This window comes from Acinonyx jubatus, chromosome A1, assembly GCF_027475565.1.
Source record: "Acinonyx jubatus isolate Ajub_Pintada_27869175 chromosome A1, VMU_Ajub_asm_v1.0, whole genome shotgun sequence".
In the NCBI taxonomy this organism is placed as follows: domain Eukaryota; kingdom Metazoa; phylum Chordata; class Mammalia; order Carnivora; family Felidae; genus Acinonyx; species Acinonyx jubatus.
In genome coordinates, this window is record NC_069380.1 from 29,497,676 (window position 1) to 29,641,854 (window position 144,179).

A 144,179-nucleotide genomic window follows, 5' to 3' on the forward strand; every position below is an offset into this window, starting at 1 on the left:
AACTGGAGGCCTCCTCCAGAGAGGGGGGGTGAGGCCCCACCCTGCCCAGAAATTCATCCAGTGAGACAGTGAGTCTGGAATGTGCCCATGTTTATTTTTAAAATAAAAATGCATTTAAAATGAATACACCTAGGGCTCTTGGGTGGTTCAGTCAGTCAAGTGTCTGGCTCTTGATTTCAGCTCAGATCATGGTCTTGCGATTTGTGTATTTGAGCCCCATGTCGGGCTCTATGCTGATGGTGCAGCGCCTCCTTGGGATTCTCTCTCTTTCCCTCTCTCTCTGCTCCTACCTCTCTCTCTCTCTCAAAATAAATAAACTTTTAAAAAATGATAGACGGATACAGCTAGAAGACATGGCACAGCCAGTCTGTGGCTCTCCAGATTCCTGGCACATTTGAGGGTAAGACTATTGTAGTCTACGTGCTTAGCTCCACTAGCCTGTGTCCATCTGAAATTTTATTTTGATGTTTGTACTTCCCCTTCTCACCAGATGGAACTTCTCTCTTTATCCCAATCCTGCTCAGACAGGTGAGCAGAACCCATAGCTGGCCACCCACTGCCTTCCTGGACAATCACACTTCTCCCTTTTCCTCCCACAGGGGCTTAGTTCTGGACTCTCTTGTCTCACTTATTGGTGTGATCAGTTCTGTTACAAAATCTGCCACGTGGAGAGATGGTGTTTCCCCTCTCGCTCAGACACATTTGTGTCCTGCCCAGTGGGAGAGGAGAAGGATCTTGTGGGATCCTGGTCACCATCAGGGCTCCGGTCTCAGCTCTGCCACCAGCCAGTGGAGCACTCTAAGCAGCTCACCTCCCCGATAGAGGTTACCTGTTCTGTACTGAAAAAGAGGGGCTTGAAGTAGATGGACCTGGAAAATGGGGTGACCAAGCATCCCCCTCAGAATTCTCTAAGGACTCCCACCACCCTCAGGAGGAAGTCCAACCTCCTTACAAGGCCTTTTGTGGTCCCTCCCCTCTTTACCTTGAGAGCTTCATTCTCAGTCTCCTCAGACTCGAAGATCTGGTAGCAATGAATGACTTAAGTTCCCAGACATGCCATATTCTCTCTGACTCCCAGGACTTTGCTGCTCCTCTGTGTTCACCACATTTCCTGTGCCCTGTCTTGCCTCTCACTCTCTTCCATTCTTACTTACTTTTAAAGGACTAAGCTAAGACTTCCACTTTCTGAGGCAGTCTTTCTGACCTTGGACCCTCAGATTTGATGAGGTACTACTTTCTTGCAGGCCACTAACACGCTGCCTATAGCTTTCATTTGGCATGATTCTGACAGCCTGCTTTCTTGGCTGAGTCCTGTCTACGCCTGACAGTCTTCTGGAAGACTTCTTAAATCTTCTTGAAGGCAAGCCATGATTTGTTCACAATGGAATCCCCAGTGTCTACAGCTGTACTGGCCAATATGGTAGCTACTAGCCATAGGTGGCTACTGAGTACTTGAAATGTGGCTACTTCAATTGAGATGTGCTAGAAGTATAAGATACACATTGGATGTAAAGACTCAGTAAAAAAAAAAAAAATAGAAGAGGAAAAATGTGAAATAATTTTATACTCTCATTCATAATTTTTTATATAGATTACTTGTTGGACTGATAAGACTTAGGATATACTGGGCTAAATAAAATGTATTATTAATATTAATTTCACCTATCTCTTTGTATTCTTTTGAATGTGGCTGCTAGAATATTGAAAATCACATATGAGGCTTGCATTTGTGGCTTGTATCATGTCTGTATTGGACTGTGCTGGTCCACAGTGTATTGCCCGGTGCATCTGTTGGGTGAATGAGTTGGTAGAGGGATCTCTAGAAAAGCACAGAACCTCAGCTCATGTTGATCGAAATGCTGACTTTGCTCCAAGTGTGACCCCACTCCCCTCTCATACTCAGTCAATGCTCTGAGCTGGGCGGTCTGGCTCTAAGTGACCTATGGGCCTGTGTCCTCCAAGGATGAAGCAAACTGGGGTGAGATACCCTGCCTTAACCTATGACTCCTGCAGGTACATTGTGGACCTTCTGCATATCTCTGGAATAAAATATTAACTTGACATCCTGAATTGGGAATAGGACAGATGCTCATTTTGAACAACTGTAATACCCTTTGATAGTATCAGAGGTGTTCATTCTCAGCAGCAGAGGGTGAGAACATTCTCTTACTGGAAATTTCTTGTTGTATAATATCTTGATGCTGTAATGAAGTAGGATGTATTGGTTATTTTGGGAACTTTCCAAGGCTCTGCAACCTTGAAGAACAAAGAACCTTTTATTAAAGTGCAACTGTAGATTTTCTTTGGGTCTATATTCTGACTTTTTCCTCATCCTGTACTTTGTGAGCTGATTGTAAAACTAGGTTGGAAAGGTGAGTTTAGTAGACCATGCTTATCACAGTCAGGAGTCTTCAAACTTTGATTTTTTGAGGATTTAGTGGTTGCTTGAAACAGCACTAGGTGTAACGAAACACAGTCTTTTGAGGTGCCAAAGCTCAAACTGGGCACAGAAATTCTTGAGTCTGGCTGACATTTTGAAAGCCATATTCTTACAACACAACGGGTTTGGGTTTTTCCATTCACAGCCAGCATTTACATAGTGCTTTTGTAATTTTCAAAATATGCTTGCACACACATTATCTCCTTTGGTCTTTGTATTTATTTGGTACCCTTGTAAACAAATGTCTTTGGTAGTATTGTCTGTACTTTACTGTCTTCCATTTCTTTCTCCTCACTCTCTATAAACGTCCTCAATCATGCTTTCAGGCTCACCCCTCTCTTGAAACTGTTCTCCCAAAGGGTCACCCTCATCCACACGTTGCTAAATCCAGTCGTCAATCCTCAGTCTCGTTTTACTTGACTCATCTGAGTCATTTGACATAGTTGATCGCTCTTTCCCCCTTGAAATTCTTTCTTTTTGGCTTCAAGATGTCACACTTGCCTGGCTTTCTTCTGACCTTGAGGGCAGCTCCTTCTCCATCTCCTGGACTGTTACCTTCACAGTTTCCTGACTTTTCACTTTGCAACCTTCCAGATCTCAGATCTCCGATGTCTTCTCTTTAAAAAAAAATCTATAATCTCTCTATTGGTGATTCACCGGGTCTTATGGTTTTAAGTATCATCGCTATGCTAACAATTTCTAGATATGTATCATGGACCCGAACCTCTTCTCTTAATTCCAGACTCATAGATCCAGTTACTTACACAACATCGCAACTTGAATGTCTAAAAAGTATGTCCACCTTGACATTCCCAAACAGCCTGGAACTTCCCCCTCTAAATGTGCTCCTTTCAGTTAACACCAACGTCATCCTTCCATTTGCTAAGGCCAGAGACCTGAGGGTTAGCCTTGACTCCTCTCTTTCTCTTACATCCCACAGCAAATATTCTCCTCTCTCACACCATTTCCACTGCTGCCATTCTGGTCTGACCCATGTTGTCTTTTGCCTGGATTCTCTTGGAAGCCTCCACAACTTTCTCAGCATAGTCTGTTGACTGATCCTGTTAAAGTGTACATTAGACCATGTTGCTCCTCAACTCAAATGGCTCCCACTTACCTAGAGTAAAAGCCAACATCCTTCTAATGCTCTTGAGGTCCAGTGTGGTGTGGCATTCCTTCTGACACCACCAATCCTCTTCCACTTGATTCTGTGCCAGCCACACAGCCTCTTGGCTGTGTCATTCAATTCCAGGTGACATGCCTGCCCTGGGGTTTTGCATTTGCTTTTCCCTGGAATGCTCTTTCCTCAGATAACCTCATGTCTTTGTCTCTTACCCCCTTTACACCTTTATGTAAATGTCTTCATCCCACAAAGGCCTTCCCTGACCAGCCGATTTAAATATGCAACCCCTGCCCCAAACTTCTCCTATGTCCCTTTCTTACATTATTTTTCCCCAGAGTACTTCATACCATCTGACATACTACATACTTTACTTATTTATATTGTTCATTGTCTGTTTGGTAAGAAACTGTTAGATCCCTGAGGGTAGGGATTTTTATTTTTGTTACTATATCACTCAACGCCTAGAACAGTGCCTCACACATAGGACACGCCTGCTAAAGATTTGTAAATAAATGAGTCCTATTAAGTAAACATTATGATTATTCTTTCCTCCATTCTATGAATGAAGGAATTGGGATCTCAACACCAAACATTCACATGCAAAACAAAACAAACCTTAACTAAGAACAGGTAGAGCATCATCAATGTGCTTGACCCAGGGAATGGTCTGGTTCAAGATATGCATAGACTGCTTATATTTGGTAATAGTTGGTCTAGTCACTAAAGGATTATAATGAAACAATACACCTAAAAATTCAGTTAATGTTTTATAAATGTTACTTATTTAAAAAATAATCTTGAAGAAGCACTTGGGTGGCTCAGTCGGTTGAGCATCTGTCTTTGGCTGAGGTCATGATCCCACAGTTCGTGGGTTCGAGCCCTACATCGGGCTCTGTGCTGACAGCTCAGAGCCTGGAGCCTGTTTTGGATTCTGTCTCCCTCTCTCTCTCCACACCACTCCCCATGCTCTCTCTCTCTCTCTCTCTCTTTCTCAAAAATAAACATTAAAAATTAAAAAAAAATTTAAATAATCTTGAAAACTTTTCATTAAATATTAATTTTCCCAAAGACATCAAAGTCTCCATTATTCATTCTAAGTATAGTAGCAAGCTGTCCTGTAAGGAAAGTGGAAACTGAAATGTCATCATGTAGCAATTGAAATGCAAAACTCTTAAAAGCAAGATGAAATCAGAGAAGGCTTTGTCCCCCTCATCACAATATTGTTGGATCTCTTGGGTTCTAGCAGTCAGTTGCCAGTTCCTACTTGATAGGCACAGGTGATAGCTTGAGGCTAACTTTTCCAACTCGCTGCTGCCACGTCCATGATTAGAAGATAGAGACTAGAAAAGGAGGTTTCAGGCATTGTCTTGGGACTTACCTCCTGTAGGAAGACTTAACCCCCACCCAGAACTGATTAGATACCCTTTTCCATAGTCGCAGTCAGCTTCATGGGCATCAGACATCACAGGGACAACCTGTGCTGTCCCACAGGGCCCCACACTTAGGAAGGCTTCACACTTGCCTTGATGCTTCGCTATGACTTAGAATTCTTAACCATTTTGGAACAGGAGACCCACATTTTCATTTTTCCCTGTGCCCCTCATGGGCCAACTCCCTGATAAGTCAAAGCTGGGTTAGGTAGTTAAGTGAAGCCCAGGATGGACAAGCCAACAGTCAACTTCAATTATGTTAAAACGATCATAGATGAGGCTGAGTTATTTGATAGTTCTGTGATCATATTTGCATAAATTTCCTGCACATGTTTGGCTATTGCTTCCTTTTATGATTCATTAAATTTTGTTCTATTTAAATAGCAGGTTGAAAATCGGTTGCATTGTGTTCTAATTGTTTTCCAAAACTCATAAATCTAAGTTTAGTCATATGGCATGTAATCTGTGGTAATACCTTTTAACATTATGCTGTTCTGATGAAATTGAGGAAACGCAATATCCAAATTGCCACATTCTTGTTGTGATCTTTTCTTTTCTTTTTTTTTTTTTTGTTGAGAAAATTTTCTTTGCCTCAGAAAAGCTAGCTTTTCAAATGTGAAATCTTTGGAATAGTAATTGCCTATCCAAAAGGCCCATAAAAGCTAGCTAGGTCACACACATAAAGGAAAGAGCCCCGGTGAATGGTATGGACCACGGCCAGCTGGGGAGTAGGTGTGTGGTTTAAAGGGGCAGCTGCTGTCTATCTACCTGCTCACTGAGAGGGGAGTGGAGGCCTGCCATTACTGTGTCTTTCTTTGGCCCCCAAAGGAACTCTGAACAGAAATTTATGTGAAATACCTTAGTTTTTACTCCTGTTCACTGAGAGGGAAGTGGAGGCCTGCCATTACCATTACTGTATCTGTCTTTGGCCCCCAAAGGAACTCTGAGCAGAAATTTATGTGAAATACCTTAGTTTTTAATCTCTTGAGCTCAAATAAAACCCACTTGGCTGCTGGCGGAGAGGTAATTCTTAAACATGATTCCTTCCCTTTGTCCCAAATAGCTCAGAAATATCTTTCCTTTCTCTCACATGATAAACTTTTTAAGATAAAGAAAAAAATTACGTATAATTTCATTTTGAGGCTCTTTAGAGAGAAATTTTGTAACATTTAACACTCATGAAGAAATGTTAAATTTGAAATCCAATGACAGTAACCCACCTGGTTAGCTAACCTCCTGTCAGTGGAAACAGCCATTTGGTACAACTTCCGATGTTTCAGTAACCTCCAAAACTTCTCCATCACAATTAATAATGCTGTATGCTCCATCATAGCACCAAGCAATAGAAATATAATATAGGTCACATATGTAATTAGAATTTTTCTAGAAGCCACATTAAAAAATAAAAAGAGGTGAAATTAATTTTAACAAAATGCTTTATCGAACTCAGTATGTCTAAAATATTACCATTTCAACATGTGATCAATATAAAAATTACTAATGAGATATTTTATGTTCTTTTCTTTCATACTAAGTCATTGAAATCCAGTCTGTATTGTTTTACTTATAACACACCTTGGCTCAGACTAGGCACATTTCAATGGCTTGATAGACACATGTGGCCAGTGGCCAGCATATTGTACCGCTCAGGTTTGACATGTCCTGCTGTGCTTACGTGTCCAAAGTCATTCAGCTAGGAAGTTGGCAGATCCAATAGTTTTGCTCAGTATTTTGGACTCTTTGTCCTTTTCACTACATTGATTTGCCCCTAAGTACAGAATTCTTCACTTGGATTTGGCATTTGCAGGATTTGAGAAGATTGGGGGCCGGGCAAGTGATGGAAACAACAACAAAAAATAAAAGACATGATTAAATCTGAAAATGCTGTCATGGTTGCAGTGGTCACGTACAGAATTTCCAGGCGACAAACGTTCTTGGATGCAGAAAGAGTTTGACTCTTTCTCACGGTGAGAGATGTATAAAGCTAGACACATACAACTAACTATATGCTAGTGGAGAAGCCTGACTTCATAACTCAGGTGATCTGGATATGAGGCAAGCTTCTGTGAAGGGGGAGATGAGCGAGAGGAGAAAGTACCTTCACTTCTGGCTGGGAAAACCAACTCACCTGGCCTTTGAGGGCTAACAGGTGACTTACAATGGCCAATAGCAAACTCAGGTGTTGCTATAAGGATGCAGTGAGGGGATGCCTCAATGCAGTGGTCAGGAGAAGGCAAGAGGAATTTAGGGAGCAGTCCATGGTCTTAGGTCTCTGGGCAGAGACTCTCTTGTGGGCTCCAGAGATAAGCCTGAGGCTGTCCACCTTGGTGGTAGTGGGTGTTTCCTGACTCCACACCAGCATCCCTGAGGGAAATACTCTGAGTGTACTTAACGGCTCATTAGTCCAAACTTCCTCCGTAAAAAGTGTAAAGCTTTTCTCCTTCCTAAAAAGTTAGTACACTATATGTTACCTTCCAACGCGTTTTTGTTGGTGGTGTTTTTCAGCATCTGCAGAGAACTTTGCACTGCTTGTGTTAGTTACGTGTTTAAATTTATTTATTTATTTATTTTTTATTTTTTACTGTTTATTTATTTTGAGAGAAAGAATCCCAAGCAGCCTCTGCACTTGTCAGCACAAAGCCAGATGCAGGGCTCCATCTTGTGAACTGTGACATCATGACCTGAGCCAAAACCAAGAGTCAGTGGCTCAGCCAACTGAGCCGCCCAGGAGCCCCAAATTATGCTTTTTTTACTAGCTTGGTTCTGCATTTTGTCAATATTGATGATTTTCCTGCAGACTGAATATATAAGTTGTTGGTTGAAAATTTGGTAATTTGAATCTTCTAAACCATTATGGGATAGCCAAAGCTAGGTAGTTCCTGAGATAGGATATGCTTATGGAATTGGAATGTTGATTTGGGGTTTTGGGTGAGGCTGAGGAACAGCCTTAGGAATTCCGATCTGAGGAGGAGTCACCAGGATTGGCAATTTGAGATTGCAGAGGCATGGGCATAATCATGACCCTGGAGAGAATTCAGGTTGCCTGAGTTCTTTCACTCACGTAATTTCCCTTTTCCCTACTAGTAATTGAAAAAATTCATATTTTTCTCTAATAGTAATTTAAGAATCTCCTTCACAATTATTATTAAATCACCCCATTCATTCATTCATTCATTCATTTATTAAATACGTTTTTCCAGTGAGCAAATATTGAACACCAAATGCCAAGCACTGGCCAGGTTTTCAGGCTCAAAACCAACAAGGACTTCCTCTTCATCCTAAGAAGCTCCACCATCTGGTGAGATTTTCCCCATCACCACCTGGATTGGATCACCATAGGCTATCCAGTCATTCCTCAGTGTTGATGCAATTCCTTTTGTGTTCAATTTGTTGTTATTATTTCTAGAATATTCTTTGAAGTGGCTCTGCCTCCCCAGAAGGATTAGACACTGTCATTAGCAAAAATTATGCTGTTCTCTTACTTGCTAACTCTTCCTAGGGCCTGATACTTTGCACAGAGTGGGGCCTAATACACATTGTTAACCTTCTCTCCAGGGTGCATGAGTGGTGTCGGATGATTATTATTTTTACACATGATGATGGGCATTGCTAATAGAGATTTGAGGGTTGTTGGGGACAGAGTCAACAGACATGAGAGTGGTCACCCCCAACGCAATCTCTGTAGTTAGTTTGTAGACTAAACATGACTTCTCTTGTCTTTTCATAGACAGGTACCCTAAAGACACTCTCTTCTGGAAGAACCACAGTTATGTTTGGCATTGGTTTTTAATGGCAAGGGAATTAAATTAACGCTATGTTTATATGGACATCTTTCCTGCGTGTTGCAACTGTCCAAGAAGTACACCTTTGGGGGTTTCCCCGATGAAGTGCCTACAGTAACTTTACCTCAAGCTGTCAGTGAGGAATGCTATGTTACTCAAGTGAATTTCAGCGACCTCTTACTCTAGAGAAACCCAGTGTCAGAACACATTTTTATAAATAATACACTGTTTGCTTTGTGGTGCTGATAATTTTCTCCTGTCTTGGAGGCTGTCATATAACCAGGAGGCTTATTGTTTCTCAGGACAAGGATATTTGCAGAGGGCCTGATCAAACTATTATTATTAATAATCTCGTTATTGGGGCATCGCCAGTTCTTTTGTGCCTTTGAGGCTGCCAAATAGATTCAAGTTTTATTCTGAAAACTAGAGGCACACAGGAACAGAGCAGCTCATGAGCACAGTGTGGGGGGTGGGGGTGGGGGTTCTGTTCTGGCGGGGCACAATTGTGTTTGGGAGAACTGCTCCCTCATTTCTGCAAGAACACACCCCCCCTGGAAAGGGTCTCCTAAAGCATTGGTCGTAGAAGCCCCTGAAGGTAGTCATGACTACGGACTACTATCGTTAATGAGTTTTTTTTTTTGTTTTCTGTCCCCTGACAAGGGCACCGACACGCTCCTTGGTAAAAGGGACAAGGAAAACTCATTAGAGCCACAGACAGAAGCTGGCAAATGAGAAGAGATTTTGCCCTTTGCTTTGGTGGGAATCTGGAGGAAGAGGGGAAATGTGATGGAAGGGAGAGGCAAGCTCTCCTCCTTATATCCATATTCATAGCGTTCAGTCTCAGGATAATGCATTCGGTATACCAATTTTCCATTCTCACAGATGCCCTGTGCTTCTCCTGTTTTGGTTTGGGCGTCTAATAGCTAGAAACTTCAGCCAAAGAGGCCAAGGCTGAATTGCTTCCCATAGGGAACAGTGAACTTTGCGGCTCACAGCCTGCCCCAGGAGGCTCTGTCCAGGTGGTGCAAGCAGACTTCAATGGTAGGATTCCAGAGAAAATACGGGGCATCCAGTTCGATTTGAATGTTAAATAAACAACGTACAATTATTTTAGTATAAGAGTGTTTCAAATATTGCGTGGGACATACTTGAATTAAAAAATGATTCATTATCTGAAATTCACATGGGACTGGGTGCCCTATATCTTAGTTAAATCTGACAACTCTACACAGGGTAGAATATGAGAGGTGGGGGCCTCAAAATACTCCTCTTACCCTGGCCATGGATTACCTGTCCCTGACCTCAGTCTCCACCACAGATTAGATAATGTAGGCAGAAGTTGTGTCCAGAAAGCTTCTGGAAAAATGCTCCTGCACTTTCTGGGTCTCCACTAACTGCCTCTGATCACCACATCCACACATCTACATCTTATATGGGTATAAACTTGGCTTGCGACGTCCTCCTGTGTGGCTCAAGTGGTGTATTTCAATGGGGAGGCAGCAATGACAGCCTGGCTGGCTGGATTCTAAAGCTGGGGAGACTGATCTAGGTGGGGCATCCACTCAACCCCCCAAGTCAAGGGGCAGTGTGGGGCACTGAGCCAGGGATGCAGCTGCATGGGCCTTGGGTGCACCACAGAGAGAGAGAGAGAGAGACTTCTTTTCCCTTTCCCTCCCTATCCTCCTTCCCTCATTCATTCATTCATAGTTTTTTTTTGCTTGTGCCCTCCCATGAGAATCTGAATAGTGTACCAAGGGTTTGAGGCTCTGTTTTTCACATTAACATCTGAGACCTTATGCAGCGCATGAGGTAAAGGAACCCTTCAGATCAGGCTTTCCAAAGCATTCCTATGGTAGGGTGGGTGATGGAGTGGGGCAGCGGCCTTCTTTCCCTGCTGTGAACCCAACAATCTTACATATTGGGCCAGGCTTTAGGAAATTAAAAATAAAACCAAAAAGCATAAAATCTGACATTTGTATAGTGCTTCAAAGCTTATAAGCAACTTCTCATATAATATTTCATTTAATTCTAACAATTTAGGAATTGTTACAACACTAGAGGGGCTAAGTGATTTGCCTAAGGCCACTAACTAATGAGTGAGAAAGCTGGTTTTTAATATTCAGGCTAACACATTTTTGCTCTACAGGGAGGAAGGCAGATTTTCCAAATGGAGCCTGAAGATGCATCCCTATTTCTCAGTTTCGTGACAAATATGTCTTGACCAGTTCACAAGACGGTCTGGAACAATGGAGATCAGACAGAACCTTCTGGAGAGGGAAACTGTTCAACATGGACCTCCCTGACTGGATCTGGGGCAGCCTCCTGTTTGGATTCTTTCTCCTTCATCAAGCTCATAGTGGAAAGTGCTCAGCAATGCAGAACCCCTCATGAGTATCCATGGCGAAAACACTGCTGATATCTCGCTCTGGCTGAGGTTGTTGGAGAACATTGTCCAGAAGCAGACTCCAAGAGAGGGGTCAGAGACAACCTGGGCAGTAGCAGCTGAAGACGGAATCCCCCTAGGGAGACTCGCAGTCTCTAAACCAAGTTCCCTAACTTTCCTCTGAAAAGCATCATTCAGTAAAATGGGAGGTGGGGGCAGGGGTGGGGTAGGGGGGAACCACTAGGTGTGGCTTCTGGGCAAAGGGCTGAGGCTTGTTCACTCCTGGGACCTCCAAGTTCTGTTTCAGCCATAAAGATTACCTTGAACCTATCTGTTTCAAGGAAGTATCAAGTTGGAAACCAGATATTGGGCTTGAAAATGTACATTTGAGTTAATATTTGGCAGGAGATATCTAGATCTAAGGGCAGCTGGCAGAGTGGGACTCAGCAACAAGGTGTGAAGGTGACTCAGGTTCCTGGGTGTCCTGACCCTCCTGGGGTGGTCACATGTTCCCTGGCAGCTTCCTCTTTTCCTACAAACTGGACGTGGGGAAATCCCTACTGGGCACTATAAGAAGCCCCTGGGCTCTGTGTAGAAACCAGTGGCTCCAGCTAAGAGCACAAAATGAGGACAGGCCTCCTCTGCCCCCTGGCCCTTCTGTTCCTCCTTGGCCAGACCACAGGGAATTTGGACCCCCTGGTCCCTGGCCCCAGTTCCAGCTCTTTCCTTGACTCTGTGTTTGGCTCCAACTTCATCTCTGGCCCCAGCTCCAATGACAGCTTCACTCCCAGCCCTGGCTCCGAGTCTCAGGTGAGAAGGCCCCACGGCCTGAGAGCTGTGTTAATTCCCTTCCTCTCACTTTTTGGGGACCTGAATATAATTTCATGGATGGCTAGACCTGAGCACTCTAAAAGATTTACGACTCCCTTTGTTAACTGTAGGCGCCCTGGAAATGAATTAAAACCTGGGTAAAATAATTAAATTGTTAGCAAGAGAGACGACATCTTGGTTCTTCTGCCGGGAGCTTTAGGGAAAGAACTGAAGGTTTAAAGAGGTTCTCAAACCTGGCTATGCTTGGAATTGGGGGTGGGCAAGGGTGGGAGGGGTACACCAAACATAGAGATGTCCGGATCCTGTTCCAGATGAGAACTCTTAGGGAAGGGGCCCTGCCAGGAGTAGCTCCAGAAAAGTCGGTCTGGTTTGCTGCCCATTGGGAACCCTGATGATGATGAAGAATCGCCCTGAGGGAGTGAGAGCCTCTTTGCTCCAGCTGGAGCCCTGAGGATTTCTTTGAGCCTAGTTTGTAAAGGAGATGGATGGCCGAAGCAGGGGAGGTCTTTAGGAAAGTGCTCTTACACACAGATATGTCCCCAGAAGAGTATTAACTGTCTTCCATTTTCCTTATAGGGAATCATAAGAGCCATTTCCGAAAACAACAACAGCAGTAGCAATAAACAGGCCAAACAAAATCAGCAACAACAACAAAACCAAAGCCTGTGCTAGGAAGGGACTGTCCCAGCTAGGCTGTATCCCTAGACCGTACCCCGAGCCTAGTTCTTTGGGAGATGAGTCCTCTTCGTATCTCCTTCGAGGAGAGGGGAAGAGGCACCAAGGGATGAGACATTAGGGGGCAGGAAGCATTTCCTTCTTCCAACTCTGCCTGCGTCTGCTCTGGGCCTTTCTGTAGGAGCCCTGCTCTGGAAAACCCAGGCTTGCCTTGGGGTGGAGGAGTCTTAACTCCCCCAAAGCCTGCCCCTCTGCACTTTTATGATCTTTATTCACAGGTCAGGTCACTGCTCACATGATCATGTCTGAATGGGAGGGCCATTGGGATAAGGAGAGGAAAAGGCTTTTTTATTGTTTCCATTTTGACATCAGAACTGTGTAGATGAAAATTTGTTGATCAACAAATGGTTTGGATGAAGGCTCACATAGAAACTGCCGCAACAATGTTCGTTGAGCACCTGATAAATGCCAGGACTTGGTTAAGTACATAATATATATTATCTTATTTAACCCTCAGAGACAGGTAAAATTAATGGTCCCATTTTAGAGATGTGGAAACCGAGGCTTAGAGAGGTGCTGTCGTTGGCTTAAAGTCACTAAGCCAGCAAATGACAGAACTCAAACTTAGTCTGCCTATCCTCTTCAGCATCTCTGTCTAGGCAGCTTTCTCTGTTTGAGGGGAGTATAGATGCAAGTTGCTAATTTTTAGGAGAAACGTGGTTTGGGGATCGTGACTATGCGTGAACATTCTTTGCAGCCAGAAATCAGATGCATCATTTTATTCCATGATACTAAATAATTTCTGGGGAAAATTAGAACTGGTTAACACTAATGTCATCACCATCAGAAAGCAGCATTTGGGTAAGATGAGCTAAAATGACAGAAAATAAAATATAGGTCAAGAAACGGAGAACTCCAATATGCCTGTTGTTTGGCAAAAAGACAAATATTTAAAAGTAGATAAGGAATGGTAGTTAAATTGTGCTTAGAGGTTTTAATTTCCTTCCGAGTTCGCTTATCTCCCTCTGGTGAGTCAGTATCACTACCCCAACTTCTTTTTTTATGGCAGACAAGGTGTCACTTCTACTATAAACCCAATTTTCTAGGGCTGCCTGTCAGCTTGATGAGCTCTTTGGAAAGTGGTGGAAAACCCCTTTATAACTGTCATTGAGCAAGTTCCAAACGTATCATTTTCTGTACTTTGAAAATGTTGAGTACCATTATTTTATGCCTTGAATCTTTACAGGCACTTAGGCTTGGCTGCTAATTAGAGCCAATTGCAACCTTAAGTCACAAATGTGAGTCACACCTTCAGCTCTCGCGCTCAGAGCGCTTCACATGCCTCAGATGTCCCCCTCCAAAGAAGGGGCCGCTTGCAGTGTCCTCATTTCACAGACAAGAAAAGGCTCCATGCTTTGTTCACACGGTAACTGGCAGAGTCGGAACCAGGAGTCATGTTCTTCTGTCATCAGGCTAAGGGGTTTGGGCTTGTCGGAAAAAAGGACACTAAGGCTCCCTAATGACAATGGGGCTGATTCACTGGGCAGGAATTGGGTCTTATTTGTCTCCCTGACACCAAAGGCTGGCAAGTTGTAGACACCAATAAATGTGAATTGAACACACACTGAGTGAGAACCCATCAGTGTGGGGTGTCTTGTAAGGTACGGAGGGTCCTATTTGTCCTCCACAGGGGGACTGCATACCCTCTCAGAGGCCAGGGGACAAGCACACGCCTGGGTCTCCCATTCCTCATGCTACACTCACACCGAGTTTAAGCAGTCACTGCAGACAGAGTGAGACCCATCACCATTAGCTTCATTGTCTTTGAATGTGAGGAGCAGAAATATCTCTAATGGGAGACACTGATCAAACTTATGGACCATTTTGATGTCAGCTGAGCACGCGGGGCTGATGATAAGCAGGACGGCAGCTAGGGAGTCCACAGTGCTGGGACAGAGACATTCAATAGAAGACAGTGGAATGGCTGTCAGCAGGGCTCATAATTATTTGCCTGCCTTTCAGGTGAACTTCAGGACTAAAAGTTGTTAGAGAGTTGATTGTCTAGAGACTGCTTGATGATCTCCACTATTTTCTGATTTGACAGAGCTTTCCAGAGGAGTCTAAGCCTGGTTCAACCGTGTCCTGTGCAGCTAATTAACCTCCCCTTGTCAAAATGCAGTGCGAGACATTTTGGGGGGTAGACAGTTGTAATAATAAGCTTTTTTTTTTTTTTTCAAAAGTCCATGATACATTGGTCCTCCTGCAAAAACCTTGGCATGCTTGAGCCAGATGCTTTCTATCTTCAGTGGGAGTGATAAAGCGGGTTCCATTCTGGTGTAGCTTGTCCAGTCCTTCTTCATCCCTGGCAAAGACCCTTACCTTAATCCCCTCCCAGCCCCAATGTTTAGCATAAACCTGCTTGTCTCTCCTCCTTACTCCCCAATTCCTGCAGGTGTGGGATGTGATTGGCAAAGAAAATTGAGGCCAGTGTCAAGAATTTACCTGATATGCATATATATATATGTGCATGCGTGCGTGTGTGTGTGTTTGCTTATCTTAAAGAAGATTAGGTTAAATTGACAAGCAATTTAGTTGCAAAAGCCTGAATTAATTGGTCCAGAGGTCACTGACAGAACACATCTTGACTGTAGAAGCATCTAGGTCCGGCTTGTTCGGGGATCATGGAGGCTGGTAGATACTAAGTGCACAGAGCGCACCACCTCCGCTGCAGCCAGCTGACCTCCTAAACTTTGAGAGGTGTGGCCTGCATCTCCTCAAATTCTGCAAACCAGTGTTCTCCCCTCGGTCATTTCGGAGAGACACTTCGGCCTAATGTTCCACAGGTGAGCTTTGGGCTAGCCATCAGATGAGATCATTGTCAAGCACAGCCAGTCCACTGCCAAGAGTTACTCTGGAAGGCAATAGTTGTAATAAAAAAAAAATGTTAATTGTGCTGGGATCCCCTTGGGGAAGTTCGAGGGGGACAAAAGAAAAACAGGATCTTTCAAACCTGTCATTTTAAAATATGCAGCGGCACCAAAGTGTGAGCCTGAATATCTTAAAGAAACATCAAATATTTTAAAATGACTTTTCTGCAAGTGGTAAGCTGGAAAACTTAAACTTTTTTTGCACAAAACCTTCAGACTCCTACATTGTTCAGTCTTTTAAACATGGCTGTTTTTTTCCCCACTCTAAAGAATTTTAATTATGCAATTTTGCAGGTGGAGAGAGGATGTGAATTTGCATTGTATATTTTCCCCGTAACTCCTATGCGTGAGGTTTTTCTCTTTCCCTTGGAAGGCATTGGGTTGCGATTGGAGGTAACGGTGAGGAAGAGAAAATGAGTACGTAGAAGGAAAGGGAAAGTGACATTTACTGATCGCCAGGCGTGCCAGGGACTTGGTTTACATTACTTGGTGACTCATGGGGACAACCCTGTGAAGTGGGTTATCTCTGTTTGGCAGATGAGGAAATTGAGACTCATAGAGGGTTCACATCCAGAAAGTGGGAGAATTGGAATTCAGGATGCTCATCACCTCCTTCTTTCCCTCAGCTTACTTAGGAATAGTAACAATTACCTTGAAACCTACTCAAGAAAGGAGAATCTTCCTTTAGGTGTAGGTGCCTGACTCTGGTTTAGCCTGACTGGTGGAGATGTGGCTACACACGGAGTGTAATCACTGCCTGAGAAACATGAGCTCTTAGCTCGTGTCTTTGATGCTATTCATTTATGTATTGGACTCTACTTGCTTGCCTCTGAGCCCTCTTTTTTTAAATTTTTTTATTTTTTTTAATGTTTATTTATTTTTGAGACAGAGAGAGACAGAGCATGAACGGGGTAGGGTCAGAGAGAGGGAGACACAGAATATGAAACAGGCTCCAGGCTCTGAGCTGTCAGCACAGAGCCTGACGCGGGGCTCGAACTCACGGACCGCGAGATCATGACCTGAGCCAAAGTCGGCCGCTTAACCGACTGAGCCACCCAGGCGCCCCTGAGCCCTCTTTTGACAGGCCAATTTCTGGCACTCCGGTTACCCAAAAGCTCACTTCCCAGCTTCGTACTGATGTTGAACTTATTTTTATTTACAGTCACTTTCCAATTTCACTGGCTTCGAGGATGACCACGGGACCTGCCACTGCTCCGTGACCCTCCCAGACACGACCTTTCCCGTGCAGAGAGTGGAACGCTTGGAATTCACAGCTCACGTTCTCTCCCAGAAGTTCGAGAAAGAGCTTTCTAAAGTAAGTATTGCTTTTCCTTCTCTTGCAACAACTTCTTGATAAGAGCAACCCAACCAACAAAACAGAACACTTTTTATTCAGGACTTTGTCTGCAGGCTTCTTTGGTTGTGCCAAAGCCAGCATGTTTGCATCCTATGGAGGAGTTAGCCTTTATTTCACGGCACACCTATGGAGTTCTTTATAGCGGGAAAAATGAGGGCACGCGGAAGAAAATGGGCTGGAGATTATGCACGCCACGGATAAACTCACTTCAATATTGTATGCGTGCAGTTGGAAAGAAGCCTTGAGCTCTCCCTGCAAAACTCAACCTTGCAATTTGTATTTGGTTTTGGTTTTGTTGTTTCTTCCTGTTGATCGTCCTCGTCTTCCCTCCAGCTTTGCCTTCTCTGTCCTCTCCTCTGTTCTCTCTTCCTTCACTTTCACTTTTTCTTCCTATTTCTGCCCATTCTCCCTTCCCTTGTCCACCCTTGTAATCTTTCTCTCCCTTTCCTTCCTGATTTGTGTTTCTGTTTTTTGTTTTGTCTTCTCTTACTTTTGGAAAGCCCCGCCTCCTTCTCTTCCTCCTCCTTCCCCTCCCCCACTCCTCCACTCTTGGAAGCTTCTCCTCTTCTCCTCCTTCCTTTCTCCCTCCTTTCCTTGCTCTTCCTCTTGTTTTTTCTTTCCAATTTACGCTCTTCCCTCCCTCCCACTCTCTGTCTCTCCCTCTGGCTCTGTCTCTGCCTCTCTGTCTCTGTCTCTCTTATTCTCTCCCTCATGTGTTATTCTCTGTTGTCTCAGCAGGAGCATTACATTAGGCCTGTCCCACATTAGACCAAACCTGAAGAATTTGAATCAATTCTAGTAGGTCACACAGCCTTGGTAAAAATCCTGACTCCAACCCCCTGATTAGAGCTTTTTTTCTAGCCAGAGGAAGTTATCCCACCGGGTGTACCTTTCTCTGAGCCGGTGGGGCAATGTGACCTGGCATTCCAGTTTTGACCCCTTCTTCATTTTTTGGCCAAGTTAAAAATCAATTAGAAAGGCTCCCATTTTCTGCACAGGTGAAGTCCAAGCTAGGCTATAATCACATTATGCATTATTCAATACAACGCCATTAATTTACAAGGAGCTCTGGCTTTACTGCAGGATTCAAAATAAGTTTTCCTGAGAAATTTAAACTTAGCTGCCTCACCATCCAGCACAGTTATCCTTTAAGACAAAAATGATGATGAGGCTGAGACCCTGCTTTCTTCCCGAATTGGTAGATAAATATTCTACGTTTCAGTGGATGTCCAGGAAAATGTGTTTGACTACTCTAGGAACCTAGCTTCTTAAGAAATAAAATGTCCTTGAATTAATCAGCAGAAAAGGCACGGCACTAAATTATAAATTCCAACCATTAATATTCATAGCCTTATTCCAGCATAATCAAGTACAGATAAGAAGTTATGCATAAAAACATAACAAGTGGAGGAAAATCCTAAGTAAAGATCTTTTCAGTTAGAGTCATTTGCTTTGAAATAGTGGAAGCTACTGATTTGCATGTCTTCTTTGCTGGCAGGATTGTGAAGGGCAGTTTGAAACCCCACACTGATCCAGAGGAGGTGTGCAGCTCACCAGGGCTGAGAGTACGGGACGTTTAATTCCGATCCTGTGAGGGGGCAGATGGCATCTGCCTTGCTAATAGTTGGCAGGGAGGAAGGGAGGAGTAGGTGGGAAAACTTTTAGTTCCCCAAACGTCAGTAGCTGGTCCTAAAGAAATCTGTGATTGAGGCCTGAGACAGGTATTGACCTGCCGGCTGAGATTTGCATCAGAAATTCTGTGCAACATCGATAATAACAACAATAATAACAGCTTCCTTTTCTGTTTCAATAAATTTTATTTATTTATTTAGAGAGAGAGAGCATGCAAGTGAGTGAGGGGGGTGGGGGAGAGAGAGAGAGAGAGAGAAGTGGGGCTCGAACTCACGAACTGTGAGATCATGACCTGAGCCAAAGTCAGAGGCTTAATGACTAAGCCACACAGGCACCCTTGTTTCTGCTTTTTAAAATGCTTTCAGTCCTGTTCTCCTCTCAAGCAGCTCTTTAAGGCCGATAGGCCAGCGCTCTTCCCATGTTAGGGAGGGAAACATGGGGGTCCATAAAGGTCAAGAGCCATAAATGTGGAGGTCATTCCTCTCTTGGCCGAGTGAGCCAAGTCAGGAATTTGGGTCTCCGACATCATCCCAGTCCCTTTTCTCTCTGCCATGCTGTTATCAACCTCAAAGAAGAGATGTAGAAGGATAGTAATGCCTTCAATCCAGAGTTATCTCTTCCACTGAGGGCTTTTGAATTTTCAGGTGAATTATTATAGCCGTCCCTAAGTTGCCTTGGAAATCACCATTCATCTGGAGGCCTGGAGGGAACGCCCGATTGGACAGGCCTGCAGAAGAGGGTTTTGACTGCCTTACGTTGATTCATTATCTGTCAGTACACAGGAAAGACAGGGAGCTGCCTCTGCATGAGCTGCTGAAAGCATTTTATACTTTTCTGTTGTTTATGGTATGTCTTCTTGTGACTATACTCAGGAGGGGACGACAAAAAGACAGCTCAGGGTTTTCTTTGTCCAGAGGGCTGTGGCGTTTGGGGTGAGTTATTTCATAGAACACACGTTTGCCAATGGATCCTCATGCATGAGAAGGTCAAGGTAGTCTGGGAGACATTTAGGCAACTTATAAACAAAGAACATTGACGGAACAATGTGTCGTGCACTGAAAGAGAATAAATTAAAAAGTGAGATTGAAGAAAAAACCCCTGAAAGCACTGTTTCTCTAATAATTGCTGTAACTTGTAGACATCCAGTAAGTGAAGCACTTAGTATGCATTTTCCCTAGTCTTTGCAGAAAACTGGTAAGCTTGCTACCATTACCCCCAGTTTATAGGAGCAACTAAGGCTTAGAGAAATTAAGTGATTTGCCTACTAAGTACTGAAGTCAGCTTTGAGTTTAGGTGGACCTAGCTCCAAAGCATTTCTCATGTCTTCATGGTCAATTCAAGCTCAACTCCTCTTGTTGTTAAAGACATATTAAAATAACAGTATGTTGCAAAGTACATTTATCTGTTTCTGATAATCCGGCCATAATTATGATCAGAGGTTTTGAGGCAGGAACATGAGCCAGACTGATTCCTTAGCTTAATAGCCAGCTGTGCTGCATCCTTATCTATTATGAAACCATGTCTACCATGCAGAACAACAATAAACACCCGAAAACAACCCCCCCAAACAAATGTTGATTCTTAGAGCCCATCCGTGATATAATATGTATATAAGAAACAAAATGGAAGCTCTGTTAGATTGGTGATTTGAAGGCAAGCATAGATGAGTCTTTTAAAGCTCAAACTGCTAGTGATGAGGAGCTCGTAATAAAGATGTTGGCACAGGGGGGTGTCCTCTTAGGGCTAGACCCTTATTATTTTATTTTTATTTTTATTAGAGAGAGAGAGAGCTGGGGAGAGGGGCAGAGGGAAAGAGAGAGAGAGAGAGGGAAAGAAAGGAGAGAGAGAGAGAGAGAGAGAGAGAGAGAGAGAGAGAGAGAGAAAATTCCAAGCAGCCTCCATACTCAGTGTGGAGCCCAGCATGGGGCTCAAACTCACGAACCAATAGATCACGGCCTGAGCCAAAATCAAGAATGGGACACTCAACCGACTGAGCGACTCGGGCCCCCTGTGGCTAGACCCGTATTCTTGCTCTACATCTCTGGTGCAAGTTGCACTGTGGCTTCTGACCTTGCACTTCCAGGGAGAGCTAGATGTTCTGGGAATTGCCCACACCAGCTCAACACTAGAGATCTGTGCATGTAAAGGGTTTACATGAGCAATCTACTTAAGTCAGTAGAGTCCTCAAATTCCCTCCTGCCTTCTAGTAACTCTATGGATGATTCTAGTTTTCCTGAAAGTCATCGAGCTTTCCGTTAAATGTCAGCTGAAAAGAACCTCGAGTTTTTTCCCGAAACAGATCTTTAGGGACTCTTCATTTTGTGGCTGAACGAGGGCAGGCATGCCACACATCTTCATAGGTAGCAAACTCCAGGTTATGCCTTGGTTTTCAGTGAGAATCTGGGAGAGCCACATTTTATTTAGCAGGGATGACAGTTGGATCACTCATTTTTGTAGAACAACAGCTGCGATGTGCCACCAACATGTTCCAGGAAAACAGAGGGTGTTTCATTTGTTCCAAGAGCTGGCAAGACCAAATGCCAACAAGAATATTCATTTTGCAAACTTCCATTTCTGTGATGGATTGGCACTTTATTATTATTATTATTATTATTCTTTTTACAGGCAAGTTTTTATGCTTGATTTTTGCAGAAATTAAAACCTGGATACCTTATATTTGTGTTTATACTTTTGAGGGAGACTCGTTAGGTTTTCTGTTTTTTTCCAACTTCCGTAACCACCAAATGTCACCAGCCTTGACAGCCTCTGACGATGGCGCATCTGATGGCAGTGAGCATCAGTTGCCCGAGGAGATACACCAGCAGTGCCGAGGGCTACATTTTCAACTTTCATTAAAATCCTCTTTGCCTGGAGCCCTAGCCCTTTAGGTCTGTGGCCTATGAGTCTGCTCTAATTTGCACAGTGGGGTTAAGTGGAAGGACGAAAATGACAGAAGTTAAGACTGCCTTTGGTATTGGGAGGATTACAGGCCAACATCTGGCTCTGAATTCATCCAGGCACTGTGGATCAGCTCCTTGACATTAGCACAGTTTGGGGAAAAGTATCACTTATGTTCGAATTTTTAGAAAGAGTGTAAAGCCAGCAACTTTTAATGAGCAGGTCCTTAAAAAGGCCATGGCATTTCTTTCAGAGATCAGATACAAAAAGAACCACCAAATGTGTTTATTGAAATACCCATTTGGAGCTTCCAATTATACACTAAACCACCAAGGGAATTTTTGGAAGTATTTTAACTTAATGATCAGACATTCAAATATATGCAACAAATGCGTAAAGGTCTGATTGCAATAATCAGTTCTTGGAATAAATGTGGGTGCACTTAATGAAATGTGCACTTTATAGTCACATACACACTCACATATTGTGTAGTAAAGTTGGGTCTTTATGGCACTTTGTAAAAGGTAGAGGGGCTCAAGACTCAATGCATATGGCCACCAGAGAAGGAATTCTACTCAGTGCACTTCTCTCCTAGAAAATACTTAGATTTAGAGCGGTGTTTCTAAATGGAGGGAGGGTGGTGGTGATGGTGATTTTGCCCCCAGGGAACATTAGCAATGGCTGGGACATTTTTGATTGTCACAGCTGAATGGTCTGTGGCTGTTATTGGTGTCTAGAGGCCAGGAATCCTGGTACACATCCTATAATACACAAGAAAGCCCCCCCCCCCCCCAACAAGAAAGAATGATCTAGCCTAAAATATCAATAGTGCTGAGGTTGGGAAACCCTGGTTTAGATCCAGTATGTGCATTGAGGGGAGGAGGGAGGGCAAGGGAGTCTGGTTCAAACCAGTTCAGTTTGGAGACCTAATATCTTCAAACATTAAAATGGAAATTAAAATATACTTGTGAATGATGACTCTGAAGCAAAATGATTTTTAGTCTAGGCAAGCGCAAAATCCACCCCACCAATTGTAATAATGTTTTTTTTTTCGTTTGCATTTAGATAGATTAAAGAAAAATTAGTTAAATTTTTAGTTATGTGTGCTGTGGAAGCGAGCACTAGTTAAATATATTTTTGATCCCTTTCTTTTCTTTTTTTAAATTTTTTTTAATGTTTATTTATTTCTGAGACAGAGAGAGACAGAGCATGAGTAGGGGAGGGGCAGAAAGAGAGGGAGACACAGAATCAGAAGCAGGCTCCAGGCTCTGAGCTGTCAGCACAGAGCCCGACGTGGGGCTCGAACTCACAGACCGCGAGATCATGACCTGGGCTGAAGTCGGACGCTTAACCGACTGAGCCACCCAGGCGCCCCTCTTTTCTTTCTTTCTTTCTTTTTTTTTTTAAGTAGGCTTCACACCCAGCATGGAGCCCAGCACGGGGCTTGAACTCAGGACAGTGAGATCAAGACCCGAGCTGAACTCAAGAGTGAGATGTTTAATCAACTGAGCCACCCAGGCACCCTGATATTTTTGATCCATTTCTTTACCAAAAAAGAAAGAAAGAAAGAAAGAAAGAAAGAAAGAAAGAGAGAGAGAAAGAAAGAAAGAAAAAAAGAAAGAAAGAAAGAAAGAAAAAAAAGATTGACAACAAGCAAATAGTCCCCAAAGTCTTGGTAGTGGAGGAAGACTGTATAGTATTACTTTGGGAATTGACTTAAGCTTTTTGATTCCCTTTCAGGTAAGGGAGTATGTCCAATTAATCAGTGTGTATGAAAAGAAGCTTTCAAACCTAACTGTCCGAGTAGAGATCATGGAAAAGGACACCATTTCTTATACTGAACTGGACTTTGAGCTGATCAAGATAGAAGTGAAGGAGATGGAGAAACTGATCATACAGCTGAAGGACAATTTTGTTGGAAGCACGACAATTGTTGACCAGCTGGAAGTGGAGGTAAGTCATGAGCTCACTTCTGAGAGGCTTAATAATAAATTAAGAAGTGGGCAGGTGTTGGGACCAGGCTATGGATCTCTCTTCTGACTTCTAATTCTGCACTCTCTCATGACCACCTGGCATGTCCTGTGTTCTGCTTTTGGGGGGGGGGGTGTCTGAATAGTGAGTGGAACACAATGGGAATGCGTTCATTGAGGAGCAGGTGTCATCCAGTGGGCCTGCCCCAGACCCAGGTGGCCTTTCAATGTCTCTAGAAAGGTGATGATATAAATCTGAACAACTCCATGGCCAAGTTAGATTGAGTGGCTTCTCTGTTCTGGATTTATTCTTGTGGGACTAGAAAGCCACAATTTACCGGATTTTGGAATTGCTAGGTCTGTTTCTCCTTTTGAATGATCATGTGATCCTTGATTCCTCTTGGAACACTTCTCCACATACTGGCAACCCTCTTTAAAGGAATTTCATGCGATTATGTTTTAGTGAAGCCTTTTAAGCTCTATGGATAAAGACCATCACATTAATGTTATGGTTGGGTAATTTATCTCAACGAGAATTTACTAGCATGGACATGATGTGGGCTGTAATGGAGAAGTCTAGTTACACATTTCAGATAAGTTTTCTCTGGTCCTCGCCATTCGTTAGAAACTTAATTATAATACAACATGAGTAAACACGAGTTTATAGGGGAAGGTTATTAGAAATGAACTTTAATGGACCTTTGTGGAGGCTTAGACTGAGCCTGTGCTCTATTATTAAATCTGTTAAAATCTTTGCCATTTTCTTCTTGTCACACACATCTGCCTGAGATCTGACAGGCGTTCACGCTAAACCATAAAATGTATTCTTCCAAATGAAACCATTCCGAAGAATCTCGGGTGTACTCTCTAGCAATGTTTCACTAAGTGACAAATTCAGCCCTGGAATGTTTATGAAAGAAATTGCACAATAATATAAAGTCACTCTGCATTTTTATTTCCTTAGATAAGGAATATGAGTCTCCTGGTAGAGCAGCTCGAGACGCTAGACAAAAACAACGTCCTTGCCATTCGCCGGGAAATCCTGGCTCTGAAGAACAGGCTGAAGGAATGTGAAGCCTCTAAAGGTGAAAATGTTACTGTCTCCCCACCGCCTTCTGCCCCTGGTAAGCCTGCCACGTTGTCACCACCTGAGCCAGCCCGGTTAAGGGCTGAGAGTGGGGCGGGGAAGGGATTTGGGATTGCAGAGTTGAAGCGGGGATGGGATTTTTGCAGGGCTGAGTTTACTCTCCTGAGCTCTGAGATCTCTCTCCTAGTAGCTCCACATGCTGGCAAGTTCTGGGGCTCATCGAGGAGAACCACCAACAGTGAGTGGATTTAAAGCAAAACTCACACATTACACGTGTCCCCTTTGCATTTGCTAACAAGGAAAACAGCTCTGTGATGATGGAGTTGTTGTGGGGGGTGAGGGGGGGAGGATAGTGGACGGGGGGGGGGGGGGTTCTGGTGAAAGCCTCTGGAATCTGCAAGGCATCGGTGCTGTCCCGCGGATGGCAAGGGCTGATTGGCTCATGTATCCGATGAGCTGGGTTATGCCTTGACTCTTCCTTTTCTCTTGCTTTCTTTCCATCCCTGCTTCCACACCTGTATTTTTCCTTTACGCTTTCCTGAAATGCACCTGCTGTTTTTTCGCGTGTCCGAGGATTCAGGGAGGATTTAACGGTCCACCTGTACAGTACTTGTGGGTGTGGCCTGCCATCCTGCCTAGAGTGTGAGTTCCTGGAGGGCAGGGATGGCCTTATACTCTCTAAATAATCCTTGGGGCTAGGTATAGCATAGAGGTGGGTGCTTCATAATACCTCCATGAATGGAGGCAGTGGAGTGTAGAGGTCAGGAGTATGGTTTTGGGACGCCAAAGACCTGAGCTTCCCAGCTATGTGGCCACAGCAAAAGATCCTTAATCTCCCCCTCGATAAAACGGGAGAATACTACTTACCTGTGAGCGGGTTAATGAAACAAGTCTTGGGAAGCACCGCGCTCTATGATTGACGCTTATATGCTGGAATTTGTTATTATTATTAACGATGATAATTGAAGTGAAAACCTGGCTGTGAACGAAAGCGGTCCTTGTGTGCTTCAGCACGTCCCTCCAGGTGAACTAAAGCCCTGCTCTGTCGCCCTGTGCAGCCCTGTCACAGGGAAGCCCTCCCTGAGGGTCATAAGCATCTCAGCCTGAAAAGGGCCTGTACCTTCTCATCAAATCATACAGCTCTTGTTACTTTCATTAATTTCTGTGTCCACAGACTGTTTCCTCTTAGGCTGTGTGTTTCTGGATCCTTGTCAATGTAACTGGCTTCTTTAAGGCTTTAATTCGATACTGCCATAGTTATAAGCCTCTCGGTGGTGTTCAGGAAACTCTCTTCCCTCCCTCTGCTGTTGGCAACCTGTCATAGTATGACATACAGAGGAAGTTCAGGACAAAGGCCATGCCTTGTCCTCTGGAACACACTGAGGTTAAATTTAGTCTGGGATTAGTGGTGTCAGTGTGCATTGAAAATGTGAGCTCTTTCTGCTGGGCCACGCAGGGCTCCTTGAGGACAGGGTCAAAGCAATGACAAGCCCTGATAACACGTGAACAAGGTTTTCTTTCTTTCTCCCTCCCTCCCTCCTTTCTCTCTTCCTCCCTCTATTCCTTCCTTCCTTCTTTCCTTCCTTCCTTCCTTCCTTCCTTCCTTCCTTCCTTCCTTCCTTCCTTCTTTGGAGTGAGGACATTTTAGAACTGGAAGGGACATTTAGGGCCATCTAGCTCAGGTCCATCATGTCTCAGAGGAGGGAACTTAGGTGGTGAGGGTGCTGCTTTTCCTGAGGCCACACGGGTGGTTAGTGGCAGGGCTGAGGCCGAAATGCAAGGCCCCTCACTCCCTGGGTATCTCAGGACCTAGAGCGTCCATGGCAATAACCCAAGAACGGCAGTGGAAGAGAAAGTGCACTTCTTAGTATATCTACAGAGGAAAGCAAGCGAGCCTGCTGGATTATTTTTGTTAGAATTTTTTTTTCGAGAACTTTCCCCTAGGTCCTCACACTTAGACTTTTGTGAGTCATCCCAGCCCAGCTGTGTTGTTTAAGCAAATTGGACCCAGATTTCCTCTCACTTTCCCACAACCTTGGCTGTACCTGGATCCTGGCCAAGCCACTTGGCCCTCCTCCAGCTTTGTTCATATTATATTTATGATGTTTATATTAAACTGACTTTTTGTCATGTTTTTAAATCAATTTCTTTTACTTGCTCTCTTTCTGTTTGGATTGGTTGATAATGCAGAATTGGAAACTCCCCAGGCACCACAAAGTTGTCAGCCTGTGGAGACTTTAATTAAAGTTACTCACTATTATGGGACTTTAAAATCTGGCCTGTCTGCTTTTTTCACTGCAGAGTTGCACAGAACAAAAGACTGCACGCAAGTCTCAGCTATAAAGGAATTCCGTGCTCTCGGGGCTCCTCTCTCCCAGTTGCAGGTTGCTGTCTGTGGTCAGCTTGATCTTAGAACCAGTACATGTAGTGAGGGTTCAATAAAATGCGCTTTGTATTTGGTTTATGCCGCAAATGGTATCCTTTTCTGCTTCATTTCATAGAACCTTCTAATCTAAAATAATTGCCCTTCTGCTCATTAACTTTTTTTCCTGAGAACAACTGACTCTCTCTCTCTCTCTCTCTCTCTCTCTCTCTCTCTTTCTCTCTCTCTCTGATCTCCCTCTGAATCTAGATGACTGGAGATAGGCAAAATGTACGTACACGCCCAGGGGTCAACTGCGGTTGTGCTTGGAGATGATATCAGGTTCTGTGCTGACACACAGTAGGTGCTCAGTAAATGGCTGATGAAAGATAGTGACCTGCCAAAATCCCAAGCCTTAGGAAAAGCAGAGTGTTGGGGAGTATGTATCCAATAATTTAGTCTTCATCATTTTGTGATTATGATCAGGTTAACTGCCTAATTCCCACAGGTGAATTGTACTCTCCTCTTTGCTCAAAGTGCAGTTGTCTAGGTAGGAGACTGCACTGATAGATCCAAGATTAAGTTTCCCCTGCAGATAGTCATTGACTTAAGAAAAATGCTACTAAGCATGAGACTTTAAAAAAGCCAACTTAGGGAGTGCCTGGGTGGCTCATTCGGTTAAGCGTCTGACTCTTGATTTTGGCTCAGGTCATGATCACATGGTTTATGAGATAAAGCCCAGAATCAGGCTCTGTGCTGATGGTGCAGAGCCTGCTTAGGATTCTCTCTCTCTCTCTCTCTGTCTGTCCCTGCCTCACTCATGCTCTTTCTCTTTCTCTCTCTCAAAATAAATAAAAAGCATTTAAAAATTCTTTAAAAGATAAAAAAGCCAAGTTAGGGTGTGTTAAAGTCTTATCATGTGGCTTCCTGGGGTATTTTCAGAACACCATGACAAGATCTAATGAATTGCATGATGAGATTGCCAACCAAGGCGACACTTGTGTGGAGAGTTCCCTTGCTTTATGTTCTGCTGAGTGAATACCAGGCTTTTTGTAAAACATATATAGCAGGGTAGAGTGCTAGTTGTTTTATTAATAAGGTAAGCTGGGTTTGGGGGCTTTGATCAGTCTTTCATTCTTTTACTCCACGAACATAATTTGGTGCCACTGCATGGCTGGTCCTGTTCTGGGAGCTAGGGTTCCCAGGATGGATACAGGAACCTCCAGAAACCACTATGTAGGAAGGGAGACAGTCGTGTGAACTTTCAGCTATATATAACGTGATGTGATTATAATGCTGATAGTTACCATTTGTTGAGTTGCATGTACATACCTTCTCTCTCTTCTTAACAGTTCTACAGAGTGGGTATTATTATTATTATTTTTTAATACAAGGAAACTGAAGCTCAGAAGCTTACACAGCCAGTAAGTACCGGAGTCAGGATTTGAACTGGAATCTGTCTGCCAATAGCTTCACCTGTACCAGGCTGCCTTCCATAGATGCTCTGATAGAGAGGTGCACCTGTGATTCCCGCAGTAACAAGAACGTTTCAACCACTCACCAGCCTGATTAACACCGATGTATCTTTACTTCCTTGACTGTAGAATAGCTAAAAGTGTACTTTTAGTTCTGCGGCATGTTCTTGTCCACTAGGAAGACATGAAGCGATGCATTCGTCTTTCAAATTCTTGGATTATGGTTGGGCAATGGGTGTTTGTGCCAGGGGTGGAAGCTTGGGACGGCCAAGAAGGCTAAGACCTTGAAATGAAGGAAGGGGCGGGGAAGGGATATGAGATGAGGTAAGGGGGGGTTGGGGGAAGCTTGGCACAGATTGGGGGGAGGAGGGGTGGAGGCTCCGGCTGGGCAAAAAGGAGCAGCGGGCACCAGGATGGCTGTCAGTTTCAGTATCGTTTCCAGGCCAGTTTGCTGCCGGGAGTCGAGGAAGCCCGCCATAGCCTTTTCTCTGGCCTGTCACTGCTGTAGCCACATCTGTAGTATTGGCAACAGTGCCCAGTTCTCCTCCCTGTTTCTGCTTCCTTCGACCACAGCCAGGGCCCCCCAAATGGCCCAAAGGACATTGAGGATGAGAGAGGGGTAACAAAAAAGGGTAGGAGAGTGTTTAGGAATGGCTGGGAAGTGAGAAAAAGAGATGTAGGCTTCATACAGTTCTGGTATTTATACCAGGTACAATGTTTAATTTCCTGGTCAACTTGTAAAATGATAAGCCATTATCATTAGTAGTCGTAGTAGAAGTAGTAATTTTGAAGAGAAGTTTATTTGGATTCCTTTATATCTAAGGATTTCCACATCCAAGACAGAACAGTTTATTATCTTTAACCCCGTGATAATGCTTGAATAAGATTATACATCGTAAGTTTTCCTTACGTATCTTGTTACTGTTGGTTCGGGATATTTTCTTTCCAGGAAAGCAAGATTCGATTTAACAAACAATTCCTAAGTCTTCCAACCTGCAAGAAAAACGTGACTTTCTTACATTTCCTTAGAGTGAAATGTAGTTAAATAAGTAAGTTCTCGGGAAGGTATTTTAACTAGCAAATCTGGTTTGTAGCATATGGAAATTCAAACAGTTTTTGTTATCATTAAACTGAACACACCATTAACTTTATTTTAATAATTCATGCATTGTTTCATAAACAAAAGCAAACAAGCATTCATCTGAGAGATCACTTTTAGGAGAAGAAATAATAATTTATAATTTTATTTATTATTTCTTTGGTGGAGAACAGTCTCTTGGCTGAACACACGTTGCTTTTTTATTTATGAAATGGTGCATGCATTATTAAAATAAACCAGCGCCTGTGTTCTGCTTAATGATATGCAAAATTATTTGAGGTTGGGTACAGAATGGTCTCATTTCTCTACCTGTTGTATGGTTGGCTGGCTTTCCCACCAACTGCGGATTTATGAGAGCATTTAAGGAGCACGTATTTAATTCTGGGACCAAAAAGCCCCAGCAGATTGGAAGAATAAAAGCAGGGTTTCTAGTAATGGTTTCACCTCTGAGCAGTCCTTGAGTGAGGAGGGGAAGAAGGGGGGGGGACATTTAGCAAGGAAAGGAATAGGTCTTTCCATGTCAGTCAAAGGCACAGACTTACAGGCAAAGCTTTGCTCTCCCTTAACCGATGTCCTACCCCCCCCCCCCCCCCCCCCGCCGATAAATCAGGTAATTCTTTGGAGCTCTGCTTTTGGCTGTAGCTCACATCATGTGCTCTCCACGGCTCCCTGATTCCCTCCAAGCATCCAAAGCCAGAGCAAGTGATTCAGGTTCTGTTCCTTCTTCCCTCACCTGCTCAGCTCCAGGCAGTAGGATGAGGGAAAATGACCTCAAATGTACTTGAAGTGGAATTTTGTTTGTCATCCAATAAACAATGTTACCCACTTTTAAGGAGATATTTACTAAGATCCCTCAAAATGTGTGTTCAACTCTGGATAGTTATTATAAAGACCCTGGAGGAGTTTTATGTTATTTTTGTAGCTCATAAATGATTTGGGTTGGCAGGCATTTCAGAGTATGACGTGTAGGGCCAGTTGTCCAGCCTGGGTTGTTCACTGCTGGTACAGGGAAGGTAGAGTCAGTGGACCGGTGAGCCTGGTCCCACTTGATTGTACACATTGTGACGACAGTGTCAGATTGAGAAAGGTGAAGGACTTGCTGTCATTCTATGACCCAGTAGAATATGTGGTATAAACAGCAAGACCTACTTTACAACTGCAGCAAGGTGGTCACCAAGTGATCTACGCAATAGGCTTATGCTTTGGGCACACATCAGGCCCTATTGCCCTAAAATCACTTCCATGGCTTCTCAAGGCGGAAATCCCACCATTAGAGGACTATCTTTTTGTATCTTTAAAATACCATATTTAAAACTTCGTCTTCTGAGATTGGCTTGGGGCGACAATGGTACCTGGTGTGCATATATGCACTTGGGGTTCCAGGGAGGGGCAGAAAGGTGAAGGGCATGGACACTTGTCCAGGGCAGTCTTCTCCTTCATCACAGTTGTCCCTGATCCTGGCAAATAGCACCTTGTGGCTTTATGGAAAAAGGGTAGGATCTGAGATGACCTTGCTCTTTTTGATTTCTCTAGAAGAAAAATGAAATAAAAAAAAAAAAAAGATTGCTGGGGCGCCTGGGTGGCTCAGTCGGTTAAGCGTCCGACTTCGGCTCAGGTCATGATCTCGCGGTCCGTGAGTTCGAGCCCCGCATCGGGCTCTGGGCTGACCGCTCAGAGCCTGGAGCCTGTTTCAGATTCTGTGTCTCCCTCTCTCTCTGACCCTCTCCCGTTCATGCTTTGTCTCTCTCTGTCTCAAAAAAAAATAAACGCTAAAAAAAAATAAAAAAAAAAAAGATTGCAAAATGCTTTCTGGTAGAAGAAAGTCTGTCAAACCCACCAAGTCCTCCTTTCCTCTTTCTAGGCCCTGAAACCTTTTTAATATGGCTCTTGGCAGTTCTAGCATCCCCATCTCTGGAATGAAAGCCCATTAATGGAAATAGGAGGTGGTTTTCTCTAGAGCTGACAGGAGGCTTGCATTGAGACTGACACCAAAAGAAGGTCTTGATCTTTCTCCATCAGAACCACGGTCGTCGCCAAACCTTGACAAGAAAAGTATTTATGGGTTCCTTGGTTCTTAGGACATTAAACCATTTGTATCTCGTCATTCATTTTTCTCTAAGAATGCCCTTGTATGTTCTTGTTTGTACAGGGAGCTGTGGCCATGGTGGTGTAGTGAATATCAGCAAGCCGACCATCGTTCAGCTCAACTGGAGAGGGTTTTCCTTTAAGTATGGTGCCTGGGGTCGGGATTACTCTCCCCAGCAACCAAATGGAGGGCTGTATTGGGTGGCACCTCTGAATACAGATGGGAGACATCTGGAATATTACAGACTCTACAATACCCTGGATGATTTGCTATTGTATATAAATGCCCGAGAATATCGGATTACCTATGGCCAAGGCAGTGGTACAGCGGTTTATAACAACTACATGTATGTCAACATGTATTCCAGCCAGAATATTGCCAAAATTAACCTGAATGACAACAGGGTTGAAGTGACTCAAACTGTCCCTGATGCCGCCTATAATAACCGCTTTTCGTATGCTAATGTCGATTGGCAAGATATTGACTTGGCTGTGGATGAGAATGGGTTGTGGGTGATTTATGCAACCGAAGCCAGCACTGGTAACATGGTGATTAGCAAACTCAATGACACCACACTCACGGTGCTAGACACTTGGTATACGAGACAGTATAAACCATCGGTTTCTAACGCCTTCATGGTGTGCGGGGTTCTGTATGCCACCCGCACTCTGAACACCAGAGAGGAAGAGATATTCTACTACTATGACACAAACACAGGGAGAGAGGGCAGTCTAGACATTGTAATGCCTAAGATGCGGGAGAGAGTTCAGAGCATTAACTACCACCCTTTTGACCAGAAACTTTTCGTCTATAATGATGGTTACCTTCTCAATTATGATCTGATCTTTAACAAGGAACCCAAGTAAGTTGTGGAAGGATGAGAGAGAAATGAAAGGTTCCTTGAAAAAAAATGGTCTTTTTCACTTATTTAGCTATCCGCGGGGGGGATTTGGAAGTGAGTTTGCTTAGTAGTGATACTTGGGAGCATAGTTCTATCGCACTGAAGACTTAGGATATTTGCCCTGATTTGGTAAGTTCTTTTGGAAGCTGTCTGCCTCCAGAGAATGCATTTCCCTAGTGAAAATAAGGTCCTTGCAGGGTAGATGGGATTGTGGGGGTCTAGGGACATTATAGGTTCAAGGAAGGTGTCAGTGAGACAGCTCTGGAAATCAAGGAACTTAAAGAGAAACTATGGCTTTTGGAGATTCTTCGTAAGAATGCATGTCAATGACCAGCTCTCCTCCATGTAGCCAGGTTAATTCATCCATGCCTGAAAGAAACCTGATCTCAATTAGGCAGATTAATACTTGAAACTCCTTGAGGGATCAAGTCTCCATCTTTGGTTTTTCTTACTAGCATCTGGACAGTGTTTTATATGTAGCAGATTAGTAAACTTAGCATGCTTGTACTATATCTGTGAGATGCTCAGAGTTTTCTAGAGAGAGGCTCTTTTATGCACTAAATTGTACACTGTAAATCAGTCCCAGATGGACCTGCAGGTGGGGGATTTGATTTTTCTTTTATCCCTTTTGTCCACCTCTAGAAGAGTCAGTAGAACCCCCCTACCTCATAACTCCATTCCAAAGGCATGCAGAAGACTAGAACCAGACTTACCAACCAGTTCCCTCCACCCATTTCCTACCTCCTGCTTTTTATGAAAATTAACCAGTTTTTTTATGGAATGGGTAGAAGAAAAACAAATACATTTTTTTTGTCTCATCATGAAATTACACTTACACGACTCTAGGACCGTAAGAACAGATGGCAGTGATAAAATAATAGCATATCTGGTTACATGACAAAGCCCTTGGAGCATATGTGACATTTGTATTAAGTCATATCAATTGTTTCATGCAAGTGTTGTCTTTGTTTAAGCCTAAAAGTTGTAAGAAAATAAATTTTTTTTATTTGAGGAAGACATATTTTTAAAAAAAACATTGAAAATATCTAGTAAGTCAGTGCAGTTTGAAAACCTAGCAGGTGTGTGTGCTTCTGTGCTTTTGGATGGCTTTCTCTTCCGGTCTTGGTCTGTTTCCCCTTGATGTTCATGAGTCCCAGTCTATAGGACTGGCTCTTTAAATGCTATAACCATCCCCTTTTAATAAAGATTAAAGTGTGTTTTGATATAAATGTTGTCTTTTGGGTTTTTTTTAACTCTTTTATTTTTATTATAAAAAGCCTCTTAATAGGATGGTCTCCACCTTGCTGTGAGGAACAGTGTGGCTACCTCCCAAACACTGATGCCCAGGAAATCATACACCTAGCAGCAGATAACATCAAGACTTTTAGAAAGAGTCCAAAGTCAGGGCTGGCTCTTTAGTTTTCATTTCCCTTTAAAATCCATTCTTTCTGGCAGCTTTTGTTGCAGGAGACTGCCCTCTTTTCTTTTGGGATATGACCTTATGTACTTATTAATTTGCATGACTGATCTGATTATTTCCAACGTTAGACTATATTTGTGTGGCTTATGTTCCTTTTCCAACCGAGCTGTTAAAATGGGTCAGAAGCCTCCAGATCTTCCCTAAACAGAAGGTCTTGGCCAGAAAGCAAAGAGACTAAGTGGCCATATTGGAGAGAGAAATACCTTTACCAAAGACAATGTATAGGGGTGGACAGGTGACCTAGAGCTGGAAGGGAAGATAGACCTGGCTAGTGTAGTTAGCCCTACTGAAATGCTCATTTTTAATACATGCCATACTTTTTTTTTTTTAGGCAGGTGGTAGCTATAATATTTAGTATTTTTAGCAGTGTTATTCTGTATTTTTCAGGCTGAGCATAGAGACAGGTATGGCCTTCAAAATGCAACAAGATGTGAAGATAAAGACCAGTATGTCATGTGAGATATAAGTTAAAAAACAGTGATGCTACCTTAATCTGGCCAGCGGGCAATTTTCCAGATGAATGTTCTACCACATTCATAGTATGATCTCTGAAGATCTGGAAAAGAAGGCAGGAAGCCAAAGTAACCCTAGCAATCAGCTTCTTATTTAAATGGCTACAGAAGCATTTGCCTGACATTTCCCTTCAGAACCTTCTTCCACTGGATGTGGTGTATCAGGAGTGTATGCAGGGGCTGCCTGCTGGAAATTTCCCTACTGGGAAGGCTGAACAACTAATTGAAGGATTGAGATGCTGGAGTTTATTGCGATGCAGTTGCACAGTGGAAACTTTAGCTCAGGATTCATCAGCTAGTGCCCTTTGGGGGGGTGGTGGTGGTGGCAGGAATTGGATGTATATATTTTAAATCAGCTTTATTGAGATGTAATTTACATGAGGTAAAATATATCAATTTTTTTTAAGTTTATTTATTTATTTTGATAGAGAGAGAGAGAGAGAGAGCACAAGTTGGGGCGGAACAGAGAGAGAGGGAGAGAGAGAGAGAGAGAGAGAGAGAATCCCAAGCAGATTCCACACTGTCAGCACAGAGCCCCACATGGGGCTCAAACTCACGAACCATGAAATCATGACCTGAGCTGGAATCAAGAGTCAGACACTTAACCGACTGAGCCACCCAGGTGTCCCAAATCTGCCAACTTTAAGTGTGCAGTTAAATGCCAGTTGTATAAAGGCTACCACAATTAGGATGCATAACATTTCCATCACCTCCCAAAAGTGTTCTTGTGCCCTTTCGGAGTCAGACCCCACCCTCATCTCCTGGTGCTTGCCAACCACTGATCTCTTTTCTCTCTCTGGAATCATGTAATATGTAGCCTTTTGAGTCTGGCTTCTTTAGGCTGAAAAAGAGAAGTTGTGGACTGAAATTACCCCCAGGGGTTAACAGCATTGCTCTTGAGGTTCCCTACATTTTTATTATTTGGGGGAGATCTCTGGTGACCTCCTTCCTTGTACCTGTTCCCCCCTGGCCTGGAATTGCCGTGGGAAGGACCTAGCTCTGGGTGTCGATCAAACCTACCTACCTGGCAGCATGCCCCAAACCTGAAACTTCCTTTGTCCCCAGCCTTAGTCAACATTTGGTCCCCGATCTCTACCCCTGAGCCACAAGCATGTCTACCCAGATGAGTTCTGATCTTAATTAAAGATGCCCGTAGCTAAGAGCGCAGAATTTGGAGTCAAACAAAACCAGATGTGACTTTGGTTCTGCTGCTCACAAGTGGTATGGCTTTGGGACAGTGTCCTTAATTTTTTGGAGACTCAGTATCATACTCTATATAATGGAATAAAACCACCTACCTCAGGGTCCTATTGGGTGAATTAAATGATATCAAGTATGGAAAGTGTTTAGTACAGTTTTCAGCTCATGCTCTACCCTCAACAAAGAGTTATTACCCTCGTTTCTCATTCTGAATTTTAGGTTCAGTGTGGTTATTGGGTTGACAAGATACACAGCTCCTTGGGGTCAGAATTTACATCTTCTCCTCTACAAGACTTGTGAGTAGGAACTCTTCAAGCGGGTGCCATTTTGTTGTGAAAGAGTTCCAAAGGCGGGAGCACCCTCTCTTCGTCCTCAACTCCAAGACGTCCCCTCAGAGCCGATGTTTATTGTGTTCTGACGTCAAAACACAGATTGGCACCAGCAGCAGGAGCGGAGGCCCCTTTCCCTTTCTTTTGAGTCCCTGAAAGCCTAAATGAAGGCTCGTTTTTATCAGGGGTGGGACCAAAATAGATGCATGCGTTCATCTTGTCAGAACAGGGACGGGTATTTATTTTGAACTCTACTTTTAGTCCAGTTTATTTCTCTTTTAGGGTGTGTTTTCATTGCCAGCCTGAAGAACATCCTTTCTGTCTCTTGATTCGTGAGCCACTGAGAAGGAAATGGCAGTGGATGGACCGACGGTGACTATAGGGCTGCCTTCATGACGACGTAGGGAGGTTCTGGGCCTGAGCCCTCGGTCATCTCAAACAGATGTCACACCATGAGGGATGATTAGCCTCCTGTGCTCCAGAACGTTCCGAAACAATGAAAAGGGTGAATTGTGACACATCAGAAAATAAAAGGCAGGCACGTTTGTAAGGCACACTCCCAGCCAGTGGGACAGACCAGCTGGCCTGGCTCATCGACGAGAGATGCTATTTGAGTTGTCAGTTCAGTTGCCAGGCCTCACATCTGTAGCTTGGGATGCGCCCACTTGTCTCTGAGATCTGCATCTGCTCCTGGAGTTCATTCAAAGGGAATGGCTCTTGGAATCAGGGTCCACTGTGGAAAAGGATGGCCTTTAATCTGTCCAGCAGGGAGGCTTCTCCTTGGGGGCCATCTCTAGGCCTGGAACCTGGAAGGATGGTTTCCCAGGCCCCGGCCCCTCTGGGGAATATTAAAGAAAGACCCGTGGTGTGTTTGGGGGCTTCTATGTGGTTTGTCTGGAGCTCAGTGTTTGTGGCAGGCGGAGGAGGATAAGGATGGAATGATACGGTGGGCCAGGGTTTATATGACATCAAAGGAACTTCATTCCTGAGGCTTCACTCAGGAAATTTAAACTGACTCCAAATCTCTCTTTTTAGGCAAATTCTTGCAGCTCACGTGTTCTTTTTGGTTGTGGCCTATAATGTTTTTATGTATTGTTTTATGTATTGGTTTTATGTATTGTTTTATGTATGTTTTATGTATTGGTTTATTTTGACTTTCTTTCACCTTGGTAGCTGATATCAGTCCATTGAGGGCAGAAGCAGAAACAGAAATGTCTTTTAACTGGGGTGCCGCTAACTGCCATATTAAGCCTCATAGCCTTAGAGACTTAGCGCCATAGCAGTAGCCAGTGTTGTTTTCTCCCTTATTCAGTGACTGCTACCTTCACCATTTTGTTCTTGGTCATTGTGTCTATAACATCTTCTTCATCTCTAACACCTCCTTCCCCCCGCCACCCCCAAAGACTGGTTGTGGTTTTAGCCGGTGCCATGATGACGGCCAAGAGCTTCTCTTCCAAACAGTGATGCAGGGACCCAGGCTCATTCTCTTCCATCCTGCAGCTCCCCCGCCTCCACACGTAGCTTTCAAGGTCACTGTGCTTGTCTGCATCCCACAAGCAGAGGGGAGAGAAGCACGAAAGCTTTGAAGTATTGTTTAGCTCAGATCTGTTTAGCTCAGATCTGAAAGTGGTGTCCAACTGTGATGGATTGGGATGGGTCCCAGTCCATTAACATAGGGTCACACCTAATTCTTAAGGAAGGCTTGGAGACATACAGGTTAGTTGGGTGCACAGGAGAAAAGAAAATGGGTTGGTGAACACTCAGCCAGGCTGCCTCACCATTCTAGGTATTGCCAGAAGGATTTAACATACAGAAGCAAGTGCTTACAAATCCCCGGAAAGGCTGGAGGCAGGAGAACTAGAGGCTGCCATTTAACATTCGGCTTTGAGGTCACACTTTTTGCCAACTGCTACTACGTCTGGTGTCATCCTTGTACCCTCCAAAGTGGTACCAGCCATCGGCACGCGGAGCCCCTTTGCTGCCAACCCTCACCTCTGCTGGTACCCACTTAACCACTGGCACACTTGCAAAGCCTTCCACCTTCCAAAGCTTCTGTAAGTGGATCTTGTTCACTGAACCTGCACGGACCCAGAAATGCAGCCATACCGGAGACTGGGAGATGTGGTTTCAGTCTTCCTTTGCTGGGATACAGGGAAGATGATACAAGTTGGAATTGATACCAGAGCCAATAGACTGTGGCACAGCAACCTTATTCGGTGACCATTGCTTTTCACCATTCCTGCTGTTCCCATTTTGTCTCTCGTCACTGCTTTTTTTTTTAGCTTGTCCTTCATCTCCTGGTCATTCATCACTGTTTTCTTTTTAATGCTCACTCCCAGTGGTCGCTTTGCCTGATGCTGCCATAATGGGAGAGTTTCTCCTCTGACAGTGGTCAATCTGAATGAACTTTCAAAGGGAAGCTGGCTTTTGCAACTGTATAGTTCCTCTGTCAGACTCCATCAGAGATACTGGAATGGTACCGACATCAAAGGTAAATCCATCCTAGGGATCCAGTAGTGTCCTAGGAGAGGCTCCTATTTCTATTGGTGGAACCATCTAGAAAGTTCTAGAACTTGGGGTATACCCTGTTTCACATTCTCCCCTTGGATGATGTTTCCCTCCACTGGCTTTGAGGGTCCTTGACTGACAGGCTGACTTTTGGAGGTGACGCTTTACCCAGAACTCCTGAGGTGACAGTGCAGATAGGGACACCCCTCCCCCACCCCGAGGGCCTTTCACCAGGCTCTGATCTGCTCCTGAAGAGAATCATGGTAAGGACAGTAGCATGGTGTTGCTTTCCAATGAAAACATAGCTTGTCACTTTTCTCAGAGCCATCCTGGGCGGGGCTGCACCACAATGAGTTCCACAGCCCCCCTGAGACCATCTGCTGCTTGCTGGAGTCCGGGTGGCAGATTTTCTAGAAGGATCTCAGAAGTCAATGAGTGAAGGCAGAACTGCCCTGGAGAGGAGGAATTCTGGCAGCATAAGCTCAGGGAATTCGTTTGGGAAAGAAAGTTTATAATAACAGTGTTCTAGTTACTGCTGAATAAAACATTCACAGAGCTTTTGTTCTCCCAGCAGAAAAATAGAATACCCTGGTGGCAATAGAGTGGTTGTTCTGTTTAAATGTTGTTTTTAATAAAAATCAGATGGTAGCAGTCATTTGACCTCTACACTGCTCCCCTCTGGGTCTTGTACGGGGCCTCCTCTGGGAGGACACCGTGTCCTGAGGCTGTATGGAGGCGCTCTCCTCGAAGCAGATGGGGAAACAGCCATTTGAACGAATGGGGCATGAGCCCAGAGAAGGTACAACCAGCTGCAGAAAGACCAGTAAATATGGTTGTTACACATCTGGTAGGTAGTTCTGCAGTGACACAGCTAATGGTGCTGGTATTTAAACGGCCATTAGTAGACTTTGGCTTCTGCGCGCCCAATTAAGAAATACCCCGGAAGCTCTCTCTTGGTGCTGCTCTGCTGTCGCCTGGCCGCAGAGCTCCGGTTTGCATGGCCATCTTCATTGCCTGCAGGGAGAGAAACTTCATTTTTGTCAACAGCACAGAGCAGATTCTGGAGTGGCCCCCGCCAAGGGTGGGGCATCTCAGTATCCTAGGGAAAGATAGGATTCGGTAGGCAGAGGGGGAGAGGCTAGGGCCTGAAGGTCCCTGGGTGGGGGAAAACACAAATTTTAAAACATTTCTCCTGGGCGCCGCTGACCTCCAGCAAACTCCCTCGGGCATAAAGTTCCTCTTAAGCGTGTGACATCACCTACTCCCCCTCAGGTTTGCCTCAGGAATTTGACAAAAGACCTAACTAAAAATAAGTAGACCATACAACACGCGAGGCACAAAGAACAGTACGGCCAGAGACCATCCCTCATGCAGTGGAAACGAGTCAATCAAAATAGAATGTCTAGTGGGCCTGGGTGGTTCAGGAGGTTAAGCTTCCAACTCTTGGTTTCAGCTCAGGCCATGATCTCACGGTTCGTGGGTTCGAGCCTCACAATAGGCTCTGCGCTGACAGCATGGAGCCTGCTTGGGATTCTCGATCACTCTCTCTGTCCCTCCCCCGCTTGGGCACACACACTCTCTCTCTCTCAAAATAAATAGATAAACCTAAGAAACAAAAAAGAAAGGGATGACTAGACACGTAGAGTTATCTACCCAATAAGGGTAGAACCTGTGAAGAAACAAGGGAGAAGGAAAGGGGGCCCCCCAAACCCTATAAAACAAGTCCCTTGCCTATAGTCCGTGGGCATTCACTTTCAGATGCCCCCTCTCTGTAAAGAGAGCTTTCCTGTGATTCTTACTTTCTGATCTTATTCTAATAAACTTTGGTCTGTTGCGCCTATTATTCTGTGTCCACCTGTTCATTCTTCCAGCGACAATGAACCCTGGGTATTGAGGTAAAAAATCCTGCAACCCCTGGGGCTATACCTCCGAGAGGTGCTGCTTGGCCCCCTCCTACGTGGGTGAGGGTGCCAGCCTGGCACATGAGGCACGCTCAGCGGCTTGGCCCTCATTAACCCTGAATCGACAACACTTAGAGCCAGTTAATCTTAAGGATTCAGTATTCGCCAGTGCTAGGTTATTCCCTTTAAATCTCTGAAAAGAGAGGAAGGGGGAGGAGGCGTTTTCTCTTCCGAAAAACCTCACCGCAGGGGGCAGCTTGAGCAGGCTTCCTTCTACCTTTTGTAGGATTCCCAGGTCCCAGGCTGCTTGGAGCCACTCCTGTCCCTCAGGGGTTCCTTCACAGTTGCAATGCAAATATCTCTGGCCCGAGAATTTATTCAGAATGGTGCCTGCAAAGAGCTTAAAGGCTTTGAGGAAGGTGGGGCCCGGTGTAGGGACATCTCTGACTGTTGACAGTTTGCAAGGAAAGATAACGAACGGCAGGAAAGGCCACTTTACCTACTCTGCTGGCCCCAACCCCGTTTCTTTTCTTCGCGTTTCATAGGTTTATTACTGAAAACCACCACCACCTCCTAATATGCTATGTGCTGCCCAGGAAAGAGCCATGACACGGACCCTGTTTGCAGAGCCTTATTCCACGGAAACATCTTGTCTTGCACAGGCCGGTCCAGTTTGTGCTGACGGTCCTGATGTAATTATTAATAGCCGGGGGCGGGGTGGGGGGCTTCACTCCCAGAAGGTTCCAGTTCGAACTGCCCACGATATAGGCAGGCACCCTGTCTGTAGATACATCATAGAAAGACGCCATTTGTTTTCTTTTGTTTAATCTCTTCATTTTCTCTCTTGTTCTGGGGAAGCAGCAAGGAGACCCAGGCTTCTGCTTTTACGCAGCAAGGTGGTGACAACCAGAAACATGAGTTGATTGGAGGAAAACCAAGACAAGCCTAAAAGAAGTCAAGCTGCAACACAGTGCAGACTGAAGCGCAGCACGGGGTCCCCGGTTCCTCCTCAGCCCTCTGATGCTCACTGTGATGGCTGCTTTTCACCAAAGCCTCCGCTCCCTGGCAGCCGGAGAGAAGCTTCGGGAAGCTGGTGTGGTAGGCTGGTCTACGGATGGCCCAGTGGCCTGCGTGGAACCTTTTCGGGTATAGTATGCTGAAGAGGTGGCCGCGTGGTGGGAGCAGCATGTGACACACGGGGGGGGGGTAGGTCACACTCACCTCTACTTCCAGCCCCGGCAGTGATGGCTGGTAACTTGGCCTGGCTGCCTTCACAGGGGAGGATTCTCGGAATCAGGAAAGGTGGCCAAGCAGAGGTTTGGGCGGTTTGCTCCACTGGACTGATCTGTGTTCAGATCCCGCAGTGTTTGGAGATCTCTGTACAAACACACACAGACATATGACCTCTTCCTCTCTCTCCCACCCCCACGCCCCCCACCCCCCCAGACACTGCCATCCATTGTGTTTTCTATATAACAAGCTCTCGACATATGGATGGGAGGTGACCATGTGGCATAATGGAACAAGGGCTGGTTTGGGAACAATCAAACTCCGGTTCCAGTCCCCCCAGCTGTGGGATTTACTAGCTGTGTTAGCTTGGTCACGTTTCTTAAACTTTCCGAGTCTCGGTCTCCTTAACTATGACATGTGGTACTTGTGAGGATTGAAAATAACTCAGATGAAATAACTCTAGCCCATAGCACTAGGTCTGGTCCACAGCATCGGTCAAGAAATGGGAATCACCAGGAGCTCCTCATCCTTACTCCAGCTCTAGCATTAAGAACCTTTCAGTTGAGTAGGGAGGCTTGTGGAAGAGGAAATGTACTCTCCCCTTGGCTGAGCGACCGTGCCCATGGGCAATCTTTTACTCACTGTCTGTTTTCATATTCACCCGCCTCAATTCACCCATCTCCACGTACTCCATGGGGCCTGCATGTGCCTGGACCCTGGCTGGCTAGATGTTACTGGTTTACCAGGGGCCACGTGGCTCGGAGAGAGGTTTCTGTTCTTTGAGGTTCCTGCAGGTGGATCCTGTTGAGATTTAACGCAGGTGTTTGTCCCTCAGACACCGCTGAGGGCCCTCTCCTCTTTCTGTTTCTCGCTGTCCCTGAACAGTAATAGGGTAACATTTTCTGGTCCCCGGAAAACAGCCTGCTCTTGGCGTGTTTCTATTGTGCATCATCTATGTTTGGCCTTGACCCTCCTGTGTTCTGCACTGTGAGCAGAATATCAAGTGGGCTGGAGAAGCAAGCCAGGCACTGCCAGCCCAGTGTGTGCATTGTCAGGGGGAATATCATGCTACGTGCACAGAAAATAACTTCCTTTTCTCATTTTATAAATTAGCTCAGCGATCCCTGAGATTATGAGCCTTTATTCCCATAGACAGTGCTTTAAAGGGGAAAAAGAAACAATAACAATGGAATCAGAATACAGTTCTCTGGGCAGTTCCAATCAGGAAGCGTGGGTAGGAATACGGTCTAGAGATTCTTACAGCACCCAAAAGCTCTCCATCATCCCCGATCCCACTTTCTCTCCTAGCCTCACCCCTACTTCGGCTGCTTTATCACAAAAAGCTCTGATGAAAAGCTTGTGATCTCAGCTGGGGCTGCCGGGCTGGGGAGAAGAAAAGGGGTCCTCTTTCTAGAGGAGAAAGGTCATGCAAAATGCTGGATTCCTGTGTCTGGGAGGTAGCCGACCAACCTTTTCAGATACAGGTTTGTCCTCTGTCATAGAATTTGTCATAGAAGCAGTGACAATTTTGTCATAGAAGCAGTGATAATCAGAGCGAGGAATGTATAAATCATCTGGACCTACCCCTACAGATGAGGAAACTGAGACCCAGAGAAGGTAAGTGACTGGGCCGAGGTCCTCACTCAGCTGACGAGGGGCTGGCCTGGGACCCCCGTGAGCCTGACTGCACTTCTCAAAGCAGAAGGGTTCCCAGGGGAGAAAAAGGCATCTCTTTCGCATCTCATTTTATTCCAAAGTACAAAACCCATTCCTATTTTTTCTTAATCTACTTGTAAACTCTAATGACTAGTTCTAGTGTTAAATACTTCACATAATTTACTTAATTAGCTAATTGCTAACAATGTGAAGTCATTTTCTTTGACCTTTTATAATCCCCGTTCCTCCCACAGAAAACAAGGTCCTATCATCAGTGTTTTGGTGACATTGGCATAAAAAGTGAATGGCTTGACATAAAAGCAGAGTCTAGTTCTGGAATGTCTGGCTTTCCTCCACTAAACACCCGGTATTCCCTTATAAAGTAGAGTGTGTGTGTATGGGGGATGGGTGGGGGCAGCGGGAGGACATTTTTGAAATTAGGAGCATTACCCCCACCTGTATATTTACTGATTCTAGAGGCGAGTTAATGAAGTAAGTTTGAAAGATTGGGACCACAGAGACCTAACGTCGAGTCTCACCTCTACCCTGTCCTCGCTGGATCGCTTTGAACAAAGAACCTGGCTCCAAGGCTCTGTTTGACTATAATATGGATTTAATAATGGGGCCTATTTGATAGAGTCATTATGAGAATTAAGTGACTTGATATGTGTATAAAGTTTCTAAGACTGGATGTGGCATGCAGTAAGACTTCAACCAATGTTCATTATTATTATTGTTAATAAATACTTACAGGAGTATTTGAAGGTTCAGAAAAGTAAGAAGAAGGAATGCTGCCTCGATTCCCTCCCTCCGAGTTTGCTACTTTTCCACCATGGAATCATCATGGTATCACAATGTATGTATAATTTATCAGGCTGCTTTTTCCATTTAGCATTCTTTTGTGAACATCTTCTCTTATTCTTCAGACACATGACTTTTAATGTCTACAAAGTATTTCATAAACAGACATACTGTCATTTATTTAACTCTGTCCCTATTGTTGCCGTTCGGTGTGTTTTCCCCATTTTTTTTCTCCTTTGTAAATATTTTGGCATATAAATCTTTGTACTTTTGATCATTTTCTGAGGCTAGATTCCTAGAAGCAAAATTATTGGGTCAAAACATAAACATATGTCAGAATCTCAATTCAAACTGTGAGTTGCTTTGTAAGAAGAAGCAGTGCTTTACTTTGTAAAGCTCATTTGCCAAAGCCGTGCATGTCAACATTTCCCACTGGGCTGTCATTGGGAAAGGGGTAGTCGAATACTTAATGTCTGTAGTCAATCGAAAATTAATTTCCTGTTCCTTTTCTTCCTGGGTTGCCTAGAGGACTGTTGGAAATGGCCCTGACCGGGGAATCCTTCGGGATCTCCTCCTCAGGAAGCCTCATGTACTCTGGTTCAGAGACGCTCAAGCCCGAGCCAACCTCGCAAGCCCAGTTGACCTAATTCAGTCTTCTGACCAGTGGAATGGCATCCAGCATCACGTCCAGCTTTAAAAGCTTTCAGAAAAGGTGAGCCCCTGGCTTCTTTGCTTAGTCTATTGTTGTGTGGGTAATACCCCTTATTTGTTAGAAAGTTACTGCTTAAGCTCATCCCCTAAATCCTTGACCAATTTGGTCCTGTTAAGCAGAAGTCTTCCGGAACGTGCGGTCTCCATAGCGTGTGGGTGGTGACCACATCACAGGAGTGCTTTGCCGGTACCTTTCTAGGTCCAGCACAGGGATGCCTGCTACATGGCTTAGATATTGCTAAGCTTCTCCTCATGCTTCTCTTCCTTGAATATAGAATTTTCACCTTTCCCGGATGCACCCTTTCTATCCTTGCAGATGCTCCCCTCCAATCCAGGGCTCCCATTCTTCCAGCCTCAGATGCTTCTTACTTCCCTAAATGGTCTCTCTGCTGCTAAAGTGTTCCTCCTCCAGTCTGTCCTATGTAGAGCCACCAGGTTCGTCTCGCTTAGACATAGTTCTAAGCCTACCACTCTTCGCTGAGGACCAGATTAAGCACGCTCTTAAGGCCATCCATTGTGTAGACTCTGTTTCCTGGTTATCCCATAACACTTTCCAGCCAAATCATACTACTCTCTGTTCCCGAATGGGCCCAATCCTTGTCAGATTCGTTATTTTCCTTTTGCTTAATTGCCCTCCCTTTCCCCGTGTCGCTCTTGAAATTTCAGGGGCACCTGGGTGGCTCTGTCGGTTGAGCGACGGACTTTGGCTCAGGTCACGATCTCACAGCTCACGAGTTTGAGCCCTGCGTCGGGCTCTGTGCTGACAGCTCAGAGCCTGGAGCCTGCTTCTGCTTCTGTGTCTCCCTCTCTGTCTGCCCCTAACCCGCTCGCATTCTGTCTCTGTCTCTCTCAAAAATAAATAAACATTAAAAAAAAAATTAAAAAGCAATAAAAAAGAAATTTCATCTACTCATCCCAAATATCCATATATGAAGCCTGTCTTAACGCCCTGTTGCCAGAATGAAAGCTCAGCCACCATGAACACCTGTGCACATCACTTCCCTTTTCTCAATTTTCCCCATAATACAATATTTTCTAATCCTCCCTTTGTCCCAATCTTGGTAGCTAATAACGATTGTCTACCTTTATTATCTATCTCTTGTTATCTAATCCTCCCTTTGTGCTAGCCTCTGTAGAGAATAAACTCCTGGAAGGCCGAACAGTGCTTGCCTCTTCGTTGCACCCCTTACATCCCCCCAGAGAGTGCCTTGTACATGGTGGACACTCAGGTTCTGAGACAGAAGTTCTCTGACACAGCCCCCCTCTCACACCGCCACAGAGTGGGAGCAGCACAGCTGCCTGGATTTATTGCTTTTCCCAGGAGAGGCAATTATAGTGCTTTATCTTCCCCTTTGGCTTTCAGCCAGTGGCTCTACACCTAGTTTTTAATTTTCTTTTGTTTGAAGGGATGTTCTGTCTCCTCAGTCAAAACAAAATGACGGTAATAAGAGTTGCTGCTATTTATTGAAAGACTACTATGCGCTGGACGTTGTGCTTTACATACGGGATCTCATTCATTAGTCTCCATATAAACCTTACAAGTTAGAGATATGATTATTCCCCTTTATGGATGAAAAAATTGAAGCTCAGAGAAGTTAAAAATCTTGCCCCCATGTCACTAAGGTAGATTAGAGTTTGAGTCAAGAGTTGAACTCAGATCTGTGGGCCCCAGTCCCTTCTATTGTGTCCCACTGGAAAAGGATGGCTTGAGGGTGGGTAGGCGTGAAGCTCTGGCTCAGTTTTCCTGGGATCTGAGAGCCTTGGGCTTTGTAGTTGGGGGAAATGCGTACTCCCACTGCAGCTCAATTATGCTAGTTATGCCAAGCCCCTGGTGCCCCTTCATCCTGTCGCATTGCCTACAGGAGAACAGGGAGATGGCGTGAGGCCACTGCTTGGATCTGAGTGCCCTTGGTGCCCCCAAGGTCTTTGGCTCTACACATACTCTGTGCTTCTTACAGAGACCTCCAGAGCTCCCAGACCTATCACTGCACAAGGTACTCTGGACGTTAAATTATCGGAAATCCGACAGTTTAACACAGTCTCCGGGTCATCTGTTTGCCGGGGAGAAGACAGTTGAATATGGGTGTGATGTATGCCGAGACTGAGACAAATGTCTTCCTTTAGGCATCAAAACTAGGTAAGTCGGGATAGTTCAATGCTAATTTTTAAAGAACTCTGGAAAATAGCATTATAGCACAGTGCTTGAAATACACTAGTTATTTAATAGACATTAATTTCCCTTATTCCATCTAACATGTTAGCTTGTCACACTGGTTACCTACACACACAGTGAGTGGTGTTATATAGGAGAGTGACCTGGGCTTAGGTTATAACAAGCAGTAAGTATGCCTGCCTTTTCCTCTGGTGGGTGATACTATCTCTACCTTTCCAGGCCATTTGCTATACAGATGTCCTTGAGAAGACATTCTGGAATAAAGGGAACTATAGCTTTGCTTGTAAGACATGTATGTAGAAATGCATGAGATCCATGAAGAATCATCTCCTAACACCCACCTCATGGATCTTTTTTTTGAGGATTAAATGAACTGACATATTATATCAGTCAGGATAGTTCAGGTTATGCTGCAGTAACAGATGACTTCCTAAGTTTCAGTGTCTTAAACCTCCAAAGACATTCTTCTTGCTAATGCCACTCGCTCTTGGGAGTTAGCTGGGCACTCTGTTCCAGATTATCCTCACTCTGGGTCCTAACCTGAAGGAGGCTTCATCATGTGGCACATCATCATGGGAGAGGGAAAGTGAGTGTGCAAAATAGCATGCTGGCTTTTAAAAGTTTATCCCAGAAAGAATGTGTATCTCTTCTGCTCACATGTCCATCCCCAAAGCAAGTCATGGGGCTAAACCTGACTTTGAGGGAGAAGGCAAACGTGCCCAGAAGAAGATCTAAGATACTTAATTCGTGGGCAGCATGAAATACTACTAAAGAAATGCAAAGTCCTTGCACAAAGTTTGGCACCGGAGAAATCGTGGCTTCTCTCTTCCTTTCCATTCCTGGAGACATGAGTTTGGGAAGGGTCAAAAGTGTGGGTCATTGGTCCGGAGGAAGCTCATAGTGATCAGGGATTCAGATTATTCTCTGACTGTCTGTGGCTGTGGTCAAGAAAATGTGCAGGATTTCCAGAGTAAAGTTATGTGCCCAAGCTTGCAAATCAGATTAATCAGTACTAATTGCTAACATGCATTCAAGTTCACAAGTTTGTTGGTCAACACTAACAAAGAAGGAACAAGAATTTCTCCCAATCCCCAATTATTGCACAGAGATAATAACTAGATTGAGAGAGAGAAAAAAAATGTTGATTTATTTTTATTCATGAAGCAACGCAATCACAGATTCAATAGCTGAAATACTTCCTGACCTGAACTGGTCCCCCCATCTGACTAGAAATCATTGAATGCCATAGAATGAAATAAACATTAAGGATCATCACAGCCTCCATGCTCTAGAGTTAAACAATGCCAGATGGGTATTAATTCATTTCTTCAAAAGATATTCATAAAGCTTCCCCTGCCCCAACCTGTCAGGTTCTGTGTTCAGCATCTGAGTACAAGGTGCAAAACAAAACAGACATAGTTCCTGACTCCATGGAACTTAGAGTCTAGAGGGAAAAAAAAGATTGTAATAAAAGGAACCCTTATTCAAGGCTTGCTTACTAGGGCCTGGGCACCGGGCTGTGCAATATGTTTGCATTTCATCAAAGTCTCAACAGCCTGTGGTGGTTTATTATTCACAATAGCCATGTGGAGGTAGTGGGAAGCATAGCTTTGACCCAGTGTAGTCAAAGCTCAGAAAAGTTATTCTACATATTCCGTGGGTACCAGAGTTTTTAGCACAGAATTCAGGTCTCAGTAGCTCAGCGTACAGATGTATCCACACCCAGACATCGTCACTAACCTGTATCACAAGAACCACCCTTGTTCATGGGCTGTGGATCCCCCTTCTCCAGGCTGTGCCTTGTCCTCATTTACATCCTCCATCAATGAATGAGTTAGTCAGAGAACTCAGTGCGCATCGATTAGGTGCCAGGCAACGCGCACCTACAGTTATCTTCCTACAATTACCTGCAAGGGTAGGAATGACTATGATCACTTTGCAGCTGACTAAATGGAGGATCAGAACATGAGAAGACACTTGCCTGTTATTCCAGGGCTCGAAATTGGTACAGGCAGCCAGGATTCGACCCACCCTGTCTGAGCCAGAACTCTTCCCAGGGCCACGATGTTGTTCTTCCTCCCTGCCGGCAGGCCTGACCAGTGGATGTTTCCAGACCTATAACCATGGCTCCCGCCTGACATCCCTAAGTCCCCCTGCAATAATGCCACGTTATGAAATCCAGGCAGCTCTAGCAGAAGCAGACTCATTCTGGGAACACCTGCCTCTCCTTACGGCAACAGTATAGCTTCCAGCTCTTAACTCACCTATTCTAATGAACCCAGCAAACATTGATTAAGCAGTGGCAGGCCCCGAGGCTAATGCAGTGAGCCCAGTGCAGCTCTGGTCTCCAAGGCCTTAAAATCGAGAGTGTGAGCGAAACTTAGAGCCACAGCAAGTAGAAGGCAAGTAGACTTAACACAGGGTTATAACAAATAAAGTGTAACAGGAGAACAAGGAGAGAGAAACTCCTACTAGGCAGTCTAGGAAGACTTTGGGGGGCGATGTGATTTTCAGGGCCTTGAAGGATGGGTAAGACTCAAGTGCTAGAAGCCAGGCAGTGAGGGGGATGGAGGGGAAGAGTGAATGTGAAGGAGCCAAGTCCTGCAGGCACAGGAAGGTGCTATTTCTCCTGGAAACTGGTAAGCCCAGGGAGAAGTTGTTTTTCCAGAACACTCCAAGGCTGACCCATTTTCACAGAGGCCCCAGGGAGGAGCAGCTTGTGGAGTGGGGGTGGGGGCAAGTGCGATCAGAGGGGCTGCCTCAGGGGTGAGCTGAGAAGAAAGAACACTCTGGACACTTCGAAAGTCTTATCCGAAAAGGAGCCATCTGGTCTGGTGCGGAGTACCAAGCAAACTTTTTATTTTCTGCAGGCCTCTGGGCTTTGTGGAGGGATCTGTGGTGGCTCCCTGGGCTGGTGAAGGGCCGAATCTCTGGCGCCTGAAGCCTGACTGGTCCCAGCCTCCACACCTCTGCACAGAGCTGTCCTCACAGTGAGCTGCTGAGCTGACAGCTGTCTCTTTCGGAGCCCTTTGGGTCTGCCGCCCCATGCTGTCCCCTTGAGAGAGAAGCATGGTAGGTTTTTTTTAAATCCTGGCCAGTTACATCTGGGAAAAACAATCCAAATGTTAATCCATCTGGAGAGAGAATGAATCCATCTCTTCTGCTGCTGCCTGTATCTTTTCATTCTCATTTCTGGATCTTTAAATCACATTATGAAGCCAGAACGAACGCCCTGCAAACCTGTCTCCTACCCTTCAGGCAGCCTTTTAGACCTTTCTTTGTGCCCTGTCTCCTTATGCTCCTGCCTCACAGAGCTCTTTTCATCTGGGTGTGGCGCAGCCCGTGAAACAGAGAAACAAAGCCTCGCTACACCCCCATGAGGAAAGAGGCAATCATAACTTGCCTTCCTCCGGCCAGGGAGGGGACAAAACAAGGACGGTGCAGTGATTTGGTCACAGTTCCAGCTCCTCCTGCCACCCTAACGCAAGGATTTGGCCACAGTACCCTGCACTCGTGTGCTTTCGTAGGAGGGGACTTACATGTTCAAGAAGGAACTTGGTACATTTCTTCCTAAACTGGATCCTCCTCCTGCATGCATTGTTGGGGGAAAAGCAACAACCAATCACCCCAGCTGGGAACTTTCAACGCTCCCAGGCTTTAGAGACGTACCGGGGGTCCTAACGCTCATGCCTAGGCTGCTTCTCTCCAGTTCTCTGCGACTCCTTTCGGCGCCCTGCTTGCCTGCATTACTACCACAGCTTGCTCTCCACAGTCCTGTTTCTGCTGCGTTTCCCTCCAAATCCACCCTCCAGGCTGCTGTCAGAATAATCTTTCTGAAATACACTTAGATAGGTCATGCCTCTGCTCAAAACACTTGTCCTAAGATTTCAACCCCTTACCCTGGCCTAGAGGCTCCACGTTCCATGCCCCAGCGTACCTGCCCAACCTCCTTTTCCACCTGTGCCCCTCCACACTCTCCATAACTGGCCACTTAGAACCACTTTCTGTTCACTGTGCGTGATGCATCATGCCTTTGCTGGTGTTCCCATGCACGACTCTGATCCTCTGGCGCGGTTCGCTCCTTTGCGGCATGTTGTGTCTTTACTGGGTTTCTGTTAGGGCTCATGGTAGGATATCAGACATTGTTTACGTACTGCCTCATCTCTGGCCCCAAATCACCTGTGTGTTCTTTCTCGGCTAGTGTGGTGTCCTTCATCTTGGCATTGCTAGGACCCAGTGGAGTGCCTTGCAAATAGTCGATAGAGTTTGCTGAATCAGGAGGGTGATCACATCTGTTCACGGAAAAGGCAGAACTAACAGACAGGGAAACAGAGGCCAAAGACTGTTGAGAGGTTTTCCCAGTCTCGTGCTGTGAATTTAAGTAGCAGTGCAATGACTAAACCCAAGGCTTCTGGTTTCCAGATTATCACACCTCTGTAGTCCCTAGAACCAACACATCGAGCAAGCCTGTAGGGGAGAGTTTGTATTTCTCTATGTGTCACAGATAACCTTCATTCATATATTCAACGTGTACTTGTGTGTTTAACAAGTCAGGAAGGTCCCCTTTCCCATGAGAAGCTTGCTACTGGAAACAGAGAAAAATAGATAACAAAGTACATAAATCAGATATAAGGTGAGTGGACAGGAGTCAGAACAGGTGGAAGCTTGGAGGCCATCATAGGGGGCCCGGATTCTATTCTAACAGCAGTCATTGGCTTCTAAAAGCCAGGAGTTTGACAGCTGTGGAACAGGAGTTGGGAACAGAGTGACACAGGGAGAGGAGTTACTGCACTGCCTCTGAAGGATGTGACAGTGACTTGGACCAGGGTGGCGGAAATGCAGGTGGAACAAGGTGGACTGATTTGGGATTTATTTCAGACGAAACCTGCCCACACTTGCAATGGGTTGGTTGTGGCTAAAGTCTTTGGCCTGGAAGAAGGGTTATTAGCCATTGTTCTCATTTATCCCCATCAAATCGATGACCACAGAGGCAGTGTTAGAATTCTCGGGTCATCAAAAGATTCCAGCATTTGGTAGACACCCGTTATTTCTGTGAACGACCCCACAATATTTTATTATGTGAATGATGTCGTCAGAGCCTCCTTTGGGAGTCAAAGTTTGTCTTCTACCTCTTAAGGCCATGGACAATGGCAATAGGACCCTGGTTGGGACCATTCTGGGTTTGTGTGTGGCCCCTGGCTGTGCCTTGCACGGTTTGATGTGAGGGCCAGCATGGTATAGGAAGAGATTAAGATTTGAAGCTGTACAGTGCCCGTTTCAAGCTGTGTGACCTTGGGAAGGGTTTCCAACCTCTCGAAGCCTCAGTTGTCTCATCTATAAAATGAACTTCAAGAATACATGACTCACAGAGTTTGTGTGAAAATTTAATGACCGAAGTAAAGTACTTAGAGGGCATTCTTGCCTTTGATTCTCCCCAGAACCAATATGTGGGGAAAGAGGAAAGTTCGGGAAAAGGAGGGAGCATTCTTCATTCACATTCCCTCCCAATAGCTTGGGCCCCGATGTAACTACACCCCCAGAACAAGAACCTTCATATTCCTAGTAGGTATTCATCTGGGTTTAGGGAAGAAAACAGTATGGGGCACTGTAAGGTATCCTTCTTACCAGCTAGTAGCTTGCTCTTTTCTCTGTCTCCATTGAGGGTAACCGTAGCTTGAGTAATGACAACATGATAAAGATGTCCATCTCCAGCCAATACCGTGGCATCTGGTGTTTTGCTTCTGGGCTTGCGGGGCAGGTGGAAAGTATAAGAGGAGACTCCTGTGAGGACCTTTCTCTTATTGACCTTCATATGAATGTGCGGTTTTGAGTTGGTGAGCAAAGAGGGGCACCTCTGTGGGCTGGCGTGAGCTCCTCTGATGTATGTCGTTCCCGGAAGATCACTCACCTGGAGACGAGGTAGTCTTTGGACAGGAGCCAGAACTTAGAAGGGGGTCTTAGTCAGGCATGATAGGGAGTTTTCTGGCTTTCTTGGGACTCTGCTTTCTTTGATAAGGACTTTGGGGGATCTAAAGCAGGGATGACAAGTTGGTATAACTTTGGCTGATTGGTAGTTGATACCTAGAGACTGTGTCCAAGTCTGCGCTCAATGAGGAAGAGTGCTGTGGTTGATTGGGGATGTCTGCCCTGAGCAGCCTACGGGGACATGTAGCAGGTAGGTTGTGAATTGGCCATTCTTGGTATGGAAATTCGCGGGATCCCTCCAGGATGGCAGGGACTAAACGTGACCTTCACCATATGGAGGCAGAAGGGCAGCCAGGCAGGGAGACCTCCCCATTGAGGCCAAATACTAAAGATGGATAAACTACATTGTGTAAGCCAGATGATCTGAGTGCTTATTATTTTTGTTGATTTATCTTTTTGAGCCCCTTGCTCTTAGTGTAATCTTCCAAAACTTTTGTTGGCCGGGCCTCTGCCTTGTCACAAGGGACTGGTGGAGGGCACGTGCCTGGGCTGGAGGACAAAGGAGAGGGACAAGCCCCTGAAAACAGTGAGGCTGGCCGTGGATGGCACCCGAAGACCCCAAGGAGATGGCCAACCTCAGGGCCCAAGCCTCCCTCCTCACATGTGGATTTCCTCTCCATTGCTAGCTGCAGGCCAGTGGAATTCTAGTGTTCTATAGGCAGCATTCCATCTTTTTTTCACTTCACCTTTTCCAGAACTTTGCCAAAGACTATTGTCAAGATAGTTATTCAACCATTTCACTTCTTAATTCCATTAGGAAAAGAAGAGAAAACTACATAAGAGGGGAAAGAAACCAAGAAGACTGAAATTGAACATTTACCAAATACTTTTATGTATGTTTTTCTTTATTTTTTTATGTATGTTTTTCTTTATTTTTTAAAAACTACCTTATTGAAGTATGACTGATGCTTAAGAGGCTGTACGTATTTAATGTACACAGCTCCATAATTTTGGGAATAAATATACATCTGTGAAACTATCACCACTTTCAGGCCATAAAAATCTCCCAAAGTTTCTTTCTGCCCCATCATCATCATCATCACTATCATCATCATTATTTGTGGTGAGAACACTTTTATCTCACAATTACCCTATGAAGTAAGCACTATTGTCACTATCTAATTAATGATGCAACTGAGGTTCAGAGAGGGCCGGGCCCAGTCCCCAAGTCTCAAACCCGGTCGAAAGCAGAGCCACACCCCCGGCCCCAGGCATGACAGTCCCCAGTGTGCATGCTCCTTGGCTCTGTCATGCCACGGAGCGTGGTGGGGTTTGCAGTCCTGACAGGGAGCCACGGAAGGAGTGTGGGCTTCCCCAGGCTGAACGCCGGCAGGGATTGCTACCCAGGAAATAGCCAGAAAGCTTCATCTCCCGTGGCAACCTGGCGTCTGGGAGGACGGGAGAGGGCTGAGGGCTGAGAAGCTCTTGTGCCCTTTGAAATGGGGAAGGGAGCGTCTTCCCTGCCCAGAGGGGCCACTATGAACCCAGGTGACCGCAACCTTTGCCCCACTGCTGAGCCCAGAATACCTAGAGCCTGAACGATGTTGTATTCAAGGGGCCCTTCCAGGAACTGCTGTCTGGTGCTCTGTGCTAAAAATGCTTGTAATCACAGGATTTGCTTTACAGATTTCTTTTTTTATTCATAAAAATTCAAAGAACTGAATGGGGTGTTACCTATGTGACTTTCCCCAGTTTGAATGGAAATTGTGTAGCTAAATCAGGGAGCGAGATGTCCTTGAGTTCTGTGTGCGTGTGCGTGTGTGTGTGTGTGTGTGTGTCAGGGATAGAGGTAGACATGATTTGACTTGATGTCACTATGAAATATTTTTAGAGACCTTTAGAATTCTCTGTAATTACACTATCTATACTCGGGCCTAGTGTTATTGTTCAGGTGACAAAATACCGGCTGCTAATTACAATAAACAAAGGATTTCATTTCTCTAAAAAAAGGAGTCCATAGCTTCTCTTTGCTTAAAGCAGCCCAAAATACCTACTGGGATTTTCTTCTTCTTTATTTTTTTAATGGCTAAGACTGGCACACCAAGACAATTTTTATCATGATTACATTAGTATGGTTTGTAAACAAGGCAGCGTGTCTTCACACCTTCTGTCTGATGTGGTGGCAGAGATATTACAGGGGTTTTGTGTAAAAAGTTTAAGCTGAAGCCTGGATTTTGTATGGCTTAATAGAGATGCTTACTCCAGAACTGTTCCCCTCTGGTATTGGTGTGCTGTGTGGACAGAAGTCTTGGGATTTTTCTATGCATTCACGAGAAAGGAATTGAGATTTGCAGCCTCCCTTTTCACAGATGACAGAGGAAGAGGAGGAAGAAAGGACAGGCCGCCTTGCCAGGGTGTGTGGGTTCGAGGGCTGCATTCTTTAGACATAAGGGAAGAGGCAGAGTGGTCAAGAACAAAACTCTGGCTCTGGTGGGATTTTATCTTATTTTTATTAAGTTTAAAAATTTTAATTCCAGTGTAGTTAATATACAATGTTATATTAGTTTCAGGTATACAATATAGTGATTCAGCAATTCTATACATTAGTCAGGGCTCATGGTAAGTGTGCTCTTAACCCCCTTCACCTGTGAAATCACCCGTCCCACCACCCACCTCTGCTCTGGTAACCATCAGTGTGTTCTCTGTAGTCAAGAGTCTGTTTCCTGGGTTCGTCTCTCCCCCCCCCGCCCCCCCCCCGTTGCTTGTTTCTTAAATTCCACATAGGAATGAAATTACATGGTATTTGTCTTTCTCTGACAGACTTATTTGGCTTAGTTAGCATCATGCTCTGTAGCTCTATCCATATTGTTGCAAATGGCAAGACTTTATTCTTTTTTATGGCTGAGTAATATCCCATTATATATATGATATTTTTATAGATAACTATATATATTTATATTAGTAACTATATCACTTCTTTATCCATTCATTAGTCAATGGACACTTGGGCTCTTCCCATAATTTGGCTATTGAAAATAATATTCTGTAGTAAACATAGGGGTGCACACATTCCTTTGAATTAGTGTTTTTGTATCTTTGGAGTAAACAGCCAGGAGTGCGATTCCTAGATTGTAGGGTTCTATTTTTAACTTTTTGGGGAAGCTCCATGCTGTTTTCCAGAGTGACTGCACCAGTTTGCATTCCCACACAGCGCATGAGTGTTTCTTTTTCTCCACTTCCTCACCAACACCTGTTATGTCCAGCGTTTTTGATTTTAGCCATTCTGAGAGGTGTGAGGTGATAGGTCGTTGTAGCTTTGATTTGCATTTCTCTGACGGAATCTTAGTTCTGCCATATGCCGTGTGACCGGTGGCAAGTTACCTTACCTCTCTGAGCCTCATATACAAAATGGAAAGAATAATAGTACCTCCCTTATAGCATCGCTATGAGTGGATAGAAAGCACTTAACACAGCATTTATACAGGGAGTGTCCATATGTAGCTGGCTATTATTTTAAAGATGCGCTCAGTAAATGTGTGGTGAATGAATGAAGAATGTTTATTCTGATCGCAGGATGCTTCAGGCAGCGTTTTCAATTTTAAGTTGCGCTATGAAGAAAGCCTAACGAAGTGCCAGCCTCCCCCAGGAACCTTGTAACTTGTTTGTCTCCAACAAAGACGGCTGCTAATCTTCCTGTTGAACTGTGGCCATCTGCACTCTGCAGAACAGCAGCCCCGGACTCTTACTGGGGCTGGAGTGGGAGTGGAATTAGGACTAGGCTGACCTAGCATGGGCCAAGGGTGCTGCCAGGCGCTTCGGTAGCTCTATATAGCTAATGCTTATTCAACTCTTGCCACGTGCCAGGCGCTGTTATAAGCACTTTATGCTTAGAGCAAACAATCCTACCAACAGGTGCTATTGTTAGTCCCATTTTGCAGAGGATAAACCTGGGGGACAAGAGACTGTTTCAAGAGACCGTTAGGAAGTCTCTTGAAATCCCACAGTTTGTAAGTGACAGAACTGGGACCCAACATGGACATTCCCACTCCAGCATTCCCCCCGCCGCTGTGCTCTGGGGCCTCCCTGGCACCTGTAAATCTGAGGGTGCCCTGAATAAAATTTATGTTATGGGTTGGCAACAGGACGTTGGTTCTCTGATCTACAGATGGCCCGGTGAGAGATATACCCAGGGTAGATCACGCAACTGGTGCCTGAAGCTGGCCTGGCTTAAATCTCCTACGTGTGTGCGTGCGTGTGTGTGTGTGTGTGTGCACATGTGTGCGTATGTGTGCATACACATCTGTTCGTGCGTCTTCTTAAGCATCACATGGGGCATAGACAGGCAAGTGAGAAATACACTTGTGAGGACCACAGGAGGACACTGTGTAACTGAATTAAGTGATTTTGAAGGTGAGGGAAGAAATGGATTTCCAAATACTTTGTGTTTGCTGCAGGGCTCTTAGAGATTCATCTTATTTCCATTTGCCCTTAAACATTTTTTTAAGCTTGCCTTTCTGGGCTGGAGATAAAGTCACCGTCTTCTCTAATTGTCCGCCTCCCCTAGGAATGCTCTTCCTGCTTGAGGCGAGGACATCTGACAGTCACCGAGATTTTCCTGGCAGACAGACTGCAGCATGTGCCCTGGTCTCCACCCTCCTGCCTTGCCTCTCCAGGGAGTACAGGGCTGTGTAAATCAGCCATGAGGAGGGCTTAGCAATTAAGGAACCTGACACCTAGGTGATTGCTCCATCCCCTGGGGTTTCCAAACCTTTTTGAACCATGAATCTCTATGTTCAGTGTAAATCCCAGACCCCCTGTGTGTGTGAGGCGGCTGAAAGTGGAGCTGCCCTGGCAGATGCTGGGGGTCCCGGGAGCCCGCCTCGTCTCCCGTGATGACACCCTGGGGTAGAGAAAAGCGGTTTGAAAGCCCAGTGAACAGCTCTCAGTTCCCTTCTATAACTCTGAAGACCAGCTTGTTTCTCTTCTGCCCTCCGTTCTTCTCATCTTCTGGGTGCCTGTGATCCACTGTGACAAACAGGCGTAGCTAGCATGCCAGAAGGATCAGAAGGCAGTGCTAAGGGGCCAGATTTAACACTCATTCTGCTCCAATCTTACTTAAAAAATGAGAGGTGATGGTGGCGAAAAGTGTTTGGAAAGTGGAACAGTTTAGAGGTTGGGAACATGGCTTGTGGAGTCAGACTGCCTGGGTTCAAAGCCCAGCTCTTCTACTTACTAGCTGTGTGAGCCTACACAAGTTTCTTAGCCTCTCTGTGCCTTAATTTTCTCATCTGTAAAATGAAGATTAAATAGTAACAAACTATCTCATTAGGTGGTTGTGAGACTTAACTGAATTAATATATATGATGTACCTAGAACAGTTCCTAGCACGCGGTAAGTGCTCAGTAAGTGTTACCCTTTATTATTTAGATAATCATTCCTCTCTTCCCCAAAGTGAATCCAGTATATCCTAAGGTATACATGACAGACTTTCTGACAAGTAACATTTTTTTTTTTTTTTTGAGGGGAGGAAGAGCAGAGAGCAGTATCAGAAGAAAGAGAAAAGAGTTTCATGGAGAGCAGTAAAACCGTAGAAAGGGAAGCCCACAGTCTGTGGGAGACATGAGCACCTGACTACCACTATACCAGACCAGTCACTACGGGGTCTTGAGCAATTTAAGAAAGGGGATTATTGGGGCTCCTGGCTGGCTCAGTCAGTAGACCATGAGACTCTGATCTTGGGGTCATGAATTCTGGCCCCACATTGGGAGTAGAGATTACTAAAAACAAAAACAAAAACAAAGAATGGGGCTATACCTTAGAAGAACCTACAGGAACAAAAAAGCTCATTTGAATTTTATATAACAGTTCTGTTTTATGAACCAGCACTGCCTCACCCAACCATTTTATGGTAAGCCATTTTCATTTCTTTCTTTTTCTTTTGGAGTTGGATTCTCTGTTACTATATGAGATGCTAAGATATTTTAAGCTACTTCGGGCCTGTAGCTCTGCTCCAGGTGCTGGGCTGGGAGAGCGTCACATATTCTGGCCAGAAGACTTCCTGAGGGATTGGAGGAGGCTGCAGGGCAGAAATGCCAGGTTTCTCTGGAAATCACTAGCCTGCTAAATATAGCGGTGATTATGCAGTTACTCCGTTGATTTTTTTCTAATCACAGTTTACTGGAGGCCTTAACCTTTAGAATTCTTAACAGCAGGAGGGCTGCAAAAACAGTTCTGGTGTCCTCTCAAAATAAACATCTTTGAAGAGTAATTAAGGCAACATATTGTTACCTTGGTCCCACAGAACCAAGTCTGGAGTACACAGGGGTCAGAAAATAAACAGACTTTGGGGTAGCTGAAGCAAAGAGAGGGGTAGGCCCAGGGATCTGGAGTCCAGGGCGGGGGGTATCACAGATATAAGGGAGTTGTGTTAAAGGATGCCATCTGTTAATTCTCCAATTTTTTAAAAGCTGAGAGCAACGAGAGTTAAGTTCAACATAAAATTAACACAAGTTAGTGTTAGAATCAAAGGAAATTTTGGAAATATATAATCATCCATTGGGTAATCGTAAAACATACAAATACAGGCCGTCGTAGGAATCAGTATGATTGAAGGAATGATAATCTGCAAGGAAGGTCTGATTGTCTGAAGACCTATTTGCCCCTTGTTCCTCACAATTTTGACTAGACAGTACTTTGATTCTGAAGTCCGGTGACCAAACATTTAAATTTGGTGAGGCCACCTGGGGAGAGCTTACAGCTAGACATACAGTTTTTTGACACTGACTCTGGTGATTAATTTGGTCTTGACCTTGCAGAAGGAAAGGCCTGGGGTCAAGTTCATCTAAGTAGATGATAAACCCCCAGAGGAACAAAAGAATAAGATGGGTGTTGGGTATTTAGAGAGGGAAGGAATGATGGAGAAATGGAGTACCATCTCACACTCTCCAAATTCTGGGCTCACTGGGAAAGACCAGAGTCATTTGGAAGGAGCTCCAAGCTGGTCTGAGGTTCCTCTGAAAACTCCCTGTTTGTCATTCTTATTTTTTAACTTGACAAATATTTGTTGAGATCCCAGGCACTGTTTTGAGTCCTGAAGGATGGCTAGCAGAGAAACAAAAATACATAGACACATTCCCTGACCTTAATTTAAACCTAATGAGTGGTATAGTTGATGTGTACACAAGTAACACATGGCAGCTTCAGGGCATGTGAGTTCATTTTGAAGTTATCCAGGCTATATTTCCAAACTGAAGCACTGCGGATGGGTTTCCCTTCTAAATGCCACCATGGCCACGTGGTCCATGTCGGCATGTTTGCCTGTGTCTCAGGGGAGAGGACAGGGTGACAGACAGAGTGCTGTTAAGTCTCTTCTCCTTTTTATAATGTGTGGGAAATTCCACTTGGAATTCCACTTGGAGGACTTTAATACTGGTAATAATCTGTGGTCTTTTTGGCCATCGTGCCTGAAAAAATGAACTTGTCAGCATCTTTATTCTTATCCCTTTTGGGGAAGAGAGCTAGAGAAGCACAGAAGGGCAGTCAGAAGCCTGACTGCCCATTTAGCCCCCGCTCAGCCCTCGTTCCTGAGCAAAGGCAACGGCTCAGGTAATTAGAGTCAGAATCCTGATGGAGGTACTTTGTTCAAAGTTCAGTCATAGTCTGGGATGGAGAACTCTGCATGCTCACTTCCCTTGTTAATAGCTTTGCTGACCTTCTCCAAAGAAAAAGTCATTAGAATGTTGAGTTATGATCTGTTTCTTGTAAAATTGTGCCAGTCCCCCATTTATAGCCCTGTATTTCAACGAATTCTAATTACTTCTTAGAATATACTTCTTCCAACCCTTGGAAAATATTTCAAACCCTGATCCAAGCAATCAAGCATACTTCTTGGTTTGCAAGCTGATTGGGACCCAATGCATGCAAGTCTCAATGAAAGGCCCCTCCTTCCCAGAAGCCACACAATCCTTATCTCCAGGACTCTCCAGGGCTCCCAAGAGCCAGCGTCATTTGGCTTCCTAACTTTGGAAGGTGACCTTTCATGGAGGATGTTGGGTGTTAGGAAGCTAATGAGGAAGAACAAAAATTTTCTGCATCTCCCCAGGGAGGGTCTTTCCTTCTCTGTCATAGCTGAGCATCATTGGAAGTCACTGGCCATTCCCTTCCTCCACCTTTGGAGAGTAGGCTGGTTCAGTTCAGAATCCATTGTGGGGTCCTGGGTAATAGAGTCCTTGCATTGCTTCTGCTTTATCTCTACAAAATTCCCACAAGGTTTAAAACAAAACAAAACAAAACAAAACAAAACAAAAAAAAGAGTCCCTGTTGGCTTGTGAAGTCAAGATCTCCTTGGTACAGCTCAAATTTGGCTGAGTCCAGTGGATGTTCTCCCTCACCTATCTTTTTAAATATATTAATCATTTCAGACAATTTAAGCAACTCAAAGATTTTCAGAAGTCTGTTCCTTTTATGCTTTGAATGGGAGTAGAATCACCAGCAGTGCTGAAGGAAACATTTTTATAGACTTTCTAAATCTCCCCACTCCTGAGAAGAATTAAAAAAAAAAAAAAAAGAAAAGAAGCATTTCTCTTGTCTCTTTATTTCTAATCACTTTTTCCTTCTAACGGGACTGAAGCACCATGAGAAATGGCGCTCTTTTACGGCAAGGACTCATTTGCCCATAACGAACACTGAGTACAAAAGCAAATTAAAAAAAAAAAAAAAAAACCCAACCCTATGCTTAGAGAGACCATTAGGAACGATTTGACATTTATTGAACAACAGATGGCGATTAAAAGCATAAAAGCTAGATTGCCTTGCTAGAAACAAAGGGTAGTTCTACTGAGGAAGTCTAACGTTTCAATTAAAATACCTCTCAATGTCAATTAAATCATATGAAGATAAGTCTGAAAATGGTTTCTAGCTGCACTATAATCAATAGTGCAGTTAAAATCCTCATCAAGAAGCACCCAAGTTTTTAGGTTGACAGTTTGCTAAAAGATTAGCCAAAGCTTCAGGAAACCATTTCCTTCAGTGTAGGGTTCAAAAGGTAAACATTTAACCAGGAGTGCTTCCTATGTATGAAACAGATTTATTTCAATGATGGGAAAGAAGCCTCCCTGCCTTTGCTTTGTTTCAAATCTCAACCACTTTTCAGTATGGATTAGGCATTAGTGAGGGGTGGGGAAATAACCCCATTATTTCCACAGCAAGGATCTCGCTTTAATGATATCCATATCATTTGGGAAATAGCAAGTTGGAGTGGAGAGAGAAGTGGTTTGGTAATGAGACAGACCTTGGTTTGAAACATGGCTCAGTTACGTTGGATGAGTGTCTTTGGTGATCAGAATCTGGTTTTTCATTTGTAAATTTCTCATTTTTCATTTGTAAAATGTCATCATAACATGACCTTTCTTGGATTGCCTGGTGCATTCCAGGGTCTCGGAGAATGAGGACCCCTATCTTTAGCTGTCTTTTGGAAGAACCTAATGATAGAGAATCCATTGTAGCAGATCTTACCAAAACTGAGCTCAGGGAGACAGTGGTTTTGCTACACATTATATGCCAAAAGGTGTGCTAATATTAGAGTAGGCAGTTAGTTGGGTTCTAACAGGATACCGGGAGGCCAGCAAGGACGAAGTCCTGGCCAGCTATCGGGAAGATCAGAGGCAGGTCCTGACAGCACTCCACAAGAAGCCAGATCTAACCAGACAGGCCCAAGATGGCAGATGCCATGACAGGAACCCCCTGACCAAATTGAGAAGAAAAGGCTCGGGAATTCTCCTTTCTGTCCCAATAAATACAATAAATATTCTGCCCCTCAGAACTGTCAATAAAAGGTAGAAGCCCAAGCCCCAGGGCACACAGCTCCCTCTGTCTCTCTCTCTCTCTCTCTCTCTCTCTCTCTCTCTGTCTTGAGCTCAACTCTTCTCATATCTCAAAAGTGTACTTTTCGCTTTTAATAAACTTTCCTGCTTGTGTTCCTTGTCCTCTGTGCTATGTGTCTGTCCTTAAATTCATTCTTGTGACTAGACCAATCATCTTCCGTGACTCCTTCAGATCTGGCTGAGTCAAGGCCCCAGGACCCGAGGTCTCCCTAGTTCACCCAGCAGCAATATGGATTGAGTTATTGCCCCCTAAAATTTATATCTTGAAATCTTAGCCTGCAGTACCCCAGAATGTGACTGTTTGGAGATGGGGTTGTTGCAGATGTAATCAGTGAAGTTAAGATGAGGTCATACTGTGTAGAAGGGTGAGCCCTCATCCAACGTGACTAGTGTCTTTATGCAAAAGGCAAATATAGAGACAGCCACCCACACTGGGAGGATGCCACGTGAGCGTGAAAGCAGAAGAATCTATAAGCCCAGGGAAGTCAAGACATTGCCAGCAGGCCACCAGAAGCTAGGAGAGACACTTGGAACAGATTCTCCCTCACAGCCTCCAGAAGGAAGCAAACTTGCTGAGATCTTGATCTCAGACTCCCAGCTTCCAAAACGGTGAGATGACAAATTTCTGTTGTTGAAGCCGCCAGTTTGTGGTTCTTGCTACCACTGCCCTAGCAAACCGATACACTGTGTCAAATACATTTGGTAAACATTGGTACAGCACCCTGCTTTTGACATTTCATAAAGCAGCTTACTAAAGAAAGTCAGGTCTCTGAGAAATCCTGCTACTAAGAATTGTCTCTACCTTTGCTAAATCCAGTGTTTCCCAAACACTTGGCCATGTAAGACTTTCCCCTGTGCATCAATACCTATTTACATACTTTTGGAACTACTTTGGGAAAGAAGGCTTTGGAATGCTTTGCCCTGAATCCCACCCTGCAATTTACATCAACCTATTCCTTCACCTCAGCCCCAGGGCTGTCACTCCAGCTCTTGCTCCCTTCCCAGCCACAACCAGTCACTTAACCACGTGCTCCGCACCACTCCAGAATGATGCCAGCCCCTTCCTCATCGCTGCATCCCTGAGCAACTCTGCCGGATGCTCTCTCCCCTTTGCTCCACGTCTGCTCTCCAGGTGTTGGGTGTGGCTTGAGGAAGTGATGGAAGTGAGTTAAATGATGGATTTGGATCCTGGGCAGTAAAATGTAGTACATTTCAAGCTGAGTTTCCACTGCCGCTCAGTAATCCTTGTATTCTTGTATTGCTTCTCCTGTGCTTGCATGCCTGCTTTTAAGCACTCACTCATTCATCACCTAGTGAGTGCCCCACCATGAGCCAGTGCCTATACCAGTCACTGGGCAGGTAGGCGAGTAGGGGAAGGCATTGATGAATCACTTCCTTCAAATGCCGCTGGTCTAGCAGAGGAGGTAAACTAACACTATCAGAGGAGAAGCATTCACGGAAGTACTGTCATATGTGGCAGAAAAAGGGAATACAGAACCGACCAACAACTGTTTGCCAGCCGAGGGTGGGAGAATATATTTCAGGCAGAAGTAATAGCAGATGTATTCAGAAAATTTCAAGTCCTGGTCAGATGTTAGGTTACTAGTTGGGGGAGAATACCATGTGAAGCTAGGAAGGAGACGGGTAAGAATGTTACTTGCTGAGGCATTTGCAGTTTATCTCGTAGGGAAGGGGAAGCCATTGATCTGTACATATGTAGTGATGGCATTATATGTGATTTGAATTTTCTTCTTTGTCCGTGTTAGTATTTTCAAGATTCTCTGCCTGCTTTAGTTTTTGTGCTGCATGCACGTGTTTTTACCAAAAGGATTCAAAACATTCATACATACACAGAGGGAATCCTGGATTTTCTCACCACTTTCCCCACCAACTTATATTCTCTTCTAATAAGTCGTGGTTTATTCTTTCTGTCCCTCAGTTACCTTTCTATGTATTTGGTGTATATGTACATGCATACATGCATACATAAATGTATGCACGTATGCCACATACGTGTTCATATACACATGCCTGTGACTCAGATTTGTTAGCTATAAAACAGATACAACCATGCTATGCCTCTGTTTAATGACTTAGGCTTTCACATTTGCAATATTTTCACATTGCAACTCTTTCCACACATGGGTTATTGCAATAAGTTTTTAATAAGTTTTTTAAATAAGCTTATGTATTTTGATAAATAGAGATTTTCCCACACTAGACTAATTTCTGAATTATGTTTTCCTTTTGGTGCTTTTAAGGTTTCCAGACTATACTACAGTATTTTTGCACATGGTATGATATTAATAAGATGTAAGTTTCTTGTTAGTTTTTGATTCAAAAAGGCTAACAAAAGTCCCAATGCCATTTATTGAATAATAATACTAGTATAATCAGAAATAAAATATTTTAAGTGTATATATTAATTTGGTGCCATTTTACAGGTTGGATTGGAAGGGATTGAGAACAATTAGGAGATTTTTTATAGGAAGAAAATTCCCAGGTAAGAAAGTCTAATAGCTTAAGCCAAGGAACTGGCTTTGGCAGTAAATAGGTGACCCAGAGAAGAAGACATGAAATTGAGAGGTCATTAGGAAGAAAATAAATAAGGATTTGTAACTGACTGACTGAGGGAGAGGGAGGAATCCTGTGTGATTCTCAGGTTTCCAATCTTGGTGACGTTAAGTACTAAGAAATGTCCTGGACAGGAGAATAGATTGAACACAATAAAATATGCTTCGCCATCTCAATTAATCAAAATCCCGGGTAAAATGTTTAAAAATTAAAAATGCACACTAAAAGTAAGCAGGTCCTCTAATGCTGAAAATGGAAAGGGAACTGAGAGCAGTGAGTCAGAAGCAAAACCATCTTGCTCAGGGAGGCCTGGAGGCAACAGAGACCGGAGTGGCTATGTTTTGAACAGCATCTTGGGATGGCGTTGAGTCCACAAACACTGGGTTGGGCTGGGGGCACCGGGGCCCCCCTGGGTGAGACTTTGGGCTAGAAAAGTGCTTCATTTACTTGTACAGGGGGAAATAATGGCTGCCCACTACATAGGGCTGCCATCTGAAACCAGCTGCTGCCTCAGGCTGAGGGTGGAAGCCATCTTACCAGGTCAACAACAGGATTGGGTCACATTCAAGCCCAGGCCCACATACGCGCAACCAGGGTGGAACAAGAACCCTGAGACCATAAACTCACTTAAACACTGGTTTGGAGCTGGTCAAGCTCACTCTGCCTGAGCAGAAGACTATAAAATTAGCCAACTGGGAGGCTAAGAAATAGAAAAAATAGTGATACACAGATGTAGACGGATGAGTTTCACATCTAGGCTCTTAGTAGTCCAAGCGCCAAATATCAAGCATAATGAGAAATCCTATAAGCCACTGGAGGAAAAAAATAAAAACGTAGACCATAATCTCACAATAATAAGGTGGGCAGCCTACCTCTTAGCAGTGATAGTTATCATAAGGCAACGGGATAAATTTTTAAAGTCCTAATGGCAAATGATTGGGGATTTAAACATTTATAATGAGTAGGATATTTTATACTTCTTGTTTTGTTTTGGGTCAGGTGCTTGTTTTACCTATTTAAAAAATTAAATAGAAGAGTACAAGTAAGAAATAGACATCTCAGGCCTACTAGGACTTAGAAAGGTTTCCACGAACAGTAACTTGAATAGATAACGCTCACTAAAAAGATTACTCAATGATACACTTTAGTTTGAAGAAAAATATATTCAGAAGGAAGAAGTGGAATGCAAGTAGCAAGGGGAGCAAATAAATTGTGGTGGTAAATCTAAATGAGAATTGACATTAAAATCAATGAGAATAACGACAGCATTGTTCATCATATGCGCTGAAAACAAAATGATCTGAAATATCAAACAAACAAACAGAGCACAACAGCAGGGGAGTGATTCTGAAGGGAGTTCAATTCTACAAGGTTCTAGTTTAGTTTAGAAGGAAGATAGATATGTGTATGAACTTTAGCTTTTAATAGAAAAATTTAAATTTAACTATATATATAACTTTATATATCTTTTTTTTAAGTTTGTTTTTTTTTATTTTGAGAGAGAGAGAGCAAGAGCACGAGCAGGGTAGGTGCAGAGAGAGAGGGAGAGAGAGAGAATCCCAAGCAGGCTCTACACCATCAGTGTGGAGCCTGATGTGAGGCTTGAACCCACCAACTGTGAGACCATGACCTGAGCTGAAACCAAGAATTGGACGCTTAACCGACTGACCACCCAGGTGCCCCTATACCTTTATATATCTTATAAATATATCATATATTAACTGTACATACATATGAAAAATCTAGGCATAATTACTAAAGGCACAAACATAGACTATCATGCTAAGTGGGTAAAGGAAAATAGGGAAAATGAAGAAAAGGTAATTAATCCACAGAAAGTAGGACAAGAAAATGCATGAAGGAAAGTAAAAGCACAGCAAATAGAAAACATCAGAGGCGGGGCGCCTGGGTGGCTCAGTCGGTTAAGTGGCCGACTTCGGCTCAGGTTATGATCTTGTGGTCCGTGGGTTCGAGCCCCGCGTCGGGCTTGTGCTGACAGCCCAGAACCTGGAACCTGTTTCAGATTCTGCATCTCCCTCTCTCTCTGCGCTTCCCCTATTCACGCTCTGTCTTTCTCTGTCTCAAAATAAATAAACGTTAAAAAAAAAATTAAAAAAAAAAAAAGAAAACGTCAGAGGAATTTATAAACACATCAGTGGAATGGCAGAGAGGCCCCAGAAAATACCTTAGGTGTGGAGCTTGGTTTATTGAAGGGACATCAACACCAGTGGGGAAAGATACCCTACAAACTCCATAATGTTGAGACAGCTGACAGTCGGCAAGGAAGGCAAAGGAGAATTAGATTATGACTTCACACCATACACAAGCAAATTCCAGACAAAAATGTGGAAAATGAAACTCTAGGAAGCAAAAAGAAACTACTAGGAAAAACATGTTTAAAAAAAAAAAACATAGAAAATAATTGAAAAAAATGTGGACTAGAGATAAAGAATGAATTTTTTTTTTTTTAAAGATCAAAAAGCACATTCTATTATGGAACAGCCAGATAATTTTGACTCCACAAGGCAAAATGCTCAATAAATTGAAATTTAAAAACAACCTATGGACAGGAGAGGGTATTTTTTGTGCCCACGGGAAAGGATCAGTGTCCACAATAAATAAAAAATCCCTATGAATGAATAAGAAAAATACAAAGAAAATACAGGGAAAAAATGTCAAAGGATACGAAAAGCAGGTCACAGCAGAGAAGTGAGTGAACAATAAACACAGGAATTTTGAAAAGCTTTCCATTTTACTAGTTATTTGGCAAAATGCAAATTAAAATAGGGAACAACATCTTTTACCCTCTGTGTACAAAAAGTAAAGTCTGACACTTTTACGTATGGGTGAGCATGTGGACAAAGATACCCAATCAACCACCAAAAGAAAAATAGACCTAATGTTCAGGCTGGTACTTTACTATTTTCCCCTTTTGTTTGTTTTGCATTTCATCCCAATCCTGGCACAGGACAAAGGCTGTAGGCAGAGCACATGACATGACTTTTGAATGAGCGAATGAATCCCCCAAATAAACTAGGTATCCTCTCTTTCTCTGTGGACTGAATGTATGTGTTCCCCCCACTGCCCCAATTCAGATGCTGAAACTCTATCCCTCAATATAATGCTATTAGGAGGTGGGGCCTTTGGAAGGTAATTAGGATTTGATGAGGTCATGAGGGTGGGAGCCCTCCTGAAGGGGATTAGTGCCCTTATAAGAGGAGACACCAGTGAGCTTTCTTTTCCTCTCCACTCTCCCACTTTGTGAGCATCCAGGAAGCAGTTGACAGTCTATGACTAAGGAGAAGGCTCTCACCAGAACAGACCATGTCGGCACCATGATCTCAGACTGCCTGCCTCCAGAACAGAGAGAAAAGAAAGGTCTGTTGTTTATAAACCACCCAGTCTATGGTACTTTGTTATAGGAGATGGAACAGACTAAGACACCTTCCTTGACACCTTATTTCATTTTGTTTGTATCTTTTTATGGCGCTTACGTTATTTTGCTTCTGTTAGAGCCATTTGTTAGTGTGTGTACTTGTCTTATTTTATTCTCCATTTTCATCCTTCCAGTGGCAAAAATTTTGAAGGCTGGCACTATTTTATATGTGACTTTTCTATTACTCGCAGTCTACTACCTTGGATATAATGGGTGCTCAATAAATATTTGTTAGATTTAATTCAATAGAGGTAAAAATCATGTCATCTTCTCTAGAAAAATGTGCTGGCCATGAGAACCATTGTTTACCAGTGAATCTCCTAGAACTTTCATGTATCAATTTTAAAGGGCTTTGTAGCCTATGAACACTACATGAGGTGGGCTAAAAACATTTTTAGCCCACCTCACATTTTAAGCTTTTCCTTCTGAGAGGAAAAAAAAAATCGCTAGATTTATTCATTTATTCTCGGAAGATTGTACTTAGAGGAGGAAATGAGGGTTATGGCAGCAATCCAAGCATCCTGAAAATGCGTTGGAATTCCCCCCAAATTGGATTTACCTTTCTTCACACCACTGATGCTCTCTTGGCATTTTGATCACTAAAGACAATAGGATCTCCAAGCGATTTGGGGTTTCCTGGAGAGCGAGTTTTGGTTTAATTAGGTCCCACTGTATGAACTGCAGTTTGATTCACACTGGTGGAGAGGAGAAGGCATTCTCTCTCCTTGTTTCTTCCCCACACCTCCTCCTCCATGTCTTTCTAAACCACATCTCCTTTCCACCTATCTTTCCTTCTCGTTGCTTGTCACCCTTCGTAGGCTGTTCAGTTACAACTTAGTTACTTCTGTTAAATCTCTGCCTCTAAAGCCCATACCTGTTGTAGCTTCTCCTTGTCCGCACCAAGTGATCTTTCTCAGGGATGAGGAAGGAGGGCATTTAGTATGGTACAGATGCATTCTGTAAGCCACCCTAGAAAGAACTATCACTATTCAACGAGTGTTCTCTGGTGGTTTAGGACACGGGGAAAATTTAGCAACCCAGGATGCCTGGGCATCACTGGGCAGAAATAATTGCTAATTAGTATCCTACTAGCTTGGGAGCATTAATTGGCTTTGGGGGATTTGCTTTCTAGACCCAAAGTGTATTTTGTTCATTTTAGCTTGCTATATAGGATGAGGGAGGAATAACAATTACTGAAATAGTTTCATTTCAGTAATTCAACCTAATGAAGACTTGTCATTTCAATGATTATTCAGTAGTTGGTCCTTGTTTTTTCTGCCAAGGTTTTAGAAAAACAAGCTCAGATATTTCTCAAGCCTGAGAAAACACAGCCTTTCCTTTAAAATAATTTAGAGAAATTTATTTTATTCACGGATACAGGAATGCTCACAAAAGAATTGTCATCCTATGTGATTACATAAGTAGAGAGAAAAGGAAAGAAGATATCTTTTGAAACATATCATTTTCATTTCAGAACACATCAAGCAATAATATAAAATAAAGTGCCTCAAATTGATATCTTTAATTTTCTCCTAGAAAGAAAATTTGTCAGCTATTTTATGATTTATTGAGGCTAAAGCCATACGTGAGGACAAGTTTTTATGATTAATTAAATAAAATTACTTGAGCATAATACTCATGATGATATTATCTTTAAATTAAAACCCACTTGAATAAGATTGATGACATTTTCAATCAGCAGATTAATTAAACTCTTTTGTTAATTACACATAAGTCAATATGTTTGGATTATGTATCAATCAATATGCTGAAGCAACATCCACTTACTTTGCTCTAGAAAACGGCTTTGCTGATATTTTTTTAGCAGCTTATTTTAGAAGTTAGCGTTCTTTCATTTTCTTTATACCAGAGGTCTCAATATTTAGCAAATTTAGATGTGAAAATAATTGTCACAACATTTTTTTTTTGCTTTTTTTTTTTTTTTTTTGTCTTTGCGAAAGTCTTTTTTTGGGCTGAAATGAGCTTTTTTTTGTTTAACATTCTGGGTTTTTTCTAATTTTATTATTATCTTTTTATTTGAGAGAGAGAGAGTGCGAGTGGGGGAGAAGGGGGGGAGAGAGAATCTCAAGCAGGTTCTACACCCAGTGCGGAACCCAACGAGGGGCTCGATCCCACGACGCTGCGATCATGACCTGATCATGACCTAAGCCAAAATCAAGAGTCTGAAGCTCAACCTACTGAGCCACCCAGGCGCCTCTGTGTTTAACGTCCTGAAGAACTGTTAACCTGTTTCTGTACCTTACTCTACCTTTGACAATTTCCACCCCTCGCCCTCCTGCCCAGTCCCATTACTAGAGCTTTAATTACCGATGACTTCCTATTTGTCTTTGTAGGTAGAGGTGGGCGGGGCTGGCGGAGGGGGGGGTGGGCGGGGAGGGTGACTAGTGCTTTGTGACAGGAGACACAGAAAGGTAGTTTACTTACCATCTTACAGAGCTTAGGAACCAGTGATAAGCCGACACACCGGTAACTGTTTTGAGTGCCTCTATGAAGTGCAGGAAAACTAAATGCTGTGGTTGGACAATCACCCAGAGCCTCTTCTCCTCCTACAAGTTTCCAAGCATTTATTTTCTGTATTTTTATTCACTGGGCCAGATTCTTCTCTCAGTCTGGCAAGAGTTTACATGCTACAAATAGCTACCCTTGAATGAGTGGGAGTTTTCTAGGCTCTCAGAGAAGCCAATTTGGGGCTGTTATTTAGCTCCTGTCAAAGCCTCGCTGAGACAACTGATATTTGAGAAATAGAGTTTATAGATGTACAGTCTCCTATGTGGGCTAAAGCTATATCCTTGATCACCAGAAAGCTCTAAATGTGGTGCTCATTAGTTTACCCTTTCCCAGTGGAAGTTCTTTCATGAATCATGTTTTAGTGCTAGGTCTTTATCTTTTTTTTTTTTTTTAAGCATTTAATACTGGAAACAGTGAAGTGAAGAATATTTCTGAAGCTTCTGTAAAAACTGCTTAAAGATACTGCCCATTATGTTGTTCAATGTTCCTTGCGCAAGAACTCATGTGATGAATTCCTTTGAAAATTTATTACCAGGAAAAAGTTTGTCTCTACTGCAGAAGTGAAAGTTTTGCTTTTTTTCAGACAACAAACGCCATATCCTTTATTGTTTCTCTTTATGCATTGGCTGTCAGGAAGCTCAGAATTAAAGTAAATGCTGTGTCATTAGAAGAGAGAGTAAGAAATACCAGGCAGTTTCCAGGAGGAGCATAGGAGTGAATCTTTGTATTCCTGTTATCTGTTCACTTGCTGATGCAATGGACATTTACTAAAGGGCCACTGTGTTCCAGACACCATGCCAAAGGTTGGGGAGAAGATGACGGTCCTTACCCTGAAATGGATTATGGTCTGGGAGGGGGACAAGATATATACATGAATGAATCTGCCAGTGGGCTGCAGGAGGTAAATAAGGGAGCGCTTAGTTCTGCGAGGAGACAGGAAAGGTCCCCCAGATGAATTATGGAGAAAAAAAAATCGCTGGGTAGACATGGTCAGGGTAGGGCACAAAGCTCAAAAGGGAAAAGCAGCGCAGCAGCCACAGCAGTGTGTGAGGGGAGGGTTAAGAAATGACGGCAGAGAGATGGGTAAAACCCAAATGTCAAAGGCTTCTGTGACTCACCTGGAAGTCTGTGCTTTGTCCTCAGGGGGAATGTAGATTTGTAAAAGTATTTTTTTTTTTCAGTTTATTTATTTGGAGAGGGGGTTGGGGGAGTGCACAAGCAGGTGAGGGGCAGAGAGAAGGAGACACAGAATCCCAAGCAGGCTCCTGGCATCTGCTCAGAGCCAGATGAGGGGCTTGGAGCCCAGCAACCGGGAGATCATCATCTGAGCCAAGATCAAGAATCCCTGGCTCAACCGACTGAGGCACCCAGGTGCTCCGATTTGTAAAAGTAGTTTAAGGCACATGATCAGATTTGCATTTGAGACCGCCTTCTGGCAACCTAGCAGGAGAAGATTTGGGAAGGGGGCCAGATGAGAAGCAGAGGGCCCGGGCCGGTGGGGGGGGAGGCTGGTGGAAAGCACAGGAGCTACAGGGGAGGGACCGGGCTGAGGCTGGGGCACGAGGAGAAGCAGCAGCGAGGACCACAAGCCAGGTTTCTGGCTCCGGAGACTAGGGATGAAGGCGAAAGGAAGAGAAACAGCTGCAACCGCTTGGGCCGGGATATTCCGCTCTGGTTGTCTGGAGCTGCAGGGCCTGGGAGGGCTATGAGGGCCGCTGCTCCTGAGTTGCGAGTCAGAGGTAAGGTTCTGCCCTGCAGGAGGGAAGTCCCACCTCTGAACCGTTGATGGAGCTCTGGGAGTTGTTTCCGCCCTGGAGACAGGCAGAGTCCTCGATCCAGCAGATCCGTGGAGGAGTGGGAAGTGTGAGGATAAGAAAGGGGGAGGCGGTGGGTGGGGGGGGGGTGGGCAGAAATACTGGTGTCCTTCCTGGAGGCTTGGGAGGCGCGGGCAGACAGAAAGGGAGGCCCCTGGGGGGGGGGGGGATGGGGGGCAATGGTGTAGGCCTAGGCACCCCGCCCTCCCGTGGTCAGTCTGGGAGGTTCATCCACCCGCACCCTAGGAAATCCAAAGCTCAGCTCCGGCTCTTCCACCCTCCTCCCCACATCAGCCCCTTCTCTACTCTCTCCTTGAAGCAGAAACCTACCCTTTTCCGAAGCCAGATCCTCAGTGTCACCCTTGAGGCCTTAAGCCCCCCCACGACTTAAGGGAACGTTCAGTTTCTTATTAAGCCCTTCCTTTGTCTCCGGCCCACCCTCGCCCCAGTCACTGCCTTAGTTCAAGCTTCTGACACTTTAAAAAACAATTTTTTTTTTGCATTTATTTATTTTTGAGAGACAGTGTGAGCAGGGGAGGGGCAGAGAGAGAGGGAGACACAGAATCAGAGAAGCAGGCTGCAGGCTCCGAGCTGTCAGCACAGAGCCCCAGGTGGGGCTCGAACCGCGGAACCGCGAGATCATGACCTGGGTCGAAGTCGGACACTCAACTGAGCCACCCAAGCATCCCCAAGCTTTTGGCACTTTTGGCATGGGTTGTGGCAGTGGTTCCCAGTGGATCTTGCCTCCCTCTAGTCTAGCTCTCAAATTTGTTCGTCACTTCCATGCTAAAAATAATACAATGGACTCCCATTTCCTGCCTGACCAAGTCCAAAGCCTTAGCTTGATATACAAGAGCTATTTAAACAGTGCAGTGTAAGCAGCCATCTTGCCTCATTCTTTTGCATATGCACAGTGCAACGTACAAAGAAGTCTCCGGAGCCCTTGGCCACATTCCTCCCCCTCAACCTTTCCTTAATCCGGGATGACAATGGACAGTCCACCCATCCAAGGTCAAGAGCAGAAAACGGCGCCATGTTTTGTGGAGTTGTGAAATCTACCGCTACCTTTCCATCTTTGGGAAATTTCCTGATACTGAACTGCAGTATATTTTCTCTTATCCCTACACTTTTGCATCTACCATTTTTTTTTTTTTTTTGTCTGCAACGACTTTCCCTTCTTCATTTGGATAGATTTATTGAAGAAAGAATACAGAAGTAGTGAATTCTGTACAAGAAGGGATGTTTTGTCCAGGTGATAGTTAACCCAAAGGTTGTTTTCTTTCTCTACCTGGTCCCATCCAAGCCAGGATTTATAAAATCCTTCCCATGGCTATAGTGCAGTTCAAAGAGACAGAAAGAGAGATCAGAACAAAGAACAAAAAGTCACCTCTGGGTAACTATTAGAGGCAGCCACTGTTTGTAGACAGTGCACTTTAGAGGAACCCAAATCTCCTCAGAAATAAGCTTGATGACTTAACAATAAATTTTGAACAATTGTGGACTGAGAAACTGAAAGTTCTCTGTTATTTGAAAGAAAGCCGTGATACAGTGAAGCGTCCTTTGCAGAGCACAGGGGTTTCAGATGTAGAATTTTTGTGAAGATGAAGAATTTGGTGCAAATAATGTAGCTCCAGGGCAGAGGAAAAAGAGCATGTGCCCTGAATCCAGAGAGACGTTTCTCTTAGCAATATTTGGCTAAAAGTTTTGCCGATTCTGAGGTGAGGGAGAACGAGTAGTTTGCTGTGTGTTTTCATGCCTTTATAATGGTTTAATAATCCATATACAATCAACTTCAAAGTAAGCATTGATTTAGTCATTCTCAGCTGGGGAAGCAAATATTATAAACTTGAAACCCTTGGTTAAAATTAAGAGCAACTATCAGTCATCATGCTGTTTGATAAGCCCAGGAAGAAAAGAATCCTACATGTCAAATGCTTTGAATTTTGAAAGCGCTTCACGGATGAGATAAGGATATTTACATTCTGTGACCACAACTACAGAGCTAGCGAAGAACGCAGGTAAGAGAACAGACTAGGAGGGGAAGGGCAGTATTGAAATTTAAGTTTATGCACGCAGGCTTTGTCTGCTAATAAGTTTATTGGAAAGGAGCTGGAAGCTTCTGCCTCAGATTCAGTAACTATAAATTTCTCCCCGAGATGGTCATTTAATGTTAACTACAAAATTGCTGCTTAATATTCATGGAGTGCAACCTTCCCCACTGCTGCACGTGCAAAATATTCTATTATTTCCTTAATTCATATTTGTTTTGTAGGAAATGGAATTTGCTTACTTAATTTGTAAATAGATGCAAACAGCATTTTGTTAATCTATGTAAAAATTGTTCTTGCGTTAGTTGGAAAATCCTTTTATCTCTGGACTTTTTTTTTTTTTTTTTTTTGTAGGTTGCAGGTACATACCTTCCTTTAGCTGGTTTGGAGCCAAAGACAACATGAGGGTTGGTTCCTATAACCCACTAACTTTAACTTATTGAGCATTTCCTGTGTGCCAGGTGCTGTATTGAGTGCAATGCCCATCACTCTGTAATCTGGCTGTATGAGTCCGAGTTCAGTCAAGGAAAGAGAGCAACCATGTGAGTGTCATGGGATGAGGGGCTTGTTCGGAGTCGAGCTGGGGCTCAGGATTTTCCTGAGAGCACTTGTGCGCCTTTCTTCCCAACTCCATGTTCAATGACTTCATATCGATGGCTTGAAAAGTGGGAGTATTCGGACCACAGATATCAGCAAAAGCTGCAAATTGGGTTCTCCCTGGAAAGCAGGTTTATTACATACCTGTGCAAGGTGGGGAAGTGAAAGCCTGGGAGAGGGAGCTGGAGGGTTGGCGGTGTCATTTACCGGTTGTCCTGAAGCAGTGGCCCAGAGAGGCAGTTCGGAGCTCGCAGTGAGATCTGGGAAACTAAGCACGTCCAGTCGCTGAAGGTGGATTGCAAGGGGAGGATTACTTGGAGAGGACCGAGGGGAGCTACAGCCTCTGTGTGGCACCTGCGTCTGTGGTTTGCAGCCAAGCATCTGGGGTGGGCTTGTGGCTGCTGTTGATGAGCAGAAGCCACCATCCGGGGGACAAGCTAGGTGTGGAGCAGAGGGAAGTCAGCACCGGCTGGGATCCTTACTGCTGTGTCACCGTCACCATGTCTGACTGCAGGGAAAGGTCTCCTGCCCTTCCCCTCTCTCCTGCTTCACTTCCATCTCCCAAATTTTGGGCAGGTTTCTCTTTTGGCCAATCCTAACCTTGAGCCCTCTGGGAAACAGTTGTCATCACGGTTCCCATCTTAACCAAGTTGACATGGCACAATCCCACACGCTTCCTCAACGGGGGGGTGAGACGGATATCATGCTCTCCATTTTTCAGAAAAGAAAACCAAGATCCAGTGAGGTTATACAAACATGTCACTAGGTCTGTTAGATTCCGAAGCCTATCTTCTTCATTACCATAGTACCCTGGGAGTGTGTTTATTCTCATTTTGTCTTTTTTGGCTGTTTGTAAAATAATGGCCCAAATCAAAGAATCCCTTCCCAAAAGTGCCACACGTAAACATTTGTCATGGGTGAACCCATCTGACAATTATCATAAGTGTTCTAGTGCCCAGGATGACCAGGTAAGATGAGCATTTACAAAAAAATGTATGTTAACAGGGCTTACTCCAGTCTGTTATGGTGTGTCTGGGCCTTAATTCTGGGGATACAAGGATGCTGGGATGGTGAGATAGGATGTCTGCCATCAAGGAGCACACTGTCTGAGAAAAATAGAGCAGTAATTTTAGTTCCAGACCATTTTATGTACTTTTCCAGATTTACTCAGCCCCACCTGCCCTCTTGGCCTTAGATGGTTGCTCGGTGGACGGCCTGGCCAACACTGCCATAGTCTGAATGCTACCACCACCACCTGGGCTCAGCATGGGTTTCATTTTGTCCACCGGAGTGGGGGCCTTCGGGCTTCTCGGCTCAGATCTGACCTGACCAAACACACAAGGCCTGTGACTTCCCTGGCACTTCTGGACTCAGAGGTAGCTGTGCATCATTGGCTCTGGGCTGGGCTTCTCCAGCGGCTTCCCGGAGGGACCGGATGTCATAACTCAGAAGTGAGTGGGGAGGTGACACATTGGGGGGGGTGACCTTTGAGCAATGGTAGACAAGAGTTGGAGGATCCTGGCTGATATATCCTCCTTTCCTGTCCACGTGGACTGTTCCAGGTATAGTGGTTCCACACAGCTGACTAGGAGGGATGGAGAGTCATGTGACTGAATAGCTGACTATGTTTTCCAGGAAGATGTGGCCAGCTCAGTAACCCACCACTTTGTTTATGCCTGTCCTCCTTCCCTTCCTCTCTCCCCTTCTCCCTCATGGTCGCTTCCCTGGAATTGCACCTCTGCAAAACGTTGGCCTCTCATCTTTGCTTCAGACTCATCTCTAGGGAGCCTAGGCAAAGATAATTACCTAAAGGTAAACAAATGCTAAAAAAAAAATTGTGATAATGGCATGTATAAAATACTATTGGAGAGGGTTGCTAAAAATATAAAATATATACATATATATGATACATATATATGGCTATATATATATATATATATATATATATATATATTCAAAGCCCAAACCTTCCATACCTAACTCATTAATTTCTGAAATTAATTCCTAGGTGTTCCACATGCCGTGATGTGACAATGTATTGTGATCCTCAGGTATCGTGTTTGCATTCTAAAAGAGATCTCATTAAGTCAAAAGGATGAGTAGTATGTGTACTTCATACTGCATAGTGGGGTAGATGTGAAGGAGGAAGGAGACTCTCAAATCACATCCCATCGGGCACGGTCCACTTTCTCCCAACATGATAATCTTATGAGTAAGGCTTGCCACAGTAGAGATGTGACTTTATGTTCTAACAGGTGTTAAAATTCCTTGAATTACCAATATTGGCAAGGAAACAACTACACGTTGACTTCAATGGCACTAATGGGTGCCTTCTTTAAGAAAGATATTATTATTATTACAAGACTATTTAAAAAAACCCACTTCATCCAGAAGATCTATAGTCCAATTGTATTAATCCCACTGCAAAGGCACAGGGAGATTCTGTTGAAATTAATAGAAAATGGCAAAATAATACCTTACATTAATGATTAACATATTAGGAAAGTTTAAAAAGCATACTTCTAGACTCAGAGTCTCTGGAATGAGTCTATGAACATGCATATGCTCATATTTTTCAATGTGATTGTTTGGCAACTGCAGAATGGGTAAATTAGCTTCCTTTGTTAAAAGAGAAGAAGTCTCCCAAATTGACTTTGGGAACTAAATCCCAAACTGCAAATAATTGAAAATAAAGGTTAAAAATGAATACGCTGATACAGCAGTCTCCTAGAACAGAGCGCATCATCACTATACAATTATAACTGGGTTTTCCAAGTGGAAGATTAAAAGAGAAACTCAGTTTTGACATTTTAGCCAAAAGGATTTTTAGCAGAACCTTGTGGTAAAAATAAGGGCAAAGGTAAAATGGTGTGTTTACCCTAAAGCGTCTGAAAATCTTCACAGTAATTAGGAAAAGGGATTTTTTTTTTCCTATCAAGTTTTCATCTTCTCTCTTCTTGCTTAGAGACAGAATCATCTCGATGGAAAATTAGCAGTCACAGAGCAGTGTTCAATTTCACTAAATTATGGCACAATTCTGGTGCTGTATGTTATGAGGAGCCTTTAATGCCATTGCTGGAGGACAATCAGAGATTTTTCCAGTTCTTGGTAGTTGAATTGCAAAGGAGAATATTAATAAGATAAAATCCTGGGATGGGAAAATCTTTCAACTCTGAAATTCTATGCCTGGAAGAATCGTAAGATAGCATTTTCTCATAAAGTACCTTTGCTTTGGAAGATCCACAATCCTGATTATTATTCAAACCTAATTTCAGCTCAGAAAACTTAAGTGAAAGACAATCTTCAAGTTCTGAGGATTATAAAAGATGACAGGATGTATGTACTTTTGATCAAAAATGCACCAGGGGCAACCGCTGCCCACCAAAAGACAGCTCAGAGAGGCTGTCAGTCAGAATAAGAGGGATGCAAGTCAGAGCAAATCACCGTGTCAGACTCCCGGGCAATGAAACCATTACTCCTTAAATGCTGGGCAGTTAGGAAATGTTGCTGTACCGTGAAAATGACATTATGAAATTCTCGGTTTGTTATTTCTCTTTAGTTTTCATTTAACATTTATGTACTTGAAAAGGCAACCAAATTACACATTGTCCTGATTAGGGTTTGAAACCTAGCGTAATGTTCATCTCATTTTTCAACAAATATTTATCGAGTGCCTGCTATTTACCAGGCCTTATGCTAGGTCCTGGGGCTCACAAAATGATTGGATCTTGGATCTTGATTCCTATTGTGTAGTAGCCTACGGTCCAGTGGGATAGGAGAGTTGGAGGTATACTTGGAGATCATCTAATTTTATAGCTCAGAACCCTTGGGCCCCAAGAGAGTTAGGGACCTATTAAAGGCCACCTGGCTTGTTGGAAACAGAGGTGAGATGATTCATGGCCTCCGATTTCCACAACAGAGCTGTTTTGAATTCTTTATTCATTTATTTACTCATTAAAACATATTCATCGAGTGTGTACTCTGGGCCATTTATGTTCTCCCCCTCCTGGAGGTTACAATTTTATCAGGGAAGGTGAATATCAAAATGGTGAAGAATGTACAAATTCCTTAAGCTATAACTTTAATGTATAAATAATGTCACTTAATATTCTAGTAAGTAAATTTACACAGTATTTCAATCATCCCCCGCTTACTGATGGCAGAATATTTAACATGATCAGTCTCAGGTGAATCCTATTTTTTTTCCCACTCTTTCCTTCTCCTCATGGTTGATATTAAGTTGCCCTTAGAACTTACGGATTGTTGTGGGCCCCATCTTGTCCCAGATCGTCATTAACCAATATGGGCAAGAGATGTCTGATTATCCCCATCCTTGATCCTCTTCATCAATCCTTTTGGCGTTTACTGAGATACCCATCAACACCTCTGGTCTACACTGCCTGGATTCCAGCAGTGAAGTTTCAGAAGACTCTGTCTTCTCTTCTGCAAAAATTTTTTAAAACATTGTTTTTAGTATCCTCTTAGACTGGAAAATTCACTCCTATCTTGCCTTTTTTCTGAATTTTTTGCCTAAGTCATAAGTATTATGCCTCTAAGTTCTTTAGGGCTTTTGTCTTTTGATAGTCAAATGCCAGGATATTTAGGTTCCAAATTTAATTCCTTTAAGCCATCATCATAGAAACGATTGTTGAAAAACTACTTTGAAACTCAAAAACTAATTGACCCCTATCTCTTTTAGCATCCTAGTCTGAGGGCAGTGGTAAGAGTAGGGTAGTATGCTGGTTACTTATTCCTCAACATGTCTCATGGTTTCTGTGGGTCAGGCATTCAGAGAGGGTGCAATGAGGACAAGTTATCTCTCTTCCTGTGTCTGGGGCCTAGCTGAAAGTCATCAACATTGTGGGGCCGAGATCATCGTAAAGCTTATAAATGCAGTATCTGGAGGTTGCTGTTGGCTGGGGGCCTAGCTGGTGAGGTCAGCCGGAAGACCCTCACGTGGCCACATCATGTGCCATGGGCTTTATTAGAACATGGTGGCTGGGTTCCAGGGGCAAGAGGTGAGAGAGAGAGAGAGAGAGAGAGAGAGAGGCAGGCAGAAGCCATATTGCTCTTTATGACAAGCCTCATCAGTCACATGGTGTCCTTTCATTGGTTGAGGAAGTTACAAAGGTCCACCTGCATTCAAGGAGAGAGAACACTGATCCCACCTCTGGATGGGGAGGCTTGTCCATGCCACACTGTGAGCATATGGACATATATTGGTATGGCCATCTAGGGAAAACATAATCTGCCACAAGGGGGTTAGCAGAAAATACAGGGAATGAAAAACACTGGGTAATGCATCACAATATTATTTTGTCGCATTTGGTCTGCAGCTGATGGCCATCTCACGTGTGCAGATGTGGCCAAAAGGAAGGAAAGCATGTATTGATGGAGAATCAAAGTGTGTGTGATTGGTTCTTTGAAAAAATGTCTCAGAGTATTCGTGTCCAGCTATTTTTGTCCCACTAAGGAGTGCAGTTTCTAGCTATTTGTGTCCCACTGAGGAGCGAGCTTTGCCCTACCATTTGCAAACTAGTTGTGATTATCACTAGAGGCCCTCCTTCTGTGGGTTACCCTCTCACTACTTTCCCCAGGGACTGAGTGTGTTTATGTTGGATTTTCCCACTCCTATCACCAATTCCTGCCAGTTCCCCCTTCTTTCCTTTTCTATATAATAATCTAATGGTTCAGCCTTTTGCTGGGGGAATTAATTGGGTTATCATGTCCTTAACTAATAATAGCTTTTTTTTCCCCATGAATTTTAACAGCTGCCTAATTGAAGTATCCAAATGGAATAACTAATAATGAGAAACTTAGGCTTTTAAAGCCTGACTGCAGGGCTCAAGGATGAGACCAGGGCGGGCTGGGCAGAGCAGCTCAATAGCTCCTAATCATGCCATGCAGATGCCCATCTGTGTGGCCTGCACCCAGGGCTGACCTGCTTTCAAGAAGCTTAATTAGCAAGATGAGAAGAATTGCCTCCTTTCCATGCTTGGGTGAAGGCGTTGATCTAGCAGAACAGTAGAGCCTAGCTACTCTCTTCTTTATTAGTATATATATTTTAAATGAAATAATGTTATTATTTTATTCTGGTCATAAAATGAATTCTTGCCTACTTTCAAAAAGCTACACATTTCTGGAATTGCAGAGAAAAAAGAAAAACTGTGTGAAAACTTACCATCCAGATTTAACTCTTAAAACGTTTTGGGAAATGTTCTTCCATATATTTCTGTATGCGTGGTTACCTAGAGCTATACTTATACATGACTTTGTTTACATATACTACACATCCTGTTCTGTATCCTGTTTTGTTTTGTGTTCATTCAATAATAGTTATTTTTTCCATGTCAATTAATATAGATCCGCATCATCATTTTTATTGACTGCGCAATATCCCTCTGTGAGACATACCATAAGTTATTTAACCAATTCTATTGAACAACACTTACGCCTATTGCAACTTTTGGATATTATAATCAATGCTCTGAAGAACTTTCTTGTACATCCATTTTTATGTACTTGTTCAAAAATCTCTTTGGGATAGTTTCCTACACAGGGAAATTACTAGGAGTTTTTTTTGTTTTTTGTTTTTTGTTTTTTTTTTAAGAGACAGTAGGAAGCTGTGGGGGGAAAGAAATCTGAGTGAGCAGCCTAGTTCCAGAGAATTTGTGGAAAAAATATACATAAAAGGCTCTATTGAGTTAGGAGACTGATTTAGACAGCTCAGAATGCAAATTAAAAAAAAAAAATCTTCATGAAAATCTTGTAGCCTAGAGTGGAAGATAGACCCTTATACAAATTCCCAGGGGAGGCATGAACAAAGTACCATGGCAAAGATTAAAAACAAAAAAAAAAAGGGGGGGGAGGTATTAAATCTGAACAAGAGAAGTGGGGGAAGAATTAGAAGAGAAAACAAGTGGGCTGGGCCTGTGGTTGGGAAGGAGTTGAAGACATGAATCCATTCGTTTACTCAGGCTGCCATAACAAATACCAGAGACCAAGTGCATTAAACAACAGAAATTTGTCATTTCATAGTTCTGGAGACTGGAAGTCCAAGATCAAGGTATTAGTAGGGTTGGTTCTTTCTGAGGGTCATGATGAAAAATTCTGTTCCAGGCCATCTCCTTGGCTTATAGATGACTGTTATCTCCCTATGCCTTCATATCTTCTTCCCTCTATAAGAGTCTATCATGAAATTTCCGCTTCTTATGAGGACACCAGTCAAGTGAGATTAGTGCCCATCTTAATGACCTCATTTTAACTTAATTACCTCTTTAAAGACCCTGTCTCCAAATATAGTCACGTTCTGAGGGACTGGGGGTTAAGAGTTCAACCTCTGAATTTTGGGGGTGACATAATTCAGCCCATAATAGCAAAAGAATGGAGAAATGCTTGTATAAAAGCCCAGAGTCAGGCAAGGGTGCTGTGGTTGTGGGAGACTGAGGAAGCTGTAAGCTAGGTGGAGAAGGTCTGGGGGCTGGGATTGAAAAAATAGAAAAGTGGTGGAAGGCGTGTCTGTGCTGGGAGGCAGTCTTGTAAAAATCCCTGAGAAAGGTGGGCTTTATTCTGCAGTGGGTGGGGAATCATGGGTAATTCTAAGGAGTGACATGATCAGGTTTGTCCTTCATTTAGATGTTGCTGTCAGAATACCAAGTATTGGTATGGATGTGGAACATCTGGAACCCTCATGCACAGTTGGTGGGAATGTAAAATGGAACTATTTTTGGAAAATAGTTTCGTACATGTACCATATGAACCAGTATTCCTCTCCTAGGTATCTATCCAAAAGAAAGGGGAGCATGTCTAGACAATGATTTGTACATGGATGTTAATAACAGCTTTATTTGCAATTGCCCCCAACTGGAAACAATTCAAATGTCTATCAACAGGTGAATGGCTGAAGAAATTGTGGTATATCCATTCAGTATAATACCACTAAGTAATATAAAAGAAAGAACCATTGATACAACAATGTGGATAAATATCAAAATAATTATGCTGAGTGAAAGCATCCAGCACTCCCTCCCCCCAAAAGACCCTCAAGTACGTACTGTGTGATTCCATTCATGTAAGATTCTAGAAAATATAAACTAATCTGGGTATGAGGGTTGGGGCAGCTGGGGCAGGGGTGGGAAGGAGAGATTGCAAAGGTGCATGAAGGAACTTTGGGGAAGGATAGAATTGTTCATTATCTTGATTGCAGTGATGGTTTCTTGGTTGTATACAGATGTCAAAAGTCATCAAATTATACAAGTACAGGCAACTTATTGTATGTCAATCATACCTCAATAAAAAACACCAAGCCGACAAAAGGGAAGCAAAACCAGAATCAACAAGAAAGGAAGTCTGTAGGGTGGATAAAAAAAGAAATTGGAACATAACCTTGAGGAAGGGAGACCAGTTAGGAGATGACTGTAGACTTGCGAGAGATTATAGGAATCTGAATGAGTCTGGGTAGGGGTGCCCGCTTGGCTTTGCTCTGCTTTTGTTCTGGGGCATATGCTTTTAGGAACTGAAGTGCTGTGGGCTGCAGAAGGATGCTTTGAACTTGTGTGATAGTGGAGGACACCAGCCTTTCTTCATCTCAGTCTCCACTATAGGTTAGGCATAATTTTAGACATTTGTAGTAGTGTTGAATAAGACAAATATCTTCTGGGCTCTAAAGGCTACCATGCTAGTAGGAGACCAAAAGATAATATGTCAGGTTAACTGCTATGAAGAAAAAGCAGGGTAAGGGGCCAATTAATGGATGGGCATTGGGTATGAGAACCATTCCAGTGAGGTATTTAATAAAGGCCCCTCCAGAATGGTGAGCTCAGGTCTGCATGAAGTGGTGAAAGAGGTTAGTTGAGATCAGGGACAAGTATCCTAGGCTGGGAGACAGGCAAGTGCAAAGGTCTTGAGGTGGCAATGGAAGTGGCTTGTCAAGGAGAAGGCTGGAAAGAGTACAGAGCACAATAGCAGAAGCTTAAGTATGTTCTTGAACTGCCACCATCGTGCGCGCAAACCAGCTTGCTGGTAATTTATACTGGACATTTCCTCTTACAACAATGTTCATGCTAGAATGTTGAAAAGTTTAAGTGCTGTTTGAAATACTATTAGGTTGGCTGTAGCTTGGATTCTGTTTCTTAGGCCCTCTCTGCCCTCTTTTCTTTTTGCAAGGTTGGGGTCGGTTATGGCATTTGTTTTAATGGGATTTAATCTACATTTCATTAGGGTCGAAGATGTGAGAAAACTCTTATGGAGGTGTCTTCTTTTATCGTGTACCTTAATGCCCAATGCTGGGTCGAATCCCACAATTAAAACAAACCTAAGTATGACTGAGAATTGGATAATCACTAATGGTTGAAAAATTAAGATCATTGACACATCCCTATAACATCTACTTCAAAAAATATGGCATTAAAAGGGAGCAATAGACATTTGTTGGTCACCTCTTGTGAGGCGAGCATTTCTACCTGTCTTAATTCATTCTCTCAGCAATCCTCTTATTAACCCTATTTTGCAGCTATAGAAACTAAATAACTTGTCCAAGGTCACACGGCTAGTAAATGCCAGAGTTAGGATTTCAAGTCACGTCTGCTGCCTCCTGCTTGGAACTCCTGTCGCTGTACCACGTCAGTGTTTAGTGCTATGCCTCAACGTACATAAAGCCATGCTGTCAGGGACTGAATAGAGAGGCAGTCCTTTTAAGAAAGCAAACAACTTCCTTGAGAAAGAAGCCTCAAGGCTTTATCTCTTGACTGTCAGACCTATCTGTCTGAATGTTCCGGAAGAGCCTGTGCCCGGCTCAGCCATTTCTCCCTTCCCAGAAGGATTCTCCAAAGGGACTGGGAGCAGAAGGAGGCTGAGGGAAGTGACTGGGTCAGCTGGGTATGATTGAACACTGTGCCAGTATCGAAGACCTGATAGAAATCTGGGGCCTCTGGGCACTCGATTTTTAAAGTAATCCTGTCAGTTCCCTAATAATAGTAATAAATTAACCAAACAGTGGATTCAGTGGTATTTTATGTCCTAAGGGTATTGCTTTCACACTTCAACTTGATAGCATGATTTATCAAGAGATAAATTACAGCTGGGAACGAATGGATTTACTGGTGTCAGAGAGACGACAAGTATATTCCAAAGATGTTACCAGTGACGGGCATATACCTGACAAGCATACTTGAAAATCCCCCAACAAAAAGCTTCTCTTCAAAGTCTGAATAACTTTAATCTTCACTTTAGATGTAGGTTATTGCAAGGACAGAAGGATTTTGATGGTATAATTAGCCCCTTCCCAAATCATTATGACCCAAAAGTACTAATTACGTTTATCTTTGGAGATGGGGTTACTTAGTCAAGCCTTTTCTCAAGCCCATCAGGACGATAAGTAAATAAATGAATGTGGGGGTTATGCTACTCTAAATGAACGTCTAACTGCCGGCTCCCCCCAATCCTCCACTGCCAATCGGCCGTTACCATGTGTCTGTCGTTCTCATGTCAGTGCACATGACGAAGATAGAGTTTTCTTGTTGGATTTGCTTACTGAGCGAGACAACCTCATCTTTGGATGTAAGGGAAAGTGGAATTACTTCCAAGATGTTGCTCAAAAGAGGATCCAGAAAGCAGAACTGAGAAAGAAAGCGCAGGTACAGGGTAGGGATGGCCTGAGCTCTCAAGGTTAGATGAGGACTCCTTGGAGATGTGAGAAGATGGCCCCCTCCACATGGAGGCAGACCCAGAAGTGTGAGATGAGAGTGTGTCCTGCCTTGTAAATCCATAGATGCGTATGGGGCTCTCTCTAGAATGTAACTTTAAGAAAAAGCGTATTAGATCTCTAGAATGTAACTTTAAGAAAAAGCATATTAGAAGAATTCATGGTGACTCATGGTCTAATGAATGTGTTCTCAAAGCCTTTTTTGAGTCTTTTATGAGAAGCATGAAAATGGGCTTATTTTGGGGGGCAGGAGTAGTGAGGAGAAGTAGGGGTAGGGTAGGATGTATGCTCTTAGTGCTTAACAGTATCTTGAAAAATAACTCTAAGCTTGGGGTATTTACCTCATAGACGAAACAAGTTAAGTGTGGGTTGAGCCTTGCACATTCAAAACATGTCTTTAAAACAAATTCCAAAGTCTGGGAACTGTACAATTAATAGACAAACATGCAATATTTTGCCCAAAAAATCAACACAAAAAAATTATTAGGAAAAATAGATGTAGAAATAAGATTTAACTTCAAAAGTAAGCAAGCAGATAAGCTCATTAATGAGTGGTCCACTCAAGAAGCAAATAGGATTTAAAATGTTCCCAGCTTTTGGGTGGTTTAAAGCTAGCCATAACTAGACAACTATGTACACAGATTAAAAGAAAATGGTGCAATGCCGTTTCTTGTTAAATCCCTTTAAAGTTTTCCAATAGCCTGAAGCATTTGTCAAAATCCCAGGGAGGTGCAACAAAGAACTATTTTAAACCTCCAAATTCAGGGCACCTGAAGAAGTAAAGGTGCATGCCATTTTCCCTCTTGGGGATAAATAGCTTTGCCGTATATAAAATTGTGAAAACTGTTATAAACATACTACACTTTGTTATCACATAGTCTATGTGGATCTCTCTAGACCTGGATAAATTTTTTTTTATTGTAAAATATTTAAGCTGCTTCATATATCTTTTGAAATTATTTTTTCTGGCCAAATTCTGAGTAGGTTTTTATAGGGGAAAAAAAAAATCAAGTGCAAGTCAGAACTCCTGGACTCTGGGGAGACATCTGGTTTTCAGAATCAATATCTAAGATGGAACGTCACCACCTTGGACATCTGACTTCCAGTTAAATCCTCCAATAAAACCCTAAGAGCCAGAGAAATCATCTTTAACATGCATTCTTCATACTGTCTTAGAGAGTGTGTGCCTACGGGCAAACGTGAGAGGCAGCACAGAACCGGACAGGGGCTTAAATCTTTCTTAAATCTTAAATGTGACCTGAGAGTCAGAGTCATGGACGTGGAGGTGAATTTTGATAGGTGTCCAAAGCAACTGTTGGCCTAGGTGCTCTTACGGTCACCCACACTTCTAGTGGACAAGGTGTGCCAGTGCTAATATTGGGAAGCAGGTCAACCTAAACCAACTGTATTCAAATTAAGATAGACAGAGAGCCCACATGTGGCCATCTGCCAGCCTCCTGTACTGCCATTTCTCAACTCCACACTCTGTCAGATGCAGGAAGGCAAGGCAAGAGTGTGAACCCCTCCATCTCTTCTGTTATCACCCTTCCTTTGAGGCCCAATTTAGCCCAAGGGGTAAGGAAAGGGAAACTACTGGTAATATTTATTTTGTCCTACCCCAAAACATACTGCCCCTGTTTTTCATCATTTTTTTTTGGTGGGGGGACCAATGACACAACTATTTGTGTTTTGTTTTATTTTGTTTTAGAACAGTGGTTTCAATTTTTTTCTACCTTCAGTTTGTTGAAGCAAAAGTTGCTATGAGTCACAAACTTGGTCTGCTTTATATTAACACTTAAATATATTGCATTTAAAAAATTATACTGGAGGAATAATTTGGAAGCAGTGGCACCATTTTTATGGGAAACATAGCATATAGATAGAAAAACATGCACTTTGATGGTTTTTTACAAAGTACAAACTAAATATCCCACGAAAGCCCTACCCAGGTAAAGAAATAAAAAATTACCAGACCCCAGAAGATTCCCTGTGCTCATTTCACTTCTTATCCTGACAAGGCTGATCATTATTTGTTTCATCATTCTGATTTCTATCATCACTATTTGGATTGGTCATTTTTTTTTTTTTTTTTTTTTTAAGAAAACGTTTCCTTAAATAAGTGGAATCATACAGTATATAGGCTTTTTTTATCTGGCTTCTTTCATTCAACACTGAGATTCTAAGAGTCCGTGTTGTTGGGAGCAATAGTTCATTCGTTTTCATTGCTCTAGCATTTCACTGGATGAACATACCACAGTTCATTTATCCTTTCTACTGTGGATGAACATTTGGGTTGTTCACAGTTTTTGCCTATTATGAATAATGTTGTTATGAGCATTCTTGTATATATCTTGTGGTGAACATAGGTACTATCTCGGTTGGTTATATACTTAGTGGAATTCATGGGCCAAAGAGTATGCATATGTTCAATATTAGCAGATACTAAACAGTCGTCCAACATTTCCATTTAATAATGGCAGTTAACACTCTGGTCTGAGAGTTTTGATTGCTCTACATTCTCATCATGACTTGATATTGTATCTTTGACATTTTACCCATTCTGGTAGCTGTGTGAATGGCACCATTTCTGAGAATATACACTGTAAAATGTAGTAAGTTAGAAATAAAATAACATATATTTTCACGTTTCAGAGATTAAATAACGTCCTGAGAGAGACAAATAAGTGGATGGCCTCGCTGGGGGATACTGGTGACAGATCACTTCTGAATGAACAATGTTTTAAGGATAGCTGGTTTTAATTATTTGTTAAAAGAAGTGCAGAGTGTAGGATTCAAAATGTAGGATTGTAGAATTAGAAAAAAAAACCTTTTTTTTTTTTACTGTATTTTGTGTTTCATGGGCATTTTGAAGAATTGTGATCAATACCCAAGTGTAGGCAATTTGACCACTGGTTAATCTACATCAGCACAAAAAAAGTGCAGCCAAAGGGAGTCTGTTCATATGCTAAATACTCTGAAGCATTTTTCCCTGAGGTAATCTAGATTCTGCTGTCATTTATTAATTCACCTTCCATTATTCCTACAAGCTCAGAGTTTTTGAAGGAAGTCTACATGTGTTTTTTAAAATTTATTTGTTGCATTAGAACTATTAACATTTGTCTTTCATCGCTCTAAAATCACACTAAACATATTCACGAAATACCTGGTTCTGTGGAACCAGGAGGTTCTGTGGAACCAGGACCATGGAGCAAAATCTGACCCCAACTGTTCGTTAAGAAAGTTTGGGTGGCAGTAACAAATTAATTGGCCAAAGGTACATCAAACAAAGTGTTTATTTCCCTCACATAGTGAGAGAGAGAGACTTGCTGGTTTTTAAGTAAGACTTGTTTACCAGCTGGTTGTGTTTATTTATTGTTCCAGCCGCTCAGCAGTATCTTTAAGCATCCAGCTTTCGGTCATTCTGTTGTGTCACCCTTAATGCACCAACTCTCACACTCATGTTTGTTGCCTCATGGTGGCAAGATGGCTGCTATTCTTCAGGCATTACACCAATACGTAAGGAGGAAAAGAGGAAAAGAAAGGGTGGTTCCAGCCTTATATTTCTCATTTATCTGGAAAGGTAAAGAGCCTGCAGAAGACTTCTGCGTATACCTACGTATTAGTAATCTATTGCTGTGGAACAAATAACCTCCCAAACAGTGCCAAAACAACAAAAACAACAACCACGGGACTACTGCAGGGGATAAATAAAGTGAAAACAAATGCCGATTAATTATTGTTTCGCAGTTTCTGTGGATCAGGAATGCCATGGAGGCTTAGCTGGTGGGTCTGGCCCAGGGTCTCTCATGAAGTTCCAGTTAAGATGCTGGTAGGGGCTGCCATCATGTGAAGGCATGACCAGGCTTGAGGATCCACTTCTGAGATGGTTCACTGCCAATATGGCAGTTGGCAGGACACCTCAGTTACCCACCACGTGGGTGTCTCCCATAGTCTCTGTGTTGTATCCTTTCAACATGGCAGGTGGCTTCCTCTAGAGCAAGCAATCCAAGAGAGAGCAAGGCAGAAATCACATTACTGTATAACTAGCCTTGCAAGACTAACACTGTCCCTTCCACCCTTTGGGGAGAAGAGTACCAAAGAATTTGTGAGCATATTTTTAAGCCATCACTGCCTCATTGGTCAAAACTGATTCATTTGTTTAGTCTAATTACAGCAGAGTCTGGGAAATAAATTTATCATCAGAGGCTATGGCCATTCTTCCCTTGAAAAAACAGGAGCCCTACTGGCAGGAAGAAAGGGGAAAGGAATATTGGGATTGCAACTAGCTCATGAATGTGTATGTAATGGAATTTTTGGAACTTGGTCAGATAATTCTAGAGTTAATCTGAAGGAAGGAACAATTTAGAATACAAACGGTTTGAAAAATATGACTTTTTAAGGGTGAGAAGGGAATGACCAGACCTTTAAGACTTCAAAATACGAGATGAACCAGTAAGAGGCAAATGAATAGAAAACAATGTAGGGTACATAAATAGATGCTAATTTATGGGAAATTAATATTAAAAAGGATGAATTATTTCATAAATGGCACTAGAAAATACGTGTTTGAGAAAGTTTCATTTACATTCTTGCTATACAACAGAGTAAATTCTAGATGAATTAGAAAGTAAAACATGAAAAATCAAACCACTTTAAGACACTAGAAGAAACTTTAGGTAAATATTTATCCTATCCCAGATGGGGAAAGGACTATCTAAGTATATAAGCAATGGACTAAATCGTAAAGGAAAAGATTGATTTTAATATTTAACATTACAATCTCTGCGTCAAAAACAAAAATTTAAACGCAAACAAGGAAATTATGCATTATTGATATTTTGATGGGATATATTTATTAACAAGAAAAATACCTTAGCTTTGCTTGAGGTCTATGGCCCTTTTCTGTCGAGCAAATATTTCAGATTAAAAATAAAACAGTGGGAAAATATTAATATATAATGAGTTAATATAACTGATAATAAAACCTCTATCTTCTCAATAAAATGGGCAAAACCATAAACCTACAATTCACAGAACAGATAGACCAAATGGATAATAAACAGGAATAAATGGTCATCTCATTAGTAATCATAATGACGCAAATTAAAACAAAAATAAAATTTAATGTATGTATCGGATCAACACTCAGGGCAGCCAGAATGTGGTGAAAAGGGATTGTCAAACTCTGCTCGTTGATGCAAAGCAATTTTATAATCTTCATCAAGCCTTCAACATGTTTGTACTTTTTTATCTGATAATTTTACTTATAAGAATCCAGCCTAAGGAAATAACAGAAATGAATTTTAAAATGTACATCTGATGTGGTATGTCTCAATATCAATTATAGTAGAAACAAAAAGAAAATTCCCGAAATGTCCTACAATAGACTCATAGCTAAACAAATCATGGAATGTCCATATGATGGAATATTTGGTTGTTGTTAGAATATTTCAATGAATTTCAGTGACTCAGAAAACCGTTCATGATATAATTTTAGTTATAAGAGCAACACAGTACTTAAAGTGTATATGACAATATATAAATTATGGAATACATATTATATAAGAATTTAAAAAGTTTGAAAGAAAATAGAACAAAATACTTGCAGTGTATCCTGAAAACTATTTTGGGGGAGGGCTTGTAAGATTATGAAAAATTTGTGTCTAATTTAGATTTATGAACTTCCGAAGTTTTCTATAGCGCATTGCTTTGTGATCAGAAAAAAGCCCTCAGTAGACTCTAAATGGACTATTTCAATATTATTATCTAACCTATCTACTGCTCTTAGGGAGTTGTAGTGTGTGTGTGTGTGTGTGTGTGTGTGTGTGTGTGTGTGTGAGAGAGAGAGAGAGAGAGAGACAGACAGACAGACAGAAAAAGAGAAGGTGAGGGAGAAAGGGCAGAGGGAGGGAAGGGGGAAGGAGAGAGAGGGAGAGAGAGAATTTGGGTACTATAATTCTAGGGAACTTATGTATAAAAAAATACTCAAATTCATTTTTGTCAGGAAGTGGTAGATTAAAACCTACAATAGTGTGTTAACTCTTTCAGGTCACTAAGGGACCAATTAGTGCATTAGGCTAAGGGGTGCTAAATTGTATCCTACTAGCCTGGAGGAGACCAGGCATGTCTTGCGGCTCTAACTCATATCACCACTGGGAAGTGATTCAAATCTGGGAAGAAGCTGGTTCATTGAATATTAATTGAATGGGTGAATAAATGAAGGAAAAGCAACGAAGAAGCTAACAAGCTAACATTTATTGATTATTTTCTATGTGCCAGGGGCTTCTTGCTCATTATTTCATTGAATTCTCGCAGCAGCCATAGGAGGCCTATGTTATTATTGTCAGCACCATTCTGTAGGGGAGGACGCTGAGTTTATAACCACAGACACACAACTACTTTCTTGCCCGTCCTATCGGAAGGTGCTGGCATTGCTCTGAGTTAGTCACTTGCTTCCTGGGGTCAGGAGTACAAAATCCGTCTTGGCCCCCCAGAGCTTGGTTCAGGTTGACTGACATGGAATACCACAGTTGAAGACATCATTCCTTTTAAGACTGTGGCTTTTCTTTTTTATTTATTTTTTTATTAAAATTTTTTTTTCAATGTGTATTTATTTTTGAGAAAGAGAGAGACAGAGCATGAACGGGGGAGGAGCAGAGAGAGAGAGGGAGACATAGAATCCGAAGCAGGCTCCAGGCTCCCAGCTGTCAGCACAGAGCCTGACGTGGGGCTCGAATCCACGAACTGTGAGAGCGTGACTGAGCCGAAGTTGGACCCTTAACCAGCTGAACCACCCAGGCGCCCCGACGGTGGCCTTTCTGAGTATGACATAGGCAGTAGTATCGGAGGGAAGAGGTCCGAGGAAGGGAAAACTCTTTGGGCTGTCCGTCATTGGCACTGAAATCGGGCTACATGTCAGATTACTCTCTGAGCACTATTTTTAAGTAAAAAAAAGAAAGACGTAAAAAGAGGCAGAGGAGAGCAAAAGATTGAGGGGTACCTCAGGAGGACAAAGGGAGTACCCCATGACACGGGAGAAGGGATCTGTGGTTACTTCCTACTAATCATCGGTGTCACAAGTGTGCTTAGAAGCCACTTCTCCTGTAGTCTCTTAAAGGCGAAAGGCAGGCATTTGCAAGAGTTGTGTGGGCTGCTAGTGCCGGCATAGGCTGTTTTTGTGCCTTGGAGCAAAGGAAATTGGTTCATAAAGAGGATGTATTCCTCACTCATTTCATTAGCAAGAAGCTGTAGCTCAGTAAGTTGGCTACTACAGGCTTGTAAATGGTTCTGGAAACCGACCCAAGCAAGCACCATACCGCAGTTGAATCCATTTCTGCGGGGGAGCCTGGGCTAGGGGAAGAGTTGGTTGCTCTGAATATTTCATGTTTCTATTTAGAAGGATTTTTTTTCCATCTGAGAGGAAGCACTCTCCTGCTCAGGTGGTGACATGCAGTTTTACATTTCAGACATTTAAAGTTGTGAGTGCAAAGTTCCACAGCCCTATAATTTCATCTTTAAAAGGGAGATTTCAAGAAAGGAGATGAAAGTTCGATAAGAAAGCTTTTTATTCTTTGTTTGCTTCCTGGTTGGGGCACACTTATGTTTAGGCTTCCAAAGAATGAAGGGGGGTAAAGTGTTTCTTTCAATAAAGGAAATCCAAACTAGTGACATCTTTAAACAGATTTACGCCCAAATTACCCACTGTAAGTCCACAAGCCACATTATCAAAAATCACCCACATGGCCTTTTGTACTGTGATCCATTGTGTGATACCCAAACTCCTGGAGGAGGGAGAAAATAATGATTAGGCTTAAGCAAAGTGAAAAGATATTTTCTCAGCTGGAAGCTGTTAATACTTTAGCTGATAGAGACTTGGAGAATAACTCCTCTGTCGTGTGTTTAAAAAATAAATATACAAGTACCGGAATAATTCACAGGATGAGAAATCACAGGAGGGAGATAACAGCTGAGCATATCTGAGACTGATCGTTTTTCTGCTTATGGGGATGTTGCTCTTTTGCCCTAAGTCTTAGACTGTCAGTTCTTCTGGATGTTGTCTCCGGTCCTCTGGGCCTTGCTGTCTTTGAGTAAATACTGTATTGCCAACTCAGCCAAGGGGCTTACATTTTCATAGAAGACAGGTAATTATTGGAAACATAGGCAGAGGATTTAGGATTCTAAACCTCCTTCACACTTAAAGAAATCAAATCTATGTATTTTTCTTATTGGAAAGCAATATATGTTCATGATTAAAAAAAACCTGGAGAAATGCAGGAAAGCAAAAAGAAGAATGTGTATAATAATCCTACTAATGAGAGATAATCACAGTAATGGAGTATCTCTCTCTCATTTTCAACCCAATAGAAGTTTGTGTGTGTGTATATATATATACATATATATATGTTTTAATGTTTTTAAATGTTTATTTATTTTTGAGAGAGAGAGAGAGAGAGAGAAAGAGAGCGTGAGCAGAGGAGGGGCAGAGAGGGAGGGAGAATTAGAATCTAAAGCAGGCTCCAGGCTCTCAGCTGGCAGCCCAGAGCCCCATTATAGAGGTATATTTTACAAAAAATTTTCCTCACGTAGGACATACAGTTTTTTTTTATCTTCTTGGTCTCCCCTTCCATCCCTTTCCCTGAGTAATAGCTAAAAGTCTACACTTTGAAATCAGAACCAACAATAGATAGAATTCTGAGTTTGCTACTTACATCTGGGTGACGCAAGTCTCAATTTCCTCCTGTAGTAAATGAAGATGATGATACCCAGTTTGCGGGGTGGTGTGAGGAACATGTGATGCATATTAAATGTTCAGTAAATAGGAGCTATTACAATTTTTCTTTCTTTCTCCCCTTTTGGACTTCTGCCATATTGGTGTCTTACTCTGTCTTTTGCAGGGCTCAGCTTCCCCCACTCCCTGCCATACTAGTTTTATTTACAACCGTTCCCAAAGCTTTCTTTGGGTTTTGGCATCCTGTTTCCCAAGCCGCAGCCTTCTCGAGGCTGAAGGGCGGCAATTTTACCCAGTTAGTTGTGCCACTAGTGGTATCCATTCAGCCTTGAGACAGGACATTGACTTTCACAACCATTAATGAAAATTCACTCCCTTACATTTCTCGTGTCACTTGGTAAGTGTGATGTACTTTTCTTGATGGTTCTACCTCCCAGGAATGGACACTTATAACCTTTAGATATCCTCAGAGTAACCTTGGCCATATAATGTTTATCCTAATTTTCTGCTTCCTCTGTCTACTGACAAATGTCTTCAGTGTTTGACTAGCAGGGAAACAGTAGCCACATCTGTTACACGTGCAATCCCATTTGTTCTTCCTCTTCTTCCCCTTCCTCTGGCCATTCCCAAGTGTCCTTGATATGTTTCTTTCTATCAGCCAGACTGTTCATGTCACAAGGTCTTTGGATTTCTGTGCATAAACTTCAATCTGTTCTGCTACCTTGACCATTATTAGTATATATGATTACAGTTATTTATAAATCTTGCTAAAAGCTAAATTGTATAGATTCTTTAGTTGCTCCCCATAACATTACTAGAATTCTATACCATCCAAAAATATGTATTTCTTTAAATTTTTCCTTGACAGATGAAGGCGTACAGTTTTCCATCAGGATATGATTGCCAGGATCAAAAACATTTCTATTCCTGAAATTATTATTAAAAAAAAAAAGGTTAAAAAAAAAGCAGCACTGAAAATGTTTAGTCTGAGTGCTGATTACACTTTATTTTATAGAGTATAAAGGTATAAAGATTGGAGATGTTTTGGAAAAGTCAGAACAACCCGGCAGTAGAATGTTTTAATTCCCAAGTTACAGTATATACCGCCGTTTCTTTAAATAAGATAAAGAATTCAGCCAATAATAATCAAGTCTTACTTGTCTGAGAGACGGACCTAAGGATTTAGAGAAGGAGGTCTCTGTCTCTGTGGTAACAACCTTTCAGGAGAGGAGAGTATGGGCAGGAGCAGGGAAGCAGCATAAGAAGGTTGAGCCCCCATTAAGAACCAGCGCTGCTCTGGGATGTACTTCTCTTATTTCAGGCTGGAATCTTGACTTTCCCTGGGACAAGAAAGATGGAGGCGCCTGTCTAGAAACTGGTAAATTGTGGACTGAGGGCTACCATACACAGGCACGTCTACCACCCAATATGTTCACATTCAGGGAATGCTGTTTCCTTGGGTTCAGCAGTGGGCAACCTGTGAAGAATGGGCAGTCAGTTGTACTTCTTTTTCTTTTTCTTTGCTTGCTGTGCCCAGTAAGTAGAGCTACTTCCTTGTCCAAGGGTCCATCCACCAGTGGAATGCTCTGTTTGGTGAATGGGCCTGGGAAGATTAAGAAAAATTTTTTTATGATGGAAAATTTTGGACATCTGCAACATTAGAGAGAATAGTAAATTGACACTGTGAACCACAACACAACTTTGGCATTTTTCAGCAGTTTTCCAATTTTGTTTCCTCTTTTGCCCTACCACTTACCTTCCGTGCCTTTCTTGTAACTACAGCATTCTAAAGCAAATCTCAGAGAAGACATTCTACAAATGCTTCAGTAGATATCTCTAAAAGATAAGGATAGGAAAAATAACATCATCACAGTACCATTCATACCTAACAAAATTAGTAGTAATTCTTTAATGTCATCTAACATCTATTCCATGTTTAAATCTTCCTGATGGTCTAAGAAGTCCATTGGTTTGTTCAAATCAGAATCTAATCAAGGCCTACACATAGCATTTAATTGTTAGTTCTCATAAAACTCTTTAATTACCACGGTTCTCCCTTCCTTATACCCTGTTTTCATGCCATTTCATGCCATTTCATGCCATTTCATGATCCAGGAACTGGATCAGTATTTTCTTTGGAATCAGGGAAGAATTTGGATGAGCTATTTCTTCAGGTCTTAAGATTTAGGGAGCTAACTTAGAGGTCATGTGGAACAATATAGCAGGGTGTCTGCAGGCACAGTAATGTCATCCATCATGGTGGGACGGTGGTGATGACGGAGTGACTGATGGGACACGTGGGAGTGGCTCCAGGAACAAGATATGGAACGTTGAGAACCACTCTGATGCAGAGAAGCTTAAATGGCAGTCTAGCAGAACAGCTGCCTTGCCAATGACCTCATTGATCATACTTATGTTCTTTTAAGAACCTTATCCTGGACCCAGAGGCCATAGGATCTGTGAACTTGGACTTCATGTGTTTTTCTCAGTACAGACCGTACTCTCCCCCAGCCGCTTTGGCTAGCTGGATTCTGTTGCTAATGCGTCACTTCTTCCATCTTTAGATGGCCTTAGTGATTCTAGTCAGTACAATGAAAATAGTTATTCACACGCCTACTGTGCACCCTGCAGAAGAGCAGGGGTGTAGAATGCCATTTGTAAGGTGTCCCCTTTCAATCTCAAATTCAAACATGCTTGCTTTTTGGTTTGTAAAAGCTGCTTAGTTGATTCTTTGGGCTTTGAAACCACACGGTACTGATGGGAACTGAAAAAGAAAAATGAATTATTTCTTGACGTGACCTCTGGGTTAATGTCAGCCATTCTGCTATCCTTCGGGCTCTAACTAGGTAGGAATGTGGAGACATGACAGCAGAGCCCTGGATTCCTTCATGGTCCACACCCATGTGGGCTGATCAGTATGTCTTATACATTCTTTATGATTTCCCAGAATAGCATGCTGCTTTCTCTTTTGGAGATGCGCTCCTTCTCCACCTCCATTGAAACCTCCCTAAGGTTCAGTTAAGACAACAACCCCATGAGGTCTTTCTTGAGCTCTCCAGCCAGGTATTTGTTCCTCATCTCTTTTAAAGTGCTAGCATTCAGTGGCTCTGCTGTAACTAGAACTGGTGCAGACACCAGAGCACTCCTTCGTCCTCTTTCTTCTAATCTCCTCTCAAGACTGTAGCCAGGTGTCTGACCAAAGAAAAAGGGACGCATCTCCAACAAAGAAGCAAAACCAATCGGTGGTGGTAAATACTTGGAAAGTCCTTCCTTTTTTTTTTTAAGTTATTATCGCCTGTGCCTTTTTAGTGAGCGGAAACTTCAGTCCTGCTCCGTGAACAGTTTTGTTTGTCTCAGTGTTTTTTGCATTCTGGGGATCACGCTAAATGTAGAGGGTACATAGAATAACAATAGCTAACATTTGGATAATGCTTATGAGAGAGCAGGTTCTGTTCTAAGCACCTTATAGTTTTTATTCGCTTAATCCTCGGAACAATGCTATGAGGCTGACACTATTACTGCCTCCATTTTATTTTCAGAGAAACAGAGGCCTTATGAGGTTAAGTAAGTCATCAAGGTTACACAAGCTTTGGAAGTGACAGAGCTGGGGTATGAACCAAGGCAATGTGGCTCAAAGGAAAATAAGACCCAGTCCTTTGGTCATCAGGTGTTTACAGTCTGAGGGTTCTAACAAAGGGGGCGAATGTGATTCTCTCCCAGTCTTAGGATTTCAGACACATCCCACAGAACTGGAGGTAACCAACAACAGGGTGGACTCTTAGATAAGGCCACAGCTGAGACCGGTGTTGAGAGTGGCTGTCCTGCCATGCACCCAGAAGGCAGGCAGTTGTAGGCAGGGGCTGAACTGAGCTCCCTGTTAAACCGTAAAGCCTCCTGCGAGGGTGTTATTGGGTGCTGTCCTTCAGAAGTGACTGGGAGCATCAGCTATATATGGAGGCTGGTCTTTCTCTGAGGAATTCACCTTTTATTCTCGTTCATTACCATCAGTGAATCTAATTGCAGGATGCCATTTTGTGTGGTGTGGACTGACTGGCTATTAACGACTATTCTGAGGAGACCTTACTATTTTACCATTTGAATATTTCTTTAGAATTTCCTCACAAAACAACAGATTATATGGCAGCAATGAAACCCTGCTGAACTGAAACCACGTGGAATCGTAGCCAAATGTTGGGATGGCATAGCAGTCCCCACAGAATTTCTCTGGAGGTTTGGGAATGTTCAGAGTAACCCTCTATCTTAAAAACTGTGTTTTTTAGCCAAATGGGTTTTCTGAGAAAGAAGAGGTTTTAAGGGCTTCTCTGGAGATAAATGAGCATATAATCATCTGCTCTAGAGGGAAATGGTTCCAAATCTTGGCATAAATCTGAGAAGTTGTTGCCTTAGAAACAACTAATGTTGTGTAACTCTCTTCCCTGGACAACCATTTAGGGTCTCTATAATTTGCTCGCTTCTACCCACGGTTTTTAAACCTTTAACCCCAGGTGAGAAATCTTAATCTCCTTCTCCAGTGCAGATGATAACAAACAACCTTTCTCTCTTCCCCAGACATTAAACATTTGGTGGGGACCTATCTCCTTCTTCTTGAGGGGGATTCTGTTAAGGTGGTGGAGAAAAATCCACAGTGATAGGGCCATTGGGAGTTTGATGACATCTGATCTGGGTTGCTCAGGACTGAGAAATTTCCTGGGTTGCAGGATTTTCACTGTTAAAACCAGAACAGCTGTTCACCATAGTAGTGGCATGGGCAGTACTCTAAGGGAGGATGCCCAGCTCTTTGGCCTCTGGGCTCTGGACAGCTCCAAGTTCCTCCCCTAGCATCATCAGTGGAGGACCGTTCAGAGCATGGTCCCTACTGAATTGTCTGGTGATTGCTCTTTCAAAGATTCTCTCACAGCAGTTACATTAGAGAAACTGCTGGAAATATTACACACAGCCAGATTCAGTTCAGCTTGTTCAATTTTACTCAATTTATCAAGCCTACATGGAGTTTCTATAAATACTATACTAGAGGCAGGGGATACAAAGATGAACAAGGCTCAGCTCTGCTCCCTAGGGACTCTGTCTAATGGGAGAGATGAAGGTGTAAGCAAGAGACACATTTCAGTGTGATGGGTGCTGTGCCAGAAGTGGCAGACAAGACATGGGGAGGGGCATTGTTAGAGTAGTTCACTATGTGAGGAGGTCAAGAAAGCCTTCCCAGAGGAGGTAATACTTCAATGGAGAGTTGGAGGATGAGTAGGCATTTACCAGCCGGACAGTAGGGAAGAGCACTTCAGGCAGAAGCAAGAACATAGAGCAAAAGCACAGAGAAAAGAAATGATCTGTTGAGTAGAAACTTCATGGTACATTTAGGGAACAGCAGGTCTGGCTGGAACACAGTGTTTGAATTAGAAGGAATGGTAGAAGAGGAGCCTGGAGGCAAGGAACAAGACATAGACCATGAATGGCATTGTAGGCAATTATAGTAATCACATGCCCGTCTCCTTTCCCACTTCGCTGTTTTTGTTTTTGTTTTTGTTTTTTTCCAGATGATCCATTCTCCCCCACATAGCCATTGGCTTCTTTGAGCTAATCACAATGATCTCATTTCTCTTGGCAGTGGCTTGTTTAACGTTTGAACTGAGACAAAAGTCTGGCCTAAGAGATGTGAGATGTGTTGAGAGCTCTGTAGGAAGAGAAGCCTTCTTCTCCTGCCGGAAGTTGTCATGTCTGCATGTTTGGCAGCCATCTTGTGAGCCTGAGGATAGCTGGCTTGAAGACCAGCTGATCTGCTGAGGAGTTAGGTCAGAAAGATAGGAAGTGCCTCGGGCCTTGGAGTCACTTTCCCTTAGGACATTTTGTTATATGGGATACATTTTACTTATTGTTCTAGCCATTTTGAATTGAGATTTCTGTTACTGGTGGCTGAAAGCCTTTAGTGACGTGGTAAAACACACTAAAAAGTTGAAGCTTTTGGCAACAGGAGAAATGATGTAATATTATGAGTTTTGTTTTAGGATATTGACTCCTATCTGCCAGTAGCCATAATCCCTGCCTTTAAATCCTAGATACAGAAACACATTCATTCATCTAGTATTTTTTGAAACTTATGCAAAGTACAATTCTACATGCTGTAGATACAATGTCAAATGAGATATGCTATGTACTCTTGGGGGCATTTGCAACCCCTTAGTGGAGACTGGCAATTGAATCAACTTCACGGTGTAATGTGGCCAAGTGCTGTGGTAAAGTTACACCCAGGATATTGTAGTAGTGCTGTAGGGCTCCTAAATCAGTCTGATAAATCATAGAGTGCTTATCAAGGAGGTGATGCTTGTGCAGAACCGGCTGAAGACCCCTGAAGCAGTAACTAGCCATCCAGAGAGCTGCATGTAGGCCCAGATGTATCCACATCTCTGTCCTTCTGTTTCTGCTGTGGTCCCTCTGACTTCAACCCATTTCTGGGTGCCAGAGACCTAGTCTTATATTTGCCGTGACTCATCTCTTCTAGGTTTAGTCTCTTGCTTCTGTCTTTTGAATTGGCCGGTTCATCTATTCTAACTTACCTTTTGGTTGATTATGTGTTTCCAACTTCCAGAGTCTTTCTGTGTATGTGTTCATATATTCTTGACTTCACAGATTTTGGTTTTTGCCTGCTGTTTCTGAACATTTTCTTGCTGAAGAGGCACCTGGCTCATGTTGAACCTGTCTGACTTTTTCCTACCCTTAACCCTCAAATGGTCTCCATATGTGGGCCGAGATATTAGCTGTCAGGACATATGAATTCAATGTACTTATAATAATGACTGTGAGCCTCACCATGTTGTCATTTTGAGACTGATATAAAAGGTCATATTGGTTTAGAAAACTTTTGGGTAAAAATTAGGTGGAAAATAATTTTCCTTTTCCTTTTGGCATCGTTTTTGCTTTGGTGAGGGTGGGTCTGAAGACTTTTCAAATGAGAAACTATATGCACAGCAGTATAACTTTTTTATTTGCCACAATTATTTGTCTTATGAATGATGTTGCTTTCGTGTGGGTAGAGTATTAACAACTCCTTTAACATTATGTGAAAGGCCTTTCTCCAGAGGGTGAAAACCAAAGATGGTTCTCTGTCTTATGTAACCTTCCTAAGAATTGATTAAGTGCATCAGCCCCAGAGGGGTAGGGTATTTGGAAAGGTAGAATGGTTTTCCTAATGGTTTCTTGTAGGTTCAAAACAGCTTAGTGTTTACTTTCTAAGGTCACTGAGGTTGAAATTCAGTAGGTAGAAAGCATTTAAGTAAAGAGCAGAGATAATATTACTTTTCAAAAATTAGAGATGCCACATATTTTCTTTCAGATATTAGATATATTTTCAAGAACTCCATTGAACTTAGAAAAACAATATAGCTCAGTATAAAGAAATCGAGCAACAGAAAAAGATACAAAGAGGAAAAAAAAAAGTCACTCCAAATCCCACTACACAGAAATAACCATTGCTAACATCACTGCAAACATTATCCTAAGCATCTCCTTCGGATGAGATTGCTCCTATTCAGAATGCATGGTTTAAGGTCTTCTATTATTTCCATTTCCTGATTGCATTAATGACAGGAAAGGTTTCTTTTCCCTAACATTTTTATTATTAGTTTTGGTTACCCATGGGTTTTGCATGGATAGTGGCATTAAATGACCCTTACTGTGCCATCTTTGACCAAAGTACATATTTCTTCCAACTGGAAAAAAATTCATATGAAAGAGGCTTAAGTGTGAGATGAAAATGTGTGGCTTCAGAGCTTTGAGTTACTGATCTCCATGGCTTATACTACTCAGTTCCCTCCCAGGACTCCCATTTTGGGGAGCCATTTATTCATCATCAGATATTATTGATATTCATAATTCATAATTGCATGGAACCACACAAATCCTAGTAAGAGACATAAAAATGTGACACACTTTATTGCTTTCTAAGACATAATTCAGCGACAAAGGGAAGTCATTCATTCATTCATTTTACTAATCATTTATGGAGCACCGGACATCTGGCACTGGGTCAGATGCTAGAGACAGAGACAATAGATAAAGATGTAGTCTCTGTCCCCAAAGGAGTTCATAGTCCAGTAGGGAAAATAAACACATTGACAAATACTAATCGCATCATATGACATGTGCCTCTGATATGTAAGTAAACAACAATAACAAGAGATCGTATCTGTCAAGTAGTTTATGAGAAATACAGTTAGTCCTTGAGCATGACTTAAGAAGGAAAGAGTGATCCCATCTTGAGGTCTTCAGGGAGCAGAAGTATTTGAGCTGGTCCTTAATGGATTTGCAGTCTTTTAAATTGGCAGGGATGGGTGAAGATAGTGTTCACAGAGGAGGCAAGGCCACAAGTAAACCAGAGCACAGAGATGGGCAAGAGGGGTGCGAAACGGGACAATTTAAGTTGTGCAGCCACTGGAGCTGAGTGTTCCTTTCTGGCAGTTGGAAGGATATGGCTTGCAAGGTAAGTTAGGGTGAGGTGGGTGACGCAGAGTTCTGTGTCTTATTCTTTGTACAGTGGGAGGTGACTCCAGGTTGCAGTGAGGGAGTGACGTGATCAAAGCAAGGTTTTGGTGGATTAATCCCCAAGCAGGAGGGATGAAAAGAAGAGAAATGCAAAGGAACTAAAATTTATGGAACACCTGTTACCTGCAAAGCCCTGTGAACTTACTGCTCTTTGATTCTCAGGAATATACCCACAAGGAGGCACTTTTATTTCCATTTTAAGTCTATAGAAGTTGAGGGTCAAATGGCTTATGAAATTTGACCAAGGTTCCAAATCTAGAATGTGAAAGAGTCTGGTTTAGTTTCCCTGCCTGTCTGCCTTCAAAACATGGAACATGGTTTGACGTCCTTCCTCTGCGCCATGACCATGGACTGGCATCACGGAGCTCATAATAGTTACTCTGTTTGTATTGAATGTGCTAAGACACAAAGTTATAAAAATGCATGGTTTGTTCAGGGTACAATCTCCACTCAGCCTTCTCAAGTTGGAGAGAGTTTGATAGACTAGCAGAAGGGTCTAAGCCTTGCTTTAACCCTAAATTGCTCTATTAGACCCTGAACAAGAGCAGCTGGAACAAAGACTCTCACAACGAATATTTCAAGCTTTGATGTTTTATTTCTTTCTATCCAAATAGAGTCTCAAGCCCTGCAGGGAAGGAAGAAAGAGAGGGCAAGTCATGATGGGGGTAATGGGAAGTTTCCTGCTCCAACTTGCTCGGAACATTTTAGCCACCTACTTTACCCAGACGCCCCATGCTGGCAGGTACCAGTAGAGAAACAAAAGAGCGATTTTGGAGTTGTGTGGCCCAGCAGGCCTTCTCTTTGCCCTACCTGCAGGTGTACCCTGTGGGTGTGTGTTCACATACACGTGCTGTAGTGACGGAGTGGTTAAAATCAGCCAAAAGATTTCTCATCTCTCTCCCCTGGATTCTGTTTCTCTAGTGCCATGTAAACTTTCCTAACCTTTTTTTTTTTAAAGTAGAAAAATAGTCTGGAGATATGAATATTCATTTAAATGACTTAGAAATACTTTCAAACAGGTTCAGAGGAAAAGAAAGACAAGTGTTAAGGAAAAGAAAGAAAGCATTAAAAAGCTAGCTCAAAAGCCTTGTGAGTGGATTTTGGAAAGAGACCTTTGATAGGATTTCTGATAAATTTTACATACATAGAGAGGAGGGAAGGAAGAACTCTCGAAGGTGTTCAGGCTGGTAAATTGTGGCATTGGTCACAAATCCTAGAGCACTGCCACGACTTCCCTGGTTCCTCTTGGGCACATCCCCATTTCACCCCTTCAGAGGCCCCCAGTCAACCAGAGACTGACCCAAGTCAACAGCGTCCTCAGGATGCTTTCCCTGTCTCTTTGTGTTTCATCTTAGTGCAAAAGAAAAAGCCACAGCAATAAGGTTCATGAGGTGGCATGAAATTTTTCCTTTTTCTAGCCGCTTCTTCAGTACCTGGGCTTGGCAGCATCTAGCTTTGCTATGGAAGAACAGTCATTGAGATCATTGCATCAAATATCGTTAGTGATTAAGACTCAATGTGGATGACAGATGGCGGCTCCTGGTTTCTACAGTAGGAGACAGCAGTGTGACAAAGCCCGAAAACAGCTGTAGGGGTAATGGTTGGTGCAGACGGCAGCAGGATGTTGAGCTTGGTTTTGAATGCCATACTGTGGGGGTGACGGGAACAAATTTGAGCACATTCAGAGGAGAGCAATGAGGACCAGGCAGCATCTGGAAATCTAGGGACACTGAGAATGCTTCCTCCAGAAAAAAAAGAGCCTGCAGTGGCACATGACTTTGGAGTTAGACTGGTTGTATACTGCTCCGGGCAGACAAAGACAGATGGGTGCCAGAAGTGCATTTTATGAAAGAAATAACTTTTCTAACAATGATAAAATGGGCTGCTGTGAGAGGTCATGAGCTCCCTAAGATCAGAAATGTTCAAGTGTATGCGTTTGGTGACCTTCCAAATCAAGGGTTCTGTGGTTTGATGGTTTCCGAGGGTCTCACAAACGACCTGTTTACACAAGTGCATGCACAACTGTCAGCTTGTTGATGCGTCTTTCCTTGCCTTGCAGTCTCTTTTCTACCCAATCCATGCTGGCTTCTGTCCCAACCACCCCATGGGGACTGCTTCTGTCAAGTTACCAGTACCTCTCAGTCATCAAAGCCCATTGTCTCTGTCCCTATCTTCTTTCAATTTGGGGGAGCACTTTGCACAATGTCAACTCCTACATTCTGGAAACAGATCCTTCTCTTGGCTTTCATGACCTCATCCTCACCCAGCGGCTTCTTCCTACATCACTGATTTCCATTTCAGTTTCTTGCGAGTTTTTCCGCCTCTGCTCAACTTCTAAATGTTGGAATGCTCCAGAACTCCTCTTAGGATTTCCTTCTCCTCTCTATATTAACTCTTTGTGGAGGTTTAAGAACATAGGTATATATTCCTTGACTTTCTTCTGATGCAGAGGTGGAGTCTATGTCTCCTCCTCTAGAATCTGGGTAGAACTAGTAACTCATTTGTTATGTAGCAGAAGAGATGATTCCTGACACCAGAGGCTAGATCAGAAAAGGCCAGGAAGCTTCTACCTGATTCTCTTGGGACATTGGTCTTTGGAATCCTGAGCTTCCGGGACTGAGGGGGTCACACTGGGGGAAAGCCTAGGCATCTGGAGAGCCCACATGTAGTACTCTAGCCAAAAGCCCAGCTGGGGATCCGGACATTGGGCAACAGAGACAAGCCTTCTCTGTGGTGCTCTGTCCAAACTCTTGATCCACAGAACCTGAGAGTGGAATAAAATGGTTCCTTTATGCTACCAAGTTTGGGTGGCTTGTCATACAGCAGGGCAACTAAAACACTTCCTAAAAGGCTTCATTTTATAGCATGACTTGAAAAATCAACTATAAATGACTTCAAAATCCACTTTCCAGCCCTGATCTCTTCCCAGAACTCCAGACTCTTTAATCTAATTATTTAAGTATCTATCTGATCTCTCCACTTAGTTTTCAGTAAGCATTATCTCAAACTCCATATGACTAAGACATAAAGCTTGACATTAACCCTTGACCTTTCTTTTTCTTCCACTTTTGCCAACACCTCGTTTTTCAAGCAAAAACTCCTTTAGTCTTGCTTCCCCATTTTGCCCTCAAGATGACATCTTATACAATAGCAAGTCTCCACAGTGTCCCTGGGATCTGTCCCTTTCCCTCCATCTCATCTACCTCTGTCCTAATCCAAGTTAACATTTTCTCACCTACTGCAATATCTGCTTGACCATTTTCCTGTGTCCATTCTTATCCTCTTAAAATCCATTTTTAACATGAAGTCTGTATTAGTTAGCTATTACTGTGTAATAAATTACCCCCCAAACTTAGTGGCTTAAGACAACAACATTTAATACCTCACAGTTTCTATGGGTTAGGATCTGGGCAGTGTAGCTGGGCCCTCTGGCAATTGGTCTCGGGCTCAATTGGGAAGCATCTGCCTCCTAGTGCCCTCATGTGGTCGTGACAAAAATCCACTTCCTGGGAGCTGTGAGACTAAGGGCCGCACTTCCTCTAGGATTGTTGGCCAGAGGCATCCCTGATTTCCTTGCCACATGGCAGCTGGCTTTATCAGGGAAAGGGAGAGGGTAAGAGAGAGAGAGAGAAAGAGAGAGAGAGAGAGAGAGAGAGAGAGAGAGAGACCTAGCTAGTCACAGGCTTTTGAAACCTAATCATGGAAGCGACATCCCATCACTTTTAGCATGTTCTGTTAGATAGGAGCAGCAAGTCAGTAAGTCCAGCCCACATTCAAGGGAAGGGGATTTACTCAGGGCACAAAAACCAGGAGCTGGGGTTGTTGGGAGCCATGTCAGAATCTGACTGCCTGCTACATTGCCCCAGTGTGATCTTTTAAAATCATCAATCGCATCATGGTACGCCCCTTCTTAAAAACCTCCGGTGGCAGATATATGCCATCATACGTTTGTCTAAACTCACAGAATGTGTGGTACCAAGAGCAAAGTCTAACATAAACAGTGGACTTTGGGTGGTTATGATGTGTCAGTATAGGTTCATCACTTGTAACAATGTACCGCTCTGGTGGGGAGGTTGATAATGGGGCCGGGGCATGTGAGAAATATCTGTATATGCTTCTTAATTATTCTATCAACCAAAACTGCTCTAAAAATTAAATATATTTAAAAAGCTATCCCCTATTGCACTTTGGAATGAATTCCCAATTTCCTATTGCTTTACAGAGCCCTACATGTCCAGCCTCCACCTCCTTTTCTCACTTCTTATTTCACTACGCTTTCTTTCACCCATTTTACTCCAGCTGCCCCATCTTTCTTTCTGTTCCTTGAATTCTCCAAGTATGCTCCTTCCTTGGGCCTTTGCATTAGGTGTTCTTCCCTTTGGACCACCTTCCCCACGGTGTGTATTGGGATGGCTGGTTCTTTTCATGCATATCTCAGCTTCCTTGTTACCTCCTCAGAGAGGCCTCCCTGACCACTCAGGGACTCTCTCCTCTCTTGCACGTCCCCCTTTTTGCTTCTCTGCACGGCTCTTCAGTATTGATTATTCTTGTGTATGTGTATGTTGACTTATTTGTCTCTCTCTCTCCCCCCTTCCCTCCTGCAAATGGAATGTGGGCCCCATGAGAGCAGGGACTGTTTCTGTCTCAGCTTCCATTGCTTTCTCCATCCTCAGATCTCCATCTGGATCCTGGCTGGCTCCTGGGCTGGGCAGGCTCTCTGGGAGCATTTGATCCTGCCGGCTGTGTCCACGGGCACCATCTATCGTCCCCTCATATGGGTGGCCCAAGTAACATCTCCGCTCTATTTAGCTTTTATATTTATACTTAGCTCTTATATTAGATTTTCTATTTATATTTATTATCTTTGCGGGGATTCAACTTTGAATAAATTCCTTGTCAGAAGTCCAGATACCACATGGAAATTGCTTCAGCAGTTCGACCAATGAACAGATTGGATTTAATATACTGACCAGTTCCAGCTTTGGTTCATTCACTCTACATGTTCAACAATATCAATCTCTGTTAAGAGGATTACCTGAGATTTTCCAATATACAGTTTCCATGACTAAGATTGTCAGAATAGCTAATAGTTATAGGATACGTCTATGGTGGCAGATACTGTGTCAACTGCTTTATAGGTTTCAACTCATTTAATCAATCAACATTCCCATTCTACAGATGGGGAAAATGAGGCACAGAGAGGCTAAGTAAGTTGCCCAGGGTCACACAGGTAATAAGTGGCGAAGATGGAATTTAACCTCACAGTCTGACTTTAGAGTCCTTGTTCTTAACTAGTGCATGTTCTTGCCCACTCACAGTAGACAAATTTCTGCAAAAGCCCTCCATCACGACTTAGCACAGGTATAGACCAGTTCCCAGACCCATGCAATCCCCACTAGGTATTTTTTTCAAAACTGTGCAGAGCTTCGAGTCTCTTGATTTGTTTACTGTCTTCATTGACTGTATTTCTACCATTTTAGGGACTCTGTTTCAACTATCTGGGAGAGAGAGAGAAATGTCAAAACACAAGCAGAGACATCCTCCCAAGTGCCCGTTGAAGCCGTCGGTGCCACCCAGGGCACAGACTGTCTCTCGATATCCCTCAGATCCACCCTGGCCCGTAGTCGCGGGAGGGCTTTCAGAAATTTGTCTGGTGTTTTGGCAGGAAGAGAACAGCTGTTAGCTTGGTTATCACCTGAAAAATACTCCCTTGCTCTAAAGATGTTATGGGCTCGGTGACGCTCCCTGTGTGCCACCACTGAGCACTCTCCTTTGCTGTCACAGCACAGGGTTTCCTGTGGAATTGCCTCATTCTTTGTGCATGTGGAGCTATAGCAACCCCCGTGGGGGCCCCCTACCTGACCTTGCTCCCCTGCAAATTTCTCTCCGCACACATTTGGAAATTTAGCTAGTAATTTTCCGGCAAAGCGATTCCTCCTGCCCTGATGATAACGACCAAATGGCGGACAACAGGGACAGCCCCTGTGGCCAAGTACAGAGATGGAATAAACAGCACCCAGCTTCTTATTCCTTCCCTTCTGAGAAGGAATAGTGATGTCTTGCAAGTCAGGAGGAAGACAAGTGTCCAAATAAAAATGATTTATTGAACACTATTCAGGGTCCCTCTGGGAGGACTGTCACTGGTGGGGTTTCCGCAGGGAGCCAGCTGCAGGCTGTGCGTGCAGAGGGCCTGAGTGCGGGCTCCATTTTCTCTGGTACATGCCGTCTCTGGGTGGGAAGAATGCTATTTTTTTGTTTAAGCTGAACACTCACCTGAACAAATAGCAGATGTTGATGAATATTAATTTGTGCTTAGATTAATGCTTCAAAGTGTCAATTTAATTTCTGTTTTACTCTTCAGCCCCTGATTGTAATGAGCTACTTCAGGATGTGGGGAGCATACACCTGGGTGGGGGCGGGGCTGGAATTCTCCTGGGAGCCTGGCCAGGTCCTCAGGCTTTTATCTCTCTGCAGTGGGACAATTCCAGAGGGGTCTGGGTGGCTCTTAGAAGTCACCCAGCGGCTCACTGGCCCAGTGGAGAGCTGGCAACTCCTCAAGGACACACACACACACACACACACGCACACGCACACGCACACACACACACACACCCCAGACAGCCATTTGACTTTGAGGAGAGGTGGGGTTGCTGAGTGCCTGCCCAAGCTGGGCTCTGGGCTGAGTGGACAGGCTGCTGGGTGATGCCATCATGAAGTCCTTTGATGCTACCCCAGGCCATCTCTGTCACTGGATTTGCAGGTTCCTGAGAAATTTCATTCTAATCGATATCCTTATAGGTCCACATGGTGAGGGGAAGAGGGCCTGCTTTGGGAGTCAGGCATATCAGGGTATAAATCCCAGCCCTGAATTTCATCAGCTTAGGCCCATTTCTTAATCTGTCTGGGCCTGTTTCACTGCTTGTGAAACGGAGCCATCGAGAGATGAAACGAGGTGCCTGTGTCCACGCTTAGCAAGGGCCTGGCACCAACTTCTCTTCCCCCCTTCCCTCCAGAGGGGTAAACCCATTCCCAAATACCATACAAATTGAACTTCTTACTGAGTTTTCAAAATTCTGTCTGTTATAAATGTTTCTCTGTGTTGCCTGATTTCCTAATTCTCCCTGTGCCTCATTAGTAACTTGGTAAGTAAGCATGACAAAGGTTTCTATTTTGAGTTTTCTGCCAGAATAATGTGAATGCTACGATTTTTACAAAGGACACAAATGGCACCGTATTCTACATTCGTCTTGTTTCTCGTTCATCTATGTTGCTGTTTCTTTGTCAGTTGGACAAATAGAATGGCTTCTTCCCTCGTAGGAAATCACCTTCTGTGGCTCCAGCCTCTGGCCTGCCTGGGACTTGCCTTCACCACTTCACCTTCTCCCTCCAACCTTGCCGGCTGTCGTCCCACAGACACACAGGTTGATGGCATATTGTCTCTTGAACTGCAGTCAAGAGAATCCTGGGTAGTGACGGTGTGCAGAATTGCAAGGCCAAGTTGTCCTGCTGTTGAAACTGTTGATGGCAGGTTTGGGCACACAGTGTGGGTACCTACCTCCCTCTTGATATTTTTCCGCACTTAGATGTTATATTAGTTTCCTAAGGCTGCCTTAACAAAATACCAAAACTCAGTGGCTTAAAATAACAAATCGGTTATTTCATAGTTCTGAAGCTAGCAGTGCAAAACCAAGAAGTTGGCAAGGCCATAATCCTTCTGAAGTGTGGTGGGGCAGGGGGGAGGGGAAGAAACCGCTCTGGCCTCATCTAGCCTCTGGTGGGGGCCGTCCATCCTTGGTGTTTCTTGGCTTGTGGCAGAATAACCGTGATCTCTGCCTCTGTCTTCACATGGCATTCTCCTGTGTCTTCCCATCATCCTGTCTCTGTGCATGTCCAATTTTCCTGCCTCCAAATGTGGACACGGTCCTCTGTCTGTGTCCAAATTTCCCCTTTTTATAAGGACACGAGTCAGATTGGATGGGGTTCCACCTTAACAACCTCATCTGGAATTGGCTAAATCTATAAAGACCCTATTTCTACATAAGGTCACATTCTGAGGTCCTGGGCTCAGGACTTCAGCCTATCTTTTTTTTTTTTTTTTTCTTTTGCAGGAGGGCGGGGGGAGAAACACAATTCAACCATAACATGCATAAATTACTTCTTTTCTTTTTTCTTCCTTGGGGAGCTGGTCAACCCTTCAGGTTTTACCTCTGTTTCAACCCCAATCAGCAAAACTCTTCACAATCTGGCCATTATTCATTTGTCCAATTGCTAAAAAAGTCTCTATTAGGCACTTACAGTATGCTTGGTCTGGAACTTCTGTATCATCTCATTGAATTTTCAAACATCCTAAAAAGTTATCATTGTTCCCATTTTACAAAGGAGAAAACAAACACTCAAATATATTCAGACGCTTGCCTGTGTCCTCACAGTCCCTGTCAGAGCTCAGTGTGTGAGCTGAGGGCTTCTGACTTCCAGTCTATTAGGTCAGAGCCTTATTGACGCGGCAGCCATCTTTACTTTTCTATTCAACTGTATGTCTCTACCCTTGACTGCAAGAAATCCTGCCTGCCCTTAATCTCGTCTCTTCCTCAACACTCTCTGGTCACTCTCTGTCTTTGTCTGGCTATTTTGGTGACATTGGCCCCTGCCTCCCAATCAGACCTGCGACATTGCCTCCTACTGGCTACTTCTCCCTTGCCCTTGTGTTCTATTCCTTTCCAAGGACTTTTCGCTTCCCTGCCTTTCTCCCTTCTGTCTCACTTGCTTTGTTCTCTTGATTCTTTAAACATGTCACTCTCCCCTGACTCCTGGAGTCATTCATCTACGTGAATTTAGCGGCAGTCTCTAGCCTTCACATTTATATATTACGGACAGCAATGTACTTCTTACCATTTGACCTCCTTTTTTTTTTTTTTTTTTTTAAAGCAACACTCATAGCTTCTGATGTATTTTAAACAGCCTTAGGATACCACTTTATACTGGCACACAGCCCAGTTCCTTACCTCTGCCGCTTCTTCCAAACATGACATTGGTCCCCTGGGGGATATTAGCTGTTCTTTCCCAAGCACTGAGAGGTGGCCTCTTGCTAATGTTATTGTTCAGTGCTTTTTTTTTTTTTTAACACAACGTAAAGCATCTAGGTGTCTGACTGCAGCCACCTGAGCTCATTTTAAAGATCACCTGGCAGGTAGGTCTGCCTGTTAGAATAGCTACCCAAAACTACCTTAGGAAGAGGAGAGGCTCGCATTTTTAAAAAACCTCCAGAAAAGGAGATGTAGTCACTCCCTTGATAACATTAAAAAAAAAACAAAAACAAAAACAAAAACTCCCAACCTCAGAGCTCCTTATTTTCTTCTCTCTGTATTGTACATGCTCGTGTCCTGAGTGATCTTGTCTTCCTTATAACTTTTTAGGTACTATTTATTTGCAAAAATGTCAAATCTAATTCTCTCGGTGCCATCCCCAAACTCTGTATTTTTAGCTCTCTGCTACCCACCTGGATGTCCTGCGGGCACCTCGCACATAACTGTCCTCCACCCTGGTTACATGTCCCCTTCCACTTCTTGTCTGTATTCGATGAGGCTGGTGTCCACCCCCCATATCCCAAGCTCATTACTATCATTCCTGATTCTGTGTCCAATCAGTTAGAAAAACCCTGCCATCCCAGCTCACACATATCTATATACCTGTCTGTTGATCCTTGTTCTCAACATGGCTCACCAAACTTGAGCCCCATTGGCTGATCTCCAACCCAAAGAGGCTTCTCTGGAGAAAGTAAACTTGACCACATGGTTGTCTTGGTTTTGATATTGCCCCTGGCTTCCTAATGCCGAGGGCAAATAGCTAAACTCCCTAGGTTGTTATTTGAGGCACTCACAAATCTGACCGTGACTGACTTCTTATTCCTCAAATTCGGTCCCTCCAACGTCTCCCCACCCCAAGCATACCAATCTTCTGCCAGATGGGGCTTCTCATACCCTTTCATGGCTTTGTGCTTCTGCATGTGATGCCTCCTCTCTTGGGGATAGCCTTTCTCCCCTTCTCTAACTGACAAATGACTTCTCACCTTAGGCTGACAGGAATCCCCCAGGTAGAATTACTGGCTGTCTCTACTTGCTCCATGGCATTTTGTTCATAGGTATGTGGTCCTACTCTAAGCTTTATAATTATTTCTGTGTTCCCATCTGCCTCCTCTACTGGGCCCTAAACTCGCCGGCACCTAGTACAGTGCCAGGCATTCCGTGAGAAAACACGAATGTTTTTGAATGATTGAAAGCATCACAGTCTCTAATTCAACTCCACATCTCTTTATCCCTTTCCCTTCATTCTTCTTTTCTTTTTTTTTCTCCATAGAGAAGGATCTGATTATCATAACCCAAAACCCACACTGAGTAAGCTATGAACAAATATATAAATAAACAAAGAAACATGCTGGAGTCAAAAGAAGAAGAAGAAGAAGAAGAAGAAGAAGAAGAGGAGGAGGAGGAGGAGAAGGATCTGATTATCATAACTCAAAACCCACATTGAGTAAGCTATGAACAAATATATAAATAAACAAAGAAATGTGCTGGAGTCAGAAGAAGAAGAAGAAGAAGAAGAAGAAGAAGAAGAAGAAGAAGAAGAAGAAGGGAAAGAAGAAGAAGGAGGAGGAGGAGGAAGAGGAGGAGGAGGAGGAGGAGGAAGAGAAGGAGGAGGATGAGGAGGAGGAGGGAGAGAAGAAGGAGACGAAGGAGAAGAAGAAGAAGGCGGCCATAGGATAAAGTCAAGGGTAGGGTGAGTACATCATCTCTGCCTGCCTGGCTCAGTGCAGGTGCTAGAGGCTGGCTGCAGGACTTCCTGGGCTCCCTGGCAGCCCCCAACAAACAGCACAAGGTTGGTTTATTTGATTATTGGTATCCACATAAAAACATATGGCTCTGGGGGCGAACAGGAACTCTAAGTCTTAAGACCCAAGAGAAAAAAATCTCCGAAAGGCACCACATAACTGGACAACACTACCACCCTCTCTGTCTGATAACATAGCCAGCACATGGCAGGATAATTCCTGGCTGAGCTATGGGAGGGAAGTGTAATATTTGCCCAGTGTCTACATTAATGAGTTTTAATTAGAAAAGGTAAGCATATTTCCCCTTAGTCTGTGTCTGATGAACAGGAACAAGGAAAAGAGTTGAGAGGGGAGGGTCCCATCCTCTGACTAAAAGTCCTGACAGCTCCACTCACTAACTCACTCGCTCATTCGTTGTTTCATTCATCGGGCAATATTCTTAATTGAATGCCTATTTCATATCAGGCTTTATGGAGGGTTTTCCCTCCACCTCCTACTGTGCAGTCTGTCCCATCCTGAGTTTGGCTGGGAGGTATGCTACCATCTATCAGCTCTTTCAATCAGAGGCCAGAGGATGCATCTGCCTAAATTGCTTCATACAGGATTCAGCACTGGAGCTGGAGGTTTTTCCGTGGCAGCTAATGGTTGTCATAGGGAGGAACAAAAAAGGGCTGTTGGACATGCTTCTTTTTAAGCGTCCAGGGAACATTTTCTGGCTCGGGAAAGATTGCTTTCACAGAGCAATTTTAGCCATTATCAACTGAGAATAAAACCTACTTTACGAAATTAAATTAGCCAGTCTTCCCTCCCAGATTCATTTTTCCTCCTTTAGCGTGGTGAAACCCATCTCTATTTAGCAGGCCAAGTAACCTCTCCTACCTCGTCGTTCAAATCATTTAGTAAAATAAAAAGGCTTTAAAAAAGGAGGTTGCAAATATAAACACGAGTGCAATTAAGATCTCAACTCCATTACATTAATATAACTACTTCGCATGGAGTTCATTATGATGCACATCAGGGTTTTAATGTTTTCTCCCGTTTAGTGCCATCCTTAGTTAGAAGGAAACATCGTGCTATAGAAAACAATCGTCTCTTGGGCTGGAAAATGGTTTGCAGAGGATTCCTTTGTGATTAATTAAGCTCACACACGATAAAGTAGAAAGAACCAAATAGTTGTTCTTCAAATTGACAGCATATTTGGTGAACAAAAAAGATTTATAACACTAAATTTAAATTTTCCTGATGTAATAATATATTATGGAAATTACTCATCTTTTTTTCTCTCCCTTTTTGCTGGAAACATGGTGAACCCTTAGGTTTTTTTTTCCTCCCTGTGCACATAGGGACACAATAAGAATGAGGGGAAGAGAAGAAAAGGAGACCCAATGAGCAAGCACAGGCATGATAATATGGATATATGCCTTTATTTTCCCCTCCTTACCCTCAAATTATTTCCCACAAGCATTTTACCCCACAATTCTTTGGAGTCCGCCCTGAATGCATGCCGCCCTCTCCCTGGATAACTTCGCTCCTTCCTGGATATCATTCTCCAAATCGAAAAGCAGCTAGCTCCCTTTTCCTTTCAGTTCATCTGCTGGCCCAACCCTGTGCTCTGCTCCACTCAGCGGGTCCTTGAGGAAACAACCACTGCCAGCCCTTAGCATCTGAGCCACGCCTCATCAGTGGCATTAGAAACCTGCAACTAACAAGTCTGCAAGGAGAATGACGAGCTCTGCTTTGAAAAATGTTTCTGCTCAGTCTCTCCTTTATTTCATCTCCGCTCTGTGTTTTCTTTCCCCTCCTTGTGTCTGCATCTCTGTGTGTGTCTGTCCCTCTTCAGTTTGCTCCGTCCATTTCCTTTCCCCGACCCTCCCCTCTTCCTGGCCTCCTCCTCTGCTGGGCTTTCTCTCTGCCTGCCCCCGCTCTTAAATTCTGAGTCTCCAGGTTGCAATCAAAATCCTTGATGCCAAATTAGGAGTGATGGCTCATGTCTCTGGAGAGCATCTTCTATTAACTGGCAAGACTCAGGAACTGCTATTAATGAATAAAGGCAGCTCCCCAGGGTCGGCCTGGGGTACTCAGGCAGTACACTCGAATACTTTCCGCTGTTGAGAAACTCAGTGGGGCCTCCAGCAGTGATTTCTTGTCTGCCGGAATGACGCTTCCAAGGTTGCAGCAGGATCGGCGTGATACTTAAAAAGTCACCTCTTGGCGCTGTCCTTTGTGCTGTTGTGGTGGTGCGCCCCAGAGCCAAGCCGGCTAGATAGTCAGATGGGCCCATGATGATGGGGACACGAGGTAGACTTTCCTACATCTTCAGGAGGGAACAAAGGAATAATCCCTCTTGAACACCTTGTACATTTGGGGAGAAAGCTGACTTCTCACAGGAGATGGGCAGCTTTCAGATAAAGAGCCGAATGGGCTGAGACACCCATAATCATCTTCATTTGCTCAAGATGTGCAGGATTGAGAAGCAGAATTACCAAATTATTCTGCAAATCCAAAGAGATGAAACACAATAGAAGCGTTATTGATTGGGCAAGCTTGTCATTTCCTTGCTGAGCTTGTGATGAATGTCTGGAACAAATGTGTGACAAACATCCATGGACCACCTGCTGCCCCCTGGCTTCTGACTCTTTCTCCCTCCGCAGCCTCCCAGTACTTGTTTTCCAGACCTTTCAAGACCGTTTCCATAATGGAGTTTTAAAAAAATATACAAAATCAAACCTAAGGCCAGGCTTCAGTCTTCTTTGTCTATGAGGAATAGAGAAAAGGAGTTAAAAAGACTTTTAAAGTCAAACTACTAGCCTTATTCCTTTGCATTTCATTGTTTTTCAGTCCTTGATACCATTTGTAAAATTAGAAAAACAACCGCCTCAGGTCAATTCACTTAAATATATATATTTGTTATCTATTATGTACAGGTACTAATGAAAAGCTGGGGTCGTGGGGTGAGGAGAACATTTTTCTTGCCCTCCAAAAGTTGACAGTCTTCATGGACACAGATTTTTTTTTTTTTTTTTTTTTTAATAAATGTCACGTCTCTTCCCGGGTAATTATAAGGATCCCAGTCTCACCTTCCCCCTGATATAGGGACTTTCCAAGTAGGGCTGGCAAACACATATTACAATCCTTTCTCAGCTGGAATTGTTCAGTTTCTTTCTACTTCTTCTGGGGTCTCCTTGGTAGAGCGGTAGCATCTCTGTACTCACATAAGACCACGTATATATTTACCTTCGAGCTGTGAGCAGGGGATGTTTGTTGAATGAATGAGAGCCTGGATTATTGTTCAATTATTTTGATCAATCGACCTTTCACTTTGGGCTGTGTGAGCTCTTCCAGGGAGGCAGAGCCTTGTGAATGTCATCCTTGTGTCTTCAAACTGTATGTACTCTCAAAAACTCTTTTGAACTATATTCAGTGTCATGATTTTGTTGTTGTTGTTGTTAGAAGGGAACGTTTTTCTTCTCGCCTCATTCCAGACACGCTTGGGGTAGGGTTGTCGTAAGGTCATGTAAAGTGTGGATCTCGGCCAACCTGAGTAGCTTAGAAATGGGGTGGTTTGGAACATGCATCTGTGACCAGACATGGCAGCGTGTTCCTGGCCTGGGGCTTCTGCTCTGAAGTGTCTCTGCAGAGGCTAATACTGAGCAACTGAGTACAGTAAAACCTTGGTTTGCAAGAATCATTCATTCCGGAAACACGCTTGTAATCCAAAGCACTTGTATCTCAAAGCGAACTTCCCGATAGGAAATAATGGGAACGCAGATGATTTGTTCCACAACCCAAAAATAGTCATATAAAAATGATTACAGTTCTGTCATATAGTACAAAATAATAAAGAAAATACAAGATAGAAAGAAAAATAAACAAATTCACCTGAACTTATCTTTGAAAACCTTTGTGGCTGGTGTGAGGGAGACAGGAAAGAGGAGGGTTATTGTGTAGGACGACTTTCACTATCACTAATGGAATAACTGCTATCTATTGGCTCAATGGAATCTTTCTTTTCTTGCAACTTTAACAAGGAACCTATCCAATGACACTTGTTTTTGCTTCCTTTTGAGGATTTCACAGAAATGTGACATTGCATTGACAATCACCCACAATCCTACAGCGAGAGAGAGAGAGAGAGAGAGAGAGAGGAACCATTGGCTCAGTTGTGATCACATGATGTTTAGCATCATGTACTACTCGTGTTGCAAGACATCACTCATTTATCATTTTAAAATTTATTAGAGACGTGGGGCGCCTGGTTGACTCCGTCTGTTGACTGTCTGACTTCGGCTCAGGTCATGATCTTCCAGCTTGTGTGTTCGAGCCCCGCGTCGGGCTTTGCGCTGACAGCTCAGAGCCTGGGGCCTACTTTGGGATTCTGTGTCTCCCTCTCTCTCTGCCCTTCCCCAACTTGGGCTCTGTCGCTCTGTCAAAAATAAAGAAAACATGAAAAAAAAATTATTAGAAATGTTTGCCCATCTTGCGGGACACCCGCAGGACAAATTACTCGCAATTCAAGGGCTTCCTGTGTGTTTTTTTCCTTCTCTTGCCAGCTGTGAAGTGAGTGTGTTGGCAGCCTTCTGGCCTCCCCTAAAACTTCAGAGCACGACCCTGTCCTAGTTGCAGAGATCCTATATTGGTCCTCTGTAGCTGCTTGTTCCTTGGCTCTATAGAGTTTCTTCAGGGCTCTCCTCTCTTCCTCCTGCTCTGAAGCTCCTTACACATAAATCTCTGGTGGTTCTCCTCTCTTAGGCACTTAGTCTCACTCTTCTCTTCCTGCCTGGCTTAGACATGGTAGCTGGATTGTGGAATATTGCCTTTTTGAGTGACTTGAAGATTCTTAGGGTACTAGTGCCATGAACAGCCCCTAAATTTTAATTCTTGATCGTGACCCAGGGTCATCTCCCCCTACCCTCATCCCCAGTCCTTGGGATACAATAGCCTACACCCCTTGGCTTTGTGCTATGTCCATGGAGAAAGCTGCAATTGCCCCAGGATAAGCTGCTTTTCATACTGGTTCTGGTTGCCTGAGTTATGGAGGGAAGATGATAGATGAGTGTAAGGTCTGCATCTTTCTGTCTCTTCTGCAGGCTCCAGGTACGTGAGGGAAAGAGGTTTGTGGGTGCCATCTGCATCTGCCTGTTGAAGAGCCAGAAAGTTCACATGTTGGCTCTTGAAAGGAGCTGGGGAATGTCATAAAGGACCTTCCTGGGATAAGGAACTAGTGAGAATGCCAGCCTTATTTAAAGAAACATTCCAGAATGGGACAAATCTAAGGAGATGCCTCTGACACTGGACTTTCAAAGTTAAACCCTCCACCCCCAGGCGTTTAACTCAAGAGGACAATCTCAAGGTCAGAGGCAGCAAAAACAAAGGCTCTGTGGGGTTGGCAATGCAATGCTTTATTTTTCATTTTTCAGGTCATTGCTTAGACTTAGGGAGGCCATCCTTGGCTATCTGAAGGCTGGGTTATGTGTCCTTCCTACGCGTTCCCCTAGCACCCTGTGCCATCCTTTCTGCCAGCACCTGGCATGCAGCCTGACCCAGGTGTGCGAGGCCACAGGGGCACTGAGTACAGAGGCCCCCACATACCAACCAGGTGCTCAGTAAGGACTCACTGAGTGAGCACAGTGGGAAGCCCTTTTACAGCCTGGGTAGACCATTCTAGAAAAAACCCTGCCACCTCCAAATGTCTCCAGGTAACTTGTATCCAGGATGTGATTCGTAAGGGTTGACTTGAGGATTTAATTTTTTTTTCCTCCCGAATTCTCAGGCAAACTCTGTGAATGAGCATGTACCTTTTCTTCATGGATTTATGAAGACTGCCTTTTCTAAGCCCCTGGCAAGCCTTCAGTGAGTGGCCATTCCTTTCCCATTACATGCAAACAGCCCTGGAAGAAGCGGCATTTTATAAGCATCCAACTGGAATTAGACCATTAATCTGGGGAAATCTGTAGTGAAGGTGGTTGTATCAGCATAGGGTATGGAGGGAATTAAATAAGTAGATATTTGAAAAGCACATAGTAAGCACTATATAAATGCTTGTTAAAGCAATAAAACATTACTGCTGCCATTATTATCATCAGACACTAAGACATCATGCAGGCCAGAACGTTATTTCCTAAACTATGGAAGTTCTGATATTTTAAAGAAGAAAAAAATGATATACTTTACATTTTGGAAGCCCCCAAAATAAAACATGGAAGTACTCTTGGCTCGAGGTTTATTCTATTTAACACCTTTCAATAGGGCAACATCTGGATGTTATCACGGCTTGGCAAGATGAGATGCCAAAATTACAAATTCTGAAAATGCTGTGCATCAGGCACTCTTGTCTTTGCCTGTAATTGCCTAAAAGATATAAAAGAGCCTGATTGTAATAACCTCCCTACTGTAACTATTCTTTGTGTCTATTCTGCAAGGGAAGAGAGCAGGAAGTGGTATCACTCTAAGGGTACGAGCGAGGAGAGAGGGGTGCTAATTCTTAAATATGTGTGCCCTGCATCTCAAGTAAGTGCTGAACAACAGTGTGAAAGGATTACCGGTAATCTCATATATATATCCCTTAACCTATTAACTGGAATAATTGTTGCACGAAGATAAGAAGCCCCTAAGTATTCTAGGCTATGTGGCCTGAGGTCCGAAAGCATTTATTATTTATTTCCTAAAGTCCTGTTCCCCAGTGATAGGGATGGAAATTTGGCGGACTGGGTCTCCCCTTGTCAAGCAAGGGACATGGTCGTTTCATTTTTAATCTGGGTCCTCTGCCCTGACAGATGAATCTGAAGGGTGCTGTTAAGGATGTGATGAATTGGGCTCCTGGTGATGTCTGTGGGAGAGGGGGAGAGATACGGCAGGCCAGGACTATGGTTTTTTTTTTTTTTGCCAGGCGGCCGGAGGCCTTTTGAAGTGAAACAGAACCAGCCATTTCTGAGAAGACTTAAACAAGGAGAAAAGTTTGTCTGCAACATGCCTTGAATTCTTTCAGTGGACTGCTATCTGTCGTTTCAGAGAGCGTGCTGAAGGCCGTTGGGGATGGAGGCGGAATGATGGGGGAAACGGAGGACCGCCGTGGCTGGGTTGCTTTCGTCCGTGGGTACCCTGGAGCTTGGTGGGCAGTGAATGGGTGCCTCTGGCTTGTGTTCCAGCAGCTCCCGTGAGAGGTGAGCTGTGGCAAACATGGGAAGGAGGGTATGTCTGCGTCCCCCCTGGTATCATGTGGTCCAATACCATGCCCACCAAACACAAAAGCAAGCAGCCGTGGAATCTTGACTGGGTTCGTGTGATCTGTGGAGACGGTCAAACTGTGTGATTATAGTTCCCAATTGGACTTTTGTTTTGGACCCAAGGATAATTTAGATTTCCTGTTATACGTGATGAGGAGTCCATGCAGATTTGTAGGAGGGGTTGATATGACTTGATTTATATTTAGAACACAAGTAGTGAGCCAGTTAGGATTCGGCCAGGAGACTAAAGGCTCATAGCAATTTGAACCGGGAAAATTTAATACCGCATACGAATTATTAGCTAGTTAAAGGGTATTACCTCCTAAGACATGTAAAGAGAGCTATCAAGAGTACAGGAATAAGATGTAGGGAGCAGTCATTTCTTACAGGGCCAAGGGAGCATGCATGCTAGGAACAGACTTGGAGGAGGCATCCCTCCCCACTGCCAAGGCTGGGATTCATCTAGTGTGGACCAGGGAAAGGCAGAGAAGTTCACGGAGGTGATGCAGGCTGGGCCAGCGAGCAGAAGCCACCTGCGGGAGTGGGGTCGGAACTTGTGGGAGGGTTTGCTTCGCAGACCTCCAGCGCACCACTGGCAAAGGAGTGGCCCGTAGGGAAGAAAGCTACGTGCAATGCTTGGTAGGAAGAAAAACTCTGGAACCAGGAAGGCAAGACTCTTGTCTTGCAGTCTCCCTCTAGCGCCCTCTACTGAGAAGGCTGGCACCGTGCCTCCTCGCAAAAGAGAAACATTTACTTGGGTTCAGCTCCAGTATCTCCAAGAAGGGCAGGGAAGGGTGTATTTGGAGCTTAGAGACAATAAATCTGCAGGTGTACAGGTAGTGAAGTAAAGGTGGACTTGAAGAGAGGAAAGTCTGGAGGCTATAGTTAGGCGGGGTGGGGGAAAGGAAGATGAAGTGGACAGACTGATGCTCTGCCCTTGATCCTGAGACAGAGCTTGAGACAGTGTGGATGGCAGGGAGGAAGATTATACTGGTACAGAGGGGGCTGAATAGGTAGGACTCTGTGGCTGATGAGATGCAGTTCGTGACAGGGAAGGCTCATGGGTGTGCCCAGTCTTGGTGGCCTTCATAGTTGGAAAGAAGAACAGGCTTGGGCTTAGGGGAAGAGAATAAATTCTGTTTTGGACATGACTGTTTATGGCACCTCTAGAATATCTTGACAAGATTCAGAATACCCTGGGAAAAGCACAGTGGATTGAAATGTGTACTGGGGGGATGGGTTTCCACTATTGCTACACAGCTCCCATGCAAAGAGAAGGAATCACAAATTTCCACCTTAAGAAGAATTCAATAAAACTCTCTTTCAGAAATCAACTTTCCTCAAACCCAGAAAAGTCTTACAAAATTTCAGTTAGAGCTTGGAGCTGTTTTACTTTTTCTTCAAAACATCCTGAAGCTTTAATTTAGACGAAGGGTGAGAATTAAAGTTGTGTGTGTGTGTGTGTGTTTCTGTGTGTGTGTTTATTTCTGTGTTTTTGTGGTTGTTTTACACAGAAAGAATTGGTTTTGTATGTATGTCATTTCCAAATGAGGGAGGTCTCAGTATTAAGCAGTCTAGGAGATGTTAATATTTTACTATTGTAACAATTTAGTGCGGGTCACAAGTTGGTTAGACACACTTGCATAAACGCAAAGGAAGGAGGTGAAGTTAATGGGTTGGGAAGACAAATGTATATAATTCAACCCCCACCCCCAGCATTCATTTCTGGTGCCACACATCATGGCTTTTAGTTGTATTCTGCATCTAGTTGTTTCCCACGCCTGAGTCCTGCTTCCTTTTCTGTGCTGAGTTTCCAGAGGGCAGGAAAGATACCACATGCTATTTATTCTTCACAGTTCAACAATAGGTTCTCAATAAAGACTTCATTTTTATTGTTCAGTGAACGTTTATTAAGTATCACTCTGAGCCAGCACATGGCCTAGGTGATCCTGGGAACGGACATGAAAAATACACAGTCCGTTTGCTTGAGGGACTCACGATTTAAATGGCAAGAAATAGAAAGAGCCCTCTTGATGAAATCCGAATAGGTGTTTAAAGTGATAATCCTTTTTCTAGGCAGACCCTTCACTCTGGAGTGGGTCTTTGGACTAGCAAGGCAGGAAGTTCCATCTTTTCTTTGCAGCAAAGTTTGGGAGCTGACTGGGTATCAGATGCCATGTGGGCTGATCAGACCTCCAGTAGTGTTTGTGTGCAGAAATCAATTGAACGTTCACATATTATATGGGATTATACTGGAGGGAACATCAGAACAGTGTAAAGCTCTATAAGCTTGACAAGAACGTTGGGAAAATTAACAAGTTAATATTTCAAAAACTGCTTTGAAGATAGAAAGAGTGCCAACATAAGTGCTAATTATTATTATTAGTCCCACGACCTTTTTCCTTCTCCTTTTACTGTTAGATCTATCGTCAAACTTCTTGACTTGAAGGGAAATTATTTTTCTTTAGATGAGCATTTTTTAATCAAGTCAAATATTAATATGTGCATTGGTGGAAATACCATTTCTTCCATTAGTCTTTTTATCCTCCCTAGAGGGCAAGGATTCTGTCATTTGTGTATTTTGTGAGGTGTCTAGTAATGCGAGGTACCTTTTGTCACTCTGTCAGTAAGTTGGCCGTGGCTGACATACCTGTAGGAGAGGCAAAATGTATGTTTAGAGTCCTACAAACAGTGAGTATGAAATAGTGAGAATGAAAAAAAAAAGAAAAACCAGCCAGAGCTTAGGTAACTAAAGAGATTTGCATTTTAAAGTGATCACCAGGGGAGACTGTAGTCTACCAGAGATGCTGACTCATTTGGAATTGCTTTCAGACGCACTTTGACAAACCAGATGAAGAGCCGGTGTCACTACTTGATGTTGCCTTTTATATATGAGAGAACCTGAGACACCAAGAGTGGGAAACATGTTCAAAAGGACCTCTCCAGGGTCACTTAGCTGGCTCAGTTGTTAAGCATCCGACTCTTAGGTTTCTCTCTCTCCCTCTTTCTCTCTGCCCCTCCTTTGCGCTCGCGCTCTCTCTCTCTCTCTCTCTGTCTCTCTCTCTCTCAAAATAAATAAATAAATAAATAAATATTTTAAAAACAAAACCAAACCAAAGGGACCCCTCTGTATTGGTGTGTGGAAGGCCCAGATAGTTAATGAGTTAGAAACTCACTGGAATAATCAGAAGCAAACCATTCTAATGCTATACACACCCATATAGCTTGAGAAAATTTCAAACACAAACATGAAAAGGTTTTAGGGCATTTTAAAATTTAGACTTTTTGTGAAACTTGGTTGCTCGGGGAAAAAAAATCCAAACTATGCTTAAAAGACATTCACTGAAGATGGAAAGAATGACACACACACACACACACACACACACACACACACACACACACACACATTTCTATCTTTTCTTCCACCCCAGGCAATGATAGCCAGAAATTTTTGGTTACTTTCCACCTTTTCCTCATCAACCTGATTTGTTGCCAGTAGAGAGGAGGAAAGAGAAACAGATAATGGGCCTCTGGGACATGGACTTGGCTGAATAGTCTCAGGCTTTTATTCCTTTCCCTGTCTCGTGCATCTATTTAAGGCTTATATTGGTTCTCTGAGGCTTCTGTAACAAAGCACCGCAGACTGAGTGGCTTAAACGGCAGAAATATATCATCTCACAGTTCTGGAGGCTGGAAGTCTGAGATCAAGCTGTCAGCTGGGTTGCTTCCTATTGAAGGCTGTGAAGAAGAATCTGTCCCGTGCCTTTCTCCCATCTTCTGGAGGTTTTCTGGTGACCTTTGGCTTTCCTTGTGTGGCAGATGTGTCACCCTGACTGCCACCATAGTGTTCACTTAGCGCATGACTGTCTGCATGTTTCACCTCACATAGAATCCAACATGTTGGATTCAAGTGCATGCTAATAACCTAATTTTAACTTGATTACCTCTGGCAGACCCTATTTCTAAACAAGTTTGCATTCTGGGGTTAGGACTTTAACATGTACATTTTGAAAGAGGGCACAATTCAACCCATACTGGGTTATCTAGAAGGTGGGGTGCACAGAGAAATGAGAATGTGGGAGCACAGCAGGCCTAATGGCTTGATCTTTTGCTCTACGACACATATGGCCATAAAGTCATTCTTCATACTTTCATAAGTTGCATACCCATAAGGATCTAGGCTAAGAGTCTTCACATCTATCTCAGGTAGATTTCCATGGCACTGTGCCTGCACCTGTATTATGACAATTTTCTTCCCTGTACCACAGTTCCTTATGTACACACTTTATCTCTCCTACGAAATGATAAACTCCTTGAAAGCAGTATCTAATTCACATTTGTTTTATATTACTTGACTTAGAACAGTGCTTTGTACATAAGAGATACCCAATAAATTGTCATTGAATCTATAAATAACCATCTAGCCTTTCTAGTTCCAGAGTTCTTAAAGTGGACGTACTCACAGTCAAGTGCTGCCTTAGTCAGGGTAGGCCTGGTTGTGCTGCAGGAGCAAACAGCTCCTGACTCCGTGTTTTAACACGATAAAGTGTATTTCTTGCTCAGGGAAAATCTCCTGCAGTTCCAGGTGGTTCTCCAAGGTGGTCACATTCAATGTGGGAGCAAAGCTTCCCTTGCAACTCCACAGAAAGCTTCACCATTTCCATGGCAGGGGAAGAGGTCAGAGAGAAGCCAGCACTAGATCTTAAATCCTTCAACTGGAAAGTGACGCACATCACTCTGCTCCCAGCCTGTCGGCCTGAACTACTTTCATGCCCCTTTGTCCAATGGCAGAAACATTATCTGTCATGTGTCAGGAAGGGGAGGAGGATGACAAATGCTGAACACTGGTAATTAATACCTCACCCACTCTCCCTCCTCCAAAATGTATCTTAAATTAGCATTATGTTTTATAGAGTACTTTTTGAGCCCTTACTCTGTTCCAGGGAGTGTTTGAAATGCTGGCAGTCTAACAGAAGAAGACAGACTGAAGGTTACATTCCAGTGTGGGGCAAGGATAACAAAGGAATGACCAAATAAATAAACGAGATATTTTCATACAGTGATTGGTGCTATAAAGAAAATAGAACAGGAGAAGGTGATGGAAAATAACTTCCCTAAGATCATAGCACCAGTATGTTCTAGGAATCTTTGTCTTCTAATGGAGAGTGAGTGCTTATTTTCTCATACGATTCAAAATTTTATATAGTTCATCTTAGACTATATTATTGTAACAATTGAATAGAGCCTTCAAATTGTTGGAATTTGGAAGCCTCTAACACACTCTGAAGTATTAAAGTTACAATTGAAAAGATTAATAGAGTATTCCAAAAGTACAAGCCCAGTATATAGGTGCTTATCAAGCCTTTCCTTGCAACACATTCGCTAATGTCCCATTGACCAAAACTTGTCCCATGGTCAAACCCAGAGTCAGTCTGGAAGGCGACTCTACAAGAGCATGATTTGCGGGCAGCTGACAAATTACTTGTCTGTCACCGACAACTCTCTGGACTCTTAATAATTTTCATCCCTCTTGTACATTCTTCCTATACAGTCTCTCTCTGGGACTCCTAAAGTCTCATTCCATTACAGCATCATGGCTCAGGTTTGAAGCCTAGAACCTCATCATCTAGATCAGGTCCAGGGAGAATAAGAACTCTGAGGTGTGGCTGCTTTCAAACTAAATATCTCTAAAATCTAGAGATAAGTCATCTTTCCCTCTTCTGCCCATCATCACCATGATGAAGAAAAGACAGAAAAACTGCAATAAAAACACCCATTCAAAAAAAGGGGAGATGGGAGAAATATAACAGTCAATAGTCTTGAGCAAATCTGAAATCCAGATGGGTACCTGTGGCCAGTCTCTTGGGTAGGGCCTAGTTCTTATGTCTGAGTGTGGTTCTCGATGGCCCATGAGTGTAGCTGAGCCACTTTTCAGTCTTCATCCTGCTCAAGGAAGGCTGAGACCTCAGGGGGCTTCTTTTCATTTTGAAATTCCAATTTCATTTTGGAATGTTTGTGTCTCTTCGAGTACAATCTGGCAATGTTAAATGTAGTATAATTCTCTTAAAGCCTTTGTAGGTTGCTTATAAATCTTATTATGGGTTCACTTTATTAGACACTAGCTTTATCATACCCATAAAGTTCTTCAAGATGGACCCCTCTCTCATATTTTGCCTGCAAGTCAAACTGCTATGGGACAATGCCCTTAATATTTTTAGGAGGCCTTTTTATCCCCCCCTCCTCATTGAGAGTCTATAAGTTCTGAGGATTATTAGAAGCCTTTTTGTCTAGCTTAGAGTGTATGAGGCAGTGCTCTAAATCTTTGCATTTTCATAAACAACATTATTGATTTGATCTTTACTTTGAGACTCTATTTTACTGGTAGTACCTTGGATGTGATACTTTTCTTGAGGCACTTTCTCACTTTGAGAATAGTTTTCCAAAACACACTGGGGCTGGGAATTCATTTGACTCTTGAGCCCCAAAGTCCTTTATATTTTCTCTAAATTATGATGAAAACTGAACAACTTATTCTTTAGTACATCTTACTCCTCCTATAACTTATCTCAGGCAACTAAAAGATGCCAGGTGCTACTTTCAACATTCTGCATGGATCCTTAGTTGGATCCACAAGTTAATTAGGTATCCTTTTTGTTTTCCATGTTACTGTGGGTGACAGTTTTGCTAATTAATCTGCTCATACATGACTTAGGTTTTCTTTTCTCCAGCTTCCAAAAGCAATTTTCTCGCTGCCCTTCTAACTATCACTAAGCCCCATCTTGAGGTTTGCCAGGGCTCTGCCCACTACACAATTCCAGATGCCACACGTTTTTTTGGGTTTTTTTTTGGTAGCAGCTCAGCACTTCTGGGTACTCGCATCTAATTTTCAAGTTACCTCAAGCGACTGTTTTACTAATTGTTCTGCCCGCACATAATTCAGGTCCCCTTTTTCTCCAGCTTCCAATAGCTATTGCCTCACTGCCCTTCCATTCTCTATTAACACAGAAACACAAACAAAAATCTGTTCCAAGTTATTTCCTTAGGGCAATAAGTACACATTTAATTTGATCCCCTATATCTTCTGAAGCTACTGTTACAGGGCTGAATAGCCATAATTGCAGTTACTAAAGTTTCTCTACTGCCAAAGATTCAGTTTTCTTAGACTTAGAAAAATTTGTAATCGACAATTTTCTTCTTCCCTCCCTCCCTTCCTCCCTCTTTTCCTTCCTCCCTCCCTCCCTCCCTCCCTCCCTTCCTTCCTTCCTTCCTTCCTTCCTTCCTTCCTTCCTTCCTTCCTTCCTTCCTTCTTTCAACATTGACTAAGTACTTCCTATGAACCAGGCACATAGTACATAGTATTCAGCATTAGGGTAGGGAAATAAATAAAACAAAGTGTGTGCTTGCATAAAGCTTATATTCTAGTGAGGAACTTATTTCTCAGTTGGCCTAAAATTCAAATGAACCCGAAATCCTATTCTGGTTATTGGATAACCCAGGTGAAAATTTCACAGTGAAAAAGTTTGTCTTTGATTTACTCCACTGTGGGTGGACTCCTCTCCACCTTTAGAAATCCTGACCCTGGAGTTCAGTGAAGCTTTTCCTAGGAAGCCTCTGTGCTCTGTGTGGTTTTCCCCCCAGAAAGGGCCTCAGAATCCATCCATAGTTTCCCCCCCTTTCTTTGCACTAATACCTCTGTGATTCCCTGAGGGCCTTTCTTCAGACTCCAGTTCCCCAAAGTCGTTTTCAGGAATGTGATCTTGAGTATTCATTGCGTTCCCTGATAAATGGTAACATTTAGATGGAGTTTTCTGGAGATGTCATGCCCCAGTCCAAAGAATATCTAAAATTATGCCCCGGGCTTGTGATGGAGACATGTAGGGATAAGTTGGATTTTCAGGCTTCCTTAAGTTGCTATGGCAACTCCACATGGCTTTTGTACCTCCTGAGATTCTCCATGTGAGTCAGGCCATGTGCTAGAGAAGGCATGCCTTCAAGTGTGGGTAGAGCCAGTGGCTGTGCAATTACATTTATCCAAAAAAACAATTTTTTTTTTTTTTTTTTGTCAAACCAGAGAGGTTGGTAATGTGGGCCTGGCTTCATACCTTTACTTTGGAAAACACCTTGGCCCCTCAAGTTGCTGAAAGAACCTGATCAATCCAGGGGTAAAATCTACCCCTCATGGCCACCAGAACTTTGACTATAAGTGCGAATATCTTTGCTTTTCGTTTTACTTGAAATAAATATATGTTAATTTATCTCTTCTGAATATTTAACATCTGAGAAAGATTTCCAACTCCACCCTCCTTTTTTTCCCTTGTGCAATTTTCTTTAGTGATTGATTATGTCATAGTCTGTAACAGCTGGCCTGGGCATCAGAAGGGATGATAAGGCAGTGAACATGACCTGCTCACAAGATTTTTGGTTCCTCACCCAGATTGGGATCTTATTGATGGGGATAAAATAGAGGGATCTGAACCCAACAAAGGCAATTTGTCTAGGGAAGTTGGTCCAGAGCTTGGCTCGCAGTAAGGAGATAGAGGACCGAAATTGCTGGAGTCCTGCCCTGCCTCTTGATATCTCTGGGACCTGTCAGGTTTGGAAAACTTTCCATTTCTATAAACATTGAAATTTCTCAAGTGAAGAGGAAATGGGAAAGACTCACTTAACCTTTTCAAATGATAGTCTCTTAATGTATAAAATGCAGATAATAACGTCGGCTTAACTTTTGCAAGTTATACCTACAGTTTTGGCAATCCCGAGAATGGATGTGTTCAAAAATTCCTGGAAGAGTTTCTGCAAACCCAAATTAAGGCTATGTTCCTGCAGGGTGGGGCAAGTCTAGCTGACTTTCTGACTCCACTTGAGCTGCTGTTGGTAGTCAAGTAAAGTCACTTTTCTGTGCTTCTTGGAGAGCAAGTTGGGATCCAGAGACAAAGAGGTACATTCTTTTGTATTTTTGTTGCCACCTGGAAGAATTTTCTTTTTCTTTTTCTTTTCTTCCTTTTTTTTTTTTTTTGTAGGTATAAAAATAGAATCTAAAAGTGTTCCCTTTATCTGGGGGTAGTTAGGTGTGAAACAGCTTAAAGCCATCATCTAAACAGTTATGACAAAGCTACTTCTCTTTTCAGGGAGGGAAGGTATAATCCTATTATCTTTGTGTGGTTATCAGCGCCACTTGAATTTCCAATTAGTGCAGCTAATCACCATGGGCTCCTCTGGTACTTAGCTGGCAAACAGCTAAGTCTAATTAATACTTTGGAGTGGTGGGTAAATGGCATTTATTTTACACCCCTAGACACATTTTCTAAGTAAAATTCTGATGTGAGTCTTGTTTCATTGGAAATGAACAATTTATAAAAAGAAACGAGAAGGAATTCCGTGGGAAACTAGCAAAATAAGATCCTTAGGAGATCTAGTCAAACCTGAGAATTCAGTGTCCTGGAGAAAAACAGAGGCTATTTGATGGCCAGTCAGAGGCACATTTCACACCCATTTATTGTTAAAAAATTAATAAATCTATAAGATAGGAGAGGCCTTACTCAACCTCAGACTTGTAAAGAGACTCATTACCATTGGACTCATTGATGACGATTCTTTGCTTAGAAACAGAATAAAGTATTAATAACTCAGGCCTCTGGGCTTTTAATTCAAATGGCTTAGAGCCAGTGGTCTCTGGCATGTCCATTATAATTATCTGGGTGAGCTCCAGGCGAAATAACAACTTCTCTGTGGCCAGTGGGCATTTTAATGGGAATTAGAGCTTGGCAACCTCTAATCCTTTGTGCAGAAAATCTCTATTAGCACCTGCCCTCCAGATTCACAGTCCCACCAACTCCTGTCCCCCTGAGGTCCCAGAGTTGATTGGGATGTGGGTCAGCTTCTCGTGGGGAAGCCAGGCTTGACCATGTGCCCAAGGTCCCTTGATCAATGTGGTATCCTTGTGTCTTAGAAGAAGAGGCAGACACGCTCACGGCTGAGTCAAACCCAGAGGGACTACTGATAAAGCTATTCTGTTGATTCTTATCCCCTCAATGCTGGAAGAAAAACACCGCAATATTAATATTAACCCAGAGAGTGGAGGGTCTGATTTTTTTTTTGAGGCTGTCACCCTCCGTAGACCTGGTGGATTCCTATGCTCTTGTCCGGGAGTAACTTGTTTATAATTAAACAATTCCTTTGTACTCACTTGGAAAAAAGCCCTTATTTGCAGAGACTATCAGAGTTTCTAAACCAGAAAAAGCTATAGAGAAGAATAATAAGCCTCAAAGAATCGCAAATTTCGTTGGTTTTGAGCTCCAGGCTTTGGCTGGGCACTGGTCTGGGAAAAGGGGACACTTATTTTTTAAGACAAGAGCTCTGTGTTTAATTTTTGGGAATACGAAAGAGCTGAATGTTTGCTTGAGAAGGGATTTGAAGCCTTTTGTAGGCTTTTTGAGTTTTTCAGATAAAGGCAATCCACATCGCCGTTCTTAGGCAACATAGTTCCGCAAGTAGCTCTCGTAGGAAAAAAGAGCCGCTCCCCAACGTGTAAGCATTATTCTGTATAATTATGGATATTTTCCTTTCCAAAAAAATTTTTTTTTCTAGAAGCTGCTATTTCAAAGGCTTTCAATTCTGCGTGTCATTATCAAATAATCTTTTTTGTACTCGGGTGTTTATTATTGGATTGCAACAAGGATAAAGCTCTAGGGGTTTTTGTCTCCTTTGGTATGCTAATTAGCCAGTTTCCTTTTGATCTTTTTCTCACTGAAAAGAGTGAAAAGCTATCTCGGTAGGAAATCGTAGTGCTGTGCATTCACCCCCTCATCTCCATAATCTGAGGATCAGAGGAAGACAACAATTTCACTGCTGAATGAGAGCTTCCAGAAGCTTTAGTTAGGGCTCACTGCTGCCAGATAATTCCGCTGGCACTTAGGGGTGGGCGCAGAGGAGGAAGACAGAGGAGGAAAAAGGCACAAATATTTCACGTGGTCAAGTGAGCTAGTCTATTTTATTTCTTCTCCAAGCATTTAATCCATGCAAATCCATGTCATTTCACCCAATGTTTAGCTTTTAGATTTCTTTTTCCTATTGATATGTTTTTAGGGACAACGACTGAATACTCAGTTTAAGGAAAATGGTTGGAGTAGCAGGAGAAAGTACACAGCTGATAAAATCTGCTAGACTACGAAGCCATCTTTTAAAAGACACAGTAAACTCGCATATGCAGAGTAAACTCACTGGGGAAAAGGCTGCCGGCTCTTCTGGGTTGGATGCACGTATTTGTATGTTACATGATGTTTGGGAATGATGGGAACATGAAGTCCCATATTAGATTTTTAGTTTGGTCACTGACTGGTCCACTGTAGCTGTGAATATTTACCCCTTTCATTAAGATCTAAGAATTTAGGACAAAGTCTGGGAAGCCGAATGGGAAATTTCACCATCAGTATCATCACCTAACATCTATTGAGAATGCACATAGGACAGCACTGCATTTTCAGGACAAAGTAAGTTGAGACCTAAGTATCTAGTCACAGGGACTGTGCCCAGCTCAGGCAGACAGACAGACAGGCACGCGCGCGCGCGCGCGCGCGCGCGCGCGCACACACACACACACACACACACACACACACACACAGGATTGAATCATATGAATTCAATGTTTTTGCAAGTAAAAAGCATTTCCATATGCTCAGCCTAATATAGTTTATTGTTCGAGAGGTATGTTGTAAGATGTGAGCATTATTTGAAAGTAGAACAAAAAATTCATACATCCAAAAGGAGTATTGACTCCTTTAAAATCATCCTAAGAGAGGTCTGATTCCAAAAATGCAGCCAGGGCTCAGGGCATTTTTAGAAATAGTCCTAAACCTAAGGGTTTTCACTTCCTCAATGTTTGGAAAGCAATCTTTACCCTTTGGAAATGGCTCTGAAATTTTGGAAATAAAGGAGGATCATTCAAAATCACCTCGTGCGAGTAAAATAATTTATACTGAATAAGGCTATTTTGAATTTTCTTTTAAATAAGCAACAATTTGAGTATAAATAATGCAACAATTTTCTTGGATGCCATACGAGCCACCAGAGCCATATAATTTTCCATATAGAGGGTACCTTAGAGATTGGCTAGTCCAGCATTCCTTAAACTTTATTGAACCTAAAAATCCTCAGGGGGAATTATGAATAATGCAGTTTTGAGCACCTTGCTGTAGAGTCTGATTTATTAGATTTAAGAAGAGACTCGGAAATCTACATTTTAAATAACCTTGTCAGATGGTTTCAAGGCAGGAACCATGTCAGCCATACTTGAAATTCCCACACTTGTCTGTAAAGACACTGAAAGTTACTCTGCTACACAGAAGCTGGCCCAGAAACAAACCTCCAGTCTCCAGACTCCCAGGAGGGCCTCAAAAAGGGATACTTGGGGTCTGAATCATAGTTCGGTACTTATAGACTGAGTGGTGTTCAATCACTTTTTAAAACCTTTCTGTTAAGCCAGTTGCCTCATTTAAAACACGGAGGTAATACTGATTGATTCCAAGCTCAGTGTCGTATCTATGTAAATTGCTTACTATGGTGCCTGGTGGATAGTAATTGCTCAATAAACATTAGCTACTCTATTTTTATCCCCAAGTCTCCACCATGGCTCTTTGTGTTTCTTTTTCTGTACTTGCTCCTTTTCATGGGCCTTTTTAAATAGGCATTTCTGCTTGGCATTCCTTCCCTATGGCTTTGATCACACCTTGGTTCCCGGTACTGCCATCAGACTACAGAGTTGTTTTTGAGAGGTAGCAATCGGTTATAAAAGCCCTCTGGAATCCTCCCTGAGAGGAACAGCTGGGTCTTTGCACATGTTGCCTTTATGCCCAATTAACCCTTAACTACAGCCCTACTGGCTTGTGACTCTTGGGGGGAAAAAAAAACGACCAAAACCAAACCAATAAATAAAAAAATCCTCAACTGTGAAACCAAAGTGTGCAGAGATCGAAGGTGGCGGCACAGAAATGCCTTCTTCATGCCAGGTGAGTGGAGGGCAAGGAAGAGGCTGTTGGGGAAGGGCAGCCAGAACAGCTGGTGGAATGGGCACTTGCCCATGGGCTCTTCAGACTTGGCTCAGAAGCCGGAGGCACTGACGATGGTGCCGGAGGGAAAAAGACAGCACGAGGCATCCATGCAAGGTGCCAGGGAAGTACTTGTATCTTTCCCCCGTCTGTTCCTGTCACCCCTACACCCTCCCATTTGCTCACAAATAAATAGGCCATGGGTGACCAAATGCTGCCTGAGCCACCTGATGCTGCTAATTACTATGACCATTTAGAGCCAATTATCGCCACAAAAGCAAAACATCTTCGTGTAGCATTCCAAATGGATACTGTTTCGTCTGGGGCAGAGACGAATTGAACACTGTGGCTTAGTTTAAACTAAAAGGGCTCTACTTTGGCAGTTTTCAAAGACCCATTTGAGTCCTTTTGTTTTCTTTCAATTTGTAGCTTTGCAGATGCTACAATTACTGTAAGTGCAAGAAGCATGATTGGGGTGGGACAATTGTGTATAGGTAGATTTTTATGTATCTTTCTGTGTAAAAATTATATATAATATAATTTATTAAAAATATAAAAATTGTATATAAATAAATACACACACACACACACACACACACACACATATAGAGAGAGAGAGACAGAGAGAAAGAGTTATCATGTACATGTACTATGTAGGACCCCTCCCTGTAACAGAATCATGCATGTATTTATTAATACTTTTGTTGGGACTCTAACTCTAGGATTTCATTTATTTAGTACAAACGGTTGGATAAAAACCTTTAGGGTAATTCCCTTATCTTTAGTGTAAGTGAAATGATGCTTACTTAAGACAAATGAAATGTAAATCTGAAATAATTATCTGAATTTCTGGTCAAAACATTTCAGCTGAGAGAAAATGTAGGCTTCGGGTTGTGAATAATACATATTTTCTGCTGCTCTGATTAGTGTCTTTGGACAATTGCTCAGCTCTTCCTTCTGTTTATAGGTACAAGCTGAGTCGCTGCTTTCCAATGTCACTATGGAAAGGGACAAGAATAATTTATATGAAAAGTATATGATTTTAGTGCATGATTTTAGTCTCTTTAAATGAAGGAAACTTCCATACAGAAGCTAAGCACTTGGAGAAAACGGATGCTGAGAAATGCATAGCTGAGCTGTGGAACCCCCTGGGAAAGGCTCAGTCTTTGTGAAAATGCTTCTGATTTCCCCCTTGGTTTCTCCAGAGAAGAGGACCATAGTATGTCGTGGCAGACATCCACATGTTAGCTAAAGTTAGTGTTAACTGGGGAGCTTACCACCCCCATCCGGTCACCCATCCCTTCACTATGTGCTAACCGTGGGCACTCATTGGTAAGCAGGACCCACAGGCATCTGTCCCTGTGCATTTTTGAGTACAGCTAAGATGAACCGAGTGGGAAAAACAGAAGGGGTTTACTTACTAACGGGAGTTAGAGAAGCAACATGAAATCATTTTTATCGGCCGTAATTTTGTGATGTTAACTTACTGTTCTGAGATTTAAAAATATCAAGATTATTTCTGATACCGTCAAGACCCGCCAGCTATCCAGAAGACATTTGTACGGATGTGGTGGTCTGTGCTAATGATAAACAAGACTTAAATTTCTGGGATGTGGATTGTTACTGGGAGCCTCTATAAAGTCCAACTGGTAACTGAACTGAAACTGAAAAGGCATCCTCCTTTGGGTAACGGCTGTCCTTGAAAATAATCTATTCACCGGGCTACTTCCCCTGTTTGATTGGGAGTGTGTGTGTGTGTGTGTGTGTGTGTGTGAGTGAGGGGGAGAGGGGGAGGAAGGATGAGTGTGTGGGTGAACATGTGTGCGAATGTGTTTGCACGCAGGGGTATGATTGTGCGTGTGTACGAGTGTGTGTGTCTGCATGTGCAAATGTGTGCATTCATTATCTAAGTCTCTCCATTCCCTGCAGAGAATCGTGAGAGTCTTTTGGAGAAAGTTATTTATTTAAATAATACAGCAGTGGAGTAATTCTAGTAAGTTAGTACATACCTAGGTATACTTTTACAAGGAAGCATACTGAAAAGAAGTAGACCTTTTTCCAATAAGCTTTGGGCTCCTAGCATACCATGAGGCGACATTTGGACAGTGTCCATGGTGATCTGTGCAGCGGCCCATGAGGCACTCATTTTAAATTGGTCCTGTTAAGTATAGCATTAAGTGTCTGCTCATCAACAGGACTGAGCAATTTCTGAGTGGGACTAGAGCTTTCCAATCCTTACCCATGTGATCTGTAATGCTGGTGTGGGTGTATGACATTTCTGCCCAAGACATAATTAGGTAGCATGTGGGGATATTTCAGGGTAAATAGTTTTGTTTTAATTTTTTTTCTGATAAAAAAAAGTGCCCATTTGCTAACATTCCCTTGGAAAATGAACCAAAAGTGATAGATAATTCTTTTCTGTTAGCTTCTCTCATAAAAGTTCTTCTCTGCATGGCCTTGAGACTGCTTATTCCTAGAGTTTGTCATATCCAAGGCTGATTTCCTAACCTAGTGTGTTCTTGCATGCTTCCCTAATCTCAGGCTTGGTCTTCATGACATTGGGTGAGAGAAGATTCTTTCAGAATCTGGGGGCTGGATTTTTTTTTAAATGTTAGCCACCTAAACTTATTCAGCATGTATTTACTAAGCAGTTTTTTGCATCACTTATCATGACAAGTCTTGGGGAGAAAATGATGAATAATCCAGGCCTTCAAGGTGCTCTCAAAGCAGAAGGGGAGACATTCTCTTAAGAAGGAAGTGATTACATGAGATGGGAAGACAAAGGAGAGAAAAGAATTCTTTTTGTGGGGTTAGGAGGGGCTGACAAAAGAAATGCTGTATGAGCAGAGGCTTGAATGATGGGTATGAATCTATCGTGTGGTAGGCTCCAGTGGGGGTAAGTGGGAAACATTCTAGGCAAAGGTATGAATTTATAAAAATAAACCTGACTGTTGAATTTCTATCTTCAGAGTAAGTCATCACAACCAGACACCTATCTCATTTTTCTCCTTCCTCACTGATTCCAGTCTTGCTTCCAGAATCTTCTGAATCAAGCGCTTTGCTCAGTAAACATACAGGACAAACCTACCAAAGAGTAACTCTATCCTGTGCTGTTTATCATGTTGCTTTCTTTGTCTGAGACAAAGCAATTACTTGGTTTGGAATTTTTTTTTCTTTTTAGTTAGAGACGGAAACAATATTTTGCATTCTCCAGAGCTATGTCTGCCTCTAGGCAATCACCCTGGAAAAGGAACAAACCTTACCTTCCCGTAGAAAAGACAAATAGTTTGGGCAACCCATAGTTCTAGCCAGGGTTTATTTTAGGCTATGTATTACTTCAAGAGGCTCACATGAAGTAAAAACTAGTTTGAAATTGGTCTCCCTCTGTGTTTTTATTTCATTTAATGTTTTTGAATTGTGAGGCTTTGTGACGCTCAAGTGCCCTTTAGGTAGTTCAAGATGGACAAACCGGTAACACCGAACCCAAACCCAAACCAGGAAGTAAAAGAAGCATCTTGTCGAATATTGCAATAAACTTAGACCCTTTGTGCATAGGAACGGATGACAAAAGTTCTCTACGTGTAAACATAAAGTGAAGATTTATTGGAGTGAGGTAAGGAAGGCATCAACAAGGGCCAGAGCAAATACTCCTCGGAAAACATCAATGACATTCTGCTCCATTTCACACTAGGTAGGACTGTAAATCTGCAAAGGTCAAAACACAGCCTTCCTTCAGGCTCATAGGAAATGTTTAAAGATGTCAGTTTGCACCAATCTTAGTTGCAATGTCACACAGCAAACAAGGCTAAATTGTGATTTAATTCTTGCACTTGTGTTCTTGCTTTCTGTCCTGATTTCTGTACAGCAAAGGATTCCGTTTACCACCCCTGAGATGATCTATTCTTGTACTAACACCTGTTTTGTCCTTTGCTTTGCATAAATGATAGTCTCCCTTTGTCTAGGAGATAATTTTTATATGGTATAAGGAGAGAATTCTATCGTCTGCCTCTGGAAGCTTACATCCTCCCTGCACACCCCACCCCCCTCCATTTTCTCTCATTCCACACCACGCAGTGTAATACAAGCATGGCGAGTGTAATGGGGAGACCCTGGGCTGATTAATATTATTTACTGTGATATTTCTTCTGGTCAATTTCTGCAGACATGAGAGGCATCATACCTTACCTGGGAAGAGGCAATTGGAGCCTCTGGTTTCCATTATCTTCCATATATATGATTGCTGCTTTGCTAGTGTTAGAAGATTCTGTGATTGGGTTGACAACTGATTAGTTCCACAAATATTTATGAAACGAATGTGCAAGACCTTGTGTTAGGTAGGTATTGCAGGAGAGTTGGTGGGGTGGGGGAAGAGCATCATGGGCAAAGATAAACAAGAACTAGTTCTTTGTTCTAAAGACCCTAAAACTTTGAGGGGGAAAGTTGATGTGTGAACAAGAAGGAATGAAATGAGTTTTATAGCAGGAGCATAAGCACTGGGCTCTGGCAAACCTGGGGAAGGCGAAAGCTTTAGAAAAGCCAATTTCTGTTGAGCTGTAAAAATCCTTACAAACTGGAACTCATTACTTCCAGCTTGATATATTCTCTGGAGCTGTGATATGAATAGATCCAACTCCATTTCACATGTATATTTCGAAATTGCCTCTGGTTTTGGATTTTTGTGGCAATGTGTTTTATAGACTGAACTGGTTCCAAAGGCAGGTAGTACATAGTTAAACAGCTATAAAATTCAAAGTATTTAGTTCCAGAAACCCAACTTTTTCAAGTCTCCTTTGTCTGGGCAGCTTTATCTTACATGCTATCTTGAACATCAATACTTTTGGTCGTGGTTCAGGAAGTTTCGATCATCAATTCACTTCCCTTCTTCCTACACAGGATGTTTTCTTAGTCATGAATGAGCTTCAGGGAATCATGTCTCAGTGTTAAGTGTATGCAAAAATTTCTTTAAGGACATTTTTCTTGGAAGAGAGTCCATTGTTTTAATCAGATTCTCAAAAAGATGCATAAGCCAGGCAGTGTAAAACTACTATATGTTCTCTCTTCATGATTTTGCCTACTGTCGAGATTTCAATGCCAACTAAATGCTGATGACTCTAAAATCTGTATTTCTATATTAAACACCCCTGAGTTTTATTCTTATATGTCCAAATGTTTACAACTTATCTTTGCTTCTTTGGGACAATAGCCCAAGCCCACCAATTCCAAGATGAAATTCACGATCTTTCATTGTATATCATGCCTACATATTTTCCATCTTCATTGATGTCACCAACGTGCACTCAGTCACCCAGGATAAAAAACTGAGAATCATTTGGGTAATTTGTCCTTGTTCTTTATGATAACTCAAATGGCGCTTGCTTCTAAAAGCCTAAAAGCCCCTCTTGACCACCCAAGACAGGCTGGTTGCTCTCTTTTGGGGTCCCACAGCACCCTCAGTGCTCAGCCATATATTAATGATCTGTTTATTTTTCTGGTTCCCTCACTAGTCTGCAAGTTCTTGAGGGAAGCAACCATTTCTTACTGGGTTTTGTGATTCAGCACCGAGGCCAGAGTCAAGCCCTCAGTAAATGCTCAGGGATCAATTAAAAGGAGTAATTAGGACTCTTTAAAGAATATACGTTATACCTGGTGTCCGGAAATTCAGACATAGTGACACTGGCTTGAAATATTCTGTTTTCATGGCTTGTGAAAGTGCAGAGGAAAGAAAGCTCTGTCTAATGTGGTCTGCTAAAATGAAATTATTGTAAAAGTCAGATCTTAATGCTGATTCTATGTCACTCAGTAGGGGGAAGATGCCAACTGTGTAGTAATAGCCTGTTTTCTATATGTTCTTTCTAAACTTGACAATCCTCCTCTCCAGAGAAAAAATTCTATTAAGTTAAACATTTAGGTTTTAAAAATAATGTTTTAGAATCAAGTAATTAATAATTCATAGCATCTTGTGGGAAATTGTGTTAGATACAAGTACAACATTTCTGAGGCTTCCTGAATTCTGATAGAAGCGTAAAAGGACAAGCGTACCAAGACGTTGCCCACCACATTTAAGACAGAAATGCTTTCAAAAAATGGACTAATTGAGGGGTGCCTGGGTGGCTCAGTCGGTTGGGTGTCCGACTTTGGCTTAGGTCACGATCTTGTGGTTTGTGGGTTCGAGCCTGGTGTCCGGCTCTATGCTGACAGCTTGCAGCCTGGAGCCTGCTTCGGATTCTGTGTCTCCCTCTCTCTCTCTCTGCCTCTCCCCCTCTCATGCTCTGTCTCTCTGTCTGTGTCTCTCTGTATCTCAGAAAGCAATAAACATTAAAAAAATGGACTAATTGAAAAGAAATGAGAAAATACCCCATAGTCCTTCACCTACCAAACATCTTTTTAGGCATTGTAAGTTGTGTTCTGCACTTTTCAAATGAATCAGAATTTTGTTTCCCTTCCCCTCCTCATGGGTTAAGGGAAAGAGAATGCCTCCCTCTACACTATGCCATGTAAGAGGGCCTTAGCAGAAAGTGTGGTGTTTGCTAGAAAGAGAGCCTGACATCTCATCCTAAATGACTGTTGGCTGAGCTGTAGAAAGAAACCCATCCATCCCTGTGTCACCATGGGAACACAGCTGTGTGCACTAGGGAGAGGTTAACCTGTGTCCTCTGGAGTCTGGAGCCAGAGATTGGGCCCTGACTGTGGCCTGGAAAATCCTAAAGGAAAGAGGTTATGTGGAGATGCTCCTGAAAATTAGACCAATGGAAGAAGGATACAGGAGGAGTGTCCTATATACCGAGATTTTGGAAAGATGAGATGCAAACTTTCTGATGGGTTATTTGGACACTTGGTGAAATAGCAAGAAGTAGCAAGTTTGGGGGAATCTTGAAAGGACTCTGCCTAAGAGTTCTGCTTATCAGGACAAAGTGTTCCAAATAAAGAGGCTAAAGGGGTATACCACTGGGGCAGCAGCGATTGGTCTAGGAATGGTGTTGGAGGTAGTGTGTGTGTGTGTGTGTGTGTGTGTGTGTATGTGCGCGCGCATGTTCTAAGTGGGTTCTTTTCCCCTAATTCCATCCTCCCCTTCAAATACCCCAATTGTTGAGGGGCCAGAAAAAATGTTAGCAATGGGGCAGACAGGGGAACAGGAAAGACCTAGATAAAAACTGAAAAGTTAGGGGCGCCTGGGTGGCGCAGTCGGTTAAGCATCCGGCTTCAGCCAGGTCACGATCTCGCGGTCCGTGAGTTCGAGCCCCGCGTCAGGCTCTGGGCTGATGGCTCAGAGCCTGGAGCCTGTTTCCGATTCTGTGTCTCCCTCTCTCTCTGCCCCTCCCCCGTTCATGCTCTGTCTCTCTCTGTCCCAAAAATAAATAAACGTTGAAAAAAAAAATCTTTAAAAAAAAACTGAAAAGTTAAAAAAAAATGCATTACTGAAATGATTAGGATATCTATTGTACTCCATGCCATTGATGCCCTCCTAGGTCTCCTTTCCACCAAACACATCACTTGGACAGCTGTTGTGAATGCTGGCTGCTAATAGCACACAGCTGCTCTGTGCTGCTGAGACTTGCCCTTGACCAAACAGGAGCCACCTCACCCTGGAAGCGATGAATCTCCTCTTAGCTAAACCTAAGACAACTAGCATTTTATGGGAATGGTCACATTTCTGCTCCTGCTAGGATCAGATGTTAAAAATGTTGGAAGTGGGGTGCCTGGGTGGCTTGGTCGGTTGAGTCTGATTTCAGCTCATGTCATGATCTTACGGTTCATGGGTTCGAGTCTTGCTGCTGTCAGCACAGAGCCCGTTACAGATCCTCTGTCTCCTTTCTCTCTGCCCCTCCCCTGCTCATGCTCTCTCTCTCAAAAATGAATAAACATTTATTTTAAAAAAGTTAGAAGTATTTTGGGGGGGGGCTGAGAGGAGATCTCTCTTTCTGGTGATAGTGAACTGAAAAATCTAGACAAGATGTATCTTGTAAAAGTCTGTTGGAAGCATTGAAGAGCTACCAGAGCAACTACAGCTTGAGAGGCCAAGGTCTTAGAGAGGAGTACAGAGAGGTAAATTCGACATAAAGGGAAAAGTGTCTAAAGTGTCTAAAGAAGTGTCTAAAGAAGCAGCAGAGAGGTTGAGAAACTGAGCAGACATTGATGGCTGAAAGGTAGAGAAGCCAAACATAACTTTGGGTTGTTTCATGGGCTAGGGGACAGAAACTGGAATTCAGGGCCAGCTCAAGGAGGAAGACCTTGGCAAACCTTCCAGGGTTGTATTTAGGCCCCTGGAAGCCTATACCCTAGGAATGAGCATGGACCAGAAATAGATCAGTCCCACAAAACAGATAATTCTCTGATCAGATTAAGATGACATTCCTATATTCTGTCAGAAGCAAAAGTAAATGCAGTCTCGAACAAGGTGACATTATCTATGGTCTCAAACTATTTCTTCAAATTTTGATATCTAGAATTCAATAAACAATCACTGGCAATTCCAGGAGATAAGCATAGGTTTCTGAAAATCAGGAGAAAAAGCACAACAGAAACAGACTTGGAAGAGATCCAGATACTAAAGTTATCTGACAGAAACTTTACAAACATGATGAAAATAAAGGGTAAGATGGAGAATTTTAACAGATAATAACTTTTAAACATAAACAATGGAAAGTTTAAAAGTGAAAAATGACAACTGAAATTCAATAACTCAATAGATATGTTTAATGGCAGATAAAGAATGCTTAAGAGAAAATTAGTGAATTGGAAGATAAACCAGAAAATACTCTCAGCATAAGAGAAATATGGGATCTAGTTAAATAGATCAAACATATTTTGAACATGGTTTTCATTGAGGGGTACATTTAGAACCCCTCAATGAAAAAAGAAAGAGATTGGAACAGAAGCCACATTTGAAGGGATGGTGGCCAAGAATTCTTCAAAAATAGTGAAAGATACCAAGGGAGCATTACAAATGGCTGGTAGGATAATATAAAGAATGTCATACTAAGCATATCATGGTAAAACCACTGCAAACAAAAGAAGAGAGGGTATTGAAAGCAGACAGAAACCAAAATAAGTCATATGACTTCCCCAAAGAAACAATGGAGGTTAGCTAGCAACGACATTGTCTGTTCAAAGTTTTGAAAGATTGCTTTGAATTATTTACTCAAAATTGTCAAAACATAAGCTAACCTAGAATTCTATCCCTGTAAAAATGCCCTTTGAAAAGAAATCAAAAGGCATAATTTTAGACTCAGCCACTGCCCCCTAAAAAGTGAGATAATTTTATTACTAGCTGACCTGTGTTACAGTAAATACTGGAGTGAGTTCCTCTGAGAGATGATTCCAGACAGGAGCATGGAGAGACAA

At 43.1% G+C, this 144,179-nt stretch overlaps 1 protein-coding gene and 2 long non-coding RNA genes across 5 annotated transcripts; all 3 read left to right on the forward strand.

Moving 5' to 3' along the window:
• Positions 1–11,740: 11,740 nt before the first annotated feature.
• Positions 11,741–33,687, forward strand: OLFM4 (olfactomedin 4). The gene is made up of 5 exons (XM_015085522.3): positions 11,741–11,968; positions 16,754–16,906; positions 23,219–23,431; positions 24,413–24,572; positions 31,621–33,687. Exons 1-5 carry the CDS (start codon positions 11,783–11,785, stop codon positions 32,421–32,423), a joined length of 1,515 nt encoding a protein of 504 aa, XP_014941008.1. The 5' UTR covers positions 11,741–11,782; the 3' UTR covers positions 32,424–33,687.
• Positions 33,688–37,660: 3,973 nt separating this feature from the next.
• Positions 37,661–80,500, forward strand: LOC106987162 (uncharacterized). Of its 3 annotated transcripts, XR_008295741.1 has the most exons (8): positions 37,661–41,080; positions 41,250–43,641; positions 44,028–44,130; positions 44,602–44,787; positions 46,745–46,923; positions 49,830–50,031; positions 75,628–75,708; positions 77,772–80,500. It is a non-coding gene; the product is annotated as an uncharacterized LOC106987162 (long non-coding RNA). The 3 variants fall into 3 exon arrangements; XR_001432165.3 differs by having other exon boundaries at positions 41,250–44,130; XR_008295740.1 differs by lacking the exon at positions 77,772–80,500 and having other exon boundaries at positions 41,250–44,130; positions 68,613–77,729.
• A 33,693-nt stretch (positions 80,501–114,193) lies between these two features.
• Positions 114,194–124,546, forward strand: LOC128314249 (uncharacterized). The gene is made up of 3 exons (XR_008295745.1): positions 114,194–114,519; positions 120,342–120,421; positions 121,580–124,546. It is a non-coding gene; the product is annotated as an uncharacterized LOC128314249 (long non-coding RNA).
• Positions 124,547–144,179: the final 19,633 nt, after the last annotated feature.

Excerpts from the sequence above, each read along its gene's own strand:
- OLFM4 (XM_015085522.3), top strand. The coding sequence starts at position 11,783 with ATGAGGACAGGCCTCCTCTGCCCCCTGGCCCTTCTGTTCCTCCTTGGC. Across the intron at positions 11,969-16,753 it reads GCCCTGGCTCCGAGTCTCAG|TCACTTTCCAATTTCACTGG; the intron begins GTGAGAAGGCCC and ends TTTTATTTACAG. Across the intron at positions 23,432-24,412 it reads TTGACCAGCTGGAAGTGGAG|ATAAGGAATATGAGTCTCCT; the intron begins GTAAGTCATGAG and ends TTATTTCCTTAG.